The 144,179-nt window shown below is 38.7% G+C and overlaps 2 protein-coding genes across 3 annotated transcripts; one reads left to right on the top strand and one right to left on the bottom strand.

The window, feature by feature from the left end:
• Window positions 1-28,191: 28,191 nt before the first annotated feature.
• Window positions 28,192-28,656, bottom strand: LOC308254146 (anaphase-promoting complex subunit 15-like). Its single transcript, XM_080680084.1, has one exon. It carries the CDS (start codon window positions 28,648-28,650, stop codon window positions 28,285-28,287), a length of 366 nt encoding a protein of 121 aa, XP_080536210.1. The 5' UTR covers window positions 28,651-28,656; the 3' UTR covers window positions 28,192-28,284.
• A 47,893-nt stretch (window positions 28,657-76,549) lies between these two features.
• Window positions 76,550-132,976, top strand: SNX2 (sorting nexin 2). 2 transcript variants are annotated; one of them, XR_013961156.1, is made up of 15 exons: window positions 76,550-76,693; window positions 95,082-95,199; window positions 101,536-101,699; window positions 103,646-103,712; window positions 104,039-104,082; window positions 105,762-105,903; window positions 112,570-112,648; window positions 122,513-122,588; window positions 123,498-123,611; window positions 123,866-123,959; window positions 125,257-125,462; window positions 129,881-130,040; window positions 131,209-131,289; window positions 131,401-131,472; window positions 132,796-132,954. XR_013961156.1 is itself a non-coding variant. In XM_080679468.1 (15 exons), the coding sequence occupies exons 1-15, from the start codon at window positions 76,586-76,588 to the stop codon at window positions 132,844-132,846; spliced, it is 1,560 nt and encodes a 519-aa protein (XP_080535594.1). In that variant the 5' UTR covers window positions 76,550-76,585; the 3' UTR covers window positions 132,847-132,976. The 2 variants fall into 2 exon arrangements, 1 of the variants encoding a protein (XP_080535594.1); XM_080679468.1 differs by having other exon boundaries at window positions 129,881-130,024; window positions 132,796-132,976.
• Window positions 132,977-144,179: the final 11,203 nt, after the last annotated feature.

Below are 144,179 nucleotides of genomic sequence, written 5' to 3'. Positions count from 1 at the left end.
GGGCCTTTGAAGTCTCATTATAAAAACATGGCTATGAAAAAAGAAAGCATGGCTATGTAAAAACTGGGGAGAAGTCCACTGTGTACCAGAAACCATCCTACTTAGTGAATGCTGACTCCTACCACCCTGAGAACAGCACTGTTGACAGAGAGGCTAGCATCAGACAAGGACCTCTGAATGTACACTCAAAAGCCATCAGAACATCTCTCCTGAAGCTTCTGACAGGTAGATTAGAATGCCATGGCACTCAGCCCCAGTGTTCAGAAGAGAGAAAAAAGAACTCCCAAAACATCCTCCTTCGCGGTGTTAATGGCTTGCATGTAATCACACATCATTTACTGACTATGAAAGGAGGTCTGATATGGGAAAGGTGTGATGACCTGGCAATTTATTTTACTTCTTGGTGTCACAGGCATGTTTCTGTGGGCTCAGCAGGGTCAACAAGCTTAAAATGTTATCTAGAATAAGACAAACATGTAATTTTCCTCTTGCTTTATTCTTCTATTTTTTTCTTAATGATTAATTAGGAGACATTCCTCTACTTAAGAAATTTGAGATGAGGCTGCACTAGGCATTATGATCATTCATAAAAGCAATCATCCACAAAATTAACTTTCTTGGGAACCCATAGGCCAAAATTTCCAGCTAAGGAAAAATTTTTACCAAACCTTATGTGCCCCCAACCCCAATCTTTTCTGTGCAGTAACATTCTCCCAGGCATAAATTTTCCATCAGGACTCAGCCTTCCCTATAAAAACCTTTTAGAGTTGTGTCTTCTGGCTGGCAGCATTTGAAAGTCAAGCAAACAAGCCTTCCAGGCCTCACATTGAGTTAAGAAAACATTTTCTGCTTGACATTTAGGGCCAAATTAGGGACCAAAGTCCTCATTCTTTTACTCAAGACTAGGTTTATGTCTCCACAGGCAATGTGAAATGGAGTGTGGAGAAATGATCTCATGAAATAAATTAATTTAGACAGGATGCCTGGTTTGTTCTTACCCCACAGAGAGAGGGGTGGAGGGTCGCACATGTGTGTGCGCGCGCGTGTGTGTGTGTGTGTGTGTGTGTGTGTGTGTGTGTGTGTGTGTTTAACAGTAGGTTAGGGAAACTGACACTGAAGAGATTAGGAAAAGGGGCTCTAAGCAGTAAGATTAGGTTTTTCCTCTAGACTCCACCATATTCCAGTCACCAACTGTGTGACCTTGGGCAAGTGTCCCTGAGCCTTTGTTTCTTCAACTGTTAGATGATTTTAAGAGATCCATTTGACTGCTTCCCAGGCACTGATGAACAGAAGGATAATTAAAAAGAGCATTCCATATTGATATATCACAGTTCAATGTTACTGTCATTAAATGTCCCCTCTAATATTTGCACCCAGTTCTAAAGAGACATAGGGCCATTTTCTTGGGTACATGCTAACATACCCTGGCCTCGAGCTTTCATCCTCTCCCACCAGGACCTTAGAGCCACACATTTACCAACACCAGATGAATTTGCTATCTCAGTAATGAGCCCAACCAAAGCTGCCTCCAGAACAAGATATCAGAATAGGAAATTGAGTCTGAGCTTCTCACATAGAAGGCCAAGGTATTAATCATGGTGAGCACACTAGGGGTTTTTCATCTGAGTCTGACTGGTTTGGTTCATAAAATCTCTTTCATTTTTCATCAGGAGATTCCAAGTTTTATATATTTATTATCCCTCTCATTATTTCACAGCCAGCAGCATATTTTACTTGAAGCAGTGCCTAACTTGAAATAATTTTGGAAACCACAATGCTTATGAGGCATGGCTTACTGGGGTACCAGCAAGCAAACCTTGCTCTTTATTAACAGACTGGGTTAAATATTGCTTACATTTTCACCCTGGTGTGCCCTGCCATTTCAGCTTTCTTTTCCCCTAACAACAACTACAGAACATAGGGATAATTCAACCTGGGCTTACCCATCCCCCTACCTCCAACTTGTCACAGTTTCAAGGACCTTGGTATAAACATAATTTATTTAACTCCCCTTATTCATACTGAGAGGCACTGGCTATTGAGTGGCAACAGCAATAACTGTTATTTTCATGGCAAATGTGCTTCAGTGAAATACAGTCCAGGGTTGCCTCTGTGTCCTTCAAGCCACAGTCTACTCTAAAAATTAGTGTCCATGGGTGGTTGTCAATATAGATCAGCCTAAGAGGAAAAATATGTTCACTGAGAAGTTCTTTGGCCTCAGACTATAACACACAAGGAACATGATGATTACTGATGGATTTTTGCCTCTTTATATGTTTCTGTTCTTTTCCTACACTGCCTCCTCTGTGAGTTCATTTGGTTCATATTCAACTTATTATGGCATAAAACAGTGAGTTTAGGTCACCCAATTTACTTACTAGTAATAAAACACAATTTGAGTCTCTGCCTTCAGAAGAAAGTGTGTGTGTTTCATTTAGCATTGTTTTTTTAATATAAATTTAGTGAGATTATTGAAGGAACACATTTCTCACTAGTAGGGAAGACTTGGGTCATTCTTCTGAGATCCCAGTTAGACAATAAGATACAAATATATGGGCAGAGAATGATGGGAGGGGGAGAAAGAGAGAAGTGGTGTAAGAAAGAGGAGGAGGAGGAGGGACAACAAGGAGGAAGGTAAAACTCATGCTTATTAATTTTGGAATTCAGGAGAGTCTTTCAGCAAGAACTATCTAGAATTTCATGAACCATATCCCAGCCTGGCTCTTGTGCAGCCAAAGTACCCTGATAAATCAGTCATACCGTTCCCTTCCTTCAGCTCATCTTATCATGACAACACTACTCTTTCAAAACTTCAGGAACAGACAGTCCAAAAACAGAGTTGTTGAGCCATTTTACTCCAGGACCTGGAACAATATCCAAAATACTCAAAAAATCCCTTAGAATGATGAATGACCTTTCCTTGATGTATTCTAACCAGCTGAGGGGCAGTATGGAATAGTGGTTATGAGCTTGGACTCTGAAGCCAGATTTGGCTTCAAATCACAGTTCTGCCACTTCTTTGACCTTGAACTTTTTTGCACCTCAGTTTCCTTATCTATAAAATGAAGATATTAGGATCTACTTCATAGGATTGTGGTGAAGATATTGAGCAGATTATTCTTATAATAGTGCATGACACACAGTAAATTGAACCCAACTGACTGGGCTGTATTTCAACTTTTGTTATATTCTGGCATAGAATTAAAGAACATGGACTTTGGAGCCACACAGGCCTAGGTTCAAATTCTGACTCTGTCACTTACAAACTAGATGGTTGTAGAGTTGTAGTTGGGAAATAGCTGCCAAGGTAGAGACTACATTTCCCAGTCCCCTTTGCAGCTAGGTGTGGCCATGTGACTTAGCTCCAGCTGATGGACTGTAAGCAAAATGACACTTCCTAGACCATAAACCTTGCACACAGAATCCTCTACACTTAATTTCCAAGCTCTGCTTGCTGGAATAGCATCAGAGGGATCTTAGAAGACCACACAGACTACTGTGAGCCTGAGTCCCTGAATGACTTAAACAACTAGCCCAGACTCTCACCTAAGAGAGTAATAAATTTTGACATTCCTTAAACCATTAATTTATTGTCCAGTCTCTTTATAGTAGCTTAACCAACCTTAACATTGGTCCTGGCACACAGTAAGCCCTCAATAAATTGTAACTACTCTTTAAACAATCAGGAAGAAGTAAATATCATTACGTACATTTTCCTTTGCAATGAAATCATGGTATTAACGCGAATAAGTTACTAAATCCCTCTGTTTCCTATGTCTAAAATTAATAAAGTTATTGTTTTAAAATAACAATGGCATGTTTGTTAAATTAGTGTTTTCAAAGAGTGTTGAGATCCTCAGGCTAAAGTCTATCACTTTGGTGAAAAATAATAATATAGTAATGAGTATTACTCTATACCACAAAACACAATTACCATGTTACTCCTATATAAGAATTCTTAAGCAAGTACTATTGTTATTGAAAAATAATAAGGTATGCTAACCTAAAAAATGAAGAAATTAAACCCTGAGGGAGTTCTAATCAGATAGGTTCAAATAAACCTCTAGTGATTCAATCAGAGCCATATTGCCACTAAATAGTAATTTAAGTAATAACAGTTCCATTTAAGTAAAAATATTCAACATGCTCAAGGGTCAAATATTTTAAATCATAAAAGTGAATTACCCAACTACACAATGATATGAGAATTTGGGGTTTTATACATCTTTTACTTGTTAGTTTTTTAAATTCCTTTCAGTAAAGAATTTATGTTAAGTGTACCTCCTTCATTTTGAATTTACTCTCACAACAAAGTAGAAAAATGCTTTATAGAAAATGAGCCATTTCCATATGAGTACATATCCCTTTTTTTCTCATGACTTATAAATCTAAATTTGAGGCCCTATTTCAGCTCTGGGGAGCATTTTAGAGCAGTTCTCAAAGAACTGAGTTGTTTGAAATGAGAGTATCATGGATTCTTTTGGTGTGTGGCAATTAGACAGGCACATCTGATAAAAATAATAATAATAATAAAAGACAGCATGGATACCTGTCAGAAGAAGATGCCATAATCAATATATGAGCATATAAGAGGATCCAGGAAGCACCTAATAAATAGCTTATTGTCTCAATTCCAATATAAACATACTTTTATTTTAAAAAGGGGAGATTTAATCACAGATTCCTTACTTTAAAGAAGTATAATAGTTTCCTAATAAATTATCACCAATATATTTTTCCCTTTGATCCCCAGAGATATCTGTATTTTCTGCCTTTAATATTTAAGATTAATACCTAGATTCATAAATATGTCCTTTTAGTGTGACAAATTGCTTCAAGCTTTGACTTTTTTTTACCCACACTTTTGAGACGAATTTATAAACACATATTTAAAATTTTGCGGCATTTTAATACTCTGAAAATTAGATGAACTGTGATATAATCAAACTCTTCCTTAGCATCTACCAAATGTGCAGCACCACGAAAAGCACCCACAGCTCCCTCAAAACAAAAAGAACTGCAAAGTAAAGTAATGATCAAGACCTTTAAAACCTCCCGCTTGGCCACCTCTTTTCTGAGGAGGAAGAAATGTGTCTCATATCTAGGATCACAAACCCAAGTCACAAATGCCTAGCTCCTTTTATTCCAATGCGCTCTGTGCCTGAAATATATCATTTATTCATTCAGTGAAAACATACCAGGTATCAACGATCTTTTCCAACTCCAAGAGCATAAGGAAAATAAGTTGGGAAAATTTTTAATTACTTTAGCAGCTGTCCTCAAAATGCTTCTCAGAAAGAGAATGGTCTTTGTTCAGGAAAATGCCTTGATAGAGGCTTGATGGTAAACAGTAATACTTTAGGAGACAGCCTGGGCTGTGCCAAAGCTTTGGAAAAGAAAGCAAAACTGTTTACTAGTAAGATGCTGTTCAGACCTGGCTGTTGTGAGGACGCATGCAATTCATTGCAGCATTCCTTGTCATTGTAAACAAAATGGGAACGACCTAAATACCTATTGAAATCAGAGTAGAAAATGAATTTTTAATAGCTATTCCTCGAAGTGCTAAGGAGTAGCTTAAAATAACGAAGCTGATTATATGTACTAACAGGGAAAATTCCTCAAGACATGTTACCAAGTGAAGAAGCAAGCTGTGGAATGACACAGCCATTTCAGAGCAGTTACGTTAAGCATACTTTAAAATACTCTCTATTTTCTGAAGGAAATATATATGCAAACAGCAGTTATCTGGAAGAACATACACTAAGCAGACAGCAATGCTCACACCATCTGGGAAGGAGACCTAAATTCTAGATGCTAATAAAGGACTTGATCCATATCATTAGAGTTTTCATTTTTACCAAGAGAATATATCCATTTATTGCCTGTATAATTAAACTTTAAATATTTTAAAACAATTTTAAAATTAAAAGGACTAAAAGAACATATTTATGAATCTAGATATTCATTCTAAATTTAAATATCCTTTTAATAGATTGGACTTAACTTTAAATATGTTAACACCTTTAAAATAAATTATAAAGGACACTGACATGCCAGTTGGGTTTTGAAATCTATAATGAATAAACAAAAATATTTAATAAATAAGAATGGCTATGAAAAGGGGTGTGTTTAATATTATTAAATTATCTTGAAATACTGTTTCATAAAATTATTCTCCTAGGTCTCATTTTCCTATTTATTAATATTTCCTAAAAGAATATTTACAACCTAAAGGTCTTTGATCACAAAAAAGTATCAGCTACTGTGGCCTAAATTCTTGTTGCAGCATGAAATAAGTAGGACATTGAATACTAGTCCCCTTTTAGCTTTCAGAAAAAACAATGAACAGAAGAAGATGCCATAATATGTAATTCAGTGCGGGTTAAGAATTGTACTTAGTTTATATAAGGCCTATGGCTTGACAAGACTATATTAAAATACAATTTTAATGGGATTTTCAAAGCCATTTTATTTCCTGCCTCTTGATAATCAAGAATGCGACTGCATGCCCTGACTGGTTTGGCTCAGTGGATAGAGCGTCAGCCTGCGGACTGAAAGGTCCCAGGTTCGATTCCAGTCAAGGGCATGTACCTTGGTTTCGGGCACATCCCCAGTGGGGGGTGTGCAGGAGGCAGCTGATCGATGTTTCTCTCTCATCGTTGTTTCTAACTCTCTATCCCTCTCCCTTCTTCTCTGTAAAAAATCAATAAAATATATTAAAAAAAAAAAGAATGTGACTGCAAATGTCTTCTTCCTAATAAAAATATTTGACTCAAAAATCCTGTGAGAGTTTCTGCTCACTTCAGCACTATTTCTCAAAGTATGAGTTTTACCTACAGTCTTATCTGCATGAGATTATCTTAACTCTAGTCTTAAGAATGCTGCCTTTACAATTCTGAGGCAGTAATCTCCATAAATTACCTGTCACTATGAGGAACCTGGGGATGCGAGACTAGGTCAAGCCTGTTGAGACTCACACTTGTTTTTCCAGGAAAATCAGATCTGAACGTAACAGTGATCCACATGAGGAAATGGGAGCAGCCAAAAGTCATTTCTATTTTAATGCAGGAGGCATTAGATAATTTCTGAAGTAAGTTTGCCTCCTTAATTATATTTGTTTACACTGACTGTAAAATGAGTGTGGTTTGCATTCCCAGGCATATGGGTTGATTCTCAGAGAAGGCACTCAGAAGTGAGACAGGAATACATGTGGTTTTAATAAAGACTTTGGATACCCTACAAAGTATATAATCCACGTAAGGATAATAAAAGGCCTTTTAGTTCACTCAATTATCTAGTTAGATAAATATAAACTCTAGCCCGTTTCCCTTGTCCACTTAGCACACTTCTGGGGGGCCTCTTCCAGGTCAGTGGGTATGGGCTCCAGAAACACATACCCGTTGTGATTCTAGGTAAAACATGTTTTACAATCAGTGAATCGTTAAACCCAGTGAAGGTCACTCATGCTGTTAACATCTTATGGCAGAATGTTCTTACACAAGACCCTGGTAGCGAGGCAGGCAAGTACTTTGTCTATGTGCGTTAGGGAAAAGTACAAATCCTCAGAACCAAAGCTTCTCTACCCCCATGCCTTTCCTGAGGTCCCTCTTCCTTCTTTTCATCCAGGCCTCAAGTATTTCCCACAAGGAGCCATGTCAGATCCCAGCTCTCCTAGCACATGACAGGGAAAGGCCCTCTGAAGTTCTTTTAAAGCCAAAAAAGCGAGAGAGGGGTAGGGTGGGAGAGGGAGAGCGAGAATAAAACCAAAAACATTGAGAGACTGGGAGAAACCAAGATGGCGGCATAGGTAAACACCTAAACTGCTGCCTCGCACAACAATTTCAAAACTACAACTAAAAGACAGAATGGACACCATCCAGAACCACAGGAAAGCTGGCTGAGTGAAAATTCTACAACTAGAAGGAAAGAGAAAAGCTCACAGAGAATTGGAGGTACGGCAAAGGGGCTTTGTGCGCGCAGAGAGGAAGGGCGGCTGAGAGCCTGGCTGACTTTCTCTGGCGGAAGGGGGAAGGAAGCTCCCGACCGCACTGAACCCCAGTTCTGACTGCACTGAACCCCAGTTCCGGGCGAGCCCCTGGGGACCCACGCTCTTACAGGGGGAGTCTGGACTCTCGGGCGGAGACTCGGGAGCCGGGGAAGGCGGAGGACTGAAAGCGCGCGCGCGCCAGTGCGCACAAAGGCTGCGGAGATTGCCACAGGCTTTCCCTAGTGGAAGGGAGTCAGAGGCTCCTGACTGCACTGAACCCCAGTTCTGACTGCAGTGAACCCCAGTTCCAGGCGAGCCCCTGGGGACCCACGCTCTTGTGGGGGGAGTCTGGACTCTCAGGCGGAGACTCGGGAGCCGGGAAGGCAGAGGTCTGAAGGCACGCACGTGCGCGCAAGGGCAAGGCTGACAGGAAGCCAAGACTGAGACTCCACCCCATCCAAGCTGAGCACAGAGGCTATTGCAATTTGGCAAGTCTAATCCTATAAGGCTGTCTCCAGCACCGAACTTCTCCCAGCATAGACACAGCTGATCCCTACAGCCAACTGGCCTGGAGGTCAATTCTTCCCAGTGATACCAACAACAATCAAGACTTAATTACAACAAGGCTGTACACACAGTCCACAAAGGGGTGCACCAAGAGTGTCCACCTCAGGTTAACTGGGGAGGCAGACCCACTGGGCCATATTGGAAACCTAGCACACAAATCTACCTTACCAACTCAGGGAAGTAGTGAAAATGCAGCGTCAAAGAATCAGATCACAAACGAAAGAAATGGAGGAAAACAAATGACTGGATATAGAATTCAAAACCACGGTTATAAGGCTTTTTAAGAATATCCTAGAAAAGGCCAATAAATATAACAAGACCCTCGAAGATATGAAAAAGGACCAACTAGAAATTAAACATACACTGACTGAAATAAAAAATATTATACAGAGACCCAAAAACAGACAAGAGGAACACAAAAATCAAGTCAAAGAATTGAATTACAAAGAAGCAAAAAACACTCAACCGAAAAAGCAAAAAGCAAAAAAAAAAATCCAAAAAGTTGAAGATAATGTAAGAAGACTCTGGGACAACTTCAAGCGTACCAACATCCAAATTATGGGGGTGCCAGAAGAAGAGAGAGAGCAAGATACTGAAAACCTATTTGAAGAAATAATGACCGAAAACTTCCCCCACCTGCTGAAAGAAATAGACTTACAAGTCCAGGAAGCCCACAGAACCCCAAACAAAAGGAATCCAAAGAGGACCACACCAAGACACATCATAATTAAAATGCCAAGAGCAAAAGACAAAGAGAGAATATTAAAAGCAGCAAGAGAAAAACAGTTAGTTACCTACAAGGGAGCACCCATACGATTGTCAGCTGACTTTTCAACAGAAACTATGCAGGCCAGACGGGAGTGGCAAGAAATTTTCAATGTGATGAATAGCAAGAACCTACAACCAAGATTACTCTACCCAGCAAAGCTATCATTCAGAATTGAAGGGCAGATAAAGAGCTTCACAGATAAGAAAAAGCTGAAGGAGTTCATCACCACCAAACCAGTATTATATGAAATGCTGAAAGGTATTCTTAAAGAAGAGGAAGAAGAAAAAAGTAAAGAGAAAAATTATGAACAACAAATACATATCTATCAACAAGCGAACCTAAAAATCAAGTGAATTAAAAACCTGAGGAACAGAATAATCTGGTGAATATAATAGAATCAGGGGCATAGAAAGGGAGTGGACTGATAATTCTCAGGGGGAAAGGGGTATGGGGGGTTCATGAAGAGAATGGACAAAAATCATACACCTATGGATGAGGACAGTGGGGGGGAGGTAAGGGCAGAAGGTGGGGTGGGAAATGGGTGGAGGGGAGCTATGGGGGGAAAAAGGAGAAATAATTGTAATAATCTGAATAAAGATTTATTTAAAAAAAATAAAAAAAATAAAAACCTGAGGGACAGAATAATCTGGTGAATATAATAGAGTCAGGGGCATAGAAAGGGAGTGGACTGATAATTCTCAGGGGGAAAGGGGTATCGGGGGTTCATGAAGAGTCTGGACAAAAATCATACACCTATGGATGAGGACAGTGTGGGGGGAGGTAAGGGCAGAAGGTGGGGTGGGAAATGGGTGGAGGGGAGATATGGGGGGAAAAAGGAGAAATAATTGTAATAATCTGAATAAAGATTTATTTAAAAAAAAAAAAAAACATTGAGAGACTACCTTCTCCTTTCCACGTTAAATCAAATTCAATTATTCACAGAGACTCAAAGCCAAATAAAGTCGCATAGCATTAGAAGTAGAAGAGAGCCGGCAGTCATCCAGTTTAGCACACTCATTTATAGATGGCAAGTAGAGTCCCGGAGGGAAGGAGTGATTTGCCTAAATGCACATTATGAGTTGATGGCCAAGTTTAGACTAGAACCCTGGTCATCTGGAATGGGGGCCTTATGACTTCCATGGAAACCCTGACAAAAAAAATAAAATTAAGAAGTTAAATTTCCTTTAGGAAATATTACATATTTCAATATAAACCCTAAGACAATTAGCTTGAGAACTGTGTCTTATTTGGATTTTTCTGTAGTGCAACTCTCTTCCATAGTAAAACAAAAAGACAATTTGAGCTCTACAATATTTCAAATTTTCTTTTCTACTCATGAGCATCTATTTATTTGGATGACCTCGTTTCTTATTTTTCCAGTATATTTAAACTAAGTGTGTGAATCTTTGCAGAAGTATTCTTTCTTGAGCTATTTTTCTGGGCCCTGTGAGAGGTCCCACTGTGAGAACTATGTGAGCTAGATAGAACATGATAATAAGGAATGGAACTCTTTCCACTGGTAATATGGTTTCCATTAGAGCACAGTCTATATTTATAGTTGAAAACCTTATTAGTTGAGTAACTATTGTATGATCAAAACTACTTCACATTTACAAAAATAAAAACATCGCATAAGGTCAGTTTGACAAAAGTGTGATATTTGCAGAGAGAGCCAAGGGTTATCCATTTTAAAAGGCCAAGTTAAATAAGACACAATTAGATTTCATTTGGCCTCCTACCTCTCAGGATTTATAAACTCACTTTTTCAGCGATCTTGGGAGAACGAATTTCGCCTTAATTGTATCTTGTTTCCCTTGGCCCATCTACATTACCCAGACTCTTCTGACAGGCGCTTTCAGCAAATATCACACATCCTTGTGTCTTGCTGACCTTTTTTTCAAACTGGCTTTTCCTTTTCCTTATTCAATGCTTTTGAACAGATATCATATTTTATTTTGTTTAGCAATATAAAGGGTGAGAATTTATTCATCTGCATGGCTGTGAGAAGAAAATGGATACCAACCACAGAATTTTTAGAAAAACATACTCTCAACCAATTCCAAAGAGGCAGACTTTTCTACCAAGATGTACCAAACCTGTGGCCTCCCGCTACACAACATGATCTCAGAGAAAGAAGAGAAAAATCAGAGAAAGGTACCTAAAGAGCCACAACACTCCCTGAACAATGTAAAATTTAGACCTAGGGTGTACATTTTAAAGGCACTAAATGTAAACTGACTGAAGTGGCATAGCACATTACTACACTTCAAGAGGACCCCAAGCTGCCAGGACTCTCCTCAGCATTTCTCACCCACCTAGTCCTTACCTCACATCAGTCCCCAACTCTGGGGGCCTCTCCTCACCCATTTTTCTTACTCTCAAGTTGCCAAGACTCATGTAGGAAAGGCAGAAAATGTGCCAATGGGGCGTACTACAGGTTCATTCTACTCTACCGTTGAGTAGTAGAAACTCATGGGCTTTGGTGAGAGACAGCCTCTCATCTCCACCCTCTCCACGGTCTCCCCATTCTCACAGCCTCAAATGTCATCTCTTGATGCCCTATGTCACCTCTTGATGCCCTATGTCACAGGTACCTGTGCTGGGCTGGAAAGTCCTCCAACGTTTGTAACACCCGAATTTGAGTGTAAGTTCTACCACTTACTAGCTGAGTAACCCTGAGCAAATTACTGACATTCTCTGCTTCTCATGTTCCTACTCAGTTAAGTCAGGGTAATAATCTTGAACATGCGAGGCTACTGTGAAGACAGGTATATAATGTGCATAGTATAATATCTGGGACATAATTGGGCCATAATAATATTTTAATGTGACCCGGCAATTTTTTCCTTTCTTTCAGTTTGACTCCTGGTTGCATTCCTCACAGATGCTACTCCAGACAGCTTCCACAGCCCTAAGAACCCTGTGATCTCTGAGCAACAAGAAATCAAAGTCATTCTGCCAGTGGTTCACAGTCTCACGATTATGAATGGTTGACTCTCTCAGAATTTCCTGGAGCTTCACTTAGACCCTTCGCTCCCTCCGGCTGTGTCCCAGGGAGAGGCATCTCCACCCCTCACCCAGGCTGACATCCTTCCTGGGGTCTTGTCTCCTGCCTGCTTTTTCTATCACCTCCTGTTCCCCTTCTCACATGCACTAGTGATTGAGTAAATGTTTATTAAAGATTGTTTTTCTCCTCGTTCCACCAGTTCCTTCTCTTCCTTTACATTTTTTCAGATATTCTTAATCAAAAATGAAATCCCGGGTCCTGCTCTCCTCTGATCTTTCACCAGGTCCTCACCCACTATGGAGAACGACTACAGCATTTGGACAGGTTCAAGCCTCGAACTAATGAGAGGGCACAGTCCTCTCATTGCCACGTGCAAGTCCCAGCTTGGAGGGCAGAGCCCTCCCAGCACAATTATAGCCAGAGGCTATAGTTGTAAGCGTGAACCTAAGGTCCAAACATGTGGTCCCACGAGTCTGAGTAAGGTGGGCTTGATATAGTTCAGGTGCATGTAACTGAGTAGATTAGAACATTGTAAACATCTTGACCACGCCCTTATTTTGCCTCTTGGAATCTGGCTATAAAATTAAGACACGGCTTTCAGGCTGTGGTGCTGTTGCTAGCTCTCCGTCAGAGAGGACAGGGTCCCACCCAGACCCATCTTCATTCTCTTGTCTGTCTTTTCTCAATCCTTCACCACCCCTTCTCAGGCTCACCGAACCTGGCTGAGCTGGCTCTGCACAACCAACCACAGCAACACGCGGGGTTTTAGGAGCCATGCTGCCTCTTGCACTTTCTAGCTGTGTGTTGTGCTTGGACAAATAACTTAACCGTCTGAACTTCAGTTTTTGTATCTGCAAGTGAGGGGTTGGAGGGGGTGGTAAATAGAGTCGTTTTGAGGATTAAATGAGTCAATTCATCTAAAGCACTTACAATAGTACTTGGTACATAGTAAGTATTCAATAAATGTGAGGTGTTAAACTTCCTCACCCACCATGCACACCCCTTGCCTTCTTCTTCCATCCCCAGACTATCAGATGCTTGAAGTGTATTTCTTAAAGATAATAATGGCCTCCTCATTTCCAAATGAAAGCCTGTTTCTCATTTTCCCCTTCATTCTTCTTAAACTTTGTGCAGCTTTATAAGGTTAACACCCACCTATTGGGATATCCCTTGTCTTGGGACAAAGGAGGAATTAACTATTTTTTCTGTGACTCTCTCTTACCCAGGCCATAAGACTTGACACTGCTCCAAAGGGACAGAACGGAAGTATCTGGGAGAAACTAGGGATAGCCACTTTAGTTTTGGGTCTTCAGTCAAAAGTGTTGGCAGAAAGGCATGTGATTCCCCACCCCTTGCCTGGATTAAGTTCTCAGAGTTGGGGAGAGGGGGGATCTAGAGGGATGATTGGGTGCAGCAGGCCTTTGAGAGGAGATGTGGATCACATGCCTCTCCTACAGCCATCAAAGCTGAATCTACAGCCAGCAGTGAGATGGAAATGAACCATGGGAGACTGACACAGGCCCCTGGCAAAGTATCCTGTGAGCCCCACAGTGGCACAATAAAGCAACTGGAAGTTTCCCATGCTCACTACTCCCTTGCCCCCAGAGAGATGAGGAAGTCCTGAGAGAAGAGCCCAAGATTCAAAGGGGTCTCATGGCTGTGTTGAAAGGACTCAACTGTGGAGGGCAGCATGGACCATGCGATGGGAAACCCAATGGGATCACAAACATCTCTGAGGATGCTAGTGAGGATGGGAGCCAGCAACTAAAACCATGATGAGGATAACACAGCCCCCATAGACTGTCAGCTCCCTGGGGACAGGTTGTCCTGTAGTTCTTTGTTTGAGTTAATTATGTACATACCCTGATTAACAAGTTTCTGTTGAATTGAGTTGATGGGTTACTTATTTTCTTTTGTGCTAAATTGAAATGGCACAAAAACAACCTGCCATCTCTTTTTTCACCCTCTTAAGTGATGTATTAGAAAGCAATAATGGTTCTGGATAGACAAAGAAAGGCTGTGGGACAAAAAATGTAAGCATTGGATCAGTATAGCTAGAAACTAAGTTGGCCTGGAATGTTCAACAAATACTTTACATAGCTTAAACCACTAGAGGGAGTGTGGACAGGTATTACTGAAATAGGATAAAAATTACATTATGATGTTTAATTGACAGCCGTGAATCTTATGAGCAAGTATAAGCCTCTCTCTGTTAAAAAACAATGTAAATATTTTTAAAAGATAGAGGCTGTATGGAATTTTTTCATATTTGCTACTTCTTATCACAAAAAAGTAAAGTGTAAATGCTAATTTATACAGACCCTGTGAATTTCTTAAAATAAGAAATGTAGGAACTTGCAGCAGTTCTGTGCTATTCACTCTTAAATAGCAATTTAATATGAGTTAACTCAACAGTCCAATCCTGTATATTTTAGAATTATCCAATCAAAAATCATATGTTAAATACATCTTATTTCTCATTTTAAAATTACAGCGATCATCATTTTACAGTTGAAGAAAAACAATGCAGAGTAGTTCATCAATTATCCAAGGTCACATATCAAGCTAGCAGATAAAACCCAGCTAGAAACTTTGGTTCTAAGTGAATAGGAAAACATTTTAACAATCTGAAAAGAGAGCTACTCAGCAGATTTCCTATGTAGGATTCCAACTAACAAGATTTTCTTAGAATTTAGTGCATCCAAAGAAATGGAAAATAAAATAATAATTCCATTCCTTGCCACTCAAGCTAAAAAAAGATTTGGAATTTTGTAAATGCTAATATCCAGTATTGGCAAAGATACAGGGAAATGGTCTTTTTTATTTATTTTAGTAGAAGTATACACTGGTATAATATTTTTGGAATACAATTTAACCAATATAATTTTTAAATTTTAAATATGCAGATTCACATAAAGATTTATGTTCAATCATCTTTATTGCTATTTTATATGTAATAATGAAGTAATAGAAACAAGTCTGAACATCCAATAGTCAGGGAATATTTAAATATATAGTGTCTGTCCAAATGATGTCATGAAAAGTAATCATTCTGAAACTGTTTAATAACATAACGATATATTTTAAGTAAAAAAATATATTACTTATATAGAAATACAAGAGGGAGAGAGAGAGAAAGAGGGTATGTATGTGTATGTGTGTATGTGTGTGTGAAATGAGAGTTATTTTTAGCAATGGATCTTCGAGTAATTTTCTCTTTGTAATTCTTAGTGTTCTGGGGACTGAGCAAGCTACTTAAAAATCTTTGATTCTCAGTTACCGAAGGTGACAGGAGTGACTGCCACCTGATTACTTCCTATTAATCTCACTGAAATCTTAAACAACCTGCCTTAAGCTTTATTACCATGTTCTTCCCTTTTTAAAAGTTTTTATCTATAATAATAAACGTGTAATATGCTAATTAGACCCAACAGCTGAACGACCTTCCGGATGAGGGGCTATGAGGGCGGAGGCAAGCCACCACGGCTGCAAGGGCCAAGCCCCTTGCATGAATTTCATGCGTCAGGCAGGCCTCTAAGTTTTAAAATAATTTCAGACTTCAAAAAAGGTTTTAAAGAGTACAAAGACTTCATGTATACTCTCGCCCAATTGTTGATATACTACATAATCCTTACTAATAAAAGGCTAAGTAGTCATCACGCCCTCATGCTGGATGTCCTCACGCTGTCACAGACGGCTGTGCGCACAGTGGAGGCGGGCTTCCCACGGCCCCCTGCATCTGCCGCAGAGGCAGGACCTTCGGCTCCAGCCTACCTCTTTGGGGCAATCCATTGAGGAGCCCTGGATGGGTGGGCAAGGCCTACCTCTTTAGAGCAATTGATCGTGGGGTTTCTGCACTGTGAGAGGGCACAGGCCAGGCTGGGGGACACCCCCCTCCCCTGAGTGCACGAATTTTGTGCACCAGGCCTCTAGTCATAGTATAATTATCAAAATGTGGAAATTAACATTGGTTTTATGCTATTAACTAATATATAGTATTTATTCAAATTTCACCAATTCTCCCATTAATATTTTTTCTGGATCCGAGCCAGTATCTCACATTGCCATATTTCCTTTATATCCTCTAATCTGGACAATTCATACCTTATCTTTTTTGAGCTTGACATTTTTTGAACTGGGCTAGTTATATGTACAATGTCTCTTAATTTTGCTTTGCTGATGTTTTTTCATGGTGAAATTCAGTTTATGAAGTTTTGGCAAGAATACTACAGAAGTTATGTGGTGACCTTCCAGTGCAGCTTATCTGGAGAAACATGATGTAATATGGCTCATTACTGATGAGTTTCACTTTGATCTCTTTGTTGAGGTCAGGTCTACCAAGTTCTCCCAATATATTAATTCCTCACTGTAATTAATAAGTATTCCATGGAGAGATACTTTGAGCCTTTATAAATATCCTGTTTCTCATCAAAATTTTACCCACTAATTTTAGCATCCATTAATGACTCTTGCCCATAATAACTATTACTGAGGTGTTTGTCAAATGGTGATTCCCCATTTACCCCATTGCTTCTACACTTACTAATTAGAATTGTACTATAAGAAAGAATTGTCAACTCTCTCCAATATATTTATTTTATTATTTATGCTATATGGACTAATGAATATTCATTTTATCTTATGGGTTATAATTAATTATGTTATAATATTTTTTTCAGTTGTACCAGATTTGGCCATTAGGTACTCCTTCCATTTGGTCCCTATGCCCCTTTGACATGGCTGCACATCACCTTTTTTTTTTTTTTTTTTAATATATTTTATTGATTTTTTACAGAGAGGAAGAGAGAGGGATAGAGAGTTAGAAACATAGATGAGAGAGAAACATCGATCAGCTGCCTCCTGCACACCTCCCACTGGGGATGTGCCTACAACCAAGGTACACGCCCTTGACCGGGAATCGAACCTGGGACCTTTCAGTCCACAGGCCAACGCTCTATCCACTGAGCCAAACCGATCAGGGTTGCACATCACCTTTTGACCACTTTTACTTTCTGTCACCACAAGGTGCTTCAAGTTGACCTTGTACATTCCCTGCCCCATGCCTGGAATCAGTCACTTCTCTAAATAACCATCCTCTGTGCAGAAAGGGAAAGAGTTAAACAAAATATTTCTAACTCGTGTGAGTCCTGGGCTTTTTCTTATATTTAAGTCTCTTTCTGATTATAATACTTAGAGACTGTAATGATTAATCATATGTGTCAACTTGACAGAGCTAAGGGATGACCGTGTGGCTGAAAAAAAATATATATTCTTTATGGGTGTGTCATTGAGGTCCAGACTAAAGAAGATCATACACACCGATGTGAGTAGGCATCATCCAATCTGTTGAGAGCCCGAATAGAACCAAAGGGCAGAGGAAAAATGAATTTGCTCTCTCTCCTTGAACTGAGACATCCATCTTTTCCTGCCCTTGGATATCAGCACTGCTAATTTTCAGGCCTTCAGACTTGGAGTGAATTAAACCATTGGCCTTCCTGGTTCTCAAATTCGCAGATGGCACTGTGTAGGACTTCATCTCCACAATAATGTGAGCCAATTCCTTATTTTATATTTTATGCATATGGTTGGTTCTGTTTCTCTGGAGAACCCTGACTAATACAGAAATACTTGCCAGAAAGTAAGTTATTTGGAAAAAAATTTTTAAGTCTTGCAAGACCATTTTAAAATTTGGCTGAGGCAAACTTGGTTGTAATTTCCCCAGCTCACTTCTGGACTCCTTGTTATTATAGTTCCTCATACATCAAGAAATAAAATTCCCTTGGAGGTTGGAGGATTCCACCTACCATGTCAACAAAATATTGAGTTATGTGATTCTTGGTAGAGAGTAACAAAAGCCCTCTATTTAAGGAATTATTTTCAACATTCAAAGGGTTCTACAGGGCTAGTTAGATCTCTAGTCTGAGTATTTTTGGAGATAAAATATTTGAGGCCCACTGAAGAAAACTGAGGAACCAACATAACTCATTATATAGGGTTACACACATCATATTTTTTAAAGGAACATGATTTAGATTCAAGTAATGTGGAGAAATTGCTAGCTCTTTCCAACATTTATTCTCCTTTCGTAATTGGTGGGGCCTCACAAGTTTAGGCAGGCACATAGCCACCAAAGGTAAAGCTATACTTTCTAAGCTCCTTTAAAATTCTGTGTGATACTGTGATCAAGTCCTGGCCAATGGGTTCTGAGTAAAAGTGACATTTACAACTCCCTGACTATATTCAAAAACAAATGGGGCCCTGGCCGAGTAGCTCAGTTGGTAAAAGCATTATTCCAATATGCCAAGGTTGTGGGCTTGATCTCTGGTCAGGGCAGATATAAGAATCAACCAATGAATGCATAAATAAGTGAAACCAACAAATCGATGTTCTCTCTCTCCACTCCCTCCCTCCCCTTTCCTTTCTCTTTCTAAAATCAATTTTTAAAAATTGGTCATGCTCTTCACTTCCCTTTTTTCTTCTTAATGTCTTGATGGCTTGGGCATGGATATTCAAGTTAGAGCTAGAGAAGCTGTCTTGGGCAAAAACATGGAAGCCACATGTTAAAGAAGTCACATTTTAAATGCAACAAGATAGAAGGCACCTAGGCCATTTTTTCTTTAGATTGTTAATATATTGCATTAATGTTTCAATGTTGAATTGCCTTGCATTCTTGAGATAAATCCCTGTTACTTCTGGGGTTTTTATATATTGCTAAGTTCAATTCTATTATTTGGTTGAAGATTTTGTTTGTTGCTGAGAATTTTTGTATCTATGTTCATGAGGTATATTGTTTGTTTTTTGTACTGTCTTTGTCTAGTTTTGGTATCAGGATCTTAATGGCCTTATAAAATGAGTTGAAAGGTATTCTTTTGTATTTTCTGGTACAGATTTGTGGAATTGTGTTATTCTAACATCTTTTCTATCTAACATCTTTTCTATTGCTATTCCTTCATGTGAAATGCTTCAGGTTTCCCACTGGAATCATTTCCCTTCTTTCTGAAGAACTTTCTTTAGCAATTCTTTTAAAACATGTATGCTAGCTATAGATTCTCTTAGCTTTCTTTAATTTCTGAAAAATATATTCTTTCACTATGGAATTCTGGGCTTACAGTTTCTTCTTTCTTCAGATAAGACTTTAAAAACATTATTCCACTGTTTTCTTGCCTTTATAGTTTCTGATGAGAAATCCATAGTAACTCATGTCATGGTTCCCTCTAGCAAGAGCTGGCAAACTATGGCATGTGGGCTGACAGTGTGTTTCTTTTCTAGTTAAATTTTAACAACACCACACCTATTTGTCTACATATTGTCTATGTCCACTTTTATGCTTACAATGGCAATGTTGAGTAGTTGTTTCAGACATCATATGGCCTGCAAACCTAAAATATTTACTACTTATGCCTTTAAGAGAAAATTTGCTGATCCCTGCCCTATGGGTAATGTGTCCTTTAATTCTGGCTTCTTTTAAGAGTTCTTTAATTTTCAACAATTGGATCATGATGTGTCCATTATTATGGTTTTCTAAGGCTTTAATTTGTTGGGGTTCGTTCATTTTCTTGAATTTGTAGGTGTATGTATGGTAAGTTTTCAGCCACTATGTCTTCATGCATTCTTTCTTTTCTCCTCTGGGATTCTGATGACATAATGAATGTTAGACCTTTTGTTTTTGACTGCCAAGTACCTGAGGCTTTCTTCCTTTTTAAAAATTCATTTTTCTGTTGTTCAGATTTGATAATTTCTGTTTGAGCTCTTGTAAAGTTTACTGACTCCTCTGTCATCTTCATTCTATTGTTGAATTACTCCCCACTTAGTTATTAGATATTTCAGTTATAACATTTTCATTTGCTTTTTCTTTATATCTTTTGTTTCATTGCTGATACTTAATATTTTAATTTTTGTTTCAAGAATGTGTGTGATTGTTCATTTGAGCATTTGAATAATAGCTGCTTTAAAGTTTGTCACAATGCCAAAACCGGTTTGGCTCAGTGGATAGAGCGTCAGCCTGCGGACTGAAAGGTCCCAGGTTCAATTCCGGTCAAGGGCATGTAACTTGGTTGCGGGCACATCCCCAGTAGGAGGTGTGCAAGAGGCAGCTGATCGATGTTTCTCTCTCATCGATGTTTCTAACTCTCTATCCCTCTCCCTTTCCTCTCTGTAAAAAAATCAATAAAATATATTTTTTAAAAAATAATAAATAAAAAATAAAGTTTGTCACAATACCCTAATACCTGTGCCATCTCATAATTGACATCTGTTGATTGTATTTTCCCTTGTGAATTAAGATTTTCATGGTTATTTATATGCCAAATAATTTATATTGTTTTGTGGACATTTTGAACATTATAAAATCTTGGGTCTTCTTTAAATCTTATGAAAACTGTTGATATTTTTGTTTTATTGGACACTTAACTTGGTTAGATTTAGTCTACAAGTTTCTATCCACTTTCTATTGGTTATTGTCTAGTACCAGTTCTGTTTTCGATGTGTGTGTGTTTGTGTGTGTGTGTGTGTGTGTGTGTGTGTAATTCAGACCGTGTGACATGTGTGCCTCCCATGGGGCAGTCTGGGAACCAGGTAGAGCACTTTGTATTAGCTTAGTTTTCAAAGTCACTGGTATGCTAATTAAGATCAGGTTCCTGAATGTGCAAATTGGAGAAGAGCCCAGTGTTTCATAGTTCTATGGGATTGCTTTCCTGAGCTTCTGCTTAGCTAGCACCCTGGTACTTCCTGGCTAGTACTCTCGGCTCCCCAGAAACTGCCCACTTCTGTGATTGCACCACAACAGCAGAAAGATGGAGGAAAAATATCAGTGGAGCCCCTCCTAGAGCTGCAGTCAACTAAACAGGGAGGAAGTTCCTTTTCTTCATGTTTTTTCCTCCTTTGCTGCCTTTGCTGTACTACCACTGCCTCCATCACAGGATTGCCTGCTGGCTGGGGCAGGAGAAAATGAAGAAGAAGGAAAGAGAGTGAAAAAAGACCTGGGAAATTTCTTCTACTCTCTCTGGGATTTAGCTCTTCTTTCTCTTTGAGCCAGAACTAGAGGGTTCTGAGGTATTCTCTGTGTGTATACCTCAGTGCTAGGTTTGGGGATTCATACTCAGGGCAGGTTCAATCCCCAGTAAGAGCACAAGGGCACATATAAGAATCAGCCAATGAATGCATAAATGGGTAAAACAGCAAATCTGTGTTTCTCTCTTTCTCTTTCTTTTTCTCTCCTTCCCTCCCTCCCTCTTTCCTCTCTCTCTCTCTCTCTCTCTCTCTCTCTCTCTCTCTCTCTCTCTCTCTCTCTCTCTCTCAAACCAATAAATAAATAAATTTTAAAAAGAATTACTTAGGCAGTGGGGTGATACCAACAAGATGGCAAAGTAGGAGACAGCAGGCTCCATCTCTGCACAGAGCAACAATTAGACAGCTATCCACCAACAGAAACTACTTTGAGAGAGATTAGGAGTCCACTTTAGAAATTCCAGCAACACAGTGAGGGGGTGGGGTTGGGGGGGGGGTAATATAAGTATAATCTCTCAGAAAGGGCAGGAAGAACAGTTTCATTTTGCCTGCATCACCCCATAACCCCAGGCCAGCACTACTCTGTGCCAGGAGGGAACTCAACTAGAAAGAGTCCCTATCAGCTTTCTCTGCCTTTGGAAACACTGCACAAAGTACCCTGACGCAGCTTCGCCTCGCCCAGAGACCACAAAGCTTGGAACAGGAAGAGGCGCAGGAGATACCCAAATCAGCCATGCAGTGGAAGCCACCACAGTCCCAGTGAAATACTCTACAGACAAACCCAGCACCTTTCACCACTGAAAAAACCAACAGCCTGCACAACCACCTCGGACCCCTGCAGATTTCACTGCTTTTCAAACTATAGGAATTCATGTTTACTTTATGAGGCCAGAATTACCCTGATACCAAAGCCAGATAAGGATACTACAGGAAAAGAAAACTGCAGGCCAATCAACCTAATGAATGTAAATGCAAAAATTATCAGCAAAATACTAGCAAAATGAATTTAACAGCATATTAAAAAGATTATACACCATGGTCAAGTAGGATTTATCCCTGGGATACAACGAATATGCAAATTGGTCAATGTGATACACCACATTAATAGAATGAAAGACAAAAATCATATGTACCATCTCAATAGATGCAATAAAAGCATTTGACAAAATTCAGTATCTTTTTATGATAAAAAGCTATCAAAAAATTGGTTACAGAAGGAGTATACCTTACCACAGCTTACATCATACTCAATGATGAAAGCATTTCCTCTAAAATCAGGAATAAGACCTGGGTGCCCACTTTCACCACTTCTGTTTAATGCAGTGTTAGATATCCTAGCCAATGCAATTATGCAAAAATAAATAAGTAGCATCCAAATCTGAAAAAAAGAAAATTGTCTTTGTTTGCTGATGACATGATCGTTTAGAGTCATGCACCACTTAAGATTGGATACTTTCTGAGAAATGCATCTTTAGACAATCTACTCATTGTGTGAACATCATAGCGTGTACTTACACAAACCAAAATGCTATAGGCCACTACTGTAACTGTATATGCCATACTTTATATGACTGGAAGTGCAATAGATTTGTTTACACCAGCATCACCACAAACTCATGAGAAATATGTTGTGCTTTAACATTATAATGGATATGATGTAACTTGGTAATAGGAATTTTTCAGCTCCATTGTAATCTTACTAGAGGCCCGATGCATGAAATTCATGCAAGAGTAGGCCTTCGCAGCCATGGCAACTTCCTCAAAACCATGGCTGCAGCCCTGGCCTCGTCCGGAATGACATCCAGTCTAATTAGCATATTATGCTTTTATTATTATAGATGTGACCAGCATAGTCCATGCAGTCTGTCATTGACCAAAGCATCATTATACAGCATATGACTGTAGTATAAAATCCTAAAGATTCAGCCATAAGAAAAGATGAAATATTGCCATTTCGAATAACTTGGATGGACCTTGAGAATATCATGCTAAGTGAAATAAGTCAGACAGAAAAAATTAAGGACCATAGACAAAAACTCATAGACAAAGACAATAGTATGGTGATTATCAGAGGGAAGGGGAGGTGAGTGGTAGTAAAGGGTAAAGGGGGCCAAATATATGGAGATGGAAGATGATTTGACTTTGGGTGGTGGGCATACAATGCAGTATACACTCGATCATGTATCATAGAAATTTATACTTGATACCTATATAATCTTATAAACCAATGTCACCCCAATAAATTTAACTTTAAAAATTAAAAAAATACTTCACCCAAAACTGTTTGAACTAATAAATGAATTCAGTAAAGTTCTAGTATACAACATCAACATACAAAAATCAGTTGTTTCTAAACACTAACAATGAACTATCTGAAAAAAAAAAATTTGTAATATAATTTACAATAGCATCACAACAATAAATTTAACAGAGGAAGTTAAAAATCTGTACACTAAAAATTATAAGACTTTGATGAAAGAAATGAAAAATAAATGGAGAGATATTCCATGTTCATGGGTTGTAATAATTAATATTGTTAAAAGGCCCATAGTACCCAAAGCCTTCTATGGATTCAATGCAAATCCCTGTCAAAATCCCAATGGCATTTTTCACAGAAATAGAAAAAGCAATACATAAATAATAGAAATAGAATAATAAACAAATGAAACAAATAATAAATAAAATGATAACATAAATAGAATAATAATAGAAAAATTTGTATGAAGACTAAATAGTCAAAATAGTCTTAAGACAAAACAAAGCTAGAAACCTCACAATTCTTGATTTCAAACTGTATCACAAAATTATAATAAAACAATGTGGTACTGGCATAAAAACAGACACATAGACCAGTAGAACAGAAATAAATCCACACATATATGTTCAATTAATATTTGACAAGGGAGCTGAAAATAGTCAATGGGGGAAGGACATGGTGTTAGAAAATCTGGATATGCACATACAAAAGAATGAAATTAGACCCCAAACCTACTGGACTCACAAAATTAACTCTAAATGGATTAAGTACTTATACATAACACCTGAAATCATTAACTCCTAGAAGAAAGCATGGAGAGAAGCTTTGACATCAGTCTTAGCAATGATATTTTGAACATGACATCAAAAGCACAAGCAACAAAAGCAAACGTCCGCAAGTGAGACTACATCAAGTTAAAAAGCTTCTGCACAGCCAAATAAACAATCAACAGAATGAAGGGAAACCTCTGGAGTGGGAGAAAATAGTCATGTAATAGTAGTTAATATTAAATATATATGAGGAACCCATACAACTCAATAGCAAAAAAAAAATCCAATTAAAAAAATGGGCAGCTGACTTGAATAGACATTTTTGTAAATGGCCAACAAGTAAATGAAAAGGTGCTCAGCATCACCACTCATCAGGGCGGTGAGGTTGAGCAAATTAAAACCACAAGAAAATGTTTCCTCACACCTCTTAGCATGGTTATTATCAAAAAGATAGGAGATAACAAATGTTGGGGAGGATATGAAGAAAAAGGAACGCTGGTACACTATTGGTGGGAATGTAAATTGAGGCAACAACAATGGAAACACGTATGGAATTTCCTCAAAAAATAGAACTACCATATGATCTAGCATCCCACTTCTGGGTATATATCTAAAGGAAATGAAATCGCTATCCTGAAGAGATATCTGCACTCACATGTTCATTGCACCATATTCCACAATAGCCAAGACAGAAACAACCTAATTAACCCTCAACAGATGGATGGATATTATATACAATGTAATGTTATTCAGCCATAAATAAAGAAGGACATCCTGCCTTTGCAACATGTGGATGGACCTTGGCATCATTCTAAGTTAAATAAAGGAAGACAAATACTGCATTGTACTCGCTTATGTGTGAAATCTCAAATCATTACACTCATAGAAACATAGAATAGAAGGTGGTTGCCAAGGGCTAAAGGGTGGGAAAAATAGATATTTATCAAAAAGTACAATTAATTCATTCAGGGAATCTGATGTACAGCGTGGTGACTATAGTTAACAGTACTGTGTTGTATACTTTAAAGTTGCTAGGAGACTAGTGCTTTAATGTTCTCACCATAACAACAACTAAATGGTAACTAGGTAAGGTGAAGAGTGTGTTAACTAATCTTATTGTGGTAAACATTTTGCAATATATACCAGCATCAAACCATTACACTGTATACCTTAAACTTATATGTGTCATATGTCAGTAAAGCTGGAGTAAAAAAAAAAAAAGTGATTAGTTGAGACAAAAGGTACAAACCAAAACTTATTTATGGTATAAGAAGAGCACAGAAGTAGGAAAACATTTACATGGAAATGAGAAAGAATATTTGATAAGATTAGAGAAAAGGTTGTGCAACCTGGTTCAAGGAAAGAATCTGTAAAATGACTGCTGTTGAGGGGAAGGGGGAATGGAGGGAAAGGAGTGAGAATGTTATTGAGAGAGAATTGTGGTGAGAGCTGATTAAAAGAGCTGAGCCAAATACATAATTGAAAGCAGAACTGGTTGGGACAAAAGTAGACGTTTAAAAAGTGAGATCATAAAGCCAATTCTGAATAGGCACAGTATTTATACATAGAGATGGAATAGGTCCTGAGAGACTTCGAGATCTATCTCCTGCCTGTTTTCTAAATGAGCCTCAGTTGTAATACCCAGAAGGGTGTGGACCCTGAGAAAGAACATACCTACTAAGAAGGGTTTCTGGTGGCTAACTGGGCTCAAATTCTAAAAAAAAAAAAAAAAGCAGAGCCTAATAGCCGTTTTGACACAGGCCTCTCACACAAACTGCACTTCAGGGAGAAGTCTGCACTGAGGTGCCTCCCTGCCTTATGTTTCTGCCCATTTGAGTCAGGCCTTGTAAAGGAGTTCTTAAATCCCATTTCAAACAGTATGACTGAGGCTTTCCTGATCCAATCAGAGCTGTGCAGCTATATCCCCATCAACATCATTTCTGACCAATCAGGACAGTGCCTTTTGGACCAATCAAAATATGAGGACTTGGAGTCCTCGTTTGCATCAAGATAGACCAATCAGGAAGCGGCAGGGACTCCTGTCTATATAAGCCAGTTCCCCTCTGACTCAGAGAGCACACTTTCCCTTTCCAAGGAAGGCTCTGTTTCCTTGGCTAAGCTGAAACAGAAAGAGGTCTCACCAAAGCAGTGTGGAGCAGACCAGCTTGGAGCAGAGCAGAGCTGTGTAGCTGGAGAGGAACCTGTCTCATAGCTGTGCTGTATCACATTTGAGCTGTTTTGCATTGAATAATGTTTCCTTTTTTCACTGCACCCCAAATTGGCGATTCCTGTTGGTGTTGAAGTGGCACCAAGGACCATGTGTTGACAAGGGACACATTCCCATTCGATAGTCCTATTAGATGGGAAATTCCTGTGTGCTTTATACATGTTGAAGCTTTCTTTTGAAGTACAACAATGGACATGAAATTAAGGTGAGAGACAACTATTAAAAGTCTTGCAATAGAAACATTAAGTTCTACTTGACTAGGGACTTTGTTTAGATAATGTGATTTGTATTTAATTTAAATACTCATAAAGGTGATCCCCTCATGGATTAAGGACCTATCAACTCTTCACAAACTGAACTAAAACTAAATATTCACTGTATTGGCAAATATTCCTTTCCTCTATTCCTTTGACAACTCTTTGCCTGCTTAACAGAGTCCAGTACTCATTTTAAAGGATACTTTTATTGCTGGTCTCCTAAATATAATATTATTTAAAGATGAAGAATCCTATATAATAAAACCCTAATATGCAAATCGACCATATGGCAGAACAACTGGTCGCTATGATGCACACTGACCACCAGGGTGCAGACGCTCCACACAAGATCTTCCCCCTGGTGGTCAGTGCGCTCCCACAGGGGGAGCACCGCTCAGCCAGAAGCCAGGCTCATGGCTGGCGAGTGCAGCGGCAGTGGCAGGAGCCTCTCCCACCTCCTCAGCAGCGCTAAGGACCCCTCAGGGGATATCCGACTACTGCAGGGAGCAGGCCTAAGCCTGCAGGCAGACATCCCCCAAGAGGTCCTGGACTGCGAGAGGGCACAGGCTGGGCTGGTGGACCCCCCTTTCCCCCAGTGCGTGAATGTCATACACCGGGCCTCTAGTCAATAAATAAAAAGAATGATTAGAAAATAATATTTTAACTGAATTTTAAGAATGTAACATGGAATAGTCTATGAAAATATTGTATATTGAATTGTAAAAAATATCTTCCAAATTTGTGCTTCTCAATTAAGAGTTTCGGGGTCCTTTTCTCTATTTATAGTACCTGGGAAATTAGTACAGTGGAATTAAGTAATTCAATATGAATTACGAAATGACCACCATAATTAGATTAGAAGACCTGGTTTTGCTATTTGCTAACCAAGAAATTAATTCTCTCTAACACCTCTTTCTATCTGTATGACCTCTATAAGACGCTTAACCTCTTTCTTTTATCACCTTTAAAATGAGAATAAAAATATGTTTTTCTTTACACAAGGAATTGGGGAAGCACAAGTGAAAGAACATTTGTGAACTGTACCATAAACTATCAAGTGCAGCTGGACTCCAGACTTTCAAGTCAGGCACAGTGTAGACAGCGTCTGGGAAGGCAGTGGGCATTTCTTTTTTTTTTTTTTTTTTTTTTTTTTTTTGAGGGAGGAATCAGTCCTGTGTCTTTATTAAACAGAGTTAGAAAGAGACTACACCTCAAGGGGTGAGGTACTGGCTAGAAAGGTGGGGTGGACTCAGGTCCTCGGGATACAAGGGCAGGTTGATGGCCTGGGAGGGTCCAAGGAGACCAGGTCCTGGCAGCAGCTGAGGAGGTGCATGAGGGTGAACTTTCAGGCACTGGGGTGATCAGCTGGTTCTGCAGGAGTCACAGGGTAGGTTGGGAAGGCCCGGAATCTCCCTGAGGCCACTCTGCCTTGTCTATTTAGATCATCCACTGGTCCTGATCCTGTTCGTTGCCTTCCATGTCCACCTCATTGACCTCTCCATCATCAGGTGACTCATTGTAGTCATTCATCTCGTCCATGTCCTGCATGTCTTCATCATCCTCTGAGTCCTCTTCACTATCCTCATCGTCATCTTCATCCTCCTCTTCCTCATCATCATAGTGCTCTGAGGCCGGCTTGCCAATAGGTACCAGGTTGTTGTCTTTCTCTGTGATGCTCTGGAGCCAGGCTTGATGCTGCTGTTCTTGCTGCTGCAGCTTTGTCTCTTCCACACAAGGCCAATCCAGATTAAACCACAGCGTTTCAGTCACACGGGGGAAGAGGGAGAAAAACAAGGTGGACATGGCTCCTAGACGCCCGGGAGGCGGCCGGGCATTTCTTTAATTATTGTCAGCTGAACTCAGGGCGATAGGCAGAGCCACGCCCTGGGAACATGCTTCCCCAAAAAGGCTGGACATGTTATCAGCTTGGCCTTCATATCAGCCCAGGTGTCGGCCTAGCGGACTTTGATATGTAAATCCAGGCAAGCACCAGGAATGCTAGGGCCTACTCAAGAATGCAAATAAGCTCCTTTGACCCTAAGTTTTGGTGTTACTTCCTGGTATTTGGGGGTATAAAATAAATGTGCTGCGTGGGCTCGGGGTCCCTGCCTCTCCATCAGAGGTAGCAGCGGTTCCACCCAGCTCCCAACTTTTTAAATCTATCTCTGCGTCTTCTTTCTTTCTTTCATTCTTTCTTTTATTTCTCAATCCCTGGCCGCCTCCACTTAGAACCGGTTCGTTCATCTCTCTTTCCATGCTGGACACGGAAAAGGGAGATCCCCACCATATCTGGCCCCCGCCGCATCTGGCCCCCCGCAGCACAGCTGCTCCCAGAGCTCAGATCTCTAACTCTTCTTCTTGCTCAGTCCAGTCCTAATAATGCCAGGCTCCCTTCTTGCCTTTTGTTAAAGAACAAAATTCAGATGTGTAAATTTGAAGATCTCATTGGCTTTATTAAGCAAATCATGAATTGAGCTGTGTTCCATTGAGCAACTAGAAGGGTGCACTGAGAGGTTTACAAAATGGAAGGTTTTTATAGAAAGAAGGATGGAGCAAGGGAACTATTAACAAAAGAAACAAAAGGTTTATTTTTAGACCAGGACATTATCTTTTTTTAATTTTATTTTTCAATTACAGTTTACATTAAATATTATTTGTTTTAGTTTCTGATGTATAGCATAGTGGTTAGATAATCCTATACTTTACAAAATGGTCCCCTGATATTTCCCGTACCCACCTGGCGCCATACATAGTTATTACAATGCTAGTGCCCCAATGCACAGATTCATGCACATTGAAAAAATTAATTAGAAGGTGGCCAGCGGGGTGGGACTGGGCGAGAAGGGCCAGACACGCCCTGGAGTCAACCTCCTATGGTCACTTCCGGGCCGTCAGCACCTGGAGTGGCACTGCTGCTCGAAGGGTGTCTGCGAAGTGAGCGGGGTCCCTCCAGCAGGTGGGGTCCCTTGGCCTGGCCTGTGGAGGTCAGGCCAAAACTGGCTCTCTGACATCCCACAAGGGGTCCCGGATTACAAGAGGGCGGTTCTCAGGTACTGCACCCTGGAATCGGGCTTCCTCCTCTCTGGTTTCGGGGTGCATCACCCAAGAACTGCCGCTGATAAGTCACCGCAGCTCGGCAGCTCCTGCATTGAGCGTCTGCCCCCTGGAGGTCAGTGCTCATCATACCTACTGGGTGGTCGACCTTAGCCTTTTAGATAGATAGATAGATAGATAGATAGATAGATAGATAGATAGATAGATAGATAAATTTACTATATTCCCTATGCTGTACTTTACATCCCCATGTCTATTTTGTAACTACCAATTGTTACTTCTTAATTCCTTTACCTTCACCCAGACCCCCCCACACACACACTACCCCCTGGCAATCATCAGTCTGTTCTCTATACTATGAGTCTGTTCCTGTTTTGTTTGTTCATTTATATTGTTCTTTAGACTCCACATATAAGTGAAATCATGGTGTTTAGGACATCATCTTGTGGGGGGAAAGTGAACAAGGAAGGTTTTTTACCATGAATATTGCCTCCTTTTTCTATGGGGGGATGGAGAGGGCCCATGTAACAGGTTACCTTTGTTAATTGGTGTTGACCAGAAAATTCCAGCCCAGTTGTTTAAGATTATATTTCTGGGAAAGGTTGAAACAGTAATTAGGTCGAAACAGTAATTAGGTCAGGTATTAAATATAGGTTTGGTATCCTGGGCTTTAGTACAGTGACACCATTTGGGGCCTGTGGTTTTCTTTTTAACACTTCTGAGTTCTTACATTCCCCCACCCCCATTCTCTCTGTGTGAAAAAATGGGGATTATATTATCTACCTTTTAGAATTGGTATAAAGACAACCTTGAAAGCCCCTGGTGTAATGCTTAGCTCATTATAGATTTGGGAAACCCAAGTAGAGATGGCCAAGAGCCTCAAATGCCATCTAATTCACTTTTCTCTTTTGCACATGAGGAAAATGGAGTCCAGAGAAATAAGGAAATTGCCCAAAATTAGTTAACCACCTCCCCCTCTCCCCAAAGTTTAGGCTGTAATAAAGAATAAAAAGAGCCCTAGCCGGTGTGGCTCAGTGGATAGAGTGGCATCCTTTGGACCAAAGGGTTCCAGGTTCAATTCTGGTCAAGGGCATGTACCTTGGTTGCAGGCTCCTCCCCAGCCCAGGCCCTGGTTTGGGGCTCATGCAGGAAGCAACCAATCGATGTGATTCTCTCACATTGATGTTTCTCTCTGTCTTTCCCTCTCTTTTCCACTCTCCCTGAAAATCAATGAAAAATGCCCTTGGAAAATCTTTTGTTAAGGATTAACAAAAATAAAATAATAATAAAAAGAATTTATGTGAGCAAAGGAGGGAATGCAATCCAGGGCACATTCAGGTAGCAACCTAAATTGTGTTCCAAGGGGACCCAAAAAAAAACAGGGTTTATAAAAGGCAAACCCATAGGAGTTGTCCCCCTTTAGGTTCTCCATGTAAATGAAGGATGTTGGCTAGATCAGTTGGAATTTGGTTAGGTCTATTATGTAAATGGAAGATTCTGGGTTTCAAGATGAAGAATGTAGATAATATGGTCACTACAATGAGGAGGAAGTGAAGTCCACATATGTCCATGTACAATCATGCATCCAGAATGTTTGTTCTTTGGCCTTGAACTGAATTTAGCAACAGGTCAGCAACTTAACAACAGTTCCAAGAAGTAGGATAGGAGATATGCATTGTCCTCACTTCTGGTTTGTTTTAAGTGACTCTCTTAGCAATGCTTTTTCCAATTTATCTTCTCTATAACCATTACACTGAGCATGGGATTTAGATTCAATCCCAGATCTCTAGACTCTCAAAGCTCCTTCTCGCAGCAAGCCCCTGTGGAGTGTGGCAGAATGAAAAAAAATAAATGACAAGGGAGCAACACTCAAGCCAAATTTCTTAGGAGAGTCTTCTTGTAAAACTCGTATGAGGATAAATTGGGGTAGGGAAAGAAGAGCATAGTATAATCTCCTTTTCCAGTGTGTTCAGTGAATTATTAAAAATCTTCTAATTGAGGTTTTATTTATTTTTTGGGGGGGGGGGTAACATATATTCTAATACATCCACACAATGGAATATTACCGAGCCATTAAAAAGAGGTAGATTGACAAGCACTAGCATAGAAATATATATCTAATGTATTTAGGAAGGAAAGAAGATAGCTGTATGGTGTCTACTTTATATGGTATCCCATTCTTGTTTTATGTGACTATAAACGTGGTAATTAGTCTGGAAGGACATCTTCAGCATGTGGTTATCCTTCCACAGAATAAAGAACTTTCCCTTTTTCCATTATGTCTGTATTGTTTAAATTCTCAGACTTTAATGATCTATCTATGACTTTATCAGGAAAAATAAACCTATTTTAATTTTTTTAGATACTATTGAAACAATTAATGGTTAAGTAGCATAAAAGTACAATTATCCATGTATACAGGAAGCCAGAGTAGAAATGTAAAAAAGATAAAAGAAATGTAAAAAAGATAAATATAAAAAACAGTGAAAGATTAAGAGCTTTGACAAGAATAATGGAAATATTCAGCCCCTTTCTTTCTTAAAGATGAATACTATCTAGTAGCATTTCCTTTATATGAGCAGAAAAAAAAAATAACATTTTTGTTGGAACATCTTTTCCTTACATCTCTCACTTAACAAGAAGAAAACAAAGCAGACATCTTGGAAACTCTCCCCGACTCAAATTTCCCAGTCTAAAAAGGAAATAAATCCAAATCATGCCCCACAGCACGTGCACAAACTCCCTGCAGTGTTTTCATTTACTGTCACTCTGTGTCTCAATGCTAAGAACGCACAGGGGTTCAGAACAGGCTCCCCAAAATGTGCCGTTTTGGCCTGTGAATTGTTTTGAACTGAAAGCAATGAAAACCTTGCAGGCTCATGAGGAACTTTTACCTCTCCCTTAAAGAATTTAAATTAGGGGCTTTGCACACCAATGGACACAAGACACTGGGGTGGGGGGGGGGAGGTGGGATGAGGGCATGCGACATGGGGTAAGGGAGGCTGGGAGAAGGTCAATGGGGGGAAAAAGGGAGATATATGTACTAAAATATGTAATATTTTAAACAATAAAAAAAGAAAGAAAATAAAATAAAATAAAAAATAAATTAGGGGCTTTGCCCACAATGATAGTTATCACCAGAAATAACTTTTTAAATCTATCTGTAGTCAGGGAAAACTACTAATTAATAAATATCTTCTCTTCTTAGTGTCCTGCAAATGACCTTCCTACCTTCTGAAGCCCCCAGAAACCTTACCTCATCCTTAGCTCAGAATGTCATAAATCCCTCACCTTAACTTTCTGTCTTTGAACCTCTCATCTATGTGGGGTCTCTGACTCTCTCACATATGTGGGGTTCTCATTCATACATTCATAATTAAATTTGGTTATTTTCTCTTATTAATCTGTCTCATGTCAACTTAATTCTTAGACCAGCCCAAAACAAAAAACAAACAAACAAAAAAAAAAAAACCTAGGAGGATAGCAGAAAGTTTCTTCTTCCCACCAAGATTTTTAGGTACAGCAGCTAGTATTACCTAGAGGTACCCAAAGAGACACTGCAGAATTTTCAGCTGACTGGGATGATGACGGTGGGTCTGTAGTTACAGTCCTACACTTCTGTGACCTTGTGGTCTGTGGCAAGAGAGGAGATGGACTGGGATGCAAGGGAAAGTTAGGGGAGGCAAGGAAGTCAATTTGGAGTCAATGTGAAAGCCTGCACTTACTGGTGCTAATGGTTTCTTCTAGGAAAGTGACAGTAAGACCGGAAAGAAAAGAAAAATCTTGCACTGGTGGGTGGCCACATCCTCCGATAATCTGCAGCTGCTTCCTGTCCAATAGCCACTATTTCCTGTGTAACTTCTCTCCCTGGGGAAATCCTTTATTTTTGCCTAAAGTAATCTCTTTCATTTGAACTCAAATTTCCCTAACCTTTGTGAAAGATTTTGTTCTGTTTGCAGTTTAAGACTTGTTTTTAAGGCGAGAAGATAATATTTGCTTTTACTCTTCTTTCAACCGATATCTCTCATAGGAATAGTGTGACAATATTTTGTAAGTGTGTGATCCATATAGAGAAACTTGGGAAAAAACACTATGTAAATATCAAGTGCTAATTATCATGAGGATAAATGGGGTGTCACAAAAGAAGACTAAGGAAGACTTTAATTTCTTAAAAGTATTTTTAATCCTCACATTTAAAAAATATTTGTATTTGACTTGAATGAAAGGTCTCAGTTAGGGCTAATTTTAGAAAATTGTTTATATCTTTTGCAGTCTTCCATAGGTGAAAACATAAGCAATTAGAAAATTTCAAATTCATGAGAAAGAAAAAGCCTGGTCCAAGGGAGTGGAAAGCCTTAAGATTCAAATAATCAGAAATGATTTTATCAAAACCTTGCTACTGAAAGATTGTATTTTATTCCAAAACTAGAGGCCTGGTGCACAAATTCGTGCACGGGTGGGGTCCCTTGGCCTGGCCAGCGATTGGAGCCAATCGGGGCTGTCTTGGGCCAGGCGGAGGGACTGGCCGGGGGGAGGGACCATAGGAGGTTGGCCAGCTGGGGGAGGTTGGCTGTGGGAATGCACTGACCACCAGGGGGAAGCTTTCTCATTGAGCGTCTGCCCCCTGGTGGTCAGTGCATCATCAGAGCTACCATTCAACTGGTTGTAATGGTCACTTAGGCTTTTATATATAGATAGATAGAATCGAGTTCCCTAGCTATTTGTGGCTCAGAAAAAAAGATCGTCTTGTTAGTCAGCCTCAGATATGACTTGTCATTAAAAGTGGTGACTGATAAAGAGGAAAGGTAGTCAATTATATCTCAATAAATCTGGGGGTGAGGGGGGGGCAGGGAGAGGAAAGGTAGCAAGGTTCAGTTTTCAAAACTGAAATAAAATTAATTACATGATGGACTGTTCAGAACATCTAAAACTACTTCATTGTGTATAGAATGCTTTTGTTAGGGGAATTTGTTTAATTTCTTTCAATACCCTCTACATAGGAATGTCATAGTGATTTCAAATAAAGGAGGCAAAACCTGGACCTCTAATGGAAAACAAACACATGAATTGTGAAATTTAAATTTCTGTCACACTGACCACTTGGGGTTATATTACGCCATAAAACCTGATTTAATTAAAATATGGTGTTCAATAAAAAATAACTCAGTAAAGGAACACATTTCCTTACACAAGGGGCCCTGTTTCCTAAGCCATTAGTGAGCTTGAAAGTGTGTTCATGTAAGACCACTGTCTTTATCTGAGTTTTCTCTGGCCTGGAGGATGGAGCCACCACATAAAAGAAATAATGCATCTGCTCTTCAGCCTCTTGATATTTCCAGTGTGGTCCTTGGACCAGCACCAACTGAGCAGCTTGTTAGACATGCAGACTTTTAGGCCCATTCCATATCTACTGAATCAGAAACTATTTTAACAGGGTCCCCAGGTGATTTATATGCATAGCATGAATTTTTTTATTCTTTATTATTGAAAGTATTACATGTGTCCCCCTTTTCCTCCCATTGACCTCCTCTATGCCTTCACCACCCTGTTGTCTGTGTCCATGGTTTATGCATATATGCATACAAATTCTTTGATTGATTTTTTTCCCACCCACCCACCTGCCCCCACCTTCCCTCTGAGGTTCAACTGTCTGTTCCATGCTTTTGTATCTCTGGATATATTTTGTTCATGAGTTTATTTTGTTCGTTATAAGACTAAGAGACATGAAAAAATGCTCAAAGTCACTAATCAAGAGATGCAAATCAAAACAACAAGGAAGTATCACCTCACACCTGTCAGAATGCCTATCATCAACAAACGACAAATGACAAGTGTTGGTGAGGATGTGGAGAAAAGGGAACCCTCGTGCACTGCTGGTGGGAATGCAGACTGGTGCACAGTACATTTTGAGAAGTACTGCTCTAAAACACATAAGAATGCCTCAGATTTTTATTTTTACCTTTCACTCCAAATCTTACCATAGTGTCTCCATCTCAGTCTCTGAGATGTTTCCTTCCCATATCTGGTCCAGACCCTACCGTGTTTCCCCAAAAATAAGACAGTGTCTTATATTAATTTTTGCCCCCAAAGACATGCTAGGTCTTATTTTCAGGGGATGTCTTATTTTTCCATGAAGAAGAATACGGTACACATTTATTGTTAAATGAAAATAAAGGAAATTTATTACCTGTATACGGTACGGTAGTACGGTAGTTGTCAACACAAACCAGACAAACTGTGAATCCTACAGTATCAAGAATTTACTCATTTATTCAATGACAATCATGTCATCATCTTCTGGAACATCATCATAACAATCCAATTCCTGAATTTCCTGGTGAATTTCTTGTGACTCCATTTCTTTCAGACTCAGTGGACCAAATCTCTCATGTTTAGCAATAGCACTGTCTTTAAATGAGTACTTCTTGTCAAGGTAGCCTGCTCGCAGTGCATTTGCAATGCAACTGTCAGTGATTTTCTCCCATGAATTCTTCACCCAAGTCACAACTTCTTGCAGTTTAGGTTTCACAAAGTTTCCACGCTGATTTCTCTCCATTCTATTTTCAATGTAGTCATTAATTTCCATGCGCAAATTGTCTTTGAATGGCTTGTTTATTGCAATATCAAGAGTCTGGAGATAGGCTGTCATTCCTGCGGGAATCATTATCTGATCTATTTTTCTTTCGTGAAGAAATGTCTTCATGTCTTTAGCGCGGTGAGTGCTGGCTGCATCCCAGACTAGCAGACCTCTTTGGCTCCCTCGCATAACAAGCGGCAGCATTAAATTGACCCACTTCCTTATAACTGCTTGTGTGGCCCAGGCTTTTTCAGTTTCAAGAATAAAAACGCCCAAAACATGTTCAATCTTTTCCTTCTTGCCCTTAGAAATGATTAAAGGTGGGATTTTAGTGCCATCCAGACGAATTGCCAAAATACAGGAAACACGTGCACTTTTGTAAGCAGTGGAGGGAATGTACGCTAAGGAGGCACCCCGCTATTCAATTGTTGTTTGAGATGATTGGCCCATAAACACTGCAGTTTCATTCATAGCAATCATGTTGGAAAGATTGTATTTAGAGAAATCAGCATCATCAATAAAGGACTTGAACGCAAGTGCTCGCTTAATAACTTGAGTATCTTCCAACCTAAACAATGTTGTAGATCTTCTTAAAGACAGTTCACTTGGCTGAAGGAAATTATCCAGCCAGTATTGTGATGCTTTGAAGTCTTCGGGGGCTATGTCAAACTGTGGTGCCATTGCAAGGGCAAATTCTTGAATCTGAGCCCTATTCACAACCAAAGCCTTTGCTCTCTTGTCAACAGCCCATTCACAGATCAGGTCTTCCAGCTTGGAAAATAATGGTTGCCGACCTGATGCACACTTGCGCTTTTTAGCATTTCCCTTGTCCACTTGTTCAATGAGGTTACCATACTCTGCTTGCCATTTTCGGACCAATTGGATACTCAACATCTTCTCTTTGCAGAAAGCAGTAAGATTTTGGCCCCAAGAGTCTTCCACGATTCCTTTCTTGTACTCCACGGAGTAGCTTTTTCTTTTTGCGCTCATTTCTAGGGGTAAAAGAAAAAGGAATTGGGGTATCAAGGTGGGGGGAGGGGGATCACTCAAAATGACACAGGGGGGATCAGAGGGGGGAATCAAAATGGCACAGGAGAATCAGAGGGGGAATTACCATTTTAGTAACCCCTTTTGATCCTCCTGTGTCATTTTGATTGCCCCCTCTGATCCTCCTGTGTCATTTTAAGTGATCCCCCTCCCCCCACCCCTGTGCCACTGAACACCTTCACCAGACATCCCCCTACCCCTTTATCAGACATTTACCCCCTGGGGCCTGCCTGGGGACTGTCACTGGGCTTGCTGGGGCCTGGATCTGGGCTGGAGCAGGGTCTGCCACTGACTGAGAACCTTCAGTCATCATGAAGGTGGCCGCAAGCATCAGGTAGTGTCACCAGAGACAGACCAGCACTCACCACCTTCGCCGCGTCCCGTCCGCTCTAATCCTCCTGTTCTACACGCATCTGCGAAAGTCTCCTCCTCTCTCCTGCCCCCGTGCTCACCGCTCACTCCGACCTCCGCTCCGCCTCCACACAGCAGTGATGTCAGGACTCCGCTTAACGTCACTGGTTGCTAGACGCCAGTTGGGGCAGCCCTAGCGACCAGTTTACGGTAAATTAATTTTCATTCTGAGACAGAGCCTGAGGGCCTTATTTTCGGGGGATGCCTTATATTTCACTCAGAAGGAAACCTGTAAGTAGGTCTTATTTTCAGAGGATGTTTTATTTTCGGGGAAACACAGTAGACAGGGGTGGGCAAACTTTTTGACTCGAGGGCCACAATGGGTTCTTAAACTGGACCGGAGGGCCGGAACAAAAGCATGGATGGAGTGTTTGTGTGAACTAATATAAATTCAAAGTAAAGGAGCGGAGGGGAGAGCAAGAGAACCCTCTGCTCTTTTGGCTCCGCGGGCCGGATAAAACAGCCGAACGGGCCAGATCCGGCCCGCGGGCCGTAGTTTGCCCACGGCTGCTAGCACCTCAAGTTGTAAGCCCCTTGGAGGCAGGGAGCAAGTCAAAAACTATGTCTACATCCATTTTATTTCCTACCTTTTAGTAGAAACTCAAGTACCATTAGAAGAGTGAATAAAAAGGATGGCTGACATGGCTTTTGGTATCAGACAGAAGTAAGTATGAGCCTCACTCCTCCACTTACTGGCTGTGTAATCTTGAATAGGTTACTTAATTTCTCCAAGCCTCACTAAAGTGGGAAGTAAGTCCCTGACTCAGAGAATTCTTCTGATGAGTAAATGAAACAAAATGTATCTGGCATAATGTACACATTCCAATCTAATGGTTCTAGGTTGTTGTTGTTTTTCATGCATTATTAAAATTTTACTGTGTTTTTTAAAGCTTTTATCTGTTTTGCCCTTAGTCAGCTCAGGCTACCATAACAAAATACCTTAGACTGGGTGGCTTAAACAACAGATGTTTATTTTCTCAGAGTTCTGGAGTCTGAAAAGTTCAAGATCAAGGTTCCAGCAGGGTTTGGTTTCTGGTAAGGATGCTCTTCCTGGCTTGCAGACAGCTGCCTTCTCATGTGTCCTCACATGGTGCAGAGAGAGAGTGCTCAGTGTCTTTTCCTCCTTTTGTAAGAATACCAATCCCATCAGATAAGGCACCCACCCATAGGACTTCATTTAATCTTAATTATCTCTTAAAGACCCCTATCTCCAAATGTAGTCACATTAGGTTTTAGGGATTTAACACACGCATTTGGAAAAGGGGACACGGTTCAGTCCACAGAATCCCCAATACATGGTATCGCAGTTCATGCAGTTGTAACAAATATTTTCTGTTAAACACATCTACATCGATTATAGCAATCCTATTTCTATTTGTTTGGCCCTGTGATGTATTAATGTTCCCCTCATTCCAATGTCTGTGTTTCCTTGGTGTTCTCTATCCACTTTATGTTTAGAGTCTCATTTGGATCACATCTCTAATAATTACCATTTTTCTAGATTTCTCAGACTTCTAATACCATAGTTCAGCTATTTGTATGCTTCTTAAATTTTGAAACCTTGGGTAAATAAATAACCTACCATAAATGCAAGTAGTATTTGTAAGTATTTTTCTAAACTACATTAAGATAAAAATAAGTTCAAATATATAATTTAAAAAATCTAAAAGTTTACTTTCAAAAGATTATACAAACTGACAACCCTCCTTACTTTCTGAATCCAACTCTGAATATTCTTCTCCTTTATTTCAATCTTTAAAAGGCATATAATTCTTTTTAAAAAGCTATTGCCTACTTTCCACATGTGACCTATAACATTTATATTTAAAATGGACAGGATTTCCATCTAATTCCTAGATGCTGATGTGTTCTTTGACTGCTGTGATGATAAGAAAACCATGCCAGCTGAACTCTGCAATATCCCCAAGAACTGCATAGAAATAGACAAAGCATTTAACTCAGAGAAACACTTCATAAAAGATGTTTCAGAAAGATGAGAAAAACAAATAATTCTTCTCTCTGGGAGCTGGTTGGCTAGTTGGAAAGACACACTGATGAACAAAATTTAAATAAAATCTCATCATTGATTCTCTAATGGGAGTGTCTATAAGATACAAATGATTGGTGGTGTTTTAAGTATACTTTGACTATGGTTTTAAATCAATATTGATGACAGAAAATCTCCTCCAGAGCATTGTCTAGGTTTGCTGTCTTCAATTCCTCTTCTCCAAATATTTCTTGAATATGTGCCAGCTAAGCTTAGATCCCATGACTCCATTGAAACAGCCCTTGTACAGTCACCAGCTCCCTAAGTAATCCCAGTCTCCTCCATGGTTTAACTCCATTGTACATCTCACAGATTTATTTCTCTAGCCTGGATCTTTCTTCACCTGGACTCTGAACCATCCACTTGAATGCAAAATAGGTGTTTCAAAATGATCATATCTATAGCTGATCCTCAATTTTCTTGCACACACTCTCCTCCATGACCATTCCCTCATCGTACTGTTCACCTAGTTGCTGAGGCCTAAACACTAAATTATCCTTAATTCTTCTCTTTACCTTACATTCTTCATAAAATTCACCAGCAAATCCTGCTGACTCTGCCTTCAAATAATATCCAAACTCCAACACTTCTTAGCACTGCCGATGTTTGCACTGCTACAAACCATCAGTATCGTGTGTCTGAGTCATTCAAGGGCCTAACTGGACTCCCTACTTCCACTCTTTCTCCCTTACAGTTGATGCTCCGCACAGCAGCCAGAGGCATTCTGCTAAAATTTCAGCCAAATCATGTCACTTCTCTGCTCCAAAACCCTCCAATAGTTCCCTATCTCACTCAATGCACTCCGTGGCCTACAAGACCCTACACAGTGTAGCATTGCATCCCACGTTCACCTTAACCTCTGAGCTCTTTTCCAACTCCTCTCCCCCACCCTTATTGTGCTCCCACTCACTGGCTTCCTTGCTGTTCCTCAATCTCACCAGGCATGCTCATGCTTTAGGGCCTTTGCCTTTGCTGTTCTCTCTGCCTGAAGTACTCTTACTCCAGATGTCTGTCTGCATAGCTTGCTTTCTCACCTCCTGTAGGTCTTTGCTCAGATATCACCCTTTCAGTTAGGCCTTCTGTTTCAGACAGGGTTCAATCGAAGGGGCAAAAACACTTGGATAGATGATAGATGATACCCATATTGCACAGTCAAATCCTATAACAAATCAATTTATATATAGATATATCTATCTACCTATAGATAGATATAATTGATTTATATATAATATATAATTTATATATAAATTTATTCTTTCTCTATAGCTCTGACTTCTCACAGAGCTTTGACTCCACATAATTGTGGGAGCTTGTTAAGCAGTCTCTGTGAGGCTGTTTTTTTTACATCTGAAGCTGGAGCTTGAAGTCCACAGATCAGAAGGTGGGAAGGGAAGATGGATATAAAATTGGAGAGAACATGCTGGGCTCCAGCAGGACACATTAAAAGCCACATCAGTTCTCACTGCCCCCCACCCTGTTGACTACAGGAGAAGCTGGCCTCCTCTGTCACAGAGCTAAGCACACCTAGCCCAGGTGTCAGAGAAGCTGAAGCAGAAAGCAGGGGAAGGGAAAGCGGCTGCAGGCCTGGCCTCTGACCCGCATGATTGAAGTGAGCCAGCAGACAAGCTACAACATACATGAGTTACAGTAACACCTGTCCCAACCTTTCAAGCACAGAAAAACAAAATGATGGCTGCTTTACTTCTTCTCTCCAAACACTACACAAGAAACATACTGGGAAGGCAAACATAATTTAGCCTCATCAAGTTACACTTGACAAAGCCACCCCCCTTCCATGATCACTCTGTCCAAAATCATGATCCTGCCTCCAACACTCACTCTCCTTCTCCCCTGAATTATTTTTCTCTATGACACTAGCATTCTATGTATTTTGTGTATTTTCTTGTTTACTGTCAGTCTTGCCCTACTTAGATATGAGATTCCTGGACCGAATGGTTTTTTATTATTCACTATTCCATGTCTAGGGACCAGAGCAGTGCTTGGCACATAGTAGGTCCTATGTAAATATTCATTGAATAAATGAATTATGTAAGTATTCTGATAAACATTTTAATAGATGTGTACTTGTTTGCTTCTAGGACAATCACATACAGATTTTCTAACTGAAGCAAAAAGAATTAGAGGCATAGGTGATGAATTCACAACCTGCAAAATAGAGCCCTAAAGAACTAATGAGTTATAACTTATTCACATTCCTCATCCCTTAGGACCAGGGGAAAATTTTAGAGAAAATAGTAAAGAAGCAAGAAGATGTTTTATAGCATCTTTCATGTAATATATGGAAAAGTGAAGATAAGAGTTTGTTAATGTAAAGAAGAGTGCTTATCATCAGATTTTGTACTTGATATATAAACTTGGATGCTACTGATGACTATCTTTAAACTTTTGTTTTACCTTCTACTCTTTTTTCAAAATGTGCACAGTGGAAAGAAACCTGTGCCCAAAGCTGTATGAGAAATCGAGATCAGTACTTCATTTCCCCTGCACCTTGTTCAAACCCTTCTCCTCAAAGAAAGCTCCTCCATCACCCAAGGATAACATGAACTGCTCCCTTTTGTGGAATCCTTTCATACTGGTTTATCTGTGATATAATTTATCTCTTTGTGAATACCTGTATGTATTTCTTACATGCCCAATGTAACAGTCAGGGTCCCAACACTAAAGAGATGGCACACACACATTGCAATAATTCACAGTGAACTTGTTACATGGGTCTGAGCAAGATGTACAGAAACCACAAGAGAGAGAGTCCAGAAATCCAGGCCACGTAAGGGCCATCACCACCTTAGGCACAAAGGGAGGAAGGTACCAGAAGGAGAGAAAGTTGTGGACAATGGGCCTCTCTGAGAAGAGCTGAGACTTTCTATAACAGCCAACTGAGAGTGACTTCACAGGGGTAATCCGATCATAAAACCCTGACCTCATTCTCCTCCTTTCCTCTAACTTCTTATCAAGACAACCCAGTGGCTGACCCCAACCAGAAACCAAGAACCACAGGAACTCACTGATGACTACCAGTCAACTTCCTGGGGCAGACAGCAGGTTGGGGGGAAATGTGAAATGTGCCTGAAATGGCATGTGGAAACTACCCAGCCCCCAGTGAAAGCAGGGACTGGGTCCCTTCTTTTGTTTTTATTCCCCAGAGCACCTTTCACGAATTACTTGGTGCGTGCATTCTATACTCATTGTGTACCTGTGAATACCTGTGAAGATTACTAACCTATCTCAAAAAGCGAAGCAGGGCATACGGTAGATCTCAGTCACATCTATAGAAGAAATCATAGTTTTACATTCATGCGCCATTTAATGGCAGGGGTTTGTTCTGAGAAATGCGTTGCTAGGTGATTCTGTCATCATGTGAACATCATAGAGTGCAGTTACACAAACCTGGGTAGGATAGCCTATTACACACCTAGTCCATATGGTAGAGTGTAAATATTTCTCTCTTTTCCGCGTCCAGCGCGGCTGGAGAGCGGTCCAGTTCCTGAGTAGGGGCGGCTGGGGATTGAGAAAATGAAAGAAAGAGACAGAGATAGAAGGAAAAAGCTGGGGCCGGGTGGGACCACTGTCCTCTGACGTGGACAGGGACAGGAACAGTGACTCCAAGCCCATAAAGCGTGTTTATTTTATACAGCGAGAAAAACAGGAAGTTTTACTAAAAGTCAAGACAAAGGAGATTATTCGCATTCTAGGGTGGGCCCAGGTCGTATTCATTCCTGGTGCTTGGCTGGATTTACATAATAAAATCCACTCCCCAGCACCTGGGCAGAAATGAAGGTCAAACTGATAACACTTCTGCCTTTTGGCAGAATGTATTTTCAGCCCGTGGCTTTGCCAACCACCACTGGATTCAGCTGACAATAATTAAAGAAATGCCCATGTGCCTTCTCAGGTGCTCTCTACCGTAGAGGCTATTGCTCCTAGACTACAAGCCTATACAACATGTTACTGTACTGAACACTGTAAGCAATTGTAACATCATGGTAAATATTTGTGTACATAAACATATCTAAACATAGAAAAGGTACAGTAAAAATAGGGTATAAAAGATAAAAAATGCTACACCGTGAATGGAGCTTGCAGGACTGGGAGTGGTTGTGGGTGAGTCAAGGAGTGAGTGGTGAGTGACTGGGAAGGCCCAGGACATTTCTGTGCACTACTGTAGACTTTATAGACACTGTACACTTGGGCTACTAAAATTATAAAACATCATGAGATCAGATCAAGCACAAGAGAAAATTATGCAATCAAGAGATGCAGTGAATAAGAGATGCATGAGGATGTTGCTGCTGGCAAAACGCAGCATCCTGCTTTACAGCAAACATTTTTATAAGTAGAAAGAGTACACTCTAAAATAATGATAAACATTATCCTATATAATAAAAGCCTAATATGCAAATCGACCAAATGGTGGAACGACCAGTGGAACAAACAGTCACTATGATGCATACTGACAACCAGAGGGCAGACACTCAACACAGGAGCTGCCCCCAGCCTGCAGGCCCTAGGCCAGCCAAGGTGGGTGCCAGTGAGGGCCCCCCTGATCACCTTACCAGTCGGCCCTGATTGCCAGCCAGGCCTAGGGACCCTACCCACGCATGAATTTCGTTCATTAGGCCTCTAGTCTATAATAATAAAAGGGTAATATGCTAATTAGACCAAACGTCCTTCCAGGCATCATTCCTGATGTCCTTCCGGACAAAGCCGGGGCCGGAGTGAAGCAGCCTGGGTCCCGGGTGCTGGAGGGAAGCCAGTGCCGGCAGCCGGGGAAAGGAAAGCCTACTCTTGCATGAATTTTCATGCATCAGGCCTCTAGTAGTATAATAAGTCCATAAACCAGTAACATAGTCATTTATTATTATTATCAAGTGTGATGTGCTATACTTTAATATGAATAACAGCACAGTATGTCTGTTTACACCAGCATCACCACAAACATGTGAGTAATGCATTGCAGTAAGATGTTACAATGGCTACAGTGTTACTAGATGATAGGAATTTTTCAGCTCCATTATAATCTTATGGGACAACTGTCATGCATGTGGTCCATTGTTGACCACAGCACTATTACATGGCATATGACTGTTCTATAATGACTGCAGTGAGTCCTGAGGGTATCTCTGAAGGAGCAGTAATCAGCTTAAAAGGCAAGCATATTCCATTGAGAGTTGTGACATCATCAGAGGTAAGATTGAAGCCTAAGGCTCTGAAAGACCTTCTGAAATATTTTTGGTCAGTTGGTAAGGTGACCTGAAGGTACCAACAGGGTCCCCTAGGTGAGAGACATAGGAATTGCACAATGAACTCTAAGAGAAATAAGCCACTCAGTTGCTACAATAGCATGCATTGTGGAACAATGCTAGAGGGTATGAATTCCAGGACTGGGCCTCATGGTATGGAACTGGTCATTGGAAAACAACTCCCTCTTATAAAAAAAAAAGGGGGTTTTAACCAGGTCTCACATGTTTATCTTATTACTTGATATATTACTCTTTTAACCTTATAACTGTATATGCCTGATTTATGGGTTGTGTTTAAGTGTCGGTCAATGACAGATATAAAGAAAGATCAATAAAGGAAAGAGAAAGGTGCCTGAGAACTTTGGAACTTAATTTTTTAGGTGTCAAGTTAAGGAACTCAGGGAGGGCAACTGGGAACATGGCATATATCTTAAAAACCAATTAGCATTCTACATGCTTTTTATTAAATAGATAGGTTCTTTAACTAGCTATATTGCTTTCACTCAGCATCCTAATAACCTAGAAAGTAGTAAAACTAAATGAATACCTTATTGATTAGCTATCAAAAATATTATAATATTTCATCTTTCTCATAAAATATGTGCTAAAAATTTATTAGGACCTTAATGTACAAATTCACCTTTCTAGTGGAATGAGCTATAAATCCAAAATAATATGCTTTCTTTGGTCTTTTCAAAGGTAGCATTCTTGTACAGAACTACACATTATCTATAGCAATTTTCATAAATAAGGGTTTGTCCTTGAGCCTTTCAGATGTGTTCTTAGTTCTCTTTCCAGTGTTTTAAAATAGCATAATTTCAGACAAGACCAGAAAAAAAATAGCATAATTTCTTTAGGCCCACTTACAAAATCTTAAAGAAAAAAGTAAACTGCATAAATATATATTGTTAAACAAAGCTCATTTTTTTCATTCCTGGAAACATGATAAAAATTATTGGGAACATCATGTTTTTCTACCAAATAGAAAGGACCCTGTTTTATTTTCCTTTGGGTTCCCATTTATAAAACTCTTATAACTTAAAATTCAAAGTTATAAGAGTTTTATAAATGTTTTAACCAACTATATAGCATATATACTAACTATATAGGTGTGTACATGTATTGTCATTAAAACCCATGCTCTCAGAACTATTAAATGAATGTAAGTGTACGACACACATGGCTTACTCCAAGGTATTTGGAATGATGCCTGCAATAAACTTTATTAATTAGAACCCTTTCAGCTTCTGGGAATAGAAACGATAGGAAAACTGATCCTCATGGGATAAGAAGTCATGAGGTAGTGTGGGTTCCTATGTGGTCAAGTTGGCAGCTCAGTGACATTTCCAAGGACCCTAATTCTTTCCATCTTTCTCTTTTGCCTCTTCAGTACATCAGCCTCATCCTCAGACTAACTTTCCCCATGGGTAATTCAGAAATGAATACAATGTTCAGAGAGACAGGAGGGAAAAAGACCTTTTCTTCCCTGAGTCTCTTTTTAAAATCAAGGAAAAGATTCCTAGAATCCACTCCTTTCATATACAGCAGGCTTCTCCTGAAGTCTCATGGGCCAAAATTGTGCGTGCGTGCGTGCGTGCGTGCGTGCGTGTGTGCGTGTGTGTGTGTGTGTGTGTGTGTGTTTTAAGGAGACTAAATTTTAATTATTTCACAAATACTTGCCCTCCTACATTCTAATAACTACCATTTGACTCAGAGGTCCCACTTCTAGGGATATATCCTAGGAAGCCTGAAACACCAACCAGAAAGAATATATGTACCTCTATGTTCATAGCAGCATTATTTACAATAGCTTAGATCTGGAAACAGCCCAAGTGCCCATCAGTAGATGAGTGGATAAAAATGGATACAATTACATAATGGAATACTATGCAACTCTAAAAAAAAAAAGAAGAAGAAGAAGATGATGATGATGATGATGACGAATCTATTACCCTTTTTGAGACAGCATGGTGGGACCTGGATATTACTATGCTGAGCGAAATAAGCCAATTAGAGAAAGACAAATATCACATGATCTCACTTATATTTGGAATCTAATGAACAAAATAAACTAACAAACAGAATAGATCCAGAGACATAGAAGCATGCAACAGACTGAAGAATCTCAAAGGGAAAGGGAGGGAGGAGGCAAGAAGAGATCAACCAAAGAACTTATATGCATATATGCATAACCCATGGACACAGACAATAGTGCAGTAAAGGCCTGGGGAGGGGGTGGGAGCCAGGAGGATGGGGTCAATGGGGTGGGAGGAAGGGACATCTGTAATACTTTCAACAATAAAGATAATTTTTTTAAAAAAATTTAAAGAATATTGCTACAAATTTCCTGTAAGTAACCTGTTGATTATAATTCAAGATTTAGGAAAGCTGTGTTTTTACTTGTGTAGCAGACAGCATTGACTACTTACCCAGGAGCAAAAAACTATCTCCTTCTCTAAAAGAATACCCTAAAAAAGGACAAAATTATATACAGAGGAAATAATATATCTTTAAGAAAACTGGAAGGCAAGATTAATTGCTAGCAGTGAAATATTTAGAATTCTTCTTAAGAAAGAGAGCAGACACTGTAAAATTCCAAGTATGTCCATCCAGAAATACATGCCAAAGAGGACTACTCAGAAAAATGGATTTGGCCAAGGGCGGCATTGGCAGGAGATCAGTGGGAAGGAGAAAAAAAAAAAAAAGTGGACAGTTCTCCCTTAACTCCTGCCTGGCTTCAGTGGAAGGTCCTGGGGAAGGCTCTGTCCCTTTACAGTTATTAGGCAACCCTTCCTGCTTGACTCCAAAACCTACCAGGCCATTTCCTCCTCTGGCCAGAATACTAAGTGCCCAAGTATAGGGCCCTGGACACTGGCGGGAAGTAATAGTTTTCAACAGCGGCTGGTCCCTGGGTGCCTCCACATTCTTTGTTGGTTCCCTTAGCCCTGCCTACACCTCTGTATATTTCCCCTCCATTCATTCTCTTCAAACTCCTAGCTGAGCTTGCCTTCTGTTTTCTGCCAGAACCCTTCTGATATCATTACATTTACTGAGATTCTTATCTAAGAGCTAATAAGCTACCTCTTCTGTAAGAATAGTAGAGGCAAAAAGAACACAGGTAGTAAAATGGCATAGTTCAATAAATAATGAGGTCTATGACAGAAATATGAAATATGAAAAAAAATAAATTAGGTTGAAGAAAACATATCAAGAAAAAGGTCTTGAGCTAACAAATACAAATCAAAAGTTTGATAGGAAAATGAGAAAAAGATAATATTCTACTTATTTTTCAAACTAAAGATACAATTACAAGACTGGTGAAAATACATCTAAGACACACACAGCTTTATTTGTTGCTTTTTATATTTAACAAATTAACAGGTACTTTATCCATTTAAACAGTTTCCAAATATATTCATAGAAAGAGATACAGTGGGCCAGCAATGTTATTTACTTTAACAAAATGTGTGTCAGCAATTTGCACGTTTAAAATGGTCATGAACAATGACTTCAAGTCTGAATACTCTTCGCTCAGGTCACTTGATTTACAAGAGCCATGATAAATAAATGAGCTTCTAGTAAACACTAACTATGGGCCAGGCCCAGGCTGACGTGCTCACGGATGTCATCTCCATTTATGTGCTTAAAAACTCTCCTGGAATGTGTGATTGTCAACTTGATTTATTTGAGAGTTCCCTTCCTCAGAATCCCCATCTCGCTATTGTTCCAACTTAGAGTTGAGCAAAGAAGAACCTCTTGGGAGCTGGCCAGTTACAGGAAGAGACTGAGGCAGAGGTGCCAGGCAAGTCTCAGCTCGTCCTCGCTGTCCTCCCTGCTGAGTCCAACGATCCTTCTGTTGACCAGCTGTGGTGCCGGGATCACCACATGATGCTTGGCTATGGACTGACACTACCCATATTTTGAATGAGAAAACATTTTCCCTTCTTGCATCAGCTCCCTCAAGAATCCAATTCCCCAGAGGTAGAGGTCGGAGATCCCATCAGTTTAGCTTGGGCAAGCACCTAGATAGTTCCGCCAGTGCTACTACGGCACTTTGGGAAGAAGGTAACTTCTCGAAAAGGAAATTAAGGAATGGGAAGGGAGCATGGACATTAAGTGACCAAAAATAACAACAAGGACATCAGATGTCCACTCCATGCAAATATCCAAAAGGTTCTATCATTGACCAGCTAGTAATAATGGATAACATTAATTCAGCACCTTCTCTGTGCCAATAACTCAGCCATTTACATGTACTATCTTTTTTAATCCTCACTGCAGTCCTGGGAGGAAGACACTTTTCTTTATTTTACATTGAAGAAAACAGATAAAGTTGACATTTTGCCAGCTTTCATCCTATAAAATATAACTGGCTGGAGCTGGAGTTGATTAAAGATGTTGACTCTAGCTTCAGAAATACTAGATTTTTCAAACCCATTATTGCTGGACCTTTTGTTAATCCATTATACAGTGATCTCAGTGCTGCTAATTTATATTTTAATGGCTATATCATATAAATCTCACCCTCTTCATTCTATACATGCACGAGGTCTATTTTTTATTATTCAGTTTAAGATTAAATTTTAAAACCCTACTTTTGCCTTAAGCTTTAACTATAATTTATAAATGCTATTACTCTATTTAGCAGATTTTAGTAATCACTTTTAAGGAAACTTTTACAATTCAGTTACTCTAATGCCTTTAAATATTCTTACACTGGATTTATGTGTACTATATTTTATTTTTCAATATTACAGTGGACTCACAAACAAACCTTCTCAAGAACTCAAATGACATTTTAGCAGTTTTATTGAAATATGATCCGCATGCCATTAACTCACCCATTTAAAGCAAACAATTTAAAGTGTGTACAGATGGTTCCTGACTTAGGATTTTTTTTATTTTACGATGGTGCAAAAGCAATAGGCATTCAGTAGAAACTGTACATTGGATTCTGAATGTTGATCTTTTCCGGGGCTAGCGAAAGAAATGTGGTACAATACTCTCTTGTGGTGCTGGGCAGTGGCATCAAGATTATTTTGCCCAACTGTAGGCTCATGTAAGTGTTCTGAGCACATTTAAGGTAGGCTAGGCTATGCTATGATGTCTGGTAAGTTATGAGTATTAGATGTCTTTTTGACTTACGATAATTTTCAACTTACAAAGGGTTTGTGTGGGTGTAACCCCACTGTAAGTTGAGAGACATCTGTAATTCAGTGGCTTTAGTATATCACAGAGCTGTGCAGCTGTCATCACGATCAATTTTAGAGCATTTGTGTCACCCTTAAAAATTCTTATAAATCAAATAAGTTAAATGTATAGATAAGATCAATTTTATGTTTTTTTAATTGTTCTAATTGTACTGTTTTTGTTTGTTTGTTTTTATTTCTTTTTTTTTCTAATTGTACTCTTTATTAACTTAGTAAGATTTTGACTAAAATCACAAATGTAAGACAGTTATCCAATTACTCACTTTAAATTGAAATCAGGAGGTCCTTCTAACAGGTCAAATTACCTAAACAGACTGGCCAACATGGCTCAATGGTTGAGCACCAACCTATAAACCAGGAGGTCATACAGTTCGATTCCCAGTCAGGGCACATGCCTGGGTGGGGGGCTCAATCGCCAGTGGGAGACTTGCAAGAGGCAGATGATCAATGATTCTCATCATTGATGTTTTTATCTCTCTCTCCCTTTCCCTTCCTCTCTAAAATCAATAAAAATGTATTTTAAAAAGAAAAGAAAAAAATATCTAAACATTACACATATCTAAATCTAGATTGTTCGTTAATAAAAATGTGTTAATAACATCTATTGTTTACTTCATTATTTCTATATTTAATTGCAAATCCTCCCAGAGCTAAAGAAAAATTGTCATACAAATATAATTTGGTGTTTGCTTTAAAATACTTTTTCAGCTAGATGAAGTTACATATCAAGAGATTAGGGTGAGGGTTTGCGATCTAGAATCAGACTCCCAAACCACTTTTTCCATAACTATGAGTGACAAGCTAAGTCTACTTTTATAGACACTACTAGAGGCCCGGTCCATGAAATTCGTGCACAGTTATGGTCCCTAGGCCTAGCCTGCGATCAGGGCCATCTTCCCTGGCTGCCCGCAGCTGGCCCTGCCCCCCACCACCACCCACCCCTGGTTCCCTGTTCACCATCGGGCGATTGGAGCCTGCTGGCCGGGGAAAGGGACCAAGAGGTGGTCAGTGCGCCTCATAGTGACTAGTCGAGTGGTTGTTCTGGTCGTTCAGTTTGCATATTATCCTTTTATTATATAGGATATCAAAAGGATTGACTGTTGGCACCTTAGTGGCAGCTGAAGGAGGGGAGTGCAGGGTACTAGGAGAGAGAAGGGCCTGGGCAATATGGTGGCAGGCAGAGGCTGGAGAGAAACTAGTACAAGAAGAGAGTTTAGTACTGGCTGGTGTGGTTCAGTTAGTTGAGCATCCTCCTATACACCGAGAGGTCGCAGTTCAGTTCCCAGTCAGGGTACAATGGTTCTTTCTCATCAATGCTTTTCTCTCTGTCCCCCTCCCTTTTTCTTTCTCTAAAAATCTCTAGAAATGTTTTGTTTTGTCTTTAAAGAAGATATTTTATGCAGTGAAGGTAGCTGAGGAATTTTATGACAGGAATGTTTACTATCCTGAGCTGTAATTACCCTCTGCTTCTCCCAGCCTTCAGCACAAGTCTGATTGTCTTCTTATATTTGAAATATTGAAGTAGGGCAACTGCAGAAGCCAAAAGTGATGCAGGGGACAACCAGGAGGCACTATAGAAGCAGAGAATAGTGGGGGTAGAAGCAGAAACAGCCAGGAGGGTTTGTTAGGGGGGTCCTGGACTGCAGCAAGTGTGATGGGCTTGGGCCACATTGCTTGGATCTAAAAGGAAACGGTGATCCCAGAAGGACAGAAAGACAGGGAAGCCCCAGGCAGCCAGGTCTTCATTAAGGAGGATGTAGCCACATGCTTTTCAAGGAAAACTCCACTCAGGAAAAGAGATGATGGATTATTTCCTATCATTGTTCCTAAGAAGACAAAGTCACGAAGTATCTCATCTGTGCTGATTTGCAGAATTCTATAATTATATTCAGCTACTCAGCACCTCGGCAGCCAGCGAAGGCGACCAGACTCTCTCTCAACCAGAGCTCACGAAAGAAGACATCAGCTCCTTGCGCCATCGGGGAGGAAATGAGTCATTTCCCTGCCCTGGCACCAAGTGCTGTTGAATTGTCTCATTAACTCCAAACATTTTCAACTTTGGTCTTTCTAAGCAAGCAGAATGTTTTGCTAATTTTTTTCATCAGGGTTGTTTATCTTCATAACCCTCTGATTTAACTTTATGTAAAAATTTAAAAATAGTGTTTTATGTGGGTCTGTGCTTATGTGTCTCTAAACAACTGATCCGGTTGGTGAAGTTAGTCAAATCACTAGCATATAGAAAAAAGGAAGCAAACTGGCTACTGCCATCATGAAGGCTCAAAAATGGGGCCTTATTTCCCACGTTTCATAACAATTCGTTAGCCCTTTGTATCTAAATCAGGCCTTTTGGTTTTGGTGCTTTGAGCCCCCAAGTGTACATACACAGAGTCTTGAGAACTGGTGTTTCTGAACTGCCTTTTTCCCCTTGCCCAGGAATATCATCAGTAAAGGGATGTGAGAGAGAAAGGGTGTGTGTCTTGCTTCATGCTCTTGTGCTCTGGCTGCTGGGAGCTCTTTCATTCAAAACATCAGGGCCTGTCCTGGCTGTCCTTGGCAAGTGTCCCCTCCAGAAAGGTCCCCACACCTCCTCAGAGATGTCAGCAAACTCTTTGGTGAGAGACGTTGAAAAGAAAAATGTGAATGGCAGCTGGAACGCTTCCACTTAACCTCAGTAAAGAGTTAAATTTAGCACAACGTGAACTTGGACTTTTATAGCTTGCTCTGTGGGGATACCCGTTTCTGGCAGACTGGATGGCCCCATGAATATGTGCGTAGCTTCACAACTGCTTCGGGGACAGAGAATGTGGGTGGACGAGTCCATGAAAGGAAGCATGGTGTTCTGCCTGCGAGAGAAGAAAAGTTTACACAAGATTGAGCAGAAGTATAGTGCTAAGCGCTTCTTTCTTTTGTCAGGGAACTCAGCATCCTCTGCATTGCCCCTTCTCATATGAAAAAGCCTTTCCCCACAGGATGGAGAACTCCCTCTGGGCCTCAGTACAGACCATGTCAGCTGCACAGTGAAAACCAAGAACACGTTAATCTTTTCAAAGAAAGCAAATTCATTTGGATATTGCATCTCAGCTCTCCTGTAAACTATGCCCAGTTTTTTTGTTTGTTTGTTTTTTTCAAAACAATGGTAAGTTTTCTACTTTAAAAACATTTGATTTTTTCCCTCTTTAATTGTGAAATGCATGTGAAACCAAGTAAATATGAGTTAAATCTTGTATGCCCTCAAAATTCATATGTTGAAATCCAATTTATCTGAATCTGATTTTATTTGGACATCAGGTCTTTACAGAGGTAATCAAGTTAAAGTCAGCTTATTAAAGGAGGCCTTAACTCAATGACTGATGTCCTTATAAAAGAGGACAGTTTGGGCACAGAGATACACATACAGAGAATGCCATAGGACATGAAGATGGCCATCTACAGGCCAGGGAGAGAGGCCTAAAGCAGGTCTTTCCCTCATAACCCTCAGAATACCCGAATTTGAGACTTCTAGCTCTTCTAACTTACCTAGTTTGTGGTACTTTGTTAAAGAGTAACAATGCATGTGGCAAAACAATAAGCTTTCCTTCACCCCAGCCAAGACAGGTCATAATTTGGGTTTCTGCTCCAGAATCACAAACTCAAATGCCCACAGTGCCCAAGCAGGTATTCCAAAGCAGTGAGCCTGGCTGGATGGACTAGTTGGAATTGTTAAAGGGGAGCGAGGCAAACTGGAAAGCAGGCCGTCTCCAGCTCCTGCCAGCTCTTACCATCAAATATACAGGCCTAGCATTGACAGACAATCTGAGTTTTTAAAGGTAAAAATCTCCCAACTTTTAAATATTGATAACTGAGAAATATTTAAATATTGTCCTGACCAGTACTACATGAAATTTGTGTGAGGACAAATTCAGCCCACAATCTAATGACATTTTGAGAGATGGCACAGGACAATCACAAAATATGAGGAATGAACCCGGGCACTTCACCTTAGCCAAGGACTTCATTTCCAAGCCTCCTTGCACATAGGTGGGGTTGTGTAACTAGTTCTGACCAATAGAATGTGATCAATGGAGTTGAGGTATGTCATTGCTATGCTGAGATTGGCAACTATCTAAATTGCCTTCCTTTTATTGTCATCCCCTTCCGGAACCTTGGAGATACATTCTTATCTTGTCAATTTAAGAGGTCAGATTTAATCTGACAAGGACAAGGAGTGTGAAGAAAATGACAAGGTGTACATATATGGGCTACTTCTCCCTTGTGCTGACGCTAAAAGAAAGAGAAAAGAGACAGGAAGAAAGTTGCCTTGTATTAAAGTGAATCAGGGTGCACAGTTTCAACTTCCCCTCCTCAATCTTGAGGAACAGGAAAAAAAATGAGTTAAGGTCAAATTCCCAGCTCCATCTGCGAAGGTGCACACGGTAAGCAGTGAGTGGGAGGTAGCTATCATTCCTCACCCAAGAACATCTAAGCAGATTTGGCTACCCTTTCCATATTCATTCCCCACAAGAGATCCACGCAGAAGCACACAGCACGTATATTGATGGCTAACATGTGCCTTTGCCTTTTTTTTTGTTGTTCATTTCTTATTCCCGCTAAAGATGGTACGGACAATGGCTAAGAAAAATTTGCACTTGTTTTTTCACTCCAAAATGACAGCATCAACATAATCATTGTAAAATTCTGATTGAATATTTCTCATCAGACATAGTTGAGTTCTAACACCTAGTTGGTTATAGAACTTAATGAAGTGGTGACATCGTTAGAAATGTAACCTTTTTCTGGATACTAGAGAATGCCACAGAGAGGCTGGGCCCTTTCTTTGGTTCCTGCGACTTGATCTTTGGGCTTTTTCAAAATTCCTATTCTTGCCTCGATAGAAACCCCTGGGTCTTGTGACTCTTAGATGAATGCACACTAATCTGCTTTTGCCTGCTTATCTACCATCATTTACTGCTCACATGGGATTATGTCCAACACTCACCTCTCTGTCAACCTAAAGGCTTTTGCTGACTGCTCCCTCCCACGTCCCACTATCATTTCTTCTCCCCTAACTGCCCTGGATAAGCCCTCATCTTGGAAAGCTGACTACCCAGCATTTCCAACATTTTTGTACTTCTGTTTAAGACTTCATATACAGTAAATTTCTCATTGTAAATTCCTTGAGGGCAAGAACCATATATTTTACTTATTGATTTATCCCAAGTACCTACTACACACTGTAGCCTTTTATATTTAATTACTCACATCTATATCATTTTTAATTAATTATATGTAAATATAATGATTTATCATGTTACTTTACAGTTCTGTGTGTCAAAAATAAACCTTTTGTTAGGTAATACACAAGTTCATTTAGTTAAGAACTGGCATATAGAGCCTGGCATGTATATATAAACTGGTTCTATCTTTTGTGTCAATATCTGTTGGTTGATTTTGATTTTTTATTATAACGTTTGACAAACCTAATGGCATTAGGGAATTATACTGTTCAGATCTTTAACCATGTGAATGCTTATCCCATATGTTTGCACTTGAGAACTAATCTGTTTTAAAGTTAAATAAACAAGTAATGCAGATACTATCTATAGAAAGCCTCCACCTAGAATACAGGATGTTATAGAAACTGAAGGTGAGTACATATTATAGTTGTGGATTTTCCTCACTCAGCTGGAAATTTTTCTTTGTCATGTAAACATTAACTTGAATAGGACTGAATTTTACATAAATGTAAACATGCTAATCTTCCTCTCTGATGCAACTCAGAAACAGTGTGTTCCATAGGTCACTGCGCTGTTCCCAGTAATTCTGCATGGGGTCCCTGATCAAAAACTGAAGCTAGTGACATAGTAACCCCGTGGCTTCCACTTGTTGGGTGACACTTCACTGATCTGATGTCTCATGTTTTTGCTCTTCTTTGTACTTTTGTTTCTAAATAATCCCATTAGGGTTGTTTTCTAAAGGGTATTTGTCAGCAGTTTAGGCACAGTCTCTGGATGCATTTAGCAAAATGTCCTGGAGTGTTTGGGGAGTGGCAGAAGAGATCTGAAGGCAGGGCGGTAATGGGGCAGCTAATGGAAGGGTGGGGAGCAGAGCGTCTGATCTAGTATCAGATAAGAGGAACACCTTCAGGGGTTTGCAGTGAGGATGCTGGAAGGTCAGACAGAATCAGGAAAGTTAGTGGAAAAGTTCACTAAGTGGAAGAGATAGAATAAGGGTCAATCCCCAGGAAATGGCTGCTTGCTAGAATGACACAGAAAGCTGGCTAGCAGGTGTTCAGGTGAGTTTCCCCTCTGGGGAAGGGGAAAGGGGAAACATGAGCCCTATAATCCTGGACAAAAGGAGGCCAAGCAATCTTCCTACCAACTTCCCAGAGGTCATTAAGGGGCCTGACAACATGGCTGACAGCCAGGAACAGCACAGCCAAAGTGTTCAGAGCTTCAAAACCCCATTAAGTAGCAACTGGAGCAACTTTTCAAATTCCTTATTAACAGGGAAGGTTCTACTGCCTAATCACCAACACTTACTAGTAAGGAGCAAAGCAATCCACAATGACAGTGTACTTAGAGCACAGAGCTAGGCTGGAGTAAGAAGCAGAAAGAGAACTGGTATTTCTCATACAAGTACTTACCTGGGTATAAATGTATAGCATGCTTTCCTACTCAGTAAGACTTCTTTTTAAAATTTTTAATTGATTTATTTTAGAGAGGAAGAGAGAGAGAAAGGGGGAAAGAGAGAGAAGGAGAAACATCAATTTCTTGTTCCACTCACTTATGCATTTACTAGAGGTCTGGTGCATGACATTCATGCACTGAAGGGGAGGGGGGTCCCTCAGTCTGGCCTGCGCCCTCTCACAGTCCTGATCCCTTCAGGGGATGTCTGCCTGCCGGCTTAGGCCCACTCCTCCGTCAGGCGGACATCCCCTGAGGGATCCTTAGCGCTGCCACAGAGGCGGGAGAGGCTCCCGCCACCGCTGCTGCACTTGCCAGCCATAAGCCTGGCTTCTGGCGGTCAGTGCCCTGTGGGAGGACACTGACCACCAGGGGGCAGCTCCTGCCACCACTGCTGCATCTGCCCCCTGGTTGTCAGTGCCCAGTCATTCAGCTGTTCGGTCCATTTGCATATTAGCCTTTTATTATATAGGATTGGTTGACTCCTATATATGCCCTGACCAGGGATTGAACTTGCAACCTTGGTGTATGGGGACAATGCTCTCACCAAGTGAGCTACCTGGTCAGGGCTCCCACTCAGTAAGACTTTAACACAAATTCATTAAAATTAGAAAACATTATTTTTAAATAGGAGTTTATTAAAATGCTATACATGATGAAATTCCTAGATACCATTAGAAGCTTCACTCACTATAACCAACTTAAGTAAGTGCTTACTTTAAATCCAGTTTAATTTCCAGGTTTTAGTAGGACACACTTTAAAAAAAAATAGATGACTCCCAAACTCTTGATTAGGTTTATTCACTAAATTGCATTCAAGCTGTTGCCATTTTTCCTTTGAACTTAACCTCAAAGGAGATTTGACTACTTTCTGCTTTTTTAAATCATTATTAAAATATACTTGACATACAACTTTAAGGTGTACAACATGTTAGTTTGATACATTTATATATTGTAATATTCTTGCCATTGTAACAATAATTACGTAGTACTATCACGTTACATAATCATCGTTTCTTTATAGTGGTTGGAGTAATTAACTTCTAGTCTCTTAGCAAGTTTGATGATTATAATGCAATATTGTTGTCTATATTCACTGTACTGTACATTAGATCTCGAGGGCTTTTTTTATTCATTGTAAATTTGTACCCTTAAACAACATCTGTCCTATCCCCACACCCTACAACCCCTGGTAACCACCTCCTTACTCTTTGTTTTTCTAAGTTTGGCTTTTTGAGATTTAACAAATAAGTGATACATACAATGCTTGTCTTTGTCTGACTTATCTTACTTAGCATAATGTGCTCAAGGTCCATCCATGTTGTTACAAATAGCAGGATGTCACATGGCTGAATAATATTGCATCATATATGTATACCATATATTCTTTATCCATTCATCCGCTGATGGGCACTTAGGTTGTTTCCATATCTTGGCTGTTGTGAATAATGCTGCAATAAACATGGGAGGGCAGATATCTCTTGATATATTTCATTTCCTTTGCATATGTACCCAGAGGTGGGATTGCTAGATCATATGTTAGGTCTGTCTTTAATTTTTTGAGGAACCTTCATATTGTTTTCCATAGTGGCTGCACCAAACTACTTTCTTCCTTCAAGTCACCAAAGGAAGATCTGTTTGCCATGTGGTACATGCTTCTCGCCTCATCAAAAACACAATCATATTTATATAAAATATCTGCACACATCCTTTCTTCCTGCCAAAGTGGAAGGAATGTTTCTCCTCCTACATTACTTCAGTCCCTCTTCTGTATGTTCCATCCCCTTCCCCTTGCTCAAATTTATGTAATTGTGGTAGAGCCTTAGGATAGAAAACTACAGATACAGGAAATGTTCACAATATATTTTAAGTGATAAAAAAGGCTTTACAACTATATGTATATTTGAATATCTATTTGTATACCATTTAAATTTGATAAATAGATAGATGAAAAATAGAGAGACAGATAGATAAAGATTAAGAAACTGTATACAGCTCGGCTGGCATGGCTCAGTGGTTGGGCATCGACCTATCAACCAGGAGGTCACAATTTGATTCCCAGTCAGAGCACATTCCCCGGTTGGGCACTTGATCCTCAATGCAGAAGGCAGCTGATCAATGATTCTCTTTCATCATGATTTTTCTATTTCTCTCTCCCTCTCCCTTTCTCTCTGAAATCAATAAAAATATTTTTTTTTAAAGAAACTGTATACAGTTGACCCTTAAACAACATGGGCTTGAACTGAATGGGTCCACTTATAAGTAAATTCTTTTCTCTCTTTTTTTTTAATTTTAAAATCATTATTATTTTTCAATTACAATTGACATACATTATTATATTAGTTTCAGGTGTACTTCCCAGTGATTAGACATTACATAACTAAGGAATCATCCCAATAAATCTTGCACCCACAAGCCACCATACATAGTTATTAGAATAGTATCAACTATATTCCCTATACTGTACTCTACATCCCCAGAATTATTCTATAACAACCAATTTGTACTTCTTAATTCCTTCACCTTTTTCACTCATCCCTTAAACCCTTTCCCACCTTAAAAGCAGCAAGAGAAAGGCAGTTAGCAACCATCAAAATGTTCTCTGTATCTGTGAGTCTGTTTCTGTTCTGGTTGTTCGTTTATTTTGTGGGTTTTTTTAATATTCAATTGCTGATAGATATGTATTTGTTGCCATTTTATTGTTATTATTTTTTTATCTTTTTTCTTCTTCTTCTTAAGGAAGACTCTCTAACTTTTCATATAATACTGGTTTGGTGGTGATGGACTCCTGTAGCTTTTTCTTGCATGGAAAGCTCTTTATTGGTCCTTCAATTCTAAATGATAGCTTTGCTGGGTAAAATAATCTTGGTTATAGCTCCTTGCCTTTCACCACTTTGAATATTTTGTGCTGTTCTCTTGTGGCTTGCAAAGTCTTTGTTGAGAAATCAGCTGATGGTTTTCTGGGAGCTCCCTTGTAAGTAACTAACTGCCTCTCTCTTGCTGCTTTTAAGATTCTCTTTTTGTCATTAACCTTTTGCATTTTAATTATGATGTGTCTTGGTGTGTGGGCCTCTTTGGGACTGTACTTTCTGAACTTAGGTCTATTTTTTCAGCAGGTTGGGGAAGTTTTCTGTCATATTTTTTCAAATAGGTTTTCAATGTCTTGCTCTCTCTCTCTCTCTTTTCTTTCTGGCACCCCATTATACAAATGTTGGTACACTTGACGTTGTCCCAGAGGCTTCTTACACTATCCTCATTTTTTTTGTTGTTTGGATTCTTTTTTCTTTTTCCTGTTCTAATTGGGTGGTTTTTGTTTCCTTATATTCCAATCACTGATCTGATACTCAGCTTAATCTACTCTACTATTGATTCCCTGATCTTCTGTATGCTGTTGAAGTTCTCACTAAGTTCATTGAGTAGCCTTCTATCCAGTGTTTTGAACTCTGCACCTAGTAGATTGCTTGTCTCCATTTTGTTTAGTTCTTTTTCTGAAGTTTTGTTCTGTTCTTTCATGTGGGACATATTTCTTTGTCTCCTTATTTTGGTAGTAGCCTCCCTGTGTTTCTTTCTATGATGAGGTAGAGCTGCTACATCTCCCAGGCTTGGTAGAGTGGCCTAATGTAGTAGGTGTTCTGTTGAGTCCAGTGGCACAGCCTCCCAATCACCCAAACTGGGCAGTTGAGGTGCACCCTTCCACTCCCCAACCCCACCTCTGTGTGGATGTGGGCTGTGTATACCCTCCTCTTGTAACTGAGCTTTGATTGCTATTGACATGTCAATGGGAAGCATTTACCCCCAGGCCAATCAGCTGCAAGGGCGGGCTGTGACCACCAACTAGTGACCTCCTTTGATCACTGTGGAGGATCAACTGTGCAGGGGCCCACCCCACAGAGCAGGACTTACTTCAGCAATGTCCTGGTGCCTGCTGATTCCACCCCTTGAGTTTGTTGCATGTGGAGATGTTAGGGTGGTGGTGCTTTGATGTGATTTGAATCTTTCCATTGGATGTGCTGGCTCCGGGGCCTCCCAGGAGATGCAGGCCAAGGTCAGCTGCCATCTGTGTTCTGCCTGGAGCCACCCAGCATGAAATATAAGAGATCTGCAGATGATGCTAGTAGTGCTGGGCTTGGAAGTACCCAGGCAAGGCCAACCTGTGAACCAAGGCCTGTTGCTGCTAGTGCCAGGGCTGAGACCACTTAGCGAGAGGTACAGGGCTTGCTGAAGCCAGATGCTGATTGTTTAGGGGCTTTAGAAAAATCTGAAGCATGAGCCAAGGCAGGCCATTCATATGGAAAAGCCACTAGAAACAACTTTGGTAGGCCTGAAAGTTGGATGGGATGGGGCCTCAGGGAATCACCAGGGTGGGGTGAACAGTGATAGCCAAGTTGGTGGGAACTCAGATATGACTCCTGCCTTCTGGCTTTCTGGGGAAAAGCTCAGAAAAGGAACAAAGGACTCTGCTACTCACTTTTGTCTGAAAGGAAGCTGTCCCTCCAGCTCTCAACCTGATGCCAGACACTTCAGTTCCTCCCTGTGTGCTCCTGGTGCCTTTCGAGCTGCTGCCCTACTTCTGGAACTCAGGGAGTGAGTCTGAGTAAGTCCTTGCTTGGGCCCTTTAAGAGGAACTGCCAGGGACTCCAGCAGCCCTCTGTCACCCTCAGCCTCAATCCCAGCTGGTTTTTACATCCAGTTATGGAGACTTCTCTTCCTGGCACTGGAACCCTGGGATGGGAGGCCTGGTATGGGGACCCCTTTCTTCTCAGGGGGGGGCCTCTGAAGTCAAGATATCCCTCCCAATTTTTATCCACCACCCATGGGTGTGGGACCAGCCTGTTCCACTTATCCCACTGGTCTTAATGTGGCTTCATCTTTAATTCTCTAGTTGTAGGAGTTCCATTCAGCCAGATTTCAGGTGGTTCTGAATGATAGTTGTTCTGTAGTTTAGTTCTAATTTTAATGTGGTTGTGGGAGGATGTGAGTACCACATTTACCTACTCAGTCATCTTGCCTGGAAGTTCAGTTCTTTCATTTAACAACTTAGTAAATGTATTTTATCTTCCTTATGATTTCCTTAATAACATTTTTTTCTCTAGCTTACTTTGTTGTAAGGATACAGTATATAATACATATAAGATACAAAATATGTATTAATCGACTGTTTTTGTTGTAGGTAAATCTTCTGGTCAACAATAGATTATTAGTATTTATGTTTTGGGGAAGTCAAAAGTTTCATGCAGATGTTCAACTGCACAGAGGGAGAGGTGGGTAGAGAGTTCGGCACCCCTAATCCCTGTGTTGCTCAAGGTCAAGGGTATATCATAGTGATTATTCTTCAGTGGATGAGTGAGAACGATATGTATTTTCTAATTTGTATGCACAGCATTGAATTATATTCGTAAATTAATTTTTAAGCTATTATTTTCAGTTAAGTCTACAGAAAAATGGTGCAAAGAAAAATTGAGTAGTACAGAGAAGATATGCCATAAGATCCAGTACATTTTGTAAAGAGGGCTGCAAATTAATCTCTGAGCTTTCTACAAACCAGCACCAAGGAAACTCAATTAATTACTGAGTCATAAGTCCCATAAGATAAAACAACTCAATGTACTTGTGTATTATTAGTCCCATTTTTCAAGTAGAGAAACAGAGGCATTAATTTGCTCTAAGTTGGCTCATGTGTGGCAAAAATGAGAATGATACTCTATCCAAACACATTCATCTCTTTATTTTTGTGACTGTTCAAAAGACAATGAGGTGAGAACAGAAAATATGGAGGAGGTGTCACTGAGTTTGACCAGAAGAAAGGCCAGAATTTCAGCTATGCAAGAAAGGAACAGAAAGCAGAAACAAAACCACAGCAGTAGAAAAACAAGATCAGGGAACAAAAAACAGGGCACCAGCTTATATGAAATGTAAACACTCCTTACCCTTTGGTATAATATATTGAAATTTTTACATTAAAATTTCATTAAGATCGGGTTCTAACTATGACTCAGTATCACCAAAAACATTTTCAATAGGAATAATAATAGTAAGTACTTCATGGAATTTTGTAAAGATTAAATGATATAGCATGTAAAACATTTAGCAGTTACTTGGTATATAAGTAAGCATTCAATAAAAATTAGTTGCTATTAGCATTTTAATTATGATTAAGTCAATACAGTTCCTTCCAGGCAGTCTCTAAATGCATCATTTAAAAAACATCTTTTTAGAAATCATTAAAGCTTTCTTCCTTTCCTCCCTCCTTCCTCCCTTACTTCCTTCTCTCCTTTCATCCTTCTTTCCTTCCTTCATTCCTTTTCTTTTTTCTTTCTTCCTTTCTTTTTAAACTTATACTTCAGAAGACAATGCTCCTGCCCTTATTATTTAAACTAGAAAGTGGCTGTAGAAATTTCAGGTCACATTGCCGATCAGGCAACCAAATGAGAAGCCAATGAAGACAGAAGGTAAATCATGAGGGTGGCTATTAGCTCCCACCACCCGTAAACTCTAGTCTCAATCCAGAGCTGTAGGTTTTGAGCTTGATCGAAGAACACTTATTTGAATAACACAAAGGAATCCATTTGATGTGTATTTGGACAACAAACAATATGATATTTAAAATACCCCAAAATCTGGAGATTACACATCAGCTGATTAAAGAACTTTCCAGTTCCAGAGACAGAGTCAAATAATGGGCTCTTTTTCCCTCTGGATCAGTGGTCCTCAAAGTGTAATACTCCAACCAATAGCATCAACTTTATAAACTTTTTGGAAAAGCAAATTATTAACCCTACCCCAGACCCTTTCAATCAGAAGTTCTGGGGGTGGAGCGCAGAAATCTGTGTTTGGTTAAGGCTTCCAGGGGATTCTGGTGCACGCTGAAGTTTGAGAATCACTGTTTCCCGTAAGTCAACTTTTACACAAAGACACGGTCTCACAGAATGTGGGAAAAGCATAAACAAATTGTTTGTCATCACCCCCATGCTCTCACGACCAAATGGGGGAAAGAGGAAAGGAACTTTAGCCAAGATGTAGCTAAGGGTTAGTTTCTCTAGCCATTGTAGGCAAGTGAGAGAGATGGGTGGGTGGAGGCATACATATAGTCAACAAGTCTTCAGGGAAATTGAGTCTGACTTTGCTTCAAGGCTGTGACATTGGCAGCATGAACTGGGTGTGTGCTCTATGCATGCTACTGTTCCAGAGAGATGGTCCTGGGCCCCTCCCTCTTTTTGGGCTGGTTGGATTTAGTGCTGTTATTAACAGGGGCAGGGCTGCCCGGTTATATCAGGGAAGCCAGGCACTCAGGGAAGTAGCTGAAAGGTAAAAGAAACTCTCTACGTCTTTTAAAACGTATATCCAAAAAGTCAATCACATACTAACGTTTTAAATGGAACATTGGTACCCACACTTAAACTGCTATATTTAACCAAGTTCCATCAGCTTGTTTCATATTGAAAGATCTCAAATACTTTGCAAACCTGGCATCAAAGATAGAAAGCCTGATGGTAATTAATATTTACCTGAGGGCGTTGGCCTTATCCAAAGTGATTATTCTAGAGAATTTTCACAAAAACAAACTGAGGACTATAATTTTAAAGTGTCCCCACAATCACACCTTCATAGAGTTTAAAAACTTGTTGGGAAAATATTACTAGCATAATCTCTATCAATTACAATATGGATTCTCAGATCATTCTTAGGGCCATTTTTGTGTAATTTATTCTTGAAGTATCATGTCATAATTAAATATAAGGAAGAATTAAATTTTTTTATTTAATTAGAATATTCCTGTAAATCTGGATACTTGTAAGTCATACAAGTGAATGATATATAAAGGCTGCTTCTTTATTCGTAAATGACTAATACATAAAAACACACCAAAGAATAAGATGTTCTCACTACGGACACTGAGTATAAACAAAAATGTCACAATCAAATTCTATGTAAATAACATACTGAGTTTATGTATAACTAGAGGCCCGATGCACAAAATTCATGCAAGGGGCTCGGTCCTCGCAGCCCCAGCTTCGTCTGGAAGGTTATCTGGAAGGACATCCGGTCTAATTAGCATATTTCGCTTTTATAATTATAGATATCCTTTTTCCATCTATGCCAATATTTTCCACTTATGTTCTATTTGCCTAGTAAAAAACCATTTTTAAATTACTTCCTTAAAATGATGCCATCTTCTTAATTTCTTCTAAATCCCACATTTACTTACAACCAAAGATATTTTTAAAGTTTTAGGCTTCTCTGGGGATAATTTTAGGAAAGGGTTAGATAGTGGCTTAAGGAAAAACTTTTTAATTTTATAAAAATGACTAAGTAGATGGAATTTCTTCTGATTCTAATTTTCTGGCACAATTGGTTTCCCCAAAAAAAGCAAATATATGCAAGTTGTTCTATTTACAGAAGGAGAAATGTCTATGTTTTACATTGTTCTTATTTTATGGAAACTATTCTAATTCACTCCAACAGCAAGAATTAAGTTTCTTAATAAACTCAGGGCTCTTTTGAGAATCTACTAGTGTAATAATGGTACTTTGAAAGAAAATGTAATTCCCATTCAACTGTCATCAGATTCACTGCTTTCAAAGGATGATTTAAATGAGATAGAAAAACATTAAGATTTGAGATTCCCTCATTAGTCTTAACTTTAAATATGATGGCTTGAAGTAATAACATACTGGACTCTTTCATCTTCTTGTGCAAACTTTTTCACTATTACTCCCACACTTTTTAATACTTCTTGATGTGGGAAGAGCAGAGTAAGCACAAAATGAAATGTGTCTCTCTTAAATTCCACATGCCTTCCCACCTCCAGGCCACCATTCTGTCTCATCTGCCTAGAATTTAAGGAATGAGACTTTTCTGTTTGGCTATGTGCATTGTGCATTATCTAATCTAAACTTATTGTGGGCAGTGGGAACAGCACCAGGTATTAGACTGATGGGGTTGGACCAGACCTGAATTCAGCAAACCTCAGTACCTGAGTTCTGGCTAGGAAAGAATTCAGGACCAAGACTCAAACTATGAGAACATTTATATATATAAAAGCCTAAGCGACCTGCCAACCTGCTGACTGTTCGACCGTCCAACCAGTAGCTATAACACGCACCAACCACCAGGGGTCAGACGCTCAACACAGGAGCTGCCGAGCTGCGGTGACTTGGCAGCTGCGGTTCTCGGGTGAACCAGAGAGGAGGGAGCCCGATTCGAGGGTGCGTCACCCAAGAACCGCCCTCTCACAATCTGGGACCCCTCGGGGGATGTTAGAAAGCTGGTTTCGGCCGATACCAGTAGGCCAGGCCAAGGGACCCACCAGTGCACGAATTCATGCACCAGGCCTCTAGTCTATATATAAAGGGTTAATATGCGAAGTGTCCCCTCGGGATTTTGACTGGGAGACCGGGAGTTCGATTGCTCACTATGACATGTGCTGACCACCAGGGGGCAGCGCAGAATGAAGGAAGGCCCCGGCTGGCAGCCACAGGGAAGGCCCCAGCCAGCAGCCAGAAGGCCCTGATCGGCCCTGATCACTAGCCAGGCCTAGGGACCCTACCCATGTACAAATTTTGTGCACTGGGCCTCTAGTTTATTCATAAAATCAGTGGTGGGAGAAGTAATTCATAAAAGAGATGGGCATAGGAAACAAGATATAGAGGCAAAGGAAGTAGCCTAAGAGCTTGGAGTGAGAAAGGTAATGGTAAAGCATCAGGGGAAGGGGTGGGGGGAGGAGAGCACTGCTAGGTCCTCCTCCTAAGGTTTTTAAGGGTGGAGGTTTTAGGGGAAGTCCCAGGGGGAGATCTCAATAGAATGCTGAGCAGCTTTTCAGGTGTGTCCTTTCAGGCTGCTCTAGTTTTGGAGATGAAGTACAACTGAGGCCTAAATGTTATCTCTAGGGAGGAAAGGTCAGAGGTCCAAACCGCATGACCAGTAATATGCTAGGGGGGGAAGATCACTCTGGGGGCCAGGCCCCACCCTACATTTGTCCTTTGCTAGGCACCAGGACTTTCCGCCCTGATGACCTTACTGTACCTGACCCATTATCCTTGCTCTGTTCATGTCTGTCTAACTGCCTACCACAAACTTCCTAAGAAGCCATTAAGGACATTACTATTTTTCTTATCTCACCTTACAGATGAGAAAATTGAAGCATAGGGATATCCAGAAACTCCAAAGCCTGCATGCTTTCCCACTGCACAATATAACCAAAGATAGAGGAGGCTCAACCAATTTGTATTCATGGAGTGCACAGCTAGTACTCCCAAGCTATGGGATCTCCTGCATATACCCTACTTGCCAAAGACCAGGATTTTTCATAGCATTTACCTTTTAACAATAATGGTCATGTTAAAGAAGAAAAATCTTGCTTATCAGAGGTGATTTATAGTTGCATTTTTTAGGATTAGGTTTGGCTGTATGTGACAGAAATTCCAAAAACGATGGTGGCTTAAACAAGATAGAAACTATTTAAGCCTGGAGGTAGGCATCCCTGGGCTGATGTGGCAGATTCGCAAAACCAGAGACTCAGGCCCCCTCTACTTGCTTGCTGTACCAGTCCCAAGTTTACCTCATGGTCCAAAATGGCTGCTGAAGCACCAGCAATTACTCCTGAACTCCAGCAGAAGGAGAAAGTGGAGAAAGCGCATGTCTTCTCCTTTTAAAGGCATTTCCTAAAAGTTGTACATAAAACTTGGTTTACATTTAATAGGCTGGCCAGCACTAGACAGAGAGCCACCACTGGCTATAAGGGAGGAGGAAAGTTCTCTTTATTCTGGTTGCCAAGATGTCTGCTAAAGCCTGATACTTACTGTTAAGGAAGAATAGGACAGGGGTGGATTTGGAGGATTAATTCATAGGGGATGGTAATAATGCATTTGTGTTGGAAGGACAGTAATGTAAACTGGGGACTACGGAGAGCTGGAGAGCATGTGCCCCTATGTAGCCAGGTCTTTTAATTTTTTTAAAAAGGAGCCAGAAATCTGGATTTCTGTGAGGCATTTACTGATTTTTAAGTATTTCCAGTTGATCAAAATATTAAAAAAAACAACAGTGTGGGTCAAATAAAACCCATCTGTGTCAGCCTGCAGGCTGATAGCTTGATTCCTCTGATCTAAAAGATTTTCTTTTTTAGACTTATTTTCCATCAAACAACAAATATTGATTGAGTAGTATAATGTGTAAGCTATCATGTAAAGGGCAATGAAGGACAAAACGATATAATTTCATTGGAATAAGAAAGTCTCCGATGTAAGATACAGGGATCATGACTAGAATTGAAAAAAAAAAAAAGGTTGCTGTAACTTTTTTAGTCTTTTTAATTTTTTTTTTTAATTTTTGTGTCTGTCTGGGTATAGTGTCTTTACGTGACTCCCAACCCTCTATCTTATTCCCCTAGGTCTTTCCTCAATGTTTAATAGTTTCCACTCCTCTTTTAGCTCACTCAAGTGAATAACTCTGTTCCTAGAATTCTATTTCATAAAGTTATCTTTTGGAAATATCAAATATTCTCTTACTTTTTTGGTTGCCAATGTTCTATTCTACTAAAATAAATGTCTTTAAGCCTTTCTTTGCATATGCTAATTCTTGTAAAGTTAATCACACACACATACACATAATTTATGTCTGAGCTTGACCTTTTGTCCTCAAAAGCAGGTGACAAGACAAAAGTTATTAATATGTAAGTGTTGACAACATTCATGCCTGCTCCTCTCAGAAGTAGAGAGCTGGGAGTCAAGGTGAAGCCACCAGCACCACTCAGTCCACGCTCAGCTCACGGGAGAACAGGCTGGTCTTCCCAGGGGCCCTGGACACACAACTTCCCACTGCCCTCTGGAGCTGCCCTAACTGGCAGACTGAAGACAGAACCAGCTACATAGTTTGCAGGGCCCTTACTCAGAATTGTTAAGAATTTGAAGACAGTGACAGCAGAGCATTAAATTAAGCACAGGTGCTTCTGTTGCTGCAGGGTCTCATGGCCATGAAGCTGGCTGTGCCTTTAGTAATGGGCCCACGGACACTGTGACCTGGGAAGTGGGCAGCAGGAAAATATGTCCCAGAGACATGGGCTAAGGGTTTTTGCAGGAGCATTTTGAGGTGAGACAGGCACAGGGACAGTTTGTGGTATGAAAGGGGAAGAAAAAAAGGAGGGGGGAAAATAAAGGTTTTTGTTTATTTGTTGTTTAAGTCTCATCGTGATCTGCATGTCTGCCCTTATGGTGTTCAAGAAATACAAGTGAAGAAACTGATTTTGAAAGGATATTCAGTCTGTGGGACCTGGCTGCCATTAAGGGGCTGAAACCTGGGGGTCACAACTGTAAACCGTTTCACAGCTTTAAGTCACGTCACTGATTTAACTGACCCTTTTGGAGGAATGGTGGTTTGTTTGCATTTATGACCTGTGAGAAAGAGGACCCCATTCTTGACTGACTGACTTCCTTCCTTCCTGTAGCAAATGTGAAGTCCTTCCTTATCTTTCAGTAACAAGCTTAAATATTTTTTACTTAACTATTGTTAAAATTAAGCAAACAAATGATTATTTGGTTAAGCAAGCAAATATGTATTTTCCAATATAATTTCAAAGAAGATCATAATGAATCTTGTTTGTTCATAACTCCTTCCTCGTGTGTCACTTCACTCAGCAGAAGCCACATTCAGGAAAAGGTCTGTCTCTTCAGGGTCTTCTTGACCTGTTCCCTTCATCTCCTACATGCCCTTTAACCCATAGCTGACTTTCCTCCTCAATTTTTCACTAGGCCTCTTAGAGCCCCAATGCCCATGCAAACAATGTTCCTATATCACACATTTTCTCCCAGCAAGTTCCTTTGGCCTCCTTGCCTTGAGTAGTATGTCACTTTTCACCAAAAATATACTTCATATTGGGTTCTAAATATTACTTCCATACTATCACTTTTTAATTCCCTTGGAAAAAATTTCTCCTTCTTTGAGATACATGCCACCTGTTATCCCTCCTTGTTATTGAAAACCACCTATTTCTGCTCACTCCTCCCTGTTGAGGGGCCTCAAAATCCTCAGCCCCCTTGTTCCTCTACCAAGCTTATCCTAAAAATGTCTAAGCTTGAGTCAGTCTAACCATCCACCTCCTCTCCAACACCTCCAAAGCTAGACTATCGGAGAAAAATCACACAAATGTTCCAGTTATTGCCACCAGAAACACATGGTCTCCACCTCATTTAGGCTTCCAGTACTATTTGCCAGTTCCTTATATGTCCCTGGTGAATGTTCTCTCTAAATCTTCACAAGATCTCCTGAAAATACTCTTCAATTTCCTCATGCTTAAATACTGACCTATTTTTCTTTTTTTAGAAATTAACCTTTCTTACCCCAAAAATATATATTGCTATTAGGAGTGGACTTTTTCCATTTCCTGCCCCATATTTACAAATAAGTCTATAAATGCATCCACCCTTTGGTAAACTGATTACATTAAAGGCCCAAATTAATGGCCTCCCTTTTCCATACCATTTGCCCTGCAATTTTTTAATGCCTTCCCATTCCGCCCCAGGGCTTTACTATAAGACTTTCTTTTATGAAGGCTTGAAAAAGCACTTGTGTGTCTCCACCTTCTTTTTTTGGAACCCTTTCATAGCCTTAAAAAGAAGCCCAGTCTAGCAGGATGAGGGCACGTGGAGCAGAGCTGCATTGTCCTAGACAAGACCAGCCTTGTCCAGCCAGCCCCCAGGCAATTCCTCAACTGACCACAGACAAGCCCTAAGACAGGATTTGCCAACTCTCATCCAGTAGAACTGCCTTGCTGACCTGCAGACTCATGAGAAATAATAAATGATTGTTGTTTTCAACAATGAAGTTTTTGGATGGTTTGTTATAAAAAGTAGTAATGCAAAGTTTAACCTCCCTCTCTCCATTCTCAGAGGAAAACGTATACCTTCTCTTTTTAAAGCCCTTTCTCCCCTTGTTCTTTTTTAAAAAATATATATTTTATTGATTTTTTACAGAGAGGAAGGGAGAAGGATAGAGAGTTAGAAACATCGATGAAAGAGAAACATTGATCAGCTGCCTCCTGCACACCCCCTACTGGGGATGTGCCTGCAACCAAGGTACATGCCCTTGACCGGAATTAAACCTGGGACCCTTCAGTCCACAGGCAGATGCTCTATCCACTGAGCCAAACCGGTTAGGGCTCCCCTTGCTCTTTATCCCATTCCTGCTGGTATGCTTTCAACTCTCATCTCTTGTGATTATATATCTCTCCTAGAGGCCCAATGCATGAAATTCATGCAAGCGTAGGCCTTCCTTCCCCCGGCTGCTGGCACCGGCTTCCCTCTGGCACCCAGGACCCGGGCTTCCCTCACAGCCCCGGCTTCGTCCAAAGGGTTGTCCGGAAGGATGTCCAGTCTAATTAGCATATTACACTTTTATTATTATAGATATTGTATTTTCAACCTCATGCTCTCTTTTCACCTCTTGTCCTAAATATATAAGCACATTGAAATATCTCTAATTAAAATAAAACAAACATATACACACATACAAAATAAACCTGTCTTAAGCAAGTTACTTATTCTAGGGTGTGTGTGTATGGGTCGGGGGAGAGGAGAAAGACAGAGAGGGACAGAGAGATGGGGTGTGGGAGTGGAGAGAGAAGGAGAGATGGAGGTGGGAGAGAGAGATTGAGAAACAGATAGAGAGAAATTTATTATAAGAAATTGGCTTATACCAGTGGTCGGCAAACTCATTAGTCAACAGAGCCAAATATCAACAGTACAACGATTGAAATTTCTTTCCAGAAGGGTATCCTATATAATAAAGAGGTAATATGCAAATTGACCATTACTCCAATACACAAGATGGCTGCCCCCATGTGGGCACAAGATGGCCGTCACAAGATGGCCAGCAGGGGAGGACAGTTGGGAGGGACCAGGCCTGCAAGGGAGGGCAGTTGGGGGCGATCAGACCTGAAGGGAAGGGCAGTTAGGTCTGACCAGGCCTGCAGGGGAGGGCAGTTAGAGGCGACCAAGCTGGCAAGGGGAGCAGTTAGGCGTTGGGGTTAGGGGTGACCAGGCCTGCAGGGGAGGGCAGAAAAAAAAAAAGAAATTTCTTTTGAGAGCCGAAAACCGACTTCTGCGCATGGGCCACGAAATTTCAATTGCACTGTACGTGCATGCCCACAGGTGGTATTTTGTGGAAGAGCCACACTCAAGGGGCCAAAGAGCCGCATGTGGCTCACGAGCTGCAGTTTGCCAACCACTGGCTTATACAGTTGGGAAGGCTTGGTGAGTCCAAAATCTGATAGGGTAGGCCAGCAGGGTGGAGACTCAGGTAAGAGTTACAGTTCAAGTCCAAAGGCAGTCTGCTTGCAAAATTCCTTCTTGCTCAGCAGAAGTCAGTCTTTGTTCTATGAAGGCCTTCTGGTGGTTGGATGAGGCCCGTCATATTGTGTTAGGTAATCTGCATTACTAAAAGTACACTATTAAATGTTAATCAGATCCCAAAGACACCTTTACAGAAACATCCAGAATAATGTTTGACCAAATTTCTGGGCACCATGGTTCAGCCAAGTCGACACACAAAATTAACCATCACAAGTTCCTGTATCCGTTTTTTCTACCCATTAATTACTCACCATTTAGAGTTATAATTTTATTAATATACCTAGGATATTGATACTGCCAGTCTCTTCTTCTTTGTCCTTTTATTTCATTTATAGCTTTTTTTCCTATATTGCTTTCTATCTGTCTGACTGCTGCTTTTCCGCTTTCTTTATGGCATGGCTTCCTTTGCCTACTTCTTAAATGATCCTCAGGGTTGTGCTTCCCAGACTACCTGTGTCCTCTCTTGTACTAGTGACTTTACCTACCAAATCTATATCTTTCACTTAGCCCTCTCTTCTGAGTTTCATATAGTCATTCATTTATTCATTTAAAGTGCTAATAGGATATCTATGTTATTAAATATTAAACACTATGAGCATTTATGGTAACCTCTCAAATGGCCCCCAACATCACCTGCCTCCTATTATTTACACTATTGTTTTACCTCTCCCCTTGAGTGTGAGCTTCTAATGAACAGAAGACAGCAAAGGTAATGAAATGCCACTTCTGAAATTAGGTGACAGAGACTGGCTTTTGTCGTGCTCACACTCTGTTGTCCTTTCTTGGTGCTGTCTCATTTTGTCTTTCTTAGACCCACTGACTTGTTATGGGGAAAGTTTTAGGGGAGGCTCATGTGGCAAGGAACTCAGTCTTGAATCAACCATCAGCAAGGACCTGAGGCTTGCCACCAGTCACCGGAGTGAGTGTGGAAGCAGATCTCCCAGTTGAGTCTTGAATGGACTGTAGCTCTGGTAGATACTCTGATTGCAGGCTTGTAAAGACCCTGAATGAGAGGCAATCTGTTAAGTTGCACCTGGATTTCTGACAGACAGAAATCATGAGAAAATTGATATTTGTATTTTTAAGCTGCTAAATTTGGGGTAATTTGTTTTACAGCAATAGGTAACTAGTATAGGGTTACTCAGGATCCAAAGCCAAATAAGAACTAGCCCTGAACTCCATAATCCTCCAGATTATTACCAGTGATAGAAAAGCAGCCATGGTTGCAGTGCAATATGACAGATGTCACAGAAACATACATAGCAAGTGAAGGAAGTGCAATCATGCTTGAAGGATGAAGGATTCACTGAGCAGATTTTATTTTGTCATTGAAAATGAGAAGAAAAGATGATGGAATCCTTGAGGGGGAAATGAATTTTTAGAACATCTACTGGAAAGAATAGCTGAAGGATTTGGAAAAGAAACAACAACAAAAAAAATGGTACCTAGGTAGTGTTGATTTGGGTTTGGAGATGATGGTCATATAGGATCTTCAGCTATAGTTGGCACTGATTTTTCAAATGCTGTTAGCAATATAGATATAATAGAAAAGTTGATGGTTGAATTTTGGAGTCAGAAAAGATAAAAGCAAAGGACCAAGGAAGGGAAAGAAAGGCTGAGAAAAATAACAAGATAATTCTTACAATTCTGGTTTATGGAATTTGGGTTAATAGGAAAAGAAAAACAAAGCTGCTGAGAGTTTGGGGAAAATGCAGTTGATTCTGACCTCCCACCAATCACTAGGGTAACTGAGTCAGTGCTATGTTTGGTTTAAGTCTAGGTCATACACTCCATTCCTGAGTTGGAAGAGACTTCTAATCACGAGTGAGAAAGAAATGGTTACCCAGAAGGAAATCCAGGTACGCTATCGTGATGTGAATGGATGCTTTAAAACAGAGGCTGCTGATTCCCTACAATAGTCTCCATTCCTTCCAGAGTAAGGAACCCCTGATTTTTAAAGGATGGAATAATAGCTGCATTTCCTAGTCTCCCATAGCTAAGGTGATCAAAGAGATGTGGACAGAAGTGTGTGCAACTTCTGGTCTGTGCCCTTCAAGTGAAGGGGATATTCCATTTTCCTTTTACTCTTTTTCTGCCAGCTGGAATGTAGTTGTGGTTGTGAGTCAATTTAGGCCATGAGGAAGAGATTACATCCTATGGGCAGCAGAACAACAGAAGGAAGGTGTAATTCCTGAATGATCTCATAGAGCCTTTATGATACTACATGAGGGATAATTAAACTATATTTTTAAAGCCACTTTGAATGTGGTTCTCTGTTTTAAGCAGCTGGACCTATATTTCAAATAATTCATATATCCAGTAAAAAAAAGATAAGCTAAGAATAGTAGCAAGCGATAAACAAGGGCATGTATAAAAATTAAGGATACAGAGAAGAATCGCCTCAAGCCAGTCTGTGGGCTTTCTAAAGAGGTTGAAGTTTCTGCTCAGTAATAGACTATAGACTGTCCACAGGTGGCGGCGTTCGAGTCAGGCAATGTGCCTCCACAGTTCATTCTTCCAGCGGTGACTCTAGAAAGCACTGGTGATGGCAGCATGGCAGTGACAATTGGCCCATGCATCAAACACATCCAAGGAACATTGGGACCTTGGTGTACTTTCTTAAATTAGTCATGGTATGGGCTCATGATTCTTGAAAAGATTCATAGAAAGTTTAAATTTTAGGGGTAGAAGAAACCTTAATGATTAGCAAAACCTTCTGCTCCAATGCACCTACAAAAATAAAAGTTCCAGAGATGCTAAGTTTTGCACAGAGCCAGTGGAACCCAGGGGTCCCAACCCAGTGAGGGCTCATGGTTTGTACTTCATTTGTAAAGAATCCCTGTGAAGCTTTTCTTTCTCCAGCAAAATTATAACCTCAAGTTGCTATTTGCAATGTTCCCTTTTATTTTACCACAAACATACCTTGCGTTGGCATAGCATTCTAGCTTTCAGAATATTTTCACTTATTTTCTCATTCGATCCTGACAATAATCTTGTGCAATGTGGTGAGTGGAGGGTTAAGTAACATTCCAATTTTACTGATAAGGAAATTGAAGTCTTCAAGTGACTTTCCCACTAGGAAGAGCTAGTAATTGACTGAGGGAATTGAGTATGAAGCTCTTTACCAACCATCCACTTATTTCCCTAATTGTCATTTTTTTCCAGCTTTCTATTTATTGAGGAAAAATACAGCGTTGGCAAAAGTAGGTGTACAGTCATGAGTACGAAAAACACGGAGTTAATTCTTGTATAATTATTTATTAATTATTGTACTATTTTCCCTATGAACAACTGTAAACCTACTTGTGCCAACCCCGGTAATGTGTGGCTCATAATTAAACCTGGCATAACCTTCTGACAACAAATTATTCAGGATCTTTTTATTTTATTTTATGTTTTCATGGACTTTTTAAGAGAGAGAGAAACATCCCTCGGCTGCCTCCTGCATGCCTCCCCTGCAACCAGGAATCAGACCAGCAACCCATTCAGGGTCTTTTTGTTATCTTGAACTGGAATATCCAGTAGGTAGCCTCTAACCACCTGTGGCTATTTATATTTAAATTAACTAAAATTAAATAAGATCAAATGCTCAGTCCCTCGATCACACTAGTCACATTTCAAGTGATAAGTGGTCACACACGGCCAGTGGCTATTCTGTTGGACCGCGCTGATACGGAGCATTTCCTTCACATCAGAAAGTTCGCTTGGACACCCTGGAGAGATTTACGAGCGATGTCTCCCTTCCATCAATCCTCAATCTTGTCCTCAGTCTGGGTGTAATCCAAGCGGCACCGAAGCACTTCCACTTCCTAAAGGGGACTTTGCAACTGGGAACGCCAGCAGAAGTCGTTGGGCCTCCTCCTGCTAAGAAGGTGATGTGGTAATAACCCAAGTTCCAGCTTCTTCCACAAAAGTCAGTGCAGCAAGTGGGCGGTGAAAGGCAGCGAAACCCAGCGCGGAGCTGGAACGAGGCAAATGGGCGGGGCTGAGCGCGGGGCGCCTAGGCGAGGCGGGGGCGGGGCCAGGAGGGGCGGACCCGGGAGCCGGCGGCCCGCGCGCCAGCCTCGCCGTGCGTGCTCACGTGACAGGTCCGCGAGGCCCCTCGCGCAGTCCTCTGGGCGAGCGAAGATGGCGGCGGAGAGGGAGCCTCCTCCGCTGGGGGACGGGAAGCCCGCCGACTTTGAGGAGCAGGAGGATGGAGAGGACCTCTTCACCAGCACTGTCACCACCCTAGAGGTGAGACCACGTCACCGGAGGTGCTGCGTTCCGTCGCTCATCTCACCTTCAGGAGCCTTCTCCCTGCATGAACTTGTCCCTCCCCACCCCCCCACCCTCCCGGGCATGCCAGGACCTGGTCAGGAGGACGCCTGTGACGGGGGCCCCACCTCAGGCACCTGTCAGAGCGCAGGAGTTGGTCTGGGCGGTTAGGCCTTCTCAGACCCGCCGACCGGCTGGGGGTCTGACCTGATCCCCAAAAGGGCAGGGACTGGACGGAGCATCGCGGCGCCCTTTTCCTGTTCAGCTGGTCTTCCTAGGTGTTACTTGCACCTCTTCTTCCAGAGCGGGGAAGGTCTTCCCCTGGGTCCCAGTGAACCTCACCGCTCTCCGGGGCGACCTCCGCAGCCCTTTTGGGGAGGTGCTTGCTTTTCCCTTCCCTAGGGACGGGGTGCCCCTGAAAGGGGAGAGCAGTGCAGTGAGCGCCGAGTGACCCAGCCTCTCCGGGGAGCGTGTGGGTGCACTTTCCCCAGTCACGGCCCTTCAGGAACCGTGAAGGTGGTACCTCTTTTTCAAACTATCTGGTAGGTAAAATGCATTTGACCGGTTTTGTCTTCTTTAGTCCCAATATTTTTTTAAGGATTATAGTGTTTATAAAATATAAAGTTGAAGGGAGGGAGTAGTCCAGGAAACTTTGTGTGTGTGTGTTTTTAAGTTAACCAGGGAAGAAACAAAAACAGATCCTCACTCCCTTTTCCTCTTTTCTCGCATGGTCAGCGATCTGTGAAACCAAGTGTTCCTGTTTTTTGTCAAAGGAAACACCCTCTATGAACTGAACTGTATTGGGTCTCTTACGTGAAGTTCACGTTTGAATTGCTTTGCATTTGATGAGAGTACACACACCTCATAGCCCAATTTTAAGCGTGCATATGTGTATTAAAACGTACACATTTCCCAGAGCATTGTTTACCTCAGGCTGTACTTTCTTATAAACTGTTTATTTTTTTTAAGTAAGCTTTCTTGGCTTGTTCAATTCTGCACCAAATCAATTGGAAATTACTGTAAAATAATCTGTTATGTGAAATTCAGTTACCTGAAACTGGGAGCTTCCGGGAAAGGTTTCAGCATTGACCACGTTCTGCTAATTGTATTTGTAGGTACCAGCCAAAACTTACCTCCCCTCAGATTATATGCTTCTTGGGGCTAAAGACAGTGCCTTGATCATCTAAGTGTTCCTCACAAAATCTTGAACATCTGCATTTAGTAAATGTTTGCTGGATTGTCAAAATCAGCATCTCCTAAGAATTAGTAAAAATGGTCTTGCAAAACAAATTACCTTTTGGAGTTAGTATCCTTTTAGACCTTTATACATAACTGTACAGCTAGCTACCTTATATATATATGTTAATGTCTTTGCCGGATTCTGTATTTTCTTTGAGGATAACAAAGGATCCACTAGCAAGGATCAGGAGAAAGTTCACTGATGTAGAGTAAACTAGAATACTGTGAGCACTGTTCATTCTGTTTAATTGATGTCTTTAGAGTTGAGTAAAAGAATTATAAGCTGTATTTCCTTTTGGGGACTTTAGTTTTTTGCAAATAAAAAAGGAAAAGAAGGAAATTGATGCAACAGCAGGTTAAAAGGTAGACATTTTAGGATTTTAATCCTTCTCTTCAGGTGACTTTTAGAAGAAATTATGAGTTTATTTCATTTGGGGTAAGATACACCAATGAAGATAACATTAGATAGCCACAAATGGTTTATGGGCTAGAGATGTAGATTTGGGAGTCTCATAAATTTATTGAATGAGAACACTAAACCAGACTCTGTGTTGAAATATAGTCTCTGCCCTCATGGAGTGTATGAACCAACAGGAGTCAATTTTAATAAACATAGCTATGTGACCAAAAACCTGCAGTACCGGGTGATACATGTGTAAATGAAACATGCATATAGTATAGAGATACTGTAGAAGACTGGAGGGACTTAATTGCATAGAAATTATCTTTGGAACACGGAAAGTGGGTGACATTAAGAGTAAGTAGAGACTCTTTTTTTTTAAATCCTCCCCCAAGGATATGCTTATTGATTTTTTTAGAGAGAGGGGAAGGGAGAGAGAAACATTGATCAGTTGCCTTCTGTACATGCCCTGCCCTGGAATAGAACCCACAACCTAGGGTATGTGCCCTGACCGGAATTGAACCCACAAACTTTTTGGTGTAGGGGATTGGACAATACTTCAACCAACTGAGCCACAAAAGCCAGGGCATTAGAAACTCCTGATAAAGAGGAACTAAAGTTTAGTATCTCTTGTCCCAGCGCAACAGGGTAAAAGTGTGTAATTTATTTTCTTCTCTTTTGTAATCTTAGGTCTTCAAATTTAAATGTATTGTTTTTTTTGGAAAACTTTATTATGAATTATGTATGTTTCAGAGAAAAAAACATTTTATTACCACATATTTAAAGGCAACAGCATGGAAAATTATGAAGAGGTACAACTCTAGTTGACCACTTTCCCTTGAAGCCATTAAATTTAAGGATTTTAGAATGAACTAGAGGCCCAGTGCATGAAATTGTGCTCGGGTAGGGTCCCTAGGCCTAGCCTGCGATCAGGGCCATCTTCCGCCTGCTCGCCAGTCCCCAGTCCCGCCCCGCTGCCACCCACCCCAGTTCCCCGTTTGCCATCTGGCGATCAGAGCCTGCGGGGGGCGGGGGGGGGAGGGGACTGAGAGGTGGTCAGTGCACCTCATAGCAACTGGTCAAGCAGTTGTTCTGGTTGTTACACCGTTATGATTGCTGGGCTTTTATTATATAGGATTGTTTTTAGTACCTATAAAGATGTTATTCTCTGAAGTTGCTTGAGGCAGAGATGCTCAGTTTTTTTGCAGACTTTTCTTAAAAAGATAAAATTATTTTTTAATGTTAATTTTACAAATGCACACTTTCCTATGAAATTGAATTCTTGTGTTTTTTCTCCCATGATGATAGTTTTTAGTTGAGATGACATTTATCTCAATTTAGTAAAGTTCACTACTATCTCAGTCAAGATGCAGAACTCCATCAACCCCCAAAAATTCTCTCATGTAGTTAACCCTTTCCACTGGCAACCACTGATCTGTTCTCTGCTTCTGTAGTTTTGTCTTTTTCAGGATGCCATATAAATGGAATCATACAGCATGAGACTTCTTTTTTTCAATCCTCACCGAAGGATATTTTTTTCCATTGATTGTCAGAAATGGTGGAAGGGGGTAGGGGGAGAGAAAGAGAAACATCTATATGAGATAGACACATCAATTGGTTGCTTCCCGCAATGCACCAAACTGGCCGAGAATAAAATATGCGACCCTCTAGGAATATATCCCAAGAACTCAGAAACACCAATCAGAAAGAATATATGCACCCCTATATTTATAGCAGCACAATTTACAATAGCTAAGATTTGGAAACAGCCTAAGTGCCCATCAGCAGATGAGTGGATTAAGAAATACGGTACCTGTACACAATGGAATACTACGCTGCTGTAAAAAAGAACGCTTACTATTCGCAACAGCATGAATGGACCTAGAGAGCATGAAGCTAAGAGAAATAAGCCAGTCAGAGAAGGATAAGCGATCTCACTCATTTGTGGAATATAGTTAACAATGTAAATTGATGAACAAAAATAGATCCAGAGACATAGAAATTGAACAGACCGTCAAACCTCAGAAGGAAGGGTGGGGTGGGCGGTAAGAGATCAAAGGACTTGTATGCATGCATATAAGCATAACCAATGGACACAGACGGTAGGGGATTGAGGGCATGTGCTGGGGGGAGGGAGTGGGTGGAGAGAGGTCACTGGGGGGAAAAAGGAGACATGTAATACTTTAAACAATAAAGAATTTAAGTTAAAAAAAAAAGTTGATGCTTAGTAAAAAAACCTGCAGCCCTTCGATGTGAGGACCAGCACTGTAACCACTGCTCAGTGGGGCCAGTATGAAACTTTTAGTCTAGCTTCTTTAACTTAGCTAAAGCATCAGATTTATCAATGTTGTTGCATGTACCAATAATTCTTTTTTATTGCTGAGTTTATTGTATAAAGCACAATTTGTTGATGAAGGACATTTCTGTTGTTTCCAGTTTTTGGCATTAAAGAGTAAAGCCAGCCAAAACCGGTTTGGCTCAGTGGATAGAGCGTCAGCCTGCGGACTGAAAGGTCCCAGGTTCGATTCCGGTCAAGGGCATGTAACTTGGTTGCGGGCACATCCCCAGTAGGAGGTGTGCAAGAGGCAGCTGATCGATGTTTCTCTCTCATCGATGTTTCTGACTATCTATCCCTCTTCCTTCCTCTCTGTAAAAAATCAATAAAATATATTAAAAAAAAAAAAAAGAAAGAGTAAAGCCAATATAAACATTTATGTACATGATTTTCTATGAACACAGTTTTCATTTTTTTTTTATATCTTTATTGATTTCAGAGAGGAAGGGAGAGGGAAAGAGAAATAGAAACATCAATGATGAGAAAGAATCATTGATTGGCTGCCTCCTGCACCAATGGGGATCAAGTCCGCAACCCAGGCATGTGCCCTTGACCGGAATCAAACCCTGGACCCCTCTGTCCACAGGCTGATGCTCTATCCACTGAGGGCAGTTTTCATTTCTTTTGTATAAATATTTAGAGGTAGGATTGCTGAGTTGTATGGTTAATATATGAGTAACTTTGTAAGAAACTGCCAAATTTTCTCCCAAAAAGGTTCAATGGAGGTAAGGTACAGGGAGGTGAAGTCATTTGCTTTTTAGTCTCGTGAGTTAATGGCTGTAGTATACAGTAATATAACGCGAGACCGAATTCAATAGGACATTGTTTTGAAAATCAGTTATCTGTGGGTTCATTAAAACAAATGCATGATGCTTCAAGAAAAAAGCATATTACTGTATTTCCTGGTATCGTAAAAGTTATTTTCATATCAAATTTTACCCCTAATCAGAGTGTCATGCTTTGTATATATTATTGAGTGTTTGAATCCTGAAGACTAGCCCCAAGGAACCTTTGATGAAGCTGGATATATTGATTTTAGTCTCTGGTCAGGTTTCATTCATTTAATCTCTGAAATCTTATAAAATTATAAGAGATTCTAAGAGAGAAAGCTGCCAAACTATTTTCCCACACAAACAGCTGTATCATTTTGCTTTCCCATCAACAATTAGTAAGAATTCCAGTTGTTCACATCTTTGTCAGCACTTGGTAGTGTAAGTTTTTATTTTAGGCAACGGTGAGCTAGAGGCTAGTTTATATTGGCTCAAAAGATGATTGTTCAATTTTCAGTAATTTTGTAGACTGGTTAATTCATACAGCTGTTGTTAAAAATTAAATTATATAAATGTATGTTAAATTATATTGAAAACAAAGGTAAATATCTTAAACTTAATGACTTCCTAATTCCTTTACTACATTTTAATTTTTTCTATGTTCTTGAGGTTGTATGTCTATTCTATCCATCTGTATGGTGAAAGTACATATTTTCCCAACTTTACAGTTTTGTGAGGGGAAATCAGCCATAATGGGGGCATATTTACGCCACAGAAATACACAAAAGCTAAAAATCAGGGTCTTCTCTCCCTAAGACTCATTTGCTAACCGTTTACCAGCACACCACTAATTTTTTTTTTTAGCCATTCTAATAGGTGTGGTGTTATCTCATTGTGGTTTTAATATACGTTCTCTAATTATTAATGATGCTGAGTACCTTTTCATGTACATAGTCACCATCTGAAAATTATCTTTGGTGAAGTGTCTTTCCACATACTTTGCACATTTTAAAAATTGGATTTCCTTATTGAGTTTTGAGAGTTCTTTATATATTCTAAATATAAATCCGTTGGCAGATATTTTTTCCTAGTCTGTGACTTGTCTTTTTTTTTTTAATTCTTACAGGAGGAATTTTTTTTTTCTCCACTGATTTCTAGAGAGAATGGGAGGGAGGATGCGAGGGAAACATTGACTTGAGAGAGACACATTGGTTGCCACCCGCATGCACCCCTGCTGGGGCTGAGAAACCTGCAACTGAGATATGTGCCTTTGACTGGGAATTGAACCTTCAACCCTTGGTTCCCCGGCTGAAACTCTAACCACTGAGCAAACCAGCCAGGGCTGTGGCTTGTCTTTTTTTGTTTGTTTGTTTTTCATTTTTTTTTAATTGATTAAGGTATTACATGTGTACATATCTTCCCATTGCCTCCCCCACTCCCATACATGCCCTCACCCCCCAGTGTCTTACGTCTATTGGTTATGCTTATATGCATGCATACAAGTCCTTCGGTTGATCTCTTATCTCCCCCACCCCTCCCCAACCTTCCCACTGTAATTTGACAGTCTGTTTGATGCTTTACTGCCTCTGTATCTTTTTGTTCATCAGTTTATAATGTTCTTTATTGTCCATAAATGAGTGAGATCATGTGGTATTTTTCTTTCATTGACTGGCTTATTTCACTTAGCATAATGCTCTCCATTTCCATCCAGGCTGCTGCAAATGGTAAGAATTCCTTCTTTTTTATAGCAGCATAGTATTCCATTGTGTAGATGTACCATAGTTTTCTGATCCACTCATCTGCTGACAGGCACCTAGGCAGTTTCCAAATCTTAGCTATTGTAAATTGTGCTGCTATGAACATAGGGGTGCATATATCCTTTCTGATTGGTGTTTCTAGTTTCTTAGGATATATTCCTAGGAGTGGGATTACTGGGTCAAATGGGAGTTCCATTTTCAGTTTTTTGAGGAAACTCCATACTGTTCTCCATAGTGGCGGCACCAGTCTGCATTCCCACCAGCAGTGCACGAGGGTTCCTTTTTCTCCGCATCCTCGCCAACACTTGTCGTTTGTTGATTTGTTGATGATAGCCATTCTGACAGGTGTGAGATGGTATCGCATTGTTGTTTTGATTTGCAACTCTCGGATAATTAGTGACTTTGAGCATGTTTTCATATGTCTCTTGGCTTTCCTTCTGTCTTCTTTCGAAAAGTATCTATTTAGGTCCGTTGCCCATTTTTTTATTGGGTCGTTTATCTTCCTTTTACTGAGTTGTATGAGTTCCCTGTAAATATTGGAGATTAAACCTTTATCAGTGATAACATTTGCAAATATGCACTCCCATACAGTGGGCTTTCTTGTTGTTTTGTTGATGATTTCTTTTGCTGTGCAAAAGCTTTTTATTTTGATGTAGTCCCATTTGTTTATTTTCTCTTTAGTTTCCATTGCCCTAGGAGTGGTATCAGTGAAGAAATTGCTTCGGCATATATCTGAGATTTCTCTGCCTGTGGATTCCTCTAGTATTTTTATGGTTTCCCATCTTATGTTTCAGTCCTTCATCCATTTTGAGTTTATTTTTGTGTATGGTGTAAGTTGGTGGTCTAGTTTCATTTTTTTGCATGTATCTGCCCAATTTTCCCAACACCATTTATTGAAGAGACTGTCTTGACTCCATTTTATGTTCATGCCTCCTTTGTCGAATATTAATTGGGCATAGTGGTTTGGGTCAATATCTGGGTACTCTATTCTATTCCATTGATCTATATGCCTGTTCTTGTGCCAGTACCAAGCTGTTTTGAGAACAGTGGCTTTGTAATACAGCTTGAAATCTGGTATTGAGATCCCTCCTACTTTGTTCTTCTTTCTCAGGATTGCTGTGGCTATTCGGGGTCTTTTTTTATTCCAGATGAATTTTTGGAGAGTTCTTTCTAGGTCTGTGAAATATGCCGTTGGTATTTTAATGGGGAGTGCATTGAATCTATAGATTGCTTTGGGTAGTATGGACATTTTAATGATGTTGATTCTACCAATCCATGAACACAGTATGCTCTTCCATCTATTTATGTCTTCCTCTATCTCTTTTTTCAATGTCCTATAGTGTTCTGAGTAGAGGTCTTTTATCTCCTTAGTTAAGTTTATTCCTAGGTATCTTAATTTTTTTGGTGCAATGGTAAATGGGATTGTTTTCTTAGTCTCTCTTTCTATAAGTTCACTATTGGTGTATAGAAATGCCATAGATTTTTTGGCATTAATTTTGTATCCTGCTACATTGCCGAATTCATTTATTAAGTCTAATAATTTTTTGATGGAGTCTTTAGGGTTTTCTATGTACAGTATCATGTCATCTGCGAATAAGGACAGTTTTACTTCTTCTTTTCCAATTTGGATGCCTTTTATTTCTTCTTGTCTAATCGCAATGGCCAGTACTTCCAGTACTATGTTGAACAGGAGTGGTGAGAGTGGGCATCCCTGTCTTGTTCCTGTTCTTAGGGGAAATGATTTTAGTTTTTGCCCATTGAGTATGATGTTGGCTGTGGGTTTGTCATATATGGCTTTTATTATGTTGAGGTATGATCCTTCTATTCCCACCTTGCTGAGAGTTTTTATCAAAAATGGGTGTTGGATTTTGTCAAATGCTTTTTCTGCATCAACTGATACAACTGTGGTTTTTATCTCTATTTGTTTATGTGATGTATCACGTTTATTGATTTGTGGATATTATACCATCCTTGCATCCCTGGGATAAATCCTACTTGGTCATGGTGTATGATCTTTCTGATGTACTGCTGGATCCGATTTGCTAGAATTTTGTTGAGGATTTTGGCATCTATGTTCATGAGGGATATTGGCTGTAATTCTCTTTCATTGTGTTGTCTATCTGGTTTTGGTATTAGGGTGATGCTGGCTTCATAGAATGAGTTTGGAACTGTTCCTTCCTCTTGAATTTTTTGGAATAGTCTGAGGAGGATAGGTTTTAGTTCTTCCTTGAATGTTTGGTAAAACTCCCCTGAGAAGCCATCTGGCCCTGGGCTTTTGTTTGTTGGAAGCTTTTTAATGTCTGCTTCAATTTCTTCCATAGTTATTGGCCTATTGAGATTTTTAGATTCTTCCTGATTGAGTTTTGGAAGGTTGTATTTTTCTAGGAATATGTCCATTTCCTCCAGGTTGTCCAGTTTGTTGGAATAGAGTTATTTATAATATTTTTTAACAATCCTTTGTATTTCTGTGGGGTCTGTTGTTATTTCTCCTCTTTCATTTCTGGTTTTGTTTATTTGGGTCCTCTCTCTTTGCTTCTTGGTGAGCCTGGCGAGAGGTTCATCAATCTTTTTTATCCTTTCAAAGAACCAACTCTTGGTTTTGTTGATCTTTTGTATTGTTTCTTTGGTCTCTATGTTGTTTATCTCCGCTCTGATTATTATTTCCTTCCTTCTGCTTAGACTGGGCTTTTCTTGTTGCTCTCGTTCTAACTCTTTGAGTTGTAGGGTTAGATAATTTATTACCATTGTTTCTTCTTTTTTGCAGTAGGCTTGTAGAGCTATAAACTTCCCTCTCAAGACTGCTTTCACTGTGTCCCACAGATTTTGGGTGGTTGTGTTTTCATTGTCATTTGTTGCCATTATGTTTTTTATTTCTTCTTTGATCTCTGTGGTAACCCAGTCATTGTTTAATAGCATGCTATTTAGTCTCCAAGTGTTTGATTTTTTAGGATTGTTTTTATTGTAGTTGATTTCCAGTTTTATGCCATTGTGATCTGAGAAGATGCTTGATTTGATTTCTATCTTCTTGAATTTGAAGAGACTTTGCCTGTGTCCTAATATGTGGTCTATCCTTGAAAATGTTCCATGTGCACTGGAGAAGAATGTATATTCTGTAGCTTTGGGGTGAAATGTTCTAAAGATGTTAATTAAGTCCATCTGATCTAGTGTGTCATTTAGGATTGCTGTTTCTTTGCTGATTTTTTGTTTAGTTGATTTGTCCAGTGGTGTCAGTGGGGTATTAAAGTCCCCTACTATGACTGTATTGCTATCAGTCTCTCCCTTGATATCTTCCAGAAGTTGTTTTATGTATTTGGGTGCTCCTGTATTGGGTGCATATATGTTTACCAGAGTTATATCTTCTTCTTGAATTGCTCCCTTTAGTATTATGTAGTGGCCTTCCTTATCTCTTGTTATGGCCTTTACTTTGAGGTCTATTTTATCAGATATAAGTATTGCTACCCCAGCTTTTTTCTCATTTCCATTTGCCTGAAAAATGTTTTTCCATCCCTTCACTCTCAGTCTGTGTGAATCCTTTGTTCTGAGGTGGGTCTCTTGCAGACAGCAAATATATGGGTCATGTTTTCTTATCCATTCAGCTACCCTATGTCTTTTGATTGGTGCATTTAATCCTTTTACGTTTAATGTTATTATTGACAAGTACATGTTTGTTGTCATATTTTTCCTTAATGTTTGTGTTTCTTCTTGCCTTTCTCTTCTTTTTACAGCATTCCCTTTAGCATTTCTTGCATTGCTGGTTTCATAGTGATAAACTCTTAGCCCTTTTTTCTCTGTGAAGCTCCTGATTCCACCTTCAATTTTGAATGATAGCCTTGCTGCTTATAGTATTCTTGGGTTCAGTCCCTTGCTTTGCATCACTTTGTAAATTTCATTCCATTCCCTTCTGGCCTGGAATGTTTCTGTTGAGAAATCCGCTGATATTCTAATAGAACCCTTGTAGGTAACTTTCTGTCTCTCTCTGGCAGCCTTTAAGATTCTTACTTTGTCGTTGGTGTTTGCCTATTTAATTATGATGTGTCTTGGTGTCCATCTTTTAGGGTTCATCTTGTTTGGGACTCTATGTGCATCTTGGACTTGCATGGTTTTTTTCTTGCCAATATCAGGGAAGTTTTCTGTCATTATTTCTTCAAACAGGTTTTCTATTCCTTGCTTCTCTTCCTCTCCTTCTGGTACCCCTATTATGTGAATATTGTTTCATTTTGTGTTGTCCCAAAGCTCCCGTAGGCTCTCCTCTTGCTTTTTAAGTCTTCTTTCCAGTTGCTGCTGTGTTTGTGTGTTTTTTCCTACCTTGTCTTCTAATTCGCTGATGTGGTCCTCAGCCTCTTCTAGTCTAATGTTTAGGCCTTCCATCATTTTCTTTATTGCAGCTATGTCATTCTTCATCTCCTCTTGGTTTCTTTTCATGTTGGCGACATTCTCCTTCAGCTTCTTATAATTCTCATTGAGTTATGTGTATTTGTCATCCAGCCGTTTAAACATCCTTATAACCATTACTCTGAATTCTTTCTCTGATAAGCTGCTAGCCTCAATTTCATTTAACTCCCTTTCTGGTGATTCCTCTTTTTCTTTCCTTTGGGGATTGCTTTTTTGTCTTCCCATATTTTCCTGTAATGTTTTAATTGTAGATCCAATTGCTTTGCTACCCAGGTTCTTTTGGGGATGGTGTTACTGGTGTAATCTCTCAGTTCTCCTGGGCTTGGTAATCTAGTGTGGCTCCCTACTTGAGCTATTTGGGTTCTGTTGATGTAGGCCTGTGAGCTTGAGAGACACAACTGCGGTGTCTAGAAGTCAGCAGCCGTGGAAGGGAATGTCCCAATTTTTTTCTGTCTTGTACCCTTAATTGAAATCATGCCTGCCCAGCGGGGTCTCACAGTAGCACCCAGGAACCGTCTGTTGGGGTAATGGGGCTCAGGGGCCTGCACTGTGGAAAGGCGTGACTGTGGTGCCCAGAGTTCTGTAGTTGAGGGGTAGGCAGACTCAGCTTTTGCTGCTGCACTCACTCCCAGTGGCGGCTCACAGGGGCACCCACAGTACGTTTGCCTGTGAGGCACACTGAAGCACTCTGAAGGGCCCTGGCAGTGTAGCCGCGTAATTGAGGTGCCTGTGGGCAGGTATCCAGGATGAGTGAATTCAGAATTTCTACTGCTGGGGGGGAGTGTGCCCCTGTTTGTCCAAGATCATACCCAGGGAGAGCTCACAGTGGCTCCCACGAGCGCCCTGTGGGTAGATGGGATCAGGGTGCCTGCCTGTTGGAAATTCGCATCTGTAGAGGTGCGTTTGCTGGCGAAGAGCTCTGATGAACTCTGAGGGGTCCTAGCACTGAGATTGAGCAGCTGGGGTGAATGTGGGCAATTATTCAGGAAGAGGGAGTTCAGAATTTCTACTGCAGGGCCGGGCGCCCTTGTCTGTGCAAAATCCCACCCACGGGGGCTCCCAGTGGCTCCCAGGCTGCCTATGGAGTGGTGTGCCCTGGATGTCTGCGCACGCTGGAAATGCATGAATGATTTGTCTGGAGTTCTGCCGCTGGGGACGGGGAGGTTGCGCTTGCTGCTGCTGAGCGGTGCACCTTTGGAGGTGGAGGTCCCAGGGTCCGCGGGTCTGCGGGTGAGGCAGCAGGATTTTGGCTGGAGTGGCTACTGGGTCGCGGGGCAGTTCCAAGGCCTGTCTGGTTGGTGGTGCTGATGAGTTCTTAAAAAAGGCCGTTCTCCCCTTCAAGATGGCGTGGGCTCCGTGCTGGAGTCCCACAGTCCGGGGAGTTCCCGCAGCGGTGGTAGTCTCTCCTTGTCCAAGAGAGCCTTGTCTGCCAGCCCCTGCTGCTCCTACGGGGCTTTAACTGTCCCTCACTCACTCACACACACACCACACACATCCACACACTCTCCTTTCATACCCTCACTCACTCACTTCCTCTCCCTCACCTCCGTCCTGCCTGCCGCCATCTTCCGAAAACTGTGGCTTGTCTTTTTATGCTATTAACAATATCTTTCACAGAACAAAAGTTTGTTATTTTGATGAAGTTCAAGTTTATCCTTTCTTTTTTATTGATAGTACCTTATATGTCACCTATGAAATTCTTTTCTAACGTTAACTCAAGGTCACAAAGGTTTTGCTTATGTTTTCTTCTAGAAATGTTATAGTTTTACATTTAGGCTTGGGACTCATTTTGAGTTAATTTTTGTATTAGTTGAGGTTCATTGTTTTTGCTTATAGATAACCAGTTGTTCCACTACCATTTATTGAGAAGTAATGTTATTAAGGTTTGTTTTATGACTCAGAGTATGTTCTGTCATGGTAAATATTATGTGTGCACTAGAAAAAAATACATAGTCTGATGTTGGGTGTAATGTTCTATAAATGTTAGGTCAAGTTGGTTAATAGTATTTTTCAGTAAATGCAACATTTTTTAATCTCAGGTGCTTTATGCTAAGTTAAAGAAGCTCTTAGACTCAGAAAGTTTCTCCATTGGGTTGTCTTTGCATCTTCGTCCAAAATCAGTTGAGCATATATGTGTGGGTCTATTTCTGGACTATATTCTGTTCATTGATCTGTTGATTATCCTTTTGCCAGTTTTATGCTACCTTGATTACTGTAACTCGAGTCTTGAAATCAGGTTGTATGAATCCACTTTGTTTTATTTTAATTGTTTTGATTATTATAGTTCTTTTCTCTTTCCATATAATTTTATAATCAATTTATTGATTTCTACAATAGAGAATTAACATTAAGAATATTAAGCCTTTAAGCCATAAGTATACTGTTTCTCTCCACTTATTTACATCTTATTTGATTTTTCTCATCAGTGTTTATAGTTTTCTGCATACAGATCTAACACATATTTTGTTAAGTTTATACCTAAGTATTTAATGCACATATGGTACTTTTATTTCTTTTACATTTACTCATTGGTGGCATATTGACCCTGTATGCTACAACACTGCTGAACACTAATTTTTTTTGTAGGTTTTTTGTAGAGTCCTTGAGATTTCCTATGTAGATCAGGGTTGGGGATCGTCCACCAGTGGTCGGCAAACTCATTAGTCAACTGAGCCAAATATCAGCAGTACAACGATTGAAATTTCTTTTGAGAGCCAAATTTTTTAAACTTAAACTTCTTCTAACGCCACTTCTTCAAAAGAGTCACCCAGGCTGTGGTATTTTGTGAAAGAGCCACACTCAAGGGGCCAAAGAGCCGCATGTGGCTTGCGAGCCGCAGTTTGCCGACCACGGGTCCAGCCCATGGGCTGTATAAGGTCCCCTAGCCCAGCACCAGGACAGGAAGTGCATCTTGAGGTCCCCCATCAAGCCTCAGGTCCCCTGGCCTGGTGCCGGGGTGGGGGATGCGGCCTGAAGTCCCCTGTCAAGCCCTATGGGGGCAGGGGAGGGCGTAGCCTCAGGTCCCTGCTGATTGCTTGTTAAGGCTCCTTATGGAAACTTGGCTTCAGCTGTGGGTGCAGCCATCTTTGTGACGGAGTGATGATCAATTAGCATATTCTCTTTATTAGATAGGATTATTAGATAGGATGGTATTCATTTATTTTTATTGTTATAACAATTAAAATATGTAAAAAATAAAGATGCAGTGCTGTCTTCCAAATGCATTTCTTACAAATACATTAATTCAGAATAGATGCAGAGGTAGCAAAGTGCTTATTTCTTTGTCTTGTCTGAATGCTATGGCTAGGACTTCCAACACCATGTTGAATAGAAATGGTGATAGTGGGCATTCTTGTCTACTTCCCGATCTTAGGAAAGACTTTCAGCTTTTTCTGAGGATGGTACCAATGGCAGAACTACACTAGGTTTGTGCAGCAGTGACTCCAAGAAAAACTATCTTTCTGGCTTTTCACCATTGAGTATGATATTAGCTGTGGGTTTGTTATCTATGGTCTTTATTATGTTGAGATATGTTCCTCTGTACCAACTTTGTTGAGAGTTTATATCATAAAAGGATGTTTAATTTTGTTAAGCTTTTTCTGCCTCAATTGAGATGATCATATGGTGTTTATCCTATATTTTGTTAATGTGATGTATTGCATTAATTGATTTACAGATGTTGGACCTTCCTTGCATCATTTGGTTATGATATTGGTGTGAAAAAAAAAATCAATTCCCATTTGGGACCATTGTCTGTGGTGATTTTTCTCCTACATACCAGAAATGTGCACTCTTGGGTTAATTGGCATGTCTAAATTATTCCAGTCTGAATGAGAGACGGGTGGGAGGGTAGGGAATGAGTGAGAGAGAATAAGCTCACCTTGTGATGGAAGGGCTTGTGATGGAACCCTTGAGAAAGGATTGGTTCCGGGGCAGTTCCCACCTTAAGCCCTGAGCTGATGGAACTGGCTCAGGCCAACCAGAGTCCTGTTCGAAAAATATCTTACTTTTTATTTATTTATTTATTTATTTATTTATTTTTTTAAATATATTTTATTGATTTTTTACAGAGAGGAAGGGAGAGGGACAGAGAGTCAGAAACATCGATGAGAGAGAAACATCCATCAGCTGCCTCCTGCACACTCCCCACCGGAGATGTGGCCGCAACCAAGGCACATGCCCTTGACCGGAATCGAACCCGGGACCCTTCAGTCCGCAGGCCGACGCTCTATCCACTGAACCAAACTGGCCTCGGCAAATATCTTACTTTTTAAATTAATTTTTCTTAAATGTATATATGTAATTTACATTTATTAGAAATACGTTAGAGTCTTTATTTAGAAGTTTGGCTGGAAATTTTCCTGTAGGAACTTACTCTTATTTATATCCATTAGCTTTTGTATATTAACCTTGTATCATGTAACTTTATTGTTTTGGAGTGGTTTTTTTTGTTGATTCTTTTGGGTTTTCTGCTTGGATGATCATGTCATCTGAGAACAAACAGTTTTATTCTTTCTTCCCAATCTGTACACCATTTCTTGTCCTACTACTTTAGGTAGGACTTCCAGTATAGTGTTGAAAAGCAGTGGTAAAAGGGACATCCTTTCCTTGTTCCTGATCTTAGTGGTAAGCTTCAACTTCCTCATTATTAGGTATAGCTGTAGGTTTTTTGTCGATGGTCTTTCTTAAGTTGAGGAAGGTCTCCTGTTTTTGTAGTTTACTGAGAATTTTATAAATGAGTGTTGGAGCCACTGCTACATTTTCATGTAGCTGTTCTGTAGGCTATCTCTGAGTATTCAGTATTATAGACAATCTGATAGATGAACTTGTGGCCAGTTCTTAGGCATATTCATAATTATTTTCTTAGAATTCATTTGATGGTCACTGAGTGTTTGTTACCAGGAACTAAGTAAAAATTATTAAAAAGATACTTTTCTTACAGAGTTTGTAGTCTATAAGCAGGTGATAATTATAACTAGAGGCCCAGTGCTCGGATTCATGCACTGGTGGGGTCCCTTGGCTTGGCCTGGGTTGATTGGGCCAAAACTAGCTCTCCGACATCCCCCAAGGGGTCCTGGATAGCGAGAGGGCACAGGCCAGGCCGAGGGACCCCACTGGTGCACAGTCAGGGCCAGGAAGGGACCACAGGAGGGCTCCAGGGCGTGTCCAGCCCATCTTGCCCAGTCCCGATTGGCAGGACCCCAGCAGCAAGCCAACTACCGGTTGGAGCTTCTGCCCCCTGGTGGTCAGTGCGTGTCATAGTGACTGGTCAAACAGTCAAACAAACAGGACACTTAGCATATTAGGCTTTTATTATATAGGATGTGATAAGAGAAGTAGATATTTTATGGGAGCATATAGGCCAATCACCTACCCAGACGCAGCTAGAATTGAGGTTGAGGTTGTTCGAACATCTTTTAGAAGTAATGTATTAATTTATTTGTTTTTAAATTCCTTCAAGTGAAAATGCTTAAGTAAAGGAGGCCCACCTTTGTGAGAGTTTGAGTGTGTAAGAATAAGCTCCTGAAAGCAAAGAAAGCTTCTGCTTTCAATTTTCCAATAAAGAATTGAAATTTTTAAAGCTCTGAAGAAATGTTCTCATGTCATAGAGGACAATTTACTTAAGAAACTGACGAGAAAATCATATGAATTACGAGTGGTGGGCTCAAAAGATTATTCATCGTACAAAAGGTTTACTAATTATAAAGAAAAAATAGATAATTTACTCTTACTAAAATTAAGATCTTCTATTCATTAAAATCTACCATTGAGAAAGTGACACATACTGGGGGAAAAATATTTGCAGTATATGTCTGACATGACTAAGAACTCTTATTCAGAACATATAAAGAATGCCTACAAATCAGTAAGAACAACGGGCAAAATACTTGAAGAGACCCTTCAAAAAGAGGATATTCAAATGACCATTAAACATATGAAAAATTGCTGAGCATCATTATTCATCAGGGAAATGAAAATTCAAACCACAGTAAAATGCACTCTGCACCTGCCTTAATAGCTAAAATGAAAAAGATGGACTATGTCAAAGCATTGACAAGGAGTAACTGAAATTTTCATATATTGATTGTGGGAATATAAATTATATAACCATGTTAGAAGATTGTTTAATTCAGCTATTCCATTACTCCTAGGTACATACTAAACAGAAATTTGTTCACATGTTTGCTAAAAGATAGATGTGTGTGTGTGGATGTGTGTTTGTATCAGAAAGTTCATACACTATTGATAGTTATAAAAACTGATAATCCATTGTATATTCACACCATTGAATATTTTACAGCAATAAGAATGAGTAACCTATTACTACATACAACAATGTAGAAGAATGTCATATATATAACATTAAGAACAAAACCAAACACAAAAGAATATATTCTGTATGGTTACCCTTTTATGAAGAGCAAAAACAGGAAAAACTAATCCATGCTGGTAGAAACCTATGTAGGGAAAGGGTGAAGAGTGGAAGGGAGCATGAGGAGAGCTTCTGGGTTTGATGATAATGTTCTCTTTCTTGATCTAGGTGCTGGTTACACAGTGACGTTGGGCTTGTGAAATATCTAGCTGTGCACTTTTTTTTTAACTCCTCACCCAAGGACATGCTTTTACTGATTTTAGAGGGAGAGGGGAAAAGAGAGAGAGAAACATCAATGTGAGAGAGAAACATCTATTGGTTGCCTCTCGCATGCACCCCGAACAGGGATTGAACCCACAACCTGGGTATGTGGAACCAGGAATGGAACCGTGACCTTTTGGCTGAATGTGATGATGCTCCAAACAAGTGAGCCGTACATGCCAGGTCTAGCTGTGCACATGTTATGATGTTATGTTATGTTATTTTTAAAAAGCATTGCTTTTAAATGTTATAAGAAAACTATAATAAAGCTGAAAGCTTTACAATCTAGATTCCATTATATTGGTCATTAAACTTTAAGGTTAAAAAGTACAAAAATAGTCCCTTAGCTAAATTAAGATTTAAATGTTTGGGGAGAGGACATAATTTTAGAATAATAGTAATATTAGTTCAAGTAGTATTAAATCTTCCTCTTATAATAAAGCAGCATTTTGAACTTCTTAAAATTGTAACATGTTTTCAAGATTTGGTTTTGACTATTACATACTAATCAATTTTATTATATATGACCAAAGTATTAAATTTTGTTTTTGTTAATTATAACACAACATGAAAAATTCATATCTCAAAAGGGGTGACTATAAAAGATTTTCTTTTTTCAATCTTAAGTGATTTTTTATTAGAAAAAGAGAAATGAGTAAAAATGTGTTTTGGGTTCATTTTTACCCTTAGAGGAGGAACTATAAATAACTGTACTTGTTCTTTCTCCCCTTCCTATCGAGGGAGTGTTCTAGTTATGTAATGTATAGATACATAATTATAACAGATAAACATGCCAATCCATTATGTATTACTGGTTGTTTTTTTTTTTGTTTTTCACAGTCAATTCCATCTTCTCCAGAACCAATTAGTCTTCTTACAGAAGATGTTAGTACAAACTCCAATGGTCCAAAACCTGCAGAAGTTGTGCTAGAGGATGACACAGAAGATCTTTTTGCAGGTAATTGTAACTACCTTTGTTTGTTTTTTAATAATGGGCAATTGTAGTGTGTATCCTCTTTGAAAGTATTCTATAAAGCAAAACTAAAATTTTGTGTAAAATGTTAGTGGTAGCTTTTCTTGTTAACAACTTAGATGGATAAGAAATTTCTAGTTAGATAACTTTGTGAAAAATATAAACCGTTGAGAGAAGCAAAAATGGAATATTTTCTGGTTTTAAGCATGTGAAAATAAGTCACATATTGTAATTTCATTGTTTTGATCAGAGCTTAGAGTAAAAAAATTAATGGTTGTGTCATTCATATTTTGAGAAATAGTTGTGATTATGTTTTTTATTAATTACATGTTGTCACAAACCAACATTAAACTCTGGATTTAAAAATTACTTAATTTATAATATATACACACACACACACACACACACACATACATACTAGAGGCCCAGTGCACGAAATTCGTGTACGGGGGAGGGGGGTGTCCCTCAGCCCAGCCTGCACCCTCTCCAATCTGGGACCCCTCGAGGGATGTCCGACTGCCCGTTTAGGCCCGATCCCACGGGCAGTTGGACATCCCTCTCACAATCCAGGACTGCTGGCTCCCAGCTGCTCGCCTGCCTGCCTTCCTTATTGCCCCTAACCACTTCTGCCTGCCAGCCTGATCACCCCCTAACCACTCCCCTGCCAGCCTGATCACCCCCTAACCACTCCCCTGCCAGCCTGATTGATGCCTAACTGCTCCCCTGCCAGCCTGTTTTCCCATAACTGCCCTCCCCTGCAGGCCTGGTATCCCCCAACTTCTCTCCCCTGCAGGCCTGGGTCCCTCCCAACTGCCTTTCCCTGCAGGCCTGGTCGCCCCCAACTTCCCTCCTCTGCCGGCTTGGTCACCCCTAACTGCCCTCCCCTGCTGGCCTGATTGCCCCCCAACTGCCCTCCCTTGCAGGCCTGGTCCCTCCCAACTGCCTTTCCCTGCAGGCCTGGTTGCCCACAACTGCCCTCCCTTGCAGGCCTGGTCCCTCCCAACTGCCCTCCTTGCTGGCCATCTTGTGGTGGCCATCTTGTGTCCACATGGGGGCAGGAACTTTGACCACATGGGGGCAGCCATCTTGTGTGTTGGAGTGATGGTCAATCTGCATATTACTCTTTTATTAGATAGGATAGAGGCCTGGTGCATGGGTGGGGGCCAGCTGGTTTGCCCTGAAGGGTGTCCTGGATCAGGGTGGGGGTTCCCTTGGGGTGTGGGGCGCCCTGGGCGAGGGGCCTGTGGTGGTTTGCAGGCCGGCCACGCCCCCTGGCGACCCAAGCAGAGGCCCTGGTATCTGGGGTTTATTTATCTTCTACAATTGAAACTTTGTATCCTGGTGCGGAGCCAAGCCTTCTGCTTGCTCGTGGTGGCAGCCATTTTTGGGGGGATTCACGTATCTTCTATAATTGAAACTTTGTAGCCTTAAGCAGAAGCCTGGGCCGGCCAGGGTGTGCGGAAAGCTTGGCTTCCTCCATTGCTGGGGGCAACCCTAGCCTCCTGCTCTTGCCACCATTTCTGTTTGGGTTTATGTATCTTCTATCATTGAAACTTTGTAGCCTTGAGTGGAGGCCTAGGCCGGCAAGGGCAGGTGGAAAGCTTGGCTTCCTCCATTGCCGGGGAAACCCAAGCCTCCCTCCTGCTCTCTGTGGCTGTAGCCATCTTGGTTGGGTTTATTTGCATATTTGCTCCTGATTGGCTTGTGGGCATGGCTTGTGGGTGTAGCAGAGTCATGGTTAATTTGCATATTACTCTTTTATTAGATAGGATATACTTAAAATCTGTTTGTTTTAATGCACCTTTCATTTTGATTCAATTTTAGGTGAGTAAATTGATGTTTGAGGAATTGAATTTTGATATGAGGTCAGGGTTTGGTGTAGTCCATTCTACCTTTAAAAAAATTGGACTCTCTTCAAAAAAATGTTGTGTTTAAAAATTAAAATTTAAGTATAATTTAATGTTTGGATATTAAAAAGCCAAATCCTTAGAAAAATGACAGAAAAATATAAAATAATAACTGTGTGTTGAACAGTTTAATTTACTTGAACTGGCCTTCATTGAGTTAAAATTTAATATTATATCCTTAACTTTTATAGTATTTGAATATTCAAACCATTCTGTATTTTTTATACAATTATGTTGAAGATATAGTCCTCTATCACAAAGATCTATATAATTTCTTGCTTGGTTAGCTCCATGAAAAGTTTTCACTGTAGCCATAGCCGGTTTGGTTCAGTGGGTAGAGTGTCGATCTACAGACTGATGGGTCCTAGGTTCCATTCCAGTCAAGGGCATATGCCCAGGTTGAGGGCTCGATCCCCAGTGGGGGAGGCATGCAGGAGACAGCCGATTAATGATTCTCTCTCATCGTTGATGTTTCTATCTCTCCTCCCTTCCTCTCTGTAATCAATAAAAATATATTAAAAAAAAAAGAAAGAAGCCAGTTGCGGTGCAAATACTACGTGATTCCACTTACATGAAGTATCTAAGATAGTAAAAAAAATATAAAAGCGTTTTCACTCTAAATGAATTCATGTATTTTATCATGTCAGAAAATTTTAAATGTTATACCAAACTAGAAGTCTGGTGCACGAAATTTGTGCTCTCAGGGGCAGGGATCCCTCAGTGTGGCCTGCGCCCTCTCACAGTCCAGGAGCCCTCGGGGTATGTCTGACTGACGGCTTAGGCCTGTTCCCCTTGTGGAGCAGGCCTAAGCAGTCAGTTGGACATCCTTAGTGCTGCTGCAGAGGTGGGAGAGACTCCCACCACCTCTGCTGTGCTCACCAGCTGTGAGCCCAGCTTCTGGCTGAGTGGTGCTCCCCCTGTGGGAATGCTCTGACCACCAGGGGGCAGCTCCTTTGTTGAGTGTCTGCCCCCCTGGTGGTCCGTGCACATCATAGTGACTGGTCGTTCTGCCATTCAGTTGATTTGCATATTAGCCTTTTATTATATAGGATACCAATCATATCCCTCCTTTTTTATAGCTACCTAACATCTTAGAAAAAAATCATAGTTAACTAAAGTTGTAATGTTCTTTTGTTTGTTTCCTTTTGTGGACTTTTCCCAGGGAGTCCTTTAAAGGTTTTTCATAGCATTTGTTTTGTTCTAAAAGTTGACTCCTTTCTGTACTTAAATAGGTAATATTAATCTAAAATTGTGTGTATTTCTTTTCTAATATAGGGTCATATATAGAAGTTTTGTGTTACCCATTTTATTAAAGACTCTTTTACCTTAAAGTCACATAAAATGTGCTGAAACTAGAACAACAGAACTGTGTGTGTGTGTGTGTGTGTGTGTACGTGTGTACACATGAGCCCAAGGAGTGAGGATTTTGGATTTTTTTAGAGTGTGCAATTTGCCACGTGAGGCCTAACAGTGATATTTATTTGCCCACTTAACTTGATTAGAAAAATCTTTTTCATGTTTTAGTCTGCCTAGCAGTCTATATATACTAAATATTGTGATTCAAATATGGTCAATGCCCATGTTTGTTTTAAAAGAAAAGAAACAGGGACTGAACACTAAACATAGTCATGTTTCCTTTGTTATTTTGCAAATACTTTTTACGCTTTATCTTTTTTCCTCAACTCAGCTGCATTTCATAATCTGATCATTTTTATAGGAATGAGTTAATACTACACTTACATTTTATTTATGAAGCCTTTAAGTAGATTTATCATTTATTCCCCCTTCAATGGAGGAGTATGGTTCTAGGAAACCATAATAGAGAGTAGCAATGTTACCAGAATGGTGAAAACTATTGTCCAGTAATAAGACCATGTACTTATTTCCCCTGTATCAGAGGAGAGAATATAGATATTGCTGTAGTGAATTAGTCATTTTGATTTTTAAACCATAAGGGGATTAGATTATATTGGTATTTACACTGATGCATTTTATGTAGCATTTCAAATATTAGTTCTGTCAGAAGTGGTACCAGAAAAAGTTCAATTGTGTATGTTACTATTATTAACTTAGAGAGTGCTCACCAAATAAGGTTGGCTTCAGAGCCCCTCTCCACCACTTGTTACATCCTGCATTGTACTTCACTGAGCATACTTTAGGAAACTGTACTAGAAGAGTAATTGAGGGTGCGCATATTGAAATTGTCTTGGACTTTTAGAACTTGTTTCTGCCAGAATCCTTAGCTTATTGCACTTACATTTCTTTTATCAAATAATACCAATTGTAAGTTTAATGAGTATTCCTTTGTTTAAAAATTCTCTGGTGTCTATCATATGTTTAAACTGTTACTTAGCTGACATTTGTGGTTGTCCTCAAAGTATCTCTTCCAAAGAAAAGTTCATCTTTATACTTAGTACCTATGGGGCATCTTCTGGAACCTTTAGGCCTGTTTTAAATTAAATTAAACTTCATGAATTTATAGCATGTTACTTTACTTTTGATAAAAGAAGTCATGAAAGAATTTAAGGTAGACTGTGTATTAGCATGCTGAATTTAAGTTTGTATCCATTTATTTCTATTTTCCCCCTCCATATTCGTTACTGAGATCATATTTAGTTTTTATTTTGTTTATGAAACAGCTTATCAGAGTCTATGCAAAAAATACAAGAATCTGGTTTATCAGTGAAGTAAAATATGATTGAAAAATTAAAATGACTGAGTTAGCTGCACTGATATCTTAATAAAGTTACAATGTCTTTCACAGTTTTTTTGTCTATGGGTTTGTTGCCAGTAACAGTACCTCCTTCAGAGAATTTTGATTTTTTTATTTTGCTTTGCTGCTTGCTGTTTGTAGATTAAAGCTTTCACACTTCCTACCTTTGATATTGCTTCCTTTCTTATATTTTCTGCTTATTGGTTTCATTAAAAAATAAATAAATATTAGCAATCTTAACAGCCTGAAGTTGCATGTAAGATTTTAATTTGTTAGGTTAGGATCATCTATAATGTATTCAACATCTATAGTCTATTTTCTTCCTCTGGTTACCATAGTTTGAAGGATTTTGATTATTATTTTTAATATAAAAAATAAAGAGAGCAGTGCTAAATAAAGATCTCATCAACATGAGATAACCAGTAAGAGTAGATTGATAAAGTGCAAGTTGTTTACATTTAAATGTTAACATATTTACCTTATTTCTGGTATGCTTTTTGAGGTGTTCAAATTAAAGTGGCTCACAGATTGCCATTATTACCTTCTCAAACCTCTAGGAATCTAAGAACCTCTAATTAGAAACAAGTGGTCTGATCTTATTTTCCTTGCAGCCCTGGCCATTAATTGTAATTTTCATTTTTTATGGCTTTGCTTTTTACTTATGCTATTCATTTTCATAGAGCGCTACCCATCCAAATCTCCGATCAGTTTTGTAAACCGTTCCTGATTTTCCCTACCCTAAAGCATTGTCTCCCATCTTAGCTCAAATTTTAGTGTTTGTTCTATAATTCATAAAGCAATTAAATGTCTTATAACATTCTTTTTATTGTTCACTTGGCTATTACTTGTCTTTTTTTATTATTTAACATTCCACATGCTTATGTTTTATTTTCCCAACTAGATTATAAACTCCCTGAGGGCAGGTATGATATTTTACATTTCTTTGTGTTTCTACATAGCATCTAGCACAGTGTTACATAGCTTATAGGTAATTTGTTGATTTGGCTTTAAATACATTTAATTTCACATTTTTCAAGCGAATGAACATTTTAAATTAAAACCTAAACACCTATTTGCTTTGTGTCATATTTATGTATTCTAATATCTAGTAATCTTTAGCAGTTAATTGCTTTAGATTACTAACTGTAAAGAATTTTCTGTAACAAATTTTTAATCCCAGTTGGGATATTTCTGGGCAGTTTTCTGCCATAAAATTTGTGTTTTTACATATAAAATAATCAATGTTTGTCTGAATGAAAGATTTTGGAAGGTAAGTTACCACAAGTATGAGATATATTACAAATCTAAACACAAATGAGGGTGGAATTATCCACATCCCTGCTTTCCTACTAGCTTTATTCCTACCACTAGATGATTATGTATAAATATTTAAGTTCACTTACTGGAATTCTTCCTAAAATCAACAAAGTCACTGTTGGTTTTAGAGTTTTGATAGACAACTAAAGGATTCATAAAATTATAACAATTATTTGTAAATAACATTATTTTGGTATTTATTTGTGGGAAGTATAAAATATTTTTCATAATTCATTAACTGTTATCTAGACCAGTGGTCGGCAAACTCATTAGTCAACAGAGCGGCAAACCGTGGCTCGCGAGCCGCAGTTTGTCGACCACTGATCTAGACTATTGGAGGTTTATTACCAATGTCCTTAACTGACTTATTTAATTTGTATCTAGAAGCCACAGAAGAAGTTTCTCTGGACAGTCCAGAAAGGGAACCTATCCTCTCCTCTGAACCTTCTCCTGCAGTCACACCTGTGACCCCTACTACACTCATTGCTCCCAGAATTGAATCAAAGAGTATGTCTGCTCCTGTGATCTTTGATAGATCTAGGGAAGAGGTATGGAAAAATTTTATATTCTAAATTAATATGTAACTATTAAGTTTTTTGTTCTCCACCCAACATCACTCTCCTGTTAGTCATTTCTAATCAAAGCTTTATAGACATTTTGGGAAAAGAACATTGGACTAGTGTCATGTGATTTGGCTTTTTAATCCAGTAACTTGGGCAAATCACTTTCCTTCTTTTTTTTTTTTTTTTTAATCCTCACCTGAGGATATCTTTTGAAGAGAGAGAGAGAGAAACATCAATCAGTTGCCTTCCATATGCAACCGACTGGGGATTGAACCCACAACCTGGGTCTGTGCCCAGACCAGGAATTGAACCTGCAAACTTTTTGGTTCATAGAACAATGATCTTACTGACCAGGGCAAAACCACTTTCCTTCCTAAGGCAAGGAGTTTGTCATTTGGGATCGTATGATCTGTGCCTCTCAAAATTCATATGTTAGTCAAATGAGATAATGTATGAAAGTGCTTTGAAAACTTAATCACAACAAAGTGATATTCTGAGCAATTTTATTTGATAAAAGCATGCAATTAATATTAGTTGTTATGTTGGCAGGTTGGAGGATAGGTTCTGACTGGAGAGGAAGCATAAGAGGGCCATTTGGTGTATAATGATACTGTTTGTTTCTTGATCTAGGTTGACTTTGTGAAAGTTATTGAACTGTATACTTAGGAGTTATATACTTCAGGTACATTACATTTCAAGTATGGCTTACTTTTAAAACTGTAAGAGTAAACCTTGAAATAAAAAGATTATAGTTAAAATACTCACTTTTCTTTTAGATTGTCTTAGACTTTAATATTGTTTTAAAAATTAGCTATATTTAACAATTACTGTGCTGCTTGAGAATAATAAAACTTTCCTGCAGAGTTGCTATTAGGATTGTTTATTTTAAGTGCCATTAAAAGTACTTCTGTAGTCTCATAGTATTATCATTTTTCTTGCTTACTGTTTTTTTCAGTGAGCTTTATAGTGCTTTCATTGGCTTTAAGAACATGTGTTTACTAGGTAGTTAAAGAAACCAGATGCTAAAGTTGCTTATTAATATAATTTCTTTAAGTATCTAATATTCTACTGGCAAAAGTAATGGCTACTTGCTGCTTATTAAAGAATAGAGATACAGCTGAAAAATGCTACTATTAAAAATAATGGAGCTAATTATTTTAATAATCTGAGTCTGAAGATTTGATATGTAGAAAAAATATCCACAGTATCTCTACAGAAGACTAAAATGGGTTTTCTTCATCTAAGGCAGTGGTTCTCAACCTTTCTAATGCTGCGACCCTTTAATACAGTTCCTCATGTTGTGGTGACCCCCAACCATAAAATTATTTTGGTTGCTACTTCATAACTGTAATTTTGCTACTGTTAATGAATCGTAATGTAAATATCTGTGTTTTCCGATGGTCTTAGGCTCGCGAGGGTTGCGGCATTAGAAAGGTTGAGAACCACTGATCTAAGGAGTTAAAGAACACAAAATTTTGTGTTACTTTTCCAAATGATCCTTTTCCTATTTCTTTGTGTGTATGTGTTTTTACATAGTCAGGAAATACGAAAGCTTTCATTTTTCAGAAATGGAGTGCTGAATGGCTTTTTATTTTTTATTTTTTATTGATTTCAGAGAGGAAATGAGAAGGAGAGAGAGATAGAAACATCAATGATGAGAGAGAATCATTGACCGCTGCCTCCTGCACGCCCCCTTTGGGGATTGAGCCCCCAACCTGGGCATGTGCCCTTGACCGGAATCAAACCTGGCACCCTTCAGGCCGCAGGCAGATGCTCTATCCGCTGAGCCAAACCAACTCTGAATGGCTTTTTAAATTGATTGGTGTGATAGTGGTGACCTTAGTAAAAGTTAGATGATAAAAATTATAGTGATTAGTGTTATGTCAATAATATAAATTGGAATCTTTAACTCCAAAAAAAATCTTTTCTAGATTGAAGAAGAAGCAAATGGAGATATTTTTGATATAGAAATTGGTGTATCAGATCCAGAGAAAGTTGGTGAGTCATATTTATTATATTTTTTACTTGCTTTTTTTTTTATAATTGGCTTGGTTGTTAATAAATACATTGTTACAGTGCTAAATGGTACTTTTATTTTTAAGCTTTGGGGGACTTTTGCTTCTTACTTTGTTTTGTTTTTTCTAAGCTTCATTGAGGTCTAGTTAAATAAAAATAGTATATATTTAGGATGATGATTTAATGTATATATACATTATGAAATTAGCACAGTCGAGTTAATCACATTACCCCACACATTTAGTTACATTTGTGTGTGTGTGGTTAAGTTCATGTTTTTTAATAGTATTATTTGACTTTTCTTATAGGTGATGGCATGAATGCTTACATGGCATATAGAGTAACAACAAAGGTGAGTCATTTGCTCCTTTAAAAAATATTAGTCCTCACTAAGTATAATACAAGGGTGATTGAGGTGTAAGTGATCCCTTTCTTTACCAAGGTGACCATCCAGTAAAGATTGCAAATAGGTTGTTACATTGAGTTGTGCGTGGTTTGGTAGGTAGAGTATTCTTTGAAAATATGTAGTAAGGGACCTAATTAGACAAAGGTAGGAGGAAGAAATGAGAATAGCATGTTCCAGGCAAAGGAATTTGCTTGTATAAAAGCCAAAAGTCAAGAAAGCATTGTATCTTCTAGGATCTGCAAGAAGTAGTACCTGATTGAATTGTTTGGCAGTAAGCCTCCCTATATTATAAACAGCCACCTTAAGGAATTAGAACTTCATCCTGAGGATAATGGAGAGCCATTGAAGAGATTCAAACAAGAGTGTGGCACAATTAGATTTTTAATTTAGAAAGCTCTCTGAGACTCAGTATGAATTGGGAGTATCAAAGCAGAGGTCAGGATTTCTAATTAAGAGGCCATTGCAATTTTTTTAAAATATATTTTTATTGACTTCAGGGAGGAAGAGAGATAGAAACATCAATGATGAGAGAGAATCATTGATCGGCTGCCTCCTGCATGCCCCCTACTGGGATCCAGCCTGCAACTAGGGCATGTGCCCTTGACTGGAATGGAACCCGGGACTCTTCACTGTGCAGGCTGATGCTCTGTCTGCTCTGTCCACTGAGCCAAACCACCTAGGGTGCCATTGCAGTTTTAAAAAGGATTGTAGACTTTCAAGTCTTAAAAAGAAGAGAGATGGTCTGTAGGAACCCTAGCTATGAGATGTAATACTTTACATAAGGAATTGGTTCTGGGGGTGAGTGAAATAAAAGGCTTCTTGAGTTGTGTAGGAGGTAGAATCTATAGGGCTTGGATGTAAGGCATGAGGGAGGGATCCTGTAGAAAAGACAGCACAAGTGGAGGAACACTGTGGACAGGCGTGAGATTTGTTAATTCATTGAACAGATATTTATTAAACACTTACCATAGGGTCAGGCTATTTTCCAAACACTAAGGTATAATAGTAAACAAGTTCCAGGAGGGGAAAATATGGTGAATTTGAGGTGGCAGTGAGATTTAAGTGGAGGTGTTCCTTGAGCGTTCCAATATGTTGGACTGAAGCTCAGAGGAGATCTAGTTCGGGGGAAAGATTTAAGAATCATTAGCATATGCCAAAACCGGTTTGGCTCAGTGGATAGAGCATCGGCCTGCGGACTGAAGGGTCCCGGGTTCGATTCCGGTCAAGGGCACGTACCTTGGTTGCGGGCACATCCCCAGTGGGGGGTGTGCAGGAGGCAGCTGATCGATGTTTCTCTCTCATCGATGTTTCTAGCTCTCTATCCCTCTCCCTTCCTCTCTGTAAAATATCAATAAAATATATTAAAAAAAAAAAAGAATCATTAGCATAAATATAAGTAGAGTCAATGAGATGGATAAAGCAAATATTTTCTGTCCCCTTAAGATTCTATAAAAAACACCTATGATTTAGTTTTTTTTCCATTTGTTAGCAATTTGGATACCAAATTAGCTACTCTGGATTCTTTTATAAAGTAGACCAGTGTATGTATACACAGGCATGTTCGCAATTATACATGACATTGACTTCAGTATTCAGAATTTGAAATACCTCTTTTTCACTTGTAGACTTCTCTTTCCATGTTCAGTAAGAATGAATTTTCAGTTAAAAGAAGATTTAGTGACTTTCTTGGTTTGCATAGCAAGTTAGCAAACAAGTATTTACATGTCGGCTATATTGTACCACCAGCTCCAGAAAAGAGTATAGTAGGTAAGTGTGAATAAAAAAAAAATAACTTCTGTTTGTTGCTGTTACTAGTTCAATTATAACTAAATTTGTAGATTCCATGATCATTCACTATCATGACATCTCATAATATGTAAAAATACTGAATTTACTCCATTTATGACAATTATTCATCAACCAAAGACTGTATAAGCTAATACAAAGATGTTAATACTGGGTCAGAATTTGCCAAGTTGAAAGCAATTTAAAAGCCCTTTTAGGATCATTAGAGTTCCATATTACTGAGTAACATTTAAAGGGTGTTTAATATTATTAGCATATTAATAATGTTTCTTAAGGGATGTTTGGCCCTCAGTTACATATTGCTCAAAAAGAAGATTTGATCTAACCTCGATATTTAAACGCAGTTTATTTCATAACCTCAATATAATGTTTAAAAACATTGTTATTTATATAAATAATGAAGGCTTAGTTAAGAATATGCAGAAAATTACAAGAGGAGAACCTCCATTGTCTGACCATTAAGACATGTCATCTCTCAAAATTTTGTAGTATTTTTTTCCCAATCCTTTCAGTCATAGGTTTTTATGCACACTACTTTATATTTCTTTATACGTAAGATTATTTTTCTGAAAAATATTCTAAATTGAATTTTTCTGATCTTTAAATTATTATTTTACTTTTTCTGGCATTTGAAGAACAATTTTATCTTTTATGATTTTGAAATCTGATATATTTGAATGGATTTGTTATATTTTCTCTCTCTTTTTTAATTCAAAAATCTAGTTGTGCCCTGGCCGGTTTGGCTCAGTGGATTGAGCATCGACCTGGGGACCAAAGGGTCCTGGGTTCGATTCTGGTCAAGGGCTTGTACCTTGGTTGCAGGCTCCTCCCCGGCCCGGGCCCTGGTCAGGACGTGTGTAGGAGGCAACCAGTTGACGTGCTTCTCTCACATCTATAGTTCTCTAGAAGTCTTTCCCTCTCTCTTCCACTCTCTCTAAAAAAATCAATGGAAAAATATCCTCAGGTGAGGATTAAACTAAATAAATAAAATAAAAATCAATAAAAACAGTTCTTCAACTTCTTAATCTTAAAACTTAATATTCTTCAAATTTATTGAGTCTTGAGAACTCTAAAGAGCTTTTACATTTGTGGGATATATTGATATTTATTATATAGGAATGTTTTAAAATTGTATTTATTACTTCATTAAAAATAATAAACTTCATTACCTGTTAACAAGTAAATTTTGTGGAAAATAATTTTTGTAACATCAAAATGAATAAGAGTAGCTTGCTTTTTTGTTTTTGTTCAACACTTTTGCAAATTTCTTTAATTTCTGGCTTAATAAAAGATAGCGATATTCTCATATCTGCTTCTGCACTCAGCCTATTGTGATATAGCACTAAAATCTTTCTTTTAAATAAATCTTTATTGTACAGATTATTACAATTGTTCCTCTATTTTCTCCCCATAGCGCCCCTCCACCCCCCGCCACACTGTCCTCATCCATAGGTGTACAATTTTTGTCCAGTCTCTTCCCGCACCCCGCACACCCCTTTCCCCTCGAGAATTGTCAGTCCACTCCTTTTCTATGCCCCTGATTCTATTATATTCACCAGTTTATTCTGTTCATCAGATTTTTTATTCACTTGATTTTTAGATTCACTTGTTGATAGATATGTATTCGTTGTTCATAATTTTTATCTTTACCTTTTTCTTCTTTTCCTCTTCTTAAAGAATACCTTTCAGCATTTCATATAATACTGGTTTGGCGGCAATGAACTCCTTTAGCTTTTTCTTATCTGTGAAGCTCTATCTGACCTTCAATTCTGAATGATAGCTTTGCTGGGTAGAGTAATCTTGGTTGTAGGTTCTTGTTATTCATCTCTTTGAATATTTCTTGCCACTCCCGTCTGGCCTGCATAGTTTCTGTTGAGAAATCAGCTGACAATCATATGGGTGTTCCCTTGTAGGTAATAAACTGTTTTTCTCTTGCTGATTTTAATATTCTCTCTTTGTCTTTTGCTCTTGGCATTTTAATTATGATGTGTCTTGGTGTGGTCCTCTTTGGATTCCTTTTGTTTGGGGTTCTCTGTGCTTCCTGGAGGGGAAGATTTCGGTAATTATTTCTTCAAATAGGTTTTCAGTATCTTGCTCTCTGTCTTCTTCTGGCATCCCCATAATTCTGATGTTGGTACGCTTGAAGTTGTCCCAGAGGCTCCTTATACTATCTTCATATTTTTGGATTCTTTTTTCTTTTTGCTTTTCCGGTTGGGTGTTTTTTGCTTCTTTGTATTTCAAATCTTTGACTTGATTCTTGTGATCCTCTAGTCTGCTGTTGGATCTCTGTATATTATTTTTTATTTCAGTCAGTGTATGCTTAATTTCTAGTTGGTCCTTTTTCATATCCTCGAGGATCTTGCTAAATTTATCGGCCTTTTCTAGAAAATTCTTGAAGAACCTTATAACCGTGGTTTTGAACTCTATATCCAGTTGTTTGCTTTCCTCCATTTCTTTCATTTGTGACCTGTTTCTTTGTCTCCACATTTTGGCTGCTTCCCTGAGTTGGTAGAGTGGCTTTGTGTGCTAGGTGTCCTATAGGGCCCAGTGGCTCAGCTTACCCAGTTACCTGAGGTGGACACTCTTGGTGCACCCCTTTGTGGGCTGTATGCACAGTCTTGTTGTAGTTAAGCCTTGATTGTTGTTGGTATCACTGGGAGGAATTGACCTCAGGGCAATTGGCTGTGAGGATCAGCTGTGTCTACGCTAGGAGAACTTCTGTGTTGGAGACACCCTTATGAGGCAAGACTTGCTTCAGTGAAGCTTTGGTGCTCACTGAATCTGCCCCGAGTGTGTCCCTTATGGATCTGAGGAGTTGTAATCTGGATGGTCCTACTCTGACCCCTGGGTACACTGACTCTTGGATCTCCAAGGAGGTGCTAATTTAGCCTCTGCCTGAGGCCACCCAGAAGGAGCTATGGAGAGATCTGCAGATTCCTCTTCTTTGTTTGGGTTTTGGAGGTGCCCAGATGAGGCCCAGCTGTGAAGCAATGCAAGCTGCTGTGGGGCCTTGGGCCTTCTTTTGGATGTTCTGGGTCTCTCTGACTCAACTGCAGTTTGTTAGGTAAGTTTAGAATTCAAAGGACCAGGCCATTCATATGCAAAAGCCTCTGCCGCTCAGCCTGGATGGGGCGGGGTCTCAGGGCAGAGCACACAGCAATGGCTTCCCATCAGCCATGCCCTAAGAGGCCCCTGGGTCTCAGTGTCCCGGGGTAATCACTGCAAGCACCTCTGAGAGAAAGCCGCCCTCGAGTTTCGGCCCCTGCCAGACAATCCAGTTTCTCCCCGTATGAGTCTGGATCCTCAGAGTCTTGCCCGGAACTGGAGTTCATAGCAGTGGGGAGCTTGGGTCTCTCTCCAGATTGAGAAAGCCAGCTGCGTACTCAGTTGCCAGCCCTCTCCACGTGCGCCTCCGTACCTCTGTACTTCCGCAGCTCCTGTAAGTCTCAGTGTGCTTTTCTCTTTCCTTCTAGTTGTAGAATTTCCACTCAGCCAGCCTTCCTGTGGTTTGGATGATGTCTGTTTTGTCTTTTAGTTGTAGTTTTGAAATTATTGTGTGAGGCAGCAGTTCTTGTGTTTACCTATGCTGCCATCTTGGTTTCTCCCACATATAATCTTTGTAAAACTTTATGGAGCTTTCATGAAAGAATGAGAGTAAGACAAATAATAGCTTAATATTTTTATGAAAATAGACTTTTGTGCACTACCTTCTTTCCCCTAAAAAAGTGTCTCTGAAACCTTCCAGGTATTCAGACCACACTTTGAGAACTTCTGATCTATCACTAATCTTATTTCCCTTTTCTCTAAAATATCACAATGGTATCTTTTGGCATTCTGCTATCTACGTAGGGAACTTAAGTTTTATCCATCCTAAATTACTTATTATTAATATTGGGTTTTTTTCTTTGACTTTAAATTGTGCAACTATTTTTATACACCAGAAGAGGAAAAACAGTTATTTCTCTCATTTTGATGGCTAGATATGATAGTTTAGTCTTTAAACATTGACCAAAAAGAAAAAGATTTAAAAACTAAATTTTCATATTTAAGTATTGTGTTTCAAACTAATATTTTGCCTCAAAATTTTCAACTTTCCACAAATGATTACAGTTTAATAAATAGCACATATAAATTCAAGATAGAAGTAAGAAATTATATCCTTAGAGCATTCTTTTCTGACATTGATTCTGATAGCTTTCAAAGGGTACTAGAGGACAGTGACACAGTTATGTTCGTATTATTCATAGATAGCCCATTAAATTGTAAGATTATCAGTTAAAGGAGAGATCAACCAAAGGACTTATATGCATGCATGTAAGCCTAATCAATGGACACAGACAACAGGGGGATGGGGGCATGAATGGGAGGTTAGGAGTAATGGGGGAATAAGGACACATATGTAATACCTTAATCAATAAAGAAATTTTTAAAAAAAGACTATCAGTTAAATTATAGGAATAATTAACATTCATTGAGTGTTTACTGTGCTAAAGCACTATGCTAAATAATTTATGTGCATTTTCATTTGATCTTCACAACAACTTTAGGTTAACTTATTATTTTGCTTATTGAATAGGTAAGGAAGCTAAGGTTCATCAAGGTTATGTAACATGCCCTATGTCATACAGCTACCAAGAGGCAGAGCTGAGCTTTAAATGCCAGATGGCCATCTTACTCCAGGGATTGTACTCTTAATCACTATTCTATTCTGCTTCTAATTTTATTTAGTATATTGTGTTTTTTTCAATACAATTATGGTTTGCCTTTATTTTTTACCTAAAATAGAAAACCTGGTTTAAAAAAAAAAAATCATCTAATGCTATGTGATTGTAGAATGGTCTAATACACATTTGAGGATTTATTTTTTAAAAGATATAAAGAAAAAGCTTAGCAAGAAAAACATTTTTCAAATAGTAAGATGAAACCAATATAAAGTTCCCTCAAAATGTGTGCAAAAGTCTGAACAGTTATTAAAGGTGGGTTAGAAATTGATCTCTGAGCTTCCTGGCAGCCAACCAAGTAGAAAAATGGTCATTGTTCATTTTATAATTTCATACTGTTTATAATTTTTCGTAAGTAAAAATGAATACATTGTCTAAGAAAAATTCAAGGTATGGAAATTTCCTTAATTATATACTAAGACTAAGTGGTTTTCAAATAACAAACAATGATAATGGGGTAGTGGAATAAGAGTAGTAAGTTCTTTGCTGGGAAGTTAGAACTGCCACAGAAAGGAGTCTTTTCATTAGCACACAGCAGTTACTGCACTTTTACAAAACCTTAGTTGACTTAAAAACAGTATTTCACTAAGCTTTTAGAAAAGAGCTACAAAGTTGAAAAGTTTTAAAAGGTAACTGGTTAGAGTAAGGCTTTTTTTTTTTGTCTCCTCACAATGGCTTATAAAGATTACTGCTAGGAAATAGCATGAGCAGAAGATTCTTGAAGGAAATAAAAAAAGAACTATATCTTTGTAAGGTTTTTTTCAGGGAAACAGAATATGTAAAAAAATTAACATCCCACATCATGTAGTCCATTCAGGGTAGATGTTTGAGTGTACTTTTTCAAACTATTATATTTCAGAGGAATTAAGTTAAATAGAACATTCATAGGTGATATGTTTATTTACCAGATATGCCAACCTGAGTAAGAATTACATAATCTTAATGACTTTACTGAGCTATAATTTATATGCTATACAATTCATCCATTTAAATATGTAATTCAATGGCTTTTAGAGTTTTCCATACATCACCACATCCATTTTAGAATAGTTTTATTACCCCTTAATCATCATCCTCTAATTTCCCCATCCCTCCAGCCATAGGCAATCACAAATTTATTTTCTTTCTCTATAAATTTGCCTATTTGCCTATTCCTTTATATAAAGGGAATCATACAGTATTTGCTCCTTTGTGACAAGCTTCTTTCACTTAGCATAATATTTTGAAGGTTCATCCATGTTGTAGCATGTATCAGTTTTTTATTTCTCTAGAATTGATTTTGGAAGGAAAAAGAACAGGAAAGGAAATAAAATCCGATCTTCTATATCAGTGTTAAAATTGAAATTGCCAATATAGAAATTGTTAACATGATGTTTACTTTTTAAATTTGAAGAGTCCTAAATATCTCTGTGAAAGGGCTGTTGTTTCAATTATTATAAAACAGCCATGGTAAATATACAAGCACATGTTCTTAGAATCTGCAAGAGATAATATTTAGCAAATTCATGGATTACACTTATTTTTATTTTTTCTTGTCCCCAAGGTAAAGAACCTTAACTGTTACTAATAAGAAAAAAAATATTAATTGAGCTTAAATTTACTAATTTGAATCCTATTGAAATGTAAACATATTTTAGTTTAGCAGGAGTGTAATATATAACAGATAAGGAATCCAAAAGTTATAGTCAGAAAACTAGACACAGCTCAACCCCTGCTTTATTTACAAATACTTACAGAGTAGAATTACTGTATCATGAGTTTTAATTTCTCAAAGTATGATACTAATTACAAATTTAGGAACTGTTGGTCAAATTTTAGAGTATATTTTAAATTAGGCAGAAATGATTATAAAAGACTGTTTTTATAATAACATAAAATCATGAGTCTCATTCAATTTTTTTCAAAGGCATGACCAAGGTCAAAGTGGGTAAAGAAGATTTATCATCCACTGAATTTGTAGAAAAACGAAGAGCAGCTCTGGAAAGGTAATTCTAGATAGCTCTGCTTTATTACACTCATGTTTTTGCTTCAGTAATATGTCTAATGCCATTATATGGTATAACTTATTTCAATGATTAATTGATGATTCATCAAAAGTGCTTTAAACTTTTATTAAGAAAATTGCTTCTTTGAACAATACTGTTTATTCTGCTTTTATTAAATAGACCTATTCTTGTATCATTGTTACAAGCAGCAATATAAAGGCATAAATTAGTTGAGGATAGAATTATTATGAGGATAGAATTATTATGTCATAGCTGTAGTCAACAGAGAAGTAAGAAAAAAAGAATTCATGAAATCTTTTGAAAGTGGGGAAAGGGTTAATAAAATTATTTGGATAAAAATAATATCTCTAGTATTTATATTATTGGGAAGTTATACTCACATTCATGTTCTGTATTGGATAATTTGGCTAATTATAGTTCATCTAAATTTTTTGAATTATTACTGGGTAAGATTATTAAATACACTGAATAATTAGGTTTTTGCTACCTCCTTTAATTTTGTATAGTTGATTTTGACTTGAGTGTACAAAAGTATGTGACTTCTTGAGTTGACTGGATGTTTAGAGGCTAATATGCTTTACCTTCCCTTACGTACTTGACTCAGCACATTTCCTATGGCTTTGAAGACTTGTCATCATTGTAGCTGAGTAAAAGTGGAGTGGAGTTGATGGCAGGATTCCCACTTCCAGAATCTAAACGTTTATTCTTCTTGCTATACTGAAAATGTGATAAAACAATTTTGAAATTATCTTAAAGTCCAAGTTTTAGAACCTAAGTACACAACATTACCTAAAGCTAAAACATTTTCTAATTTCACAGGGTTTTTAAAATTTTCATAAAATTTTGTTTATTTTAGTTGAATTTGCTTATTTGTTCTTTGTTTTGTTTTGGCTTAAAATAAGTGGTTGCGGTTGGGGGGTGGGGGTAGGAGAAATTTTAGTGAGTAGTATGTGTATTATCTACAGGCCACAAATTATTTTTTTAAACTATTTTTAAGGCAACTTATTTCTGGGTTTTAGTAATAAGTTATTTAAATTATAAGAAAATGCCACAGTAAAGTCAGGTTAGAACCATTGCTGTAAGAAAAGCTAAAGGATATGCTATTTAAAAATCTTATATAAGACTTAAAAGATGAGATTATGTTTAGACCTCTAGTCAAGATGGCAACATAGGTAAACATGGTATTTGCTTCCACATCAAAATTACAACTAAATTCAGAACCGCCTGAAATTCAGCTGAATGGAAGTTTTACATCTGGGGAATTTAAAAAGAAGCCAAATAAAGACTGATCGGAGGGGCGGAGACAAGGAAAGGGGTGATCCCACACTCATGTGTGGCGGCTAAAAATCAGAAGGGTTATCTTTGCTACAGAGGTTACCCCTGAGGAGTAAGGTGTTCCAGATCCCCCAGCCCAGGGTTCCAGTGCAAGAAGAGAAATCCCCATAAATTCTGGCTTTAAAATCCTCAGCGGGGATTGAAGCTGAGGGAGATAGTGTTTCTGGAGTCCCAGGCAGTTCTTAAATGGTCCACTCAGGTTCTAATTCTAGATTCACTCCCTCTAAGCTCCAGCACTGGGACAGGAGCTTGAAAGGCACCAGAGACATATGAAGAGGGACTGAAGTCGGGCATCAGGGCAAGAGTTGGGGATGGGGCCGGGGAGGGGGGAGATCAGCTTTCTTCCAGACAGAAGTGCTAGCAAAGGCCCTTGTTCCTTTTCTGAGCCCAACACAAGTGGCAGGTGGGCGCCATCTTGAGACTCCATCAACCTAGCTCACACTGTTTGCTTCACCCTGGTGATTCCCTGAGGCCCTGCCCCATTCAACCTTCAGGGCCACCCAGGCTGTTTCCTGTGGCTTTTAAATACAAATGCCCTGTCTTGGCTCATGCTTCAGATTTTTCTAAAATCTCTCAAGTAGCATCTGGCCTCAGTGAGCCCCGTGTCTCTCACTAAGTGGTCTAGGCCTGGCACTAGCAGCAGCCAGCCTTGGTTCACAGCTTGGCCTTGTTTGAGAACCTCTAAGCCCATGACGACTAGCCGCCATCTGCAGATCACTTTGTAGCTCATGCCAGGTGGCCCCGTGCAGCACACTGACAGTGGCTGATCTTGGCCTATACCTCCTAAGAGGCACTCAGTGGACAGCTTTAGACCATGTCAGGCACCACCACCCAACCACTTGCATAAACCATACATTCAAGGGGTTAGATTCAGCAGGCACCAGAGCCCTGCTACTCTGAAGTGGGCCCTCTGTACAACTGATCCTCCATGGTGGTTAGAGGTTGGTGGTTAGTGGTCACAGCCAGTGCTTGCAGCTGATCGGCCTGGCGGTAAATCCCTCCCATTAACATGCCAACAGCAACAAGGCTCAGCCACAAGGGTAGGGTGTATGCAGCCCAAAAGGGGAGAGCGCATCTCAAGTACCCAGCTTGGGTGATTGGGAGGCTGTGCCACTGGACCCTACGGGATATTTACTACATTAGGCCACTCTACCAAGCCTGAGAGATTTAGCAGCTCTACTTAATCATAGAAAGAAACATAGGTTGGCTACTATCAAAATGAGAGAAAGAAACATATCCCAAATGAAAGAACAGAACTCCAGAAAAAGAACTAAACAAAGCAATATGCTAGATGCAGAGTTCAAGACACTTGATATAAGGATGCTCAATGGACATTGAGAACTTCAACAGCATAAAAAGGAACAGTCAGAAATGAGGTCTACACTAACCGAAATGAAGAATAGTTTATAGGGAATCAACAGTAGAGTAGATTAAGCCGAGAACCAAATCTGCAATTTGGAATGTAAGGAAGCAAAAAACACCCAATCAAACCAGCAAAAAGAATCCCCCCAAAATGAGGATAGTGTAGGGAGCCTCTGGGACAACTTCAAGTGTACCAACATTTGCATCATGGGGTTGCCAGAAAGAAAAGAAGGAGAGAGCAAGAAATTGAAAATCTTTTTGAAAAGATAATGATGAATAACTTCACTAACCTGGTGAAGGAAATATACATATAAGTCCGGGAAACACAAAGAGTCCCAGGCAAGGTGAATCCAAAGAGGCCACACACCAAGACACATTATAATTAAAATGCAAAGTTAAAGACAGAGAGAATCTTAAAAGCAGTTAGTTACCTACAAGGGAGCTCCCAGAAGACTGTCAGCTGATTTCCCAACAGAAATTTTGCAGGCCAGAAGGGATTGGCAACAAATATTCAAAGTGATGAAAAGCAAGGACCTACAACCAAGATTACCTAGCAAAGCTATCATTTAGAATTGAAGGACAGATAAAGAGCTTCCCAGACAAGAAAATGCTAAAGAAGTTCATCACTACTAAACCAGTATTATATGAAATGTTAAAGGCTCTTCTCTAAAGAAGAAGGACAAAAAAAATATGAACAACAAAATGGCAATAAGTACATATTTATCAACAGTTAAATCTAAAAAACAAAACAAAATAAATGCACAAGCAGAACAGAAACAGACTCATACAGATACAGAGAACATTTTGATGGTTGCCAGATGGGGTAGGCTAGAGAGGATGAATGAAAAAGATGAAGAGAAAAAAGAAGTACAAATTGGTTGTTGCAGAATAGTCATGGGGATGTAAAGTACAGCTTAGGGAATGTAGTAATAATAACTATGCATGTTTTCTGATGGGTGTGAGATTTATTGGGATGATCACTTAGTAAGTTATATTATACCTAATCATTGGGGTGTACACCTGAAACTAATATAATAATGTATGTCAACTGTAATTGCAAATAAAAAATGCAAAGAAGGTGAGATTATGTTTGTGACAATCAATTATTCAGGAAAGGATTTAAATCGCATCAAGAGATGTTTAGGTTAGGCATTAGAATTGTTTCTGTTGTGAAAAATGTCATAGGCTGAATATTTTTAACATTAAAGGTAGATACTGCTCTGCCTTATTTTTGCTTAATCCCTGAAAATATAACCATGACCCTTTGAGAAATCTTTCAAGTCCTATTTTTCTATGAGTAAATTTGAAATATTTCAGATGGCATGCTTGATAAGGAACTTAATGAAGATTTATTGTACCAAGCTCATATAATTTGATTCTGCATTCACCTTTCTTGTAACTTGAATGCATTCAGCAGTATTAAACATTGAGGAGAGTTTTAAGGAAATACTGAAACCTAACCTAGTATATACATGAAGATAGTTTCTTTACTGACAAATGTTACTTGTTAAATACTATTTTAGTGGAATTTGCAGTAGTGAAAGAAAGGAAACAGTGTACTATTGAAGGGAAACTTTAGTTTGCACTAGAAAGATGACTGAAGAAAATATAGGTGTTAAGGTATGGAAACAAAAGAATTGGAATGAATTTTCTAAAGTGATTGTTCTGTGGCATTTCTTAAAATTGATTTGTTAGGATAGGTATATCTGTGGAACATCCAGCCTCTTCGAATCTTGTAGGTCAGAGAAGTACTTCTCTTTGTATGTACATTTACACATTTCTTTGTTTGTTCAATTTAGAGAATCCAGCTTACTCCCTTGAAAGAAAGGAATATTAAGAACTCAAGTACTTCCCTGCCACACTCAGTGAATTAAGCAGAAACTACTATTTAAGAGTATCTCTTAGATCACTGTCTTGATTTTCTTGAGAGTACTTCACATCTTACCTTAAGATCATATTGAGTCTATATTGTAAGTAAGGATACACTTCTGCAAAACAGAAATACAAAGTAGCATGATGTAGTGTGCACATTTAGAATCCTTTTCTCTGTTGAAGCCTCCACTTCATTACATACTGCACACTCTGTGACCTTATGCAAGTTATTTAACTTCAATTTATTATCTCTAAGACGTAAGTGTATCATTTAGGAATGTGGTCATGCCAAGTGTCCAAAAACCCACTGGAAAGGCCTAAACAGTCAGTGTAGATTGATTAATCACTATTTCACATCAAGAAGTTTGGAGCATAGGCAGATGTTTTAGGATTGTCTAATTCATCAGGAAATCCTATTGCTTCCTTCTAGTACCTGGAATATAACCATTTCTCACCAGTCCTCTACTAGTCCAAATGCCTGAAATAACTACGGTCAGCTCCTAATTCTTCTGGTTTCCATCCTTGCACCTCTACTCCTTTTGTTTGTCTTTTAAATAATTGTTTATTTTTTAATTACAGTTGACATATAATATTATATTAATTTCAGGTGTACTTTACTCTTTTTCAATATAGCAGCCAGGGTCATACTTTTAAACCACAAATCAGATCGTATCAATACTTCCTCCCCATTTCATTCAATAAAAGCCATCCTATCTAATACAAGAGTAATATGCAAATTAACCATCATCCGCTACACCCACAAGCAATGCCCACCAGCCAATCAGGAGCGAATATGCAAATAAACCCAACCAAGATGGCTACAGCCACAGAGAGCAGGAGGGAGGCTTGGGTTTCCCCGGCAATGGAGGAAGTCAAGCTTTCCGCGTGCCTTTGCCGGCCCAGGCCTCCGCTTAAGGCTACAAAGTTTCAATAATAGAAGATACATAAATCCAAACAAATGGCGGCAGCCTCAGAGCAAGCAGAAGGTTTGGCTCCGCTCCAGGCTACAAAGTTTAAATTGTAGAAGATAGATAAACCCCAGATACCAGGGCCTCTGCTTGGGTCACCAGGGGGCGTGGCCAGCCTGCAAACCACCACAGGCCCCTCACCCAGGCCGCCCCATGCCCCAAGGGAACAACCCCCACCCTGATCCAGGACACCCTTCAGAGCAAACCAGCTGGCCCCCACCTGTGCACCAGGCCTCTATCCTATCTAATAAAAGAGTAATATGCAGATTGACCATCACTCCAACACACAAGATGGCTGCCCCCATGTGGTCAAAGTTCCTGCCCACATGTGGACACAAGATGGCCACCACAAGATGGCCAGCAAGGGAGGGCAGTTGGGAGGGACCAGGCCTGCAAGGGAGGGCAGTTGTGGGCGATCAGGCCAGCAGGGGTGGGCAGTTGGGAGGGACCAGGCCTGCAAGGGAGGGCAGTTGGGGCGATCAAGCCAGCAGAGGAGGGAAGTTGGGGGCAACCAGGCCTGCAGGGAAAGGCAGTTGGGAGGGACCCAGGCCTGCAGGGGAGAGCAATTGGGGAAGACTAGGCCTGCAGGGGAGGGCAGTTAGGGGTGACCAGGTCTGCAGGGGAGGGCAGTTGTGGGGACCCAGGCCTGCAGGGGAGAGCAGTTGGGGGGGGGGGGGGACCAGGCCTGCAGGGGAGGGCAGGTAGGGGTGACCAGGCCTGCAGGGGAGGGCAATTAGGGGAAAACAGGCTGGCAGGGGAGCAGTTAGGCATCAATCAGGCTGGCAGGGGAGTGGTTAGGGGGTAATCAGGCTGGCAGGCAGAAGCGGTTAGGGGCAATCAGGAAGGCAGGCAGGTGAGCAGTTGGGAGCCAGCAGTCCTGGATTGTAAGAGGGATGTCCTACTGCCCGTTTAGGCCCGATCCCATTAGGGCAGTCGGACATCCCTTGAGGGGTCCCAGATTGGAGAGGGTGCAGGCTGGGCTGAGGAACACCCTCCCCCCCCCCCCCCCCCGTGCACGAATTTCGTGCACCGGGCCTCTAGTAGTCTTTATAATGGCCCACAAAACCTTACATGATGTGTTCACTGCTCACTGTTACGTATTCCATCTCATATCCTCCTTGATCACTCTCTCTAGGCCACATTGATCTTTTTGCTGCCCTTCAAAGATCCCAGTTTTCCACCTTAAAGTTGTTTCACTGGCTGCTCCCACTGCCTAGAAAGCTTTTGTTCCCAGGTATCTGCGTGGTTAATTCCCTTACCTCTTTTAAATTCACATATCACCTGCCAGTAAAATGTTTTCTGATCATTGGTCTTCATTCAAACTTTTTTTAAATCACCACCAAAAAAACCTTATACACTTAATCCCATTTGTTCTACTTTTTGTCCTTCCTTCTTTCCATGGCATTTACTACCTTATCACATACACATAATTTACATAACTTAAACCGTTTATTGTCTATATTATTAAAATACAACCTCCACTAGGGAAAGGAACTTGTTTTCTTCACTGATACATTCTTAGTCCTCAGAACAATAACATAATGTAGTAAATGCTTGGTAAATATTTGTTGAATGAACAACTGTATGTCATGAAAGAATCAGGTTCTTTTGCCCTTTTTAATTCTCATTATTAGCACATGTGTTTGAATTTTGCAAGGAAATTTTTTGACTTTGTTCCTCTTAAGCATTTTGTATAACTACTTCATATTTTGTTTTGTTTTGGGTAAGTAAATAGTAACTTGAAAGCCCTAAGTAATTATTCTAAAGTTATGACTAACCTTTTCTTAGAGCATATATGAAGAATAACTACTGACCACCTCTTGTTGAGTCTGATACTTACTTTTCATTAATTGCATTGCATCTTTCATTTCTGTGTTCCTTCTTTCTTCCCATACCCCCTTTCAGTGTTATTCCTACATGCTTTCCTTCATATATCAACAATCCTCCCTCACTTTAATTCTGAATTGGTGTATATTTACCAGTATTAATTTTAAAATTAATTTTATGTTTGTTCTTAATTTTAACATTATGTAAGCTTAATACTTTTGTTTTTAATGGTTAGTTGCTCTTTACTTTCATGTAATCCTTAAGAAGAAGAAAAATTTTACTGTCTTTTTTTAGAATATTATTTTCTGTAATCAATTCCTCAATAATGCTAGTATGTGATAGGGTGAATAAAGGAAATCTGTGGTCAGTTGAGTTTTGTTAACAAAACCCTAGGCAGTTTATTTCCTGCAGTACTTCTCACAGCACCTAATATGCTGCTGTTCATTATAAACCTTAAAGAAAAGAATATGTTATGTAATATGAATTCACTTTGGAAAGCTATTTTAAAATATAAGTAGTATTAGGTATTTTCAGGTAGGTTTGAAATATTGGACTATTTCTTCAAGGTTGTGTACTAGATGTTTTGTCTTCTTGCTTGTTCATTTCACAAATGTCTAAGTGCTAGCTTTTTACCAGCTGTTGTGTGTACTCAGATGAACAACTTATGCAAACTTCCTTAAGCAGTAAGCAGTCTAAACTATGAAATAACTTACCTTAATAGCACTGGATAAATTCAGTATTAAAATTGTAAGTAAAATTCCAGTGGGAAAATACCAACATTTCTTAAATTTACTGGATTAGTGTTCCTGCTGCATTTCTTTTTTAGCTTGATAATATAGACAGCAAATGCTATTTTAAGCCACAGTGTAGATTGTATTGCATATTTCTATTATAAAGACTTCTTATGTGGCCTAATGACTTAAAATGAAATTTAATATGATATATATTTTACTCAAATATACAAAAAAAAAAAACCATGATAAAATAGTAATTTTAACCACTGTGTAGAATTTCATTTTAGAGAAGGTATTTTTTTTTTTTCAGAAAGTTTATCTTAGCATTTTTTGTAATCTTGTAAAAAGGTAGAAACAATTGCTGACTACATTTATTCTGCAGAAATAGAATAACCGTATCTTAACTGTGAGGTAAAATATAATTAAAATATTTATGTAATCTTTAATCTGAGGAAAGAGCAATTTTTAATATGTTTTTAATTGATTTTTTTCCTATTTTATTTTTTTATAATTTTTTTTATTGTCTAAAGTTTTACATATGTCTCCTTTTTTCCCATTTGGCCTCCCCATCCCCCAGCCATTCCCACCTGGGCAAGCCCCCTGATTTCTTTTATAGAGAAAGAGGAAGGGAGAGGGAGATAGAAACATCGATGATCGATTGGCTGGCTGCCTCCTGCCCAACCTCTACTGGGGATCAAGCTCACAATTGAGGCATGTGCCCAGACCAGGAATCAAGACAGCAGCCTTTTGGTTCATGGGTCGAGGCTCAACCACTAAGCTATATCAGCTGGGCAGGAAAGAGCAATTTTTTAAAAATAGGATTAGATCTGTAAGTAATCAAGTGTCATCAATAGTGGACCTTTTGGTAATTTATTATAAATGACAGGGAAATGTGGAGGGGGTTAGTTCAGAAAATGTCTAAACCTGGGCTAATAGTGATTTAATAATAATGTTTCTCTTTACTTTTCATTTTTATTTTATGTAATTTCATATAAGGAAGGCATTTATCAATAATAGCAAAACCTTCAATATAGAAATATTGAAGAAAACTTAGTTCTTGTCAAATAAGGACAAAAGCTGATTTTTATAATTTAAATCTGCTGACAAGGAAAAAAATTGGTGAGCTATTCTCCATTTTGATAATACATAGTAAAAATATATATATAATAAAAGCATAGTATGCTAATTAGCCTGGACATCTTTCTGGGCTGCGAGGGAAGCCTGAGTCCCGGGTGCTTGCTGGCAGCCGGAGGGAAGCCCAGGTCCTGGTGCTAGAGGGAAGGCAGTGCCAGCAGCCGGGGGAAGGAAGGCCTACTCTTGCATGAATTTTGTGCATCGGGCCTCTAGTATATATATAGTTGATTAGTGTATATATATATAGTGATGTGTTTCTTAGGACTCTGAAGTAATAACCGGGAACATAGTAACTATCCAAAATTAAAATTATTTGACAAACTCATATATAGTTTTATACTTTGCAGTGAGAAGTTTGGTATATTATTTAACCTCTCTCCACTCCCACCTCATTCTTTGCCATATCTCTTTTTACATAAATACAAATTTTCAAATGAACAAAAAACTTTTTAATCATTACATTGCTCTATGATTCTAAATAGAGTGAGGCAGACTGACGTGAAAGGAGGTAGACTGAGGACATCTTTTTACCTATTTATTCTTTTGTTGAAATAAAACTTAAAATAAGGTGCTACTGATAAGTAAAGGAGCAATTTTATTCTTAAATCTAGGTATCTTCAAAGAACAGTAAAGCATCCCACTTTACTACAGGATCCTGATTTAAGGCAGTTCTTGGAAAGTTCAGAGGTATTCTACTTTAAAAGTTTGTATATAAATGTTCTCAGTATTTTTATTTTTCAGTGTAATAATTTATATAAGAATAGAGATGCTCAGCAAATAAGTGGATTAACAGATGAAATAAAGCATTATTTTTTTTTGCTTAGTGCTTTAATTAGCTTTAATCATCTAAATTACTAGCAAAATGTCTTCTTTGCATTGCTAATTATAGGATTTTCAGTGCCAACCAGATTTAAAAGAATGACTTATGTAGTCTAATTTTCAGTGTCCTAAATTGTTACTTAGGCATCGTATTGAAGTAAATTCATTCAGAGCACATTTTTAGAGATAGCTGTTGAATGTGTTTATGTGTACATTCTAATGTTCTGATTAAGGTTTTGAAATGCAAATTTGTAACTTGAAAGACCTTAAATTATAATAACCGTGCTGCTCTTTATATTTGAGTTTTTTTGGCACAATTGCTACCTTTTAAGATCTTCTAAAAATATATTGAATCCCAGAATATTTAAAAAAAGTAAATATCATACAGTTTTAACTGAGCATAAGGAGATTTTTCTCAAGACTTTCTTCTTTTCTATGAACAGTTTATTTCTGCTAGCAAACAGGTGGCCAGTGTTAAGGTGCTTGGCAATTACTTAATATATTTTGACAAACAGGCTGTTGTTCTATCTAAATGTAAACGTACAGAAGAAAAACAAATGGAAAGTCTATTTTTTAAGTTTTCCTTTGAGAATGTACAAGTAGTATATTTGAGAAATTAGATCTCACTATTGAAATGTATGAGAGTGAAGAAAATACAACCTCCTTTTTTTTCTTCTTTTTGGGGGGGCAAGAGAGGGTGGACAATCCCTTTTGTGCCCAGTTAAACCTCCAGGCTTTTAACTGGTTTGTTTGCCCTTATTTGTCATTCAATTCCAGCTGCCTAGAGCAGTTAATACACAGGCTCTGAGTGGAGCGGGAATATTGAGGATGGTGAACAAGGCTGCCGACGCTGTCAACAAAATGACAATCAAGATGAATGAATCGGATGCAGTAAGAGCTGATTTTTCGACTTGAATAATGAGATGAATTAATGAGCCCAACAATTGCATTTTAAAGCTGTACAAGTAGAAAATAGGATATTAATTTGCTTATTGAGTTTAGTTCTTAGCAACATCAGTTGACTACCATGGTTACCCATGGTTAATTTGTTGCTTTAAAACAAGGAATGGTGTTTGCTATTGGTAACCTAATTTACAGTGGTTTGTTCTGGCTAAATTAGCTCCATTTTTCTTTTTTGTTGTTAGTGGTTTGAAGAAAAGCAACAGCAATTTGAAAATCTGGATCAGCAACTTAGGAAACTTCATGCCAATGTTGAAGCCTTGGTCTGTCATAGAAAAGGTTTGTTTGCTTTATTATTTATCTGTTTAGCACCATGAGTTAGTTGAAACATTTTATTTAAATTTTATTAGAATGAGTATTTTGAAGTTACTATGAAAGAGAGAAAACAATAATTTAAGAGAATGTTTTTCTATTTCAACTTTGTTATCTAATATATTTTTGTTCTAATTTAACTTCTAGTTTAGAAGTAGAAAAATATGAAGCTTATAAAAGTATATTTTGAATTATGGATTAAAATTGTTCACTTGATTAACTCTTTGTTAAATGTACTTACTATTCAATGAATAAAGATGTCTTAGTAACTGATTATAATAAAAAATATGAGATTCAATAATAGATATTTGAACTTTTTCTTTAAAATATTTGTTTTGTGCCTACCTGTATTTTCTAGAAAACTCTGAAATATTTTCTTCATTTTTGAACCATTTTTAAAAAAATCTGGGTTTTTTGTTAAAATTTTATAGAAAAGTTGAGTTGCAATTTTTAGATTTCATGGTTTTATTTTTAATTTTTAAAGAAGGCTTTTTATGTCAGATTTCTAAAATTCTTGGTAAGTAATTTAGTATGTGTCATTACTTGCAATACATTTTAATCAAATAATTACAAAAATCTAATTTATTGAAAGCAATTTATAATAGCTTTTGCCATTTGTATATATCTTAGCAAATGGGCTTTCAGGTTCTTTTAGAGCACCTTACATAATGCAGAGCGACAGAGCAATTTTTAGCAATGTAATTGTTAGTCATTGACCAGCCTATAGACATCTATTTTTATTTGAAGTATCTAAAATGATCATGTTCACAATCTCTAGAAATTCTTAAAAGTTCACTAAGCACTATTGCACACAAAGGAAAAAAAAAGAATAAGATCTATGAGAATTGTATGTACAGTTGGCTAAATATTCTCATTCAAAGTTATAGACATTGTTTTTTATGACAAATAAATGTTTAAAGGTAAAGTAGTATAAATCAATTGTGTGTTCTCAATGCTTTTCATATTAAATATCAATATATTTATATACATTTTAAAGAATAGACAAAAAGAGTAAGCACTTTAGGAGAAAAGGGGGAGGCAGATTATTATATTAAATTATTAAGCATAGTCCATATTCTGGGAAGATAGGCAGTGGTTCTTCTTAACTTTCAGAAGAGCTTTGAGCAGTTAGCATTTATGCCTTTATGTTAATTATTTTACAATATTTGAGCAATTCGTGACTAGATAAAACTTAGAAGGTAAAAAATGCAATATTTTAAAACTTTACTAGTGAACATTAAAAGTGAATACTTTTCTATTTCAGAACTTTCAGCCAACACAGCTGCCTTTGCTAAAAGTGCTGCCATGTTAGGTAATTCTGAGGATCATACTGCTTTATCTAGAGCTTTGTCTCAGCTTGCAGAGGTTGAGGAGAAGATAGACCAGTTACATCAAGAACAAGCTTTTGCTGACTTTTATATGTTTTCAGAACTACTTAGTGACTACATTCGTCTTATTGCTGCAGTGAAAGTAAGCCTTGTTTTGCAGTCTTCCTTGAATTCCTCTCACTTTAGTGGTTTGCTTATAAAGGAATTTGGCATGTATTTAAGTGTGGAAATACTATAGTAGTACATCTGAAATGGCTTCAAGATGATTATTCGTAGCTTAAATTTTTTTCTCTATGAGTTGGACAGTACAGTAGACAAAATTGATGTTTTTAAGAGGTCTGAGAAATGGCAAATAAAATAAAACCAATTTACATTTACTTTTATACAACTTTGAATCTAACTGGTAGCATTTGTTTGCTCATTGTAGCATGCGCTGAAACTGCCCACTGGATTTTAATATCATTAATAAAGCTATATTGAGAAGAAGGACAAAACCAGAATTAATTTTTCCTCAAATATGTTTAATGGTGGCTTTAGCTTGAATTTGGACTGTAAACAAACATTCTGAGTGTAATCTGAAATGTGTAGTCAGCATGTTTTTATAGATGAGATGGGACTAGATTAGTTACTAAATTTTAATTATCTAGTGGCAATGTTTAAGGATGAACAATCTTCAGTTTCTGAATAGTTGGAAAAATAATCCAGTTAACTAATAAAAATCAATATTCTACAGTTAACTCCAATTTTCAAATAATTAGACTATTATTTATCTTATGTTTCAGAAGATACTTTGAGATCTTGTTTTTGAATTGTTATTATGAACATTAGTTATCATGGAATGGGGAACTGAGAATTTACCTTTTACCTTGTTCCTTGCTTTTTAATGCAAATTTTTTTCAGCTGATGCCTGTGATGAAATTAGTATTCATCTACAGTCAAACAGTAATACATTGTACATTTCTTGATGATTAAGTTCTAAAGCTAATGGTGACAGTTTACTAAAAGGTTCTTAGCCTTCTTAAGAATGGTGCTTTCTTAGGTTTGGTAAAATTACCAATTTTACTTAAATTTACTCTTAGATATACTGTTTATATTCCTGATGGTTAATTTTTCTTTTCAGTTATTTAAAGATGTTAATATAGATAGCAGTTATCAGAGTATACTTCATTTTATATATAGGTAACTTGAGATATACAGAAATCCAGTTTACAGATAATGGTTCCTTTTTGTATTTCACCTCATTCCAGAGCTTCCACTAGCATGAAAGCTGTTGTAAAAAAGTATAACACATGTAAAAAATCTGTGGGTACAAAAGGGAAGCTTGGCAGTGTCTGTGAGGAGGGACCTGCTGAGAAGGGCTAACGTGGGGAAAAAAAATACTACCTGGCAGGGATGGCCTATCTGTGTAATCGATGTTGATCCCTCAAAAAGAGCTTGCCTCATACTGTCTACATCTTGCTGTATTTTTACGTTTTGTGGAATTACAGTTATATGCATATTTCCTACAGTATGTTCTACAGAACACTGACACCAAAAGATATACCACAATCAACTGAGTTTGGGATATAATGTATACAATATCCCTGTCCATTCAGATTACATGTAAAAAGCTCAGAAATATCTAGTATTAAAAAATTAAATATTTAACTTTATTTAATCTAGAGACTTCCAATTCATATGAACAGTAATCATTTTCCACTTAATATATTTTTACATATATGGAACACTTTTTGGGAAATACGAATTAGTGATTCATTGACTAAGACTTAAAGAGCTTATGGTAAAGTTATTCCTTGAAGTAAATTAAGCTCTTTCAGATTGGTTTTCTAATGAAACCTAGCACAGGTCAACCACTCCAAGGAGTTGAGAAATTCCAGAATAAGGTGACGGGATACTTGTGGTCTTTATTTTGTTTGTTTTAAACTTATTCATTTGTATTTGAATAAAGAATACATGCACATAATAATTCTAATAGACCAAAAAAGTAAATTTCTTTTCTACCTAAGACCTCTAGTCTTTCTACCCTCAATCAAATGCTCTTAGATTCTTGTGTGTTTTTACAGAATTAACTATCTATATATATAAAAGCCTAAGCAACAGTTACGACCGAATGACCGGTTGACCAGTCACTATGATGCGCACTGACCACCAGGGGGCAGACACTCAACGCAGGAGCTGCCTCCTGGTGGTCAGTGTGCTCCCATAGCCAACCTCCTGTGCCCCCCCCCCCCCAAGCCGGCCAACCTCTTGCGGTCCCTCCCCCTGGCTGGCCAGCCCCCCCCAATAGGCCTCGATTGCTGGCCAGGCTGAGGTACCCCACCCAAGCACGAATTTGTGCACCAAGCCTCTAGTTCATATATATGAAGCTAATTTATTTTCTTTCTTTTTTTTTTTTTGTCTCTCTCATTTCTCCCTCTATTTTCTTTCTTCCTTCTTTAAAAATGAGCATACTCTATGCACAGTTCTTTGCCTGCTTTTTTCACTTACTCTGTTTTAGAGAAGTTTCTATCAGCATGTTACATTTTTAATGGTTGCATAGTATTCCATCATATAGCATATAGGTGTACCTTGAATTATTTAACTAACCCAATCACAAATTAAGTATTTTGATAATAACTGTTTGGGCATAAAGTTCTTAGAAATAGAATTGCTTGGCCAAAGGGTATAAGTATTTCATTAATTATTGCCATATAACTGTCTGGAGAGATTATACTTCTTTGTACTCTCATCAACATTTATATCCTTCTCCGACCAAGTAATAAAGGTGTTTTTTGTATACATTTTGATTTCTTTAGTTAGTGTGAATTTAAGCATCTTTATAAATGATAAACCATTGCATTTCTTTATATATAATGTCCTTTATATATAATAAAATCTTATTTCTAATAGCTATTTAATATTCCTTAGCCTTTTGTTTTATCCATACTAAGACTACTTTTCTGATGATAATTTTGAAACTATGGAATTAGAATATAGAGCCAAAATGGAAGCTAAGAACATTAGAAATTGGGGCCCAAAAGAAAGATAAATTGTACATGTTCAAAATATTGCTGAGGGCTGGCCTCATATCCAGGGAACTCTTGTTTTCCTCTTTTGTACAGTACAGCGTCTCTGACATCTAAGACACTATATTTTGGCTAGTACCATTAGCTAACATTTACTAGTATGAAGTGGTAAATTTACTGCATGTATTCTTATGTATTTGCCCTCTGTGAACCACTAGAGTAGGGTCAGGGATTGAGGGTAGTAATAGTTATCATTTTTAGCATTAGAACTCTTTATTAAGAGTTTTTACAGGGAATCCAAATTTATAAAATTTTATGTATTAAATTTAATATATACTGAAATATATATTTAAAAATCAATAGATGGGTTCCCCAAGGAGTTTAAAAGCTTCATTGTTTGGTGGTAACTAATCACTTTCCTTTCAGGACTCCAGGAAGCTGGGCAGCATATTTTCAGATTTACTGAATTAGAATATGGTATTAATTAGTTAAAATTGCACATCAGATTTCATGTTGGGCCAGGAAATCTCAACTGCAACTTATCTAACCTAGATGAGCTTGCATCCAAATGTGTATCATAAATTTGTGGCAGGGGGATGGAAGTCCAGAGTGGATCATCAGTATAAATCTATCCCTCTTATGGAGGAGGCTATAGAGTGGATTATCTTGACATACAAAGATAAACATTGTTATAACTGAACTAGAGGCCCAATGCACGAAATTGTGCAAGAGTAGGCCTGCTGCCTCATGACCCTTTCCCCCACCCACTGGTTGTTCGGGAAGGTAGTCCAGAAAGTCGTTCAACCATCCGGTATAATTAGCATATTAGCTCTTTATTATATAGGATTACTTTTTAAGATAGCATTTTAAGAAGAGCAAGTATGGTTCTGGACCTTTTATTTTTTAGTGTTACAAGGGTAGAAAAACAAATGGAGAAAAATTTTAATTCTTATACAGTTAAGATTAATTTTCCCCTGAAATAACCTGACTTTAGTAGTTTTACCTTTATCATAGCTGTTACATCTATCACAGCTTTTAGGATTCTTTCTGTGTCTTTAACTTTTTCCATTTTAATTATGATGTGGGACTCTGCACTTCCTGGACTTGTATGTCTTTTTCCTTCACCAGATTAGGAAAGTTTTCAGTCATTATTTCTTCAGATAGGTTCTCAATCCCTTTCTCTTTCTCTTTTTCTGGTTCCCCTATGACCTGGATGTTGTTATGCTTCATGTTGTCCCAAAGTTTCTTAAACTATCCTCTGCTCTGATTGGGTGTTTTTTTTACCTTGTCTTCCAAATCACTGATTCGACCCTCTACTTCAGCAATGCCAACTGTTTAATCTGAGCTCTTACATTTTTATCCAGTCATAGGGATTTCTGTTTTTAAGCAAATGAACATGGAAATTTATATTTTTTTAAATTTATTTCCAGTACTTTAGTATATTAGAATAAAATTTAAATACCGGGTTTTATTGCATTTAGTATTACAGCACTTCTAGTATAAAAGTATTTTAACGTTAACTGTCACTTAATAGCATTATGTCATTCACTTATAGGGTGTGTTTGACCATCGAATGAAGTGCTGGCAGAAATGGGAAGATGCTCAAATTACTTTGCTCAAAAAACGTGAAACTGAGGCAAAAATGATGGTTGCTAACAAACCAGATAAAATTCAGCAAGCTAAAAATGAAATAAGAGAGGTGATTAATATAAAATGCTTTATTTATCTCTTTACTAAAATTTTCCATGAGTCATTCATATATGCATAATTTTTCATAAATTTATTTCTGAGCCATTCTACACCTAGCTATTTTTCTGTAATTTTATGAACTGTGTTAGAATTACCTTAACATTTTGATTTTTCACTAAAATCTTCAGAGCCCTTTTTTACATTCACATTATCATGGAATGAAAGAAACACAAGGAAAAGATTTACATTTATATTTAATTTTTGATTTCATATAATTATTTTGTTTCTAAAAATAGATTTAGAGGTGGATTTGTTCCTCATTTAGCTGTACAGGCAACATTATCCCCCATATATATGTATTATATATGGTATTTTAGTAAATTTGTAGAAGTTTATTATAATTTATACACTTTTTTTGCCATGCTTCAATAAGGAAATTGAAGAGGTAGGACAACCTTTATATTACTCAAAGTAAATGTACCTGCTCTTGGAAGAGTATGTACCAGTGTTTTGGTTACATAGTGGGCAAATATCATTTCATAGCTTAAGTCTTCAGTCATTTTATTTTAGCTGTTTCATTCACTAATCACGTTTTATTATTGCTATACTGATTTTAATGTTTATCAATAGGTCTTCAGTAGACCATAATGCCACAAATTTTTTTTTAATCTGGACGTTTTACTATTACAAAAATGTTTTTTAAATGTTTGTCATACAATTTTCCTAATTTAAAGTATTTCCATGTGTATATAAATTGTGATGAACATGTAGTCTTGAAATTAGCAGAATGTAGTTGATATATTTTGAAATAATTGATATAAAAAAGATGAGAAAATTAAAATCTAACACTGCTAAATTATTTGATAGCGAATTTTATACTTAGAATTATTTCATAACATTGTAGTTATAGTTAATTCAGCAATGGATATTATAATTCAGTAAGTCCTAGAATATCCTGATTTTGAATAAATCTGACAATGAAATATTTTAATGGAAATTAAGCTAATATGCATCTCCTCTACTGGAAAGTTAGATATAAGTTTGAATGATGCTCAGTTGGGCTTTACCAGTAAGTATTGAGCTTTCTCAGGGTTTTCAGGTATTACATTAAACTAAGTGAGTGATCATGACAGCTAGTTCTGTAATTTTTTTTCCAGAATAAAATAATTGTGCATTTTTGTTTGTTTTTATTAGTGGGAGGCAAAAGTACAACAAGGAGAAAGAGATTTTGAACAGATCTCTAAAACAATTAGAAAAGAAGTAGGAAGATTTGAGGCAAGTATAATAATTTTACACTTTTCTTAACAATGGTCATATTTGCTGCGATTTTATGATAAAATCAAATTTACACTAATGGACTTTTTTCATGTATTATACTTTTAACAGAAAGAACGAGTGAAAGATTTTAAAACTGTTATTATCAAGTACTTAGAATCATTAGTACAAACACAACAACAGGTAAGCCAATTTTTTAATAACAAAAACTTTCTCTAGAATTTATTTTTGGTATACTTTTCATTTTAAAAATGGTAATCAATGAAAGGAGCTTATAAACTTAAAGAGAAATAAGAAATGAAGTAGAGAAAACGAATAACAGCAAAGGAAAAAATGGAAGCTAAAGTAATTGGAAACTCTCGGCTCGTTTTTGCCTCTACTCTTTCTAACCAATAGCTGAGATACTTTTTTCAATTTTTGGCTATGAAAAATATACTGAGCAACTTTTCCTTTTTCCTACTTTGCTAATTTTATTTTCCCATTGATCATACCTGGTAGAGTAAATTCTTATTGTAAGTTCTTCTTTTCCATGAAAGACAGAACTTAAACTAAAAATAATATTCTTTAGATTTTAAAAAATACTTTTGATTTTTTTTTAATCTGGTTGATGGTGATTGTATGCCACAAGTAGTGGTATTTGTCTCCTTAACACGCAGAGATAATGGTATTCTTACTAGATTAAATCAAAAACTGACAAGATAATAGCAGAGGTGTTTTTTTTCCTGTGTTTTTATATAAATTTGAGTAATAGAGCAAATTATTTAATGTCTCCAATAGAAGGGTTTATTTCTCTAGTTCTAAAATATGTGATTAGAAGCTTGCCTATATAATTTTTTAATTAGGTGATAACATTGTGTCTTCAAAATATGTATTTTTATTTTAAGTACTTAATTCATAAAATCAGATTTTTTAAATATGATAATAAATAAGTTATATAAGTTTGTTTTTAAAGGAATTATTTTAAATGTAACTTTAGTTTTTACTTCAATCTATTCTCTGGAGTATCCAGGAAAGACTGGCAGTTAATTCTTCCCAGTCTCTTTTCCCATTCTTCTTCAGTCTTTTTCTCCCTCCTTTTTTCTCATTCTTTTTGGCTAGCAATAACATAACATATGAATATTCTCTGGTTTAGATGTTATCACTCTATATTGGAAAAGCTCATTGTAGTTTTATTATTTAAGTTAATCTCTTTTATACTAACAATCTGTTTTTATTTACAGTTTCGCATAAAACAAAAAGATCTTGTTTTGGATATTTTTAAAATTACATTGCTTACATAAAAAAACAAATTAGCCAGAAATAATTAATAAGTTAAATAATTCATACATGAATTATATTGATAAACTTCAGATAATGGAATTAAAATGATTTTAAGAACCAGACTTTAGTAAAATGTTAATCACTACTAGCTATTTGTATAGGGTATTTTTAATGCTCTACAGGATATATGCATATAAATGACAAAAAGGTAATGAGACTATCTTTTATCTTTATTATTATCCACAGCTGATAAAATACTGGGAGGCATTCCTACCTGAAGCCAAAGCCATTGCCTAGCAGGAAGATTGCTCCTGTTAAGATCTTGGAAGTTTGTTCCAGTTATGCTTATTCCACAGTGAAATCATTTAAAACCATCTAAATAAACCACTATATATTTTATGAATTACATGTGGGGTGTGCATATATATATATATATACATATATATATATATATATATATATATATATATATGCATATACATATATGTGTGTATATATGTGTGTGTGTATACATATACACACATATGTGTGTATATATATATATATACATATATATATACACACACACACACACACACACACACAGTCTGACATTTTATTACAAAGCTGCATGTCCTGACCTTCTTTGAATTAACTGGACTGTGGCATGACATTCTGCAGTACTTTGCTGAATTGAACACTATTGTGTCTTAAATACTTGCACTAAAAAGTGCACTTCAAGGCCAGAAAACTTTACAAAATTTTTTCTTTATATGTTCTACAGTGTGTTCACCCTGTTTATGAAGTGAATTATCAATGCATTGATTATTGTTCATTTATACATTCCTGTACAGAAATTATGATATTACGATTACAGTAATAAAATGATATTCCTTGTGAAGTATTAGTAACAAATTATTTCGGTATATAAGCATATTAGGGATCCTTTAAAAGCATTTTTAATAGGAAGAAACTTTTCCTTCTAGATATATATATATTTTTTGTTTAATTGAGAGAGCTGAACTCTTTTATCATTAAATGAGTAAATGAAGCTTAGGTCTTCTTATGAAGTTACTAGAGGCCCAGCACACGATTAAATCGTGTGCGTGTAGGGCCCCCTAGGCCTAGCCTGCCATCAGGGCCATGTCCACCACCCCCGCGACACCTCGCATGCTCCATGGACGCTGCTGGTGCCCCGTGACACTCCCAGCTTGCACCCTTCCCCTGTGCTCTGCCTCCACCCGCTGCCAGCTGCGTATGCCCCGCCCCTCCCCCTGCGGCGGGAACACCTCCGCTCGGCACCTGGGGACCTGCGCCGCATGCCCTGCCCGCCCAGCGCCCATCCCTCATGCCGTCTCCACCGCATGGCCCCGCCCGCCCACCATCCGCCTTGCTGTGCCCTCTTTGCCACGTGGCCCCCCCACCAGCCCCGCCTCACCACAAGTCCCGGCCCGCAAGAGGTGCTCCATGCACCTCCTGGTGACCGGTTGTTTGGTCGTTATGGCGTCACTATAACAGGCCTTTTATGATATAGACTAGAGGCCCAGTGCACAAAATTTGTGCACTGGGGGGGGGAGGGTGTCCCTTAGCCCAGCCTGCACCCTCTCCAATCTGGGACCCCTCAGGGGATGTCCAACTGCTGGTTTACGCCCACAGGGATCAGGCCTAAAACAGCAGTCGGACATCCCTCTCACAATCCAGGACTTCTGGCTCCCAACCGCTCGCCTGCCTGATTGCCCCCAACTAATTCTGCCTGCCAGCCTGATCAATGCCTAACTGCTCCCCTGCAGGCCCAGTTGCCCCCAACTGCCCTCCCCTGCTGGCCATCTTGTGACCACATGGGCGTGGCCATCTTGTGCAAGGGTGTGATGGTCAATTTGCATATTACCTCTTTATTATATTGGATAACTAACCAAATAACATTTATCTTTTGATTCAACTCTAGGAAATGGTCTCTTGTCTTGAGTGAAGGAGAGAATACTTTGCTTATTTCTATCCACCCCTATTATAAGTGCTCAATTTAAGAATTAAGAAGAAATGTATTTATATGCTTCTGATACAAGCCTTACAGATTTTGCTCATCTACTGTTACCTTCAAAATCCAAGACTTTGCATATATTTAATTTATTCCCTTGCGTTTCTTTGTTTTTGTTGTAAACTGAAAGTCGATCTTCTATGGTCATAATTGACAAAGAACAGTACCATGCTAAAATACCCTGTGATTTGATGACTAACCAAGGATGGCACAAAGCAAATGGGAAGTAAAATGAAATTTGTCTTTGGCAACTTTCTCACCTATTCTGTATCTTGTTCAGATGGCTATTATCTAATCCTTAATACTGGTGAAAGTTTAACTTGTAACTGGCATTAGACTTATTTTTTTTTTTTAAAGAAGTATTCTAAAAGATGTCTCACTTCCCAAGCTCAACAACTAAATCTCTCCCAGAGGAGTAAGATAGTCTATGTGTAACTGAGTCCTCTGTAGCAGCTTACTAGGTACAGTTAGTATGTCAGAGTACAGTATCCTCAGGATATGTTTGCTTTCACCACTTATTTTAGTTGAAATTATAAGCATACTATAGGTATTAGTCATATTTATATTCCTAGAATCCAGAAGAGTACCTGACACATAATAGATTACTAATAAAGACTTGAATTGAACAGGGAAAAATAATCCTGGAAGATGCAAAATAAGGTTTGCTCTTTTAAGAAGAAGAAACTGAAGCAGAAAGAGTACTACCTTCTATTATTACTCTTATTGGAGGTAACTTAGAAACTTTTGAGAAATAAGTAATTCGTGGTAATATATATCAGATGCTATCTTGTTTACCCATTAACATTGACCAAAATATAGGCTTACTGGGAATAGTTTCACTGCAGTGATGTCCTAACATGATATCCATAGTTATATTAACTTCCAAAAATACAGTTTAAATATAGGATAATATATGTAGTTATTTACGCCAAAACCTTCCATTCCACATTGGTATGTTCATTAAAATATTTAGTACCTTCAAATAAAATATTTTCAGTTTTGATCAAGCTGAAGAGAGTAACAGACCCCCCCCCCCCATCCCATTCCAAACTTCATTCCCCTTAACATCCTTTGCTAAAAGATAAGGAATCTGTTGGAAATTTCTAGTAAATTATATGAGCCCCTGATACCTACCAGCATTTTAACAGGATTTAATTTCTGCTTGATGAGTGGGATCTGCCCATTCCCACCCATCAAGCTTCACACCTCTTATTCATATTACTAAAACACTTTCATTCCAAATAAATAGAACAACAAAGTATTACTAGTCCCGATAACATAATTTTCCAGTTGTATAAGTTTGAATGTGAAAAATTTTTTCTTTAACCGGATAAAAGTTAAAGAAGGACTAAGGAAGCATAATACAGTTGAACAAGCTGAACTTGGGATCAACATCCATGTGTTCAGTTTTGCTTCCATCACTTAGTAGGTATGTGACCTTGGGCATATTACTTAAAGCTCATCTATAAAACAAGAGTATAATACTCTGATTTCTGAAGTGCCTTCTACTTTATTTTGTTTAAAATACCAAACTTCAATATAAACTATTAATCAAATTCTAATCAGAACCACCTTTTATTAATAAAACAAGGCTAGAGCAAAACAAATATTTGATAGTATGATTTCTAGTACATAAAAGTAAGTTTTCTTGATTGTATTTTTAATGAGCCAATTTCAACTATTTAGCTTGTTTTATACATATATATATAGTTATACTAGCCTCAAAATACCCTTGTTTCATTGTTGCTGGTTTTTTTTTTAAATATATTTTATTGATTTTTTACAGAAAGGAAGGGAGAGGGATAGAGAGTTAGAAACATCAATGAGAGAGAAACATCGATCAGCTGCCTCCTACATACCCCCTACTGGGGATGTGCCGGAATCGAACCTGGGACCCTTCAGTTCGCAGGCCGACGCTCTATCCATTGAGCCAAACTGGTTAGGGCTTTTGCTGTTCTTTAAACTTACTAATTTTATTATCAAGATCTAGTAAAATTTTACAAATCCCTTGTACAAATTGTTTCATAAATGGTTTTTAAATATAAAATGAATAGCCCTCTGAAATCAGGTTTCTTTAAAAGAAAATCAGATGAGTAGAGAAGAAAGATTTTATTCCTTTAAAAAGTGCTTCTTGGGGTCAAAGACTTCCATTTTTCTGCCTTAAGTAAAGCATGTATCTAGTTATAAAGCTGAATAACTACTTCACTTTTTTTGTGGCCCCTGCATGGGCAGTCATGCAATTAAAATGAGTCAAGGAGACAGCAGAAATTCAGTAACAGTAACTACAGATAGGATAGGCAAACACTTTTGAACTACTTTAATGGAAGGGAGGTCACTGTAGTGAGAAGGAAAGATAAACCTGGGCAAAGGAAGTCCAGTCTCACTAGCTTGGAAATTGAGGTGGGCGGGGGGTTTGGGGGAGGGGCATTTCCATATCGTATTCACCAGTTGGGAAATGTGTATGTTATGATCTCTGTGTGACAGTCTCTGTTTCAAGGTATTGAAAAAAAAAAAAAAAAGACTTCCAATAGAATTATGATCCTCTTCCTTATCCAAACTCCACAATCATTCCTAATCCTCACAGTAAAGGATATGGTTTCAAGTAATAAGGAATGTAGATGGTTGGCCAGACACAGAAATGCTGGCAAGAAAGGAATTAAAGAGTGGTATGAATAATTGTTGATTACTCTTTGTAATAAAGGCCAAGAAGAGAAGTCATGGTAATCTGTGGATAAGGTCCTTAGATTTTAGACCAATAGAATATGTGAGCAACATGTAATTTTCTAGCACCAAGTTTTATTTTTGTTTTATATTGAATTTATTGGGGTGACATTGGTTAACAAAATTATACAGGTTTCAGGTGTACAGTTCTATAGTACATCATTTGTATATTGTATTTGTGTGCACCTCCCCAAGTCAAATCTCCTTACATCACCATTTATCTCACCTTTACTCTCTTCTACTTCCCCCCACTCTAGCCAAATTTTAAAGAGTAAAAGAAACCAGTAAAATTGATTTTATTATTTAGCCTAATAGCTCTAAAATATTTTAACATGTAATCCCATATATTAAAAATTATTGCAATATTTTACATTCTGCTTTTCCTGTTGTCTATGATAGCCAGTGTGTATTTTACACTTTCATCACATCTCCACTCAGAGTAGCCACCTTTTTTAAAAATATATATTTTTATTGATTTCAGAGAAGAAGGGAGAGGGAGAGAGAGATAGAAACATCAATGATGAAAGAGAATCATCGATCGGTTGCCTCCTGCATGCCCCCCACTGGGGATTGAGCCCCCAACCTAGACATGTGCCCTTGACCGGTATCAAACCTAGGACCCTTCAGTCCACAGGCCAACACTCTGTCCACTGAGCCAAACCAGCGAGGTCAAGTAGCCACCTTTTAAGTGATCAGTTTTAATAACTGGCTAGTGCCTGTGATATTGGGCAGCACAGGTGTAGGCAATGCCTGTGGAAATGGAAACGGAGAGTAAGTCCAACAGTTAGTTAGTTATTATCTCAGATTCAGCGAAGAATTCGAAACTAAATAAGAAGGACTACTTAGTGTTGCTCTCAAGAGCAGGTACAATTTATGTGCAAGACTTCGTAGCATATTGCTTTGCAAGTAATGGGTACTCGGTATCTACTAACAAAATTTGCCATAGTCAAGTCTCGCATCATCTTGATTTTAACTTCTCTTTTCATTCCTAGATCCTTATTTCAAATGTTCTTACTATATATGTGTATCAGTATGTGTGGTGTATGTGTACATAAATATGTGCACATGCATGACAGTAAGCCTGTCAACCAGACTTAGTTTGTAAATTTCAGTGAAAAATGTTTCCCAGCCTAGTCACTGAGACATAAATACTTATCTTCTCAGTTACATTGCTTAGGTATCATTATTTTGCCAAGACCAACGTGAGTTGATTCTGTTTTTGAAATATATTCCCTTCTCATATCTACTTTTTCTCTCTCAGGGTCAAGATCTTGTGACCATGTTTCAGAACTATCTTAAGTCTTCTATGAAATAAATACACGAAATAAATACACATTCTTTCAGTCTCCCTACACTGCCAGTCCTACAACCTGCTACTGATATGATGCTGTACACAGAAATCTTCAGTAGATCCCTAGACTACAGATAAAGTCCCAATTATCCAGAATCTTGTTTCAAACTACAGTTCCTGTCTTGATCTTACCCCCTTATCTTCACTCACGTTTTGCTTTAATCAAATGATGTCCCTGTCTTGTGAGCATGCTGTATGCCTTCCTCAGTGCTGTTGTTGATGTCACCATGTCTGAGTTACCTTTTCCTGTTTACCAGCAATTGTTTAAACGTTATCTATCCTTTAAGTCCACATCTTCTCTATATCCTTTTTAGTCTACTAACTAGATGGAACTTCTTTGTTGATCTCTCAATAGGACTCAAGTAACACTTTGTACCTTTCAGATTATACTTGTGGATATCTGTCTTGCATTATAGTTGTTTGTTCTTACTGCCTTAACTAGTCTTTATGCTTCTTGAGGAATGACTATGTCCTTGTTATTTCTTGTAGTTAGGCATTTAGCCTTCCAGTTTGAATGCTGGCTCAAGAATCTACATTATTGACTTGGAGCATGTTATTTTTCTCTAAAATTTAGTTTTCTTATCTGTAAAATGGAAAGTAATAAATAATAGTACCTGTTCAGGTGCTCTTTAAGGGGCTTAAGATAATTGATGTCAATTTCTCAGCAATAGCAAGTGCTTGATAAATATTAGCTATTATGCATTCAATAAGTGTTTACCTGCATTTTTATTATTTCACAAGACCTTAGGGCTTCTTCCAAACAATGGATGTGTTCTTGACTAGGGTCTCAATGGGCTTACCAGAAGGGTTTCCTTTCAGAACAGATTGCTCTGAGATCTGCTCTTAGAGCCCTTAGGGTCTGAGGATCAGAGGTGGAGGGGAGGAATGCTTATTGTCAAAATCCCCAACAATAGTTTAGAACTCACCCCACTTAAAAGATACTCTAGTTAAATTAGTCTTGTCAAGAAATGAGCTAGAGACCTTAAAAGAAGCCTGGGGAGAGAGGAAAGAAAGGTGAGTTAGAAATGTGACAATTGCTTAGGGAAAGAAATTTATTTTCTTGAATATGCTGTAAACTACGGGAAATAGTAATCAATGAAGAAAAAACATGAAAAATGACAATGGTTGACGGAGTGGCATTCATCCAGCCAAGTGATGGTGAGGACCTGACTGCTGTGGAATGAGCAAATCTAGGAAAATGGAAATAAAAATGGGTAAATGTTATTCATTCAATAAATATTTATTCAGTCCCTACTATGTGTCAGGCACTAAAGTAATGGATCAGGTATCCTGGAACTATAAGAAAGATATCTAGGATGATGCCTAGACTTCTGGCTTTGGTGACTAAGGATACTGATGCTTTGATTAACTGACATAACATAGGAGGTACAGGTTTGGGGAAAGCTGTTCTTTATGTTGTTTTTGAGGTACATTTGGACATCCAACATGAAAACAAGTCAGGACTAGGTATTCCATCATCAACTTAGAAATATGAACTTACTCTGTTCCTTAAAACCATGATTGTTAATGAAGACATCCTCAGAGAACAAATGGAATAAGATCAACCTGTTGAGGACAAAGCTCTGGGTAATGCTTATGGGTAAACTCTGGGTAAGGGAAGAATGGAGGTGAAGAAGTCAGGTAGATGGCTAAAGTCTCAGACAGAAGTAGGGATGTTTTCTTGCTTTAAACAAAAGGAAAGGGAAGGATGAGTGCACTTGGAAATAAAGCCCGAATGCTGTTATTTTCTTGGTGAAATAGGAAATTAAGCCATCATCAGGGAGTGATATCAGAAGGAAAGCAAAAGAAGATGGGAGGTCCAAGAACAATTGATCATGGTAAAAAAGCAGTCGATGAGAAAGAGAACTATTGATCAGTACTGACTTTCAAATGAGTTTGAAAATCATGAATTTACAATAAACCAACCAAAGAAAGTATCTACTTTTTCAGCCATAAGAAAGCAGGACTAAAACAGATTGTTAATTCATTTAAGATTAGGGATTGTTAGTGGGTGTGTGAGAAGGTCAGGGAGGGAGGGGGTGGGGGGAGGGATTTTGAAACAGTTTAAAAATCTAAAGATGAAGGCAAGAGAGGTGACAGGCATACATTGGGGGATATAGATGTGGTTATGAGGGAACTGGAGAGAAGAGAGATTGGTCAAAGGAGGAAACCTACGTTTCAGAAATGACATGCATTGTTAGTGTATTGGCACTTTTTAAAAATAACTTCAGTATGGCAGACAGCTAACTAGGGCTGTTAGTACTGACATTACGGTTATTCCTTTGGATTCCTTAAATCTACTTTTTGATTTGCCAAAGTAATGGAAGCTTTGTCATGTCAGTAAATAAAAATTAACTTCAGTTTTCTGATTTTTAAATTAATATCTATTTTAGTAAATGAATACATACGCATAGTTTGAAAACTAAACTAGCATTGGAAAGCTAAGTAACAAAATACAGTGGTTCTAGGCCTCACTTTCCCCAGTCCTTTTTCTCAAAAATAAACTCTTTTTACCCTTAGCTATTCTGCCATTTATAAACCTTCATATTTCTAAATATAAAAAATGCATATATTGGTATTTTTAAATCCATTTTAGACATCATCTACTTGTCTTTTTGTATGATGATGAGAGTTTTCTTACTCTGCCATTTGTCTCTTTCAACACACACATCCCTTCCAGTGTAGTTGTTATAATTTTTAGTTAACTCAGTATTCAGTATTTCCATTATTATGCCTTTACAAATATTGTTCACCACTGAAAGTTGTGTATTTAATCATGATTTTCTTCATTGTTTAAGAAAAGCTTTATTTTGTAGAACTCTATGGTGATCCTGAGGCTTAACCTTTGCTTCTCCCCTGAGTTGTGTCTCCTGTTCTCTCCACCCCATGTTTCCTTCTTTCTTGATCTATTCCCTCATTTTGGTGGATATACAGAGTCCTGAAAATGGTTACATGGAAACCATACTTTTGGGACTATTTTACCTTAGTCCTTGATAGGTAATTTAGCCGAGCATGTATTGAGAAACATTTTCTCTAGAATTTTGAAGACATTACTCTATTGTCTTCTAGCTTCCAGTGTCACTGATGAGAATTCCAAAGCTATTCTGGTCTTTGTGATATGGCCTATTCTTCCATCCTTGCAGACTGTATGTAGTATCTTTTATCTCCAGTATTCTGAAGTCCCACAGAGATTTGTGAAGTGTACATCTGCTTCCATGCTGTGTGGGTGCTTCAGTCTGGAAACATGACATTCAGTTCTGGAAATTGAGTTAGTTCACTCATGATTTCCTCCCTCTATCCTCTGTCTTCTCTTTCTGGAAGCTTCCTCCCCTCCCCCACTTTTTTTTTAAATTTGGATAGTGGATGTCCTGGACTGCTGCTGTTAGTTTTCTTTCCTGTTTTTCATCTCTGTCATTTGGTTCTATTTTCTGAGTGTACTTTGTTTTCTGATTGTTTCTATTTTTAAGTAGCTTCTTATTATTGTTTTATCTTTTATTAAAATATATTCTTATTGATTTCAGAGAGGAAGGGGGGGGGAGAGAGAGAGAGAGAGAGAGAAACATCAATGATGAGAATCATTGATCAGCTGCCTCCTGTATGCCCCACACCGGGGATTGAATCTGGAACCCGGGCATGTGCCCTGACCGGGAATCGAACTGTGACCTCCTGGTTCATAGATCAGTTCTCAACCACTGAGCCACACTAGTCCGGCTTATTGTTTCTGTTTGTTTGTTTGTTTGTTTGTTTGTTTATTTAAATTCTCACCTGAGGATTTTTTTTTCCCATGGATATTTAGAGAAAGTGAAGAGAGGGAGGGAAGAGGGGGAGAGAGACATCAATATAAGAGAGACACATTGATTGTGTTGCCTCCTGCATGCGCCCTGACCGGGACCATCGTTGGAACCTGCAATCCAGGTACATGCCCTTCACCAGGACATAGAACCGAGATCCTTCGGTGCCCGGGCCAACTCTAACCACTGAGCAACAACAGCCAGGGCAGCTTCTTGTTGTTTTATAGATGCAGTGTCTTCCTCTATCTCTCTCTGAGGATATTATTAATAGTTTACTTTTCAAAGTTTTTTTCCTCCCTGTTTGTTTCCTCAAAATTTTTTTCCACTTTGGTCTTTCTTCCATGTCAGATGCTTTCCTGAGATACATGTTAATCTTTGGATGTGTCCTCATGATTAACAGTGGGAATTGGAAGCTGACTAGAAGCTCTGGGTGTAGACATGAGCCTGCCAGATTTGAGTGTCACTGAAGAGTGATCTCATTGGGCTGTTTGTAGGGAATTTCCAGGCTTGTTCTCTCTAGATTTTTCCTCTTGGGCTGGTCACATTTCCCAGAGAATACTTCTCCCGTTTCCTGCCTGGAAGGTACAGCTGTGGCTGCCAACCTCTCCAAGGTTCCGGCATTGGTAATTGGCTATGTATATATGGTCACTTACCCCCAGACTCCAACTATTTTCTGGTAAGTTTCCATGTCCTCGGCTGGGGCAGTCAACTTCCAATGCAAAGACTCTTTCCCCTTCCTCAGGATATGTCCTCCAGAATTACACAGAGTGGGAGGAGGGGATTAAGGGATCTTCCTGATTCTTAGTTTTCACTGAGCCTTATTTTAGCCAACTACATCCCATTCTAGAGGTACCTGCTGTTCCCTGTCTCTGAGTCTTTGGGGTATTGTACTGTGTAAATCAGGTTGACATTCAGCTTTCCAACTGCTGGCTTAAATTTAGCTTTTTCTGGTTTGGTAAAGTTACTTCTCATCCATCTGTTCTCTAGCTTACAAAAATATTGTTGCTGTTCTCTCTTCTGTTTTTCCTATCTCTATGGGTTAAAGAAAAAAAGAAACAGGAAAAATTCCATATAGTTTTACTGGGGCTGGAAGAAGGAGTGAAATTAGTTATGTATGTTCAATTTGCTATCTTAACCCAGAAATCTCATCAGCTTTTTAGACTGCAACATGGTATTCATAGTACAGATACATCAACATATTTTTACCCATAATATAATTTGGCCCCAATTTTTTGTCATCATAAACAATGCAATATACTTGTACATACCTTTCCTGCCCTAAATATATGGAGCTACTTCTAGAAGTGAAATTTCTGGACTGAATATGTGCCCGTGAAATTAATAGTTATTGTTAATTTGTCATGTATAAAGGCTGCCCTAGTTTACTGTCTTATTAGTAGTACTCAGTTTCTCACTTCTTTGCCCAAACTGGAATAATCTTTGAAATTCTTGCCTACCTAAAAGTTGAAAAAACAAACCAACACGATACCTCATTATTTTAATTTGCATTTCTTTGACTACATTTGGATTTAAGTAAGCATTGCTGCTCGTGGTTTTGTGCTGGCTACCCTCTGATGGTCCCAATTAATTATTGTCTCCTGAGACTTAAGCCATTGTGTAATTCCCTCCCATACTGAATAGTGCTAACCTGTGTAGCCAGAAATGATGAAGTATGCCTTCTGAGGGTAGGTGATAAAAAGTCTTATCATTTCTGCCCTGAGCTCTTTTGGATCTTGCTTTGGGGAAGCCAGGC

Source organism: Plecotus auritus, assembly GCF_963455305.1.
Source record: "Plecotus auritus genome assembly, chromosome: 7".
Taxonomy (NCBI): Eukaryota; Metazoa; Chordata; class Mammalia; order Chiroptera; family Vespertilionidae; genus Plecotus; species Plecotus auritus.
This window is presented reverse-complemented; position numbering and strand designations above follow the sequence as displayed.

What these genes read in the sequence shown, in the direction of transcription:
- SNX2 (XM_080679468.1), top strand. Translation starts at nt 76,586, where the DNA reads ATGGCGGCGGAGAGGGAGCCTCCTCCGCTGGGGGACGGGAAGCCCGCC. An exon ending in TTGATAGATCTAGGGAAGAG is followed by an intron (nt 101,700 to 103,645) that starts GTATGGAAAAAT and finishes AATCTTTTCTAG; the next exon opens with ATTGAAGAAGAAGCAAATGG. An exon ending in GTCTTATTGCTGCAGTGAAA is followed by an intron (nt 125,463 to 129,880) that starts GTAAGCCTTGTT and finishes ATTCACTTATAG; the next exon opens with GGTGTGTTTGACCATCGAAT.
- LOC308254146 (XM_080680084.1), bottom strand. Translation starts at nt 28,650, where the DNA reads ATGTCCACCTTGTTTTTCTCCCTCTTCCCCCGTGTGACTGAAACGCTG.